Raw genomic sequence first — 121896 nt, 5'->3', positions numbered from 1 at the left:
TTCAGAGGACGAGCAGCGAGTCACATGAGATCTGAGTGTTTAAAGTACTAAGACCATTTTGTTAGCCTTGCACGAAGAGCGCTCTCCCAAATTCCCCAGTTCCTTCCCATGCTAAACAGCCCCCAGTGTTAGCAATTCTCCAGCTCCCTATTCCATGACAGATTCTATCTCAGGTCTTAACTATTAGGCAAGTCCCAAATCACCTCTTGCAACCTTAATCTCTAGCAATCAGAAAACACAGCCAGAAGAGACCTCAAGAGGCCATCCAGGCCCTATCTTTACCCCTAGGAAGCATCATATGTCACTCCTGACAGATATTTGTTTAATCTGTTCTTAAAAGCCTCCAGTGATGGAGATTCCACAACTTCCCGAGGCAATGTATTCCCATGCTCAACTATCTCTGCTGCTGGAACTTTTTCTTAATGTTTAACAGAGACATTTTTCTCTAATTTAAACATATTATTTCTTGCCCCATTCAGTACAGATACGGAGAACAGATAATTACCCCCCCACTTACAACAACTTTCTGTATAATTGAAGACTTGTCTCCTCTCAAGTCCTCTCCAGATTAAGCCTTATTAACTGCAACCTCTTTATTTCTCTGTAGGTTCCACCCTCACCCTCATGCAAGCCATGCAAACTGCTGTCAAGCATCTACATATAATTCCTAACAAACTTTTTTAACCAAGCTGTGCCAGGAGGAAAATCCAAGCTTTGTTTTTGTCTCCTTACCCTTGCTCTTCTACTTCCGACTTTACTTACACTTCACTTCACATCTAAAGTGCACTTAGCCTACCCACTCAAGAAACCTCAAGGGAGAATTCTCTTCTAGTGCTGCTGTGACCGATGCATAGGACAGCAACATCACAAAAAGCATGTTCTAGGCAGCATTTTAGATTAAGTCCTCTAGTATCATGCATACTAGTTTATTGCCTCTTCCTCCAGGACAACTCTTTACTTGACCTGACTATTCAGCTCTGGTATTCAGTATCCAACACCCACAGTCTCCAAAGGTTTCACTCACTGCTAGATTTGGTATCTAAAAGCTGTTAGGTAAACCCTAACATCTCAGCTGCAACTGTAATGCTCTACTGTGTTTAAGAATGTAATGTGATTTCCATATAGAGAGTCATATACTGAATACAGTGCATAAGCATTTCACTTTTCCAGATTAATTTCAGTGTGTAGTTCAGTTGCTGTTTTGGTTTTTTTTTTAATGTTAAAAGTAGCAGCTATTGTTAGTTTTAATCTCAAGGAGCTTTAGATTTTAACCTTAGCTAGTATCTCTTCAAAGATTTTGTACATTATGATATTATTTTAAAATTCAGTTACAACCATAAAAACTCATGTCAGACTGCCCTCTCCTGGTAAACCAACATACTGCTATCACAAGAAGATTCAACCCAAGTAACTATTGCCATTCTGTTTCTAAATCTACAGTTTTCATTGTGACACAAAAGCAAACCCCAAAATAAAACATCAAGGAAACTGTTTTGATAACTTCAGTAATGTTTCTAAAGCAGCATAAGATGAACAGCATTTAAGTAGTGAAGTTTCTTTCAAGTTGCCTTAGGAGTTCTTGTCTTGGGAAAAACTGATGATGTCTGTAGAGAAAAGTAAAACATGCATAAAAATGAAACCATTCTGTTTGCTTTTAAGCTTTATAAAAGCAGCCAAGTACATAAAGTATTTTATTCCACATCAATAATGTTAAAAACAAGGTCACAGAAGAGATCATTTGCAACAGAAAGCTATTTCCTTCAAGCTGGCACAGGTATTTCACTAGGGCTGAAACAGAACAGTATGAAAAATGAAAGCAACAGCAAATGTTTAAGTAGACCACCTACAGTCATCACTTTTTATTACATTGTTCAAACTAGAAAAATGAAAACAGTAAGATGACAGGTCAACTGCTGAATAATCTGCACTGTATTTAGTACACATACACCAAAGATTGGAAGTGTCCACAAATGAAGTACAGCTTTATTGTATGATGAATGTTTCACTTTCCTTAGCCAATTTAGTTTTTTAAAATTAATGTTATATACAATAAAGATTTAAAAGCTTTTTTTTTTTTAAATGACCAACCTTAACACTAGAGAAGCAGAATTCATTAACTTTCTAACACTAAATTTAGTCTTACTTATAGGAACTCTACCCCTGCTCGTGCCCAGAAGGTAAAGCAAAGTCTTTTCAGAAGATGGTAACAGCTTCCCCGCCTTCTACTCCTCCCCTTCAAGCCAGAAGTGATTTCTTTCTTATTTGCAGAGAATCTCAAGGGGTTTTTTAGGATATTTTTGAAATCTGGAAGAAAATTCATGCAGATTTCAAAAGCAATTTATAAGGAATAATCAAGCACATGGGAAACATCAACACTTCAAGCAATTCTAGCTGGAAGGCATACTTTACAACATCATGATTTAACTACTAAAGACAAATTCACGTTTTATCTACTTCAATTAAACTTCAAAAATATAACAAAATCTTAAGCTTGAATCCTGTTCTTTCAAAAAAAAAAAAAAAAAAGAAAGAGCCCTATCAGCAAAATATGGACTAGTATCAACTCCCAACCGTCTAAAAAGTAACTTGTCACCACAGACCATATTTTTGAACTATCAAATTTGTTCATCTTTACTTAAAACAGCTGAGAGTCACATGTTTGCTGACATGCTTCCATGTAGCAACTTCATGTATTTATTGTGCATTTGAGAGCGGAGCAAGTGGAGCAAGATGGTCTACTAAACACATCCAGTCTAACAATCACGACTAAGGTTCAAGGGCAAAAATCCCACACTACTGTGCAGGTACCACAACTGTAAACATTTATCTAAACACAAGAAAATCTCAGACTGTGATAGCATGCGTACAAATGCATGCATAAACATTATTTAAATTTTGTATATTGTCTTGCAACAAAATTCACTAGCCCCCCAGTAGGAATCCTTCCAGCTGCGAAAAATTAGGCTTTGCCTTCTTGAAATGACTGAACTTGGTGTTGCAGAGAAAAATCGCTCATTTGTCGAGTTTTTTGTAACATTAGCAGTGTTTAATCGCTATTGCTCTGCCCTAAAGTATGAAAACACATAAGCAAGGATGTAGACTACAATAAGGAGGTGGTGTCAAATTCAGCTCACCATGGGAGAAAAATTTTTTATCCTCTTGATTACCTGCCATGACTGTCTACCAGACCAATGCTCTGAGCCAAGCTAGGTCTTCCACACAGTTCTGATCTTCAAGCATTTTAGGCATCAAGACAAGGAAAATCAGTTCTAAGTTATCCAGAAAATGAATAAGGAAATAATAAGTAAGGAAATGTAAGTGGGAGAGGGAAGAAAGCAGCATTTAAGAGAGAACATAAGAATCTAATACTGACCTTCATTTTAGAAAATCAGAGGTAGCTGAAACCTCGCTAAATGTTAGTTATTTTCAAGAGGTATTTCTACTTCTTCACAGTGGTTTTGGTTACTTCTGTCCTTCCTATATACAGAATTTGTTATGCTCCTTTTCCGGGTTTGAGACCAAGTTCTTGTTTCTTGAGGTGTGGACACACACATGCTTTTCCTCCTCCATCTTTTGCAAGGACCATCAGCAAGATTAACAGAGTCATTGTTCTCCTTCCCTGGTGCTGAAAACTGGATGAGATTTTGTTCTCTACGGTGAACATTCTCAGATTCTGTAAGGATGGATGTGCTTATTGTCTTCCTGATTTTGCAAGCAGAAGCTAGCAGGGGAGGGTTCTTTTGAATCTCATCGGGTACTTGAATCCATGCAAGTCCTTCAATTTCTGCATCTTTATGTAATCTCATGCTGCGCCTCACTCTTTTTTCGCCACTGTTACCGCTCTTTCTTCTAAAAGGCTCCAAGGAGTCACTTTTTAGCTGAGGAGCAGATAAGACTTCTTCCACATTAAAAGAAGAAACCGGAAGATTGTTTCCGGTTATTTCCAATTTTTCAACAGGAGGAAAATAGATGGCACTACTTCTTCTTCTTCTCGGTGGACTACCTCGCATAGAATCTTTTTGTGGACACCGAGTTCTTTGGGCACTCTCACGTACGCTAGTGTCCTGTTCCAGAAATTCTAACCCAATTAGCCGCTCTGCCTTATTTAGGAGATTTCCTTGTAATTTCTCATTTTCTATCAAGGAACCACTTTCTTTTGCCTCTTTTACACATGCAGTCTCTCTACCTTGTTGGAAATAGTCAGATGTATCAAAACCACACTTTGCATCTGGCACAACATTTGAAAACTGGAAAAAAAAACAAATTGTGGTTTTTTTTTTTAAATATAGGCACAAGGTAATCCACAAAAAAACTACTTTCAAGCAGCTGACAACTAAACAACTGCTACTGTTTTCCTCACTAAGTCTAGTCATTCTCAAAAAACCCCAACCAACACACAGAATCCTGCATGTTGGAATCTCCTCCAACGTGGGGCCAAACTAGGTTGCTTGAGGCCTTGTTCAGTTGAGTTCTGAATACCTCCTTCCAAGGATGGAGGTTCCGTGGCCTCTCCAGGCAGCTTGTTCCAATGTTTAATCACTCTTAGTTTTTTCTTCCCCCAAAACATTACTTTTTTGATCCGACAACATCAAGCACAATTCAATTTCTAGCAGTATCCTTAAGCATATCAGTTACCTTATGATCAATGCCAGAAACAGACTTCAGATCACCATCTGACACCTGAAACACCGTATCATTGGAGCTGCTGGCTTCTACGGCGTCCAGGTCCTTAGAACTTGAATACATATGAACTGCACAGATGTTTTCCCCTCTCATTCTTTCAACCACTGACTTCTGTTGAACATCCTTGCAAGCATTCCTGGATTTGGTATTATCTAAAAATTCATCCTCTGAATTAGAATAAACACGTGGTTACTAGAATCTACTCATGAATGTACAAAATCTTTTTTTAAATATTACAACAAAAGCTTTATAGTATTTTACGTACATAGAAGTAACCATCTAAACAACCATTCCAGATAACTAGTGTAAAAAAACCAGAAAGCTACTGCACATCACTTAACTATTCATGCCTAACTTAACCAGTTTTAAAAGACTATGAAAATATCAGTATCCAGTCAAAGTACAGAAAGGCTTTTTTTTTTTTTTTTGTCAGCTTCACACTGGAGTCCAACAAGAGTTAAATTTATCCATTGGAGATTATTAATCTATTAGATCCTCTGGACTCTGCTACTACAGAGGCAATTAAAAAAAACATATACTGGGCTCTTTACCTATGGACAGAACTCAAGGTATCTATCAACAGTTGTTTTTATGTAACTGTTGAAATAAAAAATTAGAAGCAACAGAAAGAGCAAGGCAAAACAAAACTAAAAACCACAATACCTGAAAAAAGTGCATTTGCCTTTGGTGAGTTTGGAGATGAGACAGAAGAGAAAACCTCTGGAATTTCAGGGATAGGGCTGAGAAGAGGTTTCTTAGAAGCCATCTCTCTTTCCCCATATAAAGATTTTTTTACTTTTTTCTTTCTTCTTTTCCCATAGCTTGTATGTTTTATTTTCTGAAAAGATTGAGAAGACTGAATAGAGCACAAGGTAATTATAATGATCCTGTACAAAATTTTCCAACATATAAGTGACACCATTACTGGATTTTGATGGATAACAATTGTCTCCCCTAAAATGAAGGTTCCAGTCATTTTGCCATCTACAAATTAATCTAAAAAATCAAAGCAAAGGAGAGTTACTTCTCAAACATGAGATCTGATTTTTGTTTCATTTAACCAAATCTAGAAGTCAAAGAAATTAGTCTTTCAGCTCAAAACCAGATTCTTCATTCATGCTTAGTTTGAAAAGGAATATGTGTTTTCCCTTCCAATACATGAAAGCAAAAATCTTTTAGAAGTCTCACACCTTTACAATACTTAACTAGTATATAACTGGTCAAGTTCAAAGAACTACTACTGCATACACTTGGTAAGAGAAGAACCGTAAACTCATTTTCTGTCCCTCAAGTCTGAAAAGTGACCCCCCCTTCACCTCCATGAAGTATCCTTTTTGCCCGACAAGTATTTACCCTGCTAGTCAGCCTCAACAAGCAGCAAGAAAGAGGGGCGTGGCAGTAAGCGTAGGAATACAAGATAAGCACGAAGAGAATATTGGCAGCAACAGGAAACATAACACCCTTTAGAAATCTAATCTTTACTACAAAGATGAAAATAATCACATAAAACACACAAGAAAGAGACACTTGGATAGAGAAATAAAGGCAGCATTCACCAACTGCAGTGGGCTGTCACTTACTTGTGTCTTTTTGGCAGCAGATGTAGTTATATTCTTTTGTCTTTGAAACTTGTTCTTTCTTGGATTTTTAGTATCTTTAGCATTCTTAGTATTTGCGGCTCTTGAGATGCTAAAATCAGTCCCCTCTGAAATGGTGCTACACTGTTGAGGAACATGTATTTTAAGTCGTTGGGGTGCATGCATATGTGCACATGCATACGCCTGCTTTTTTTAAAAATACACCACAGTCCAACAGTCATAAGAATCCCATTGTAACTAGTCTCCATTATTTCATATGAGGTCATAAAAGCTAGACACAATTGGAAATTAAGATTCATAGAGCTAGTCTCTTCACACAGTACAATATAGTCCTATTTGTACAAAAAGGACATTCTAATGAGAAAATAGTAAATTTTCATCTTCAGCTATGTCTTTCAGAGAAGATGGGTTACTTTTTTCATATTACTTTTTTTTTTTTGCCTTCCCCCTCCAATAAAGCACACTAGAACTGCACAACACTGAAGTCTGAAAGCACTTCTTACAGAAATTGTTGTGCAATAAATTCTATGCACCTTAAAATTCCTGCAACCAGAAGAGATACACGTATGACATTCTGTCTGCCTTACGGCTAGCAGACAAAAAGGTTAACAAGACTGAAGATCTTTAGCACTGGACTTGGGAACACAACCACATTTTCAGTGATACTGAAAGTCATCACAGGTTGCAGAACAAACTTGACTTTATTAGCCTCTATCTCATGTTCCTATGTCTCAAAGAAATTAAACCAAATAGAAGAGTCAGACAGAAAACTTTGTTTCCATTCTCCTCAATTTTCTGTGATTGTAAGTTTTTATATTCCCATGAGTGAAGCCCCTGATCCTATGAATGAAAGTCTATGAATAGATCTCTTCTAAATTTTGTCAGACTGTTTGGGAAAGTTCCTGGAAATTCAATAGAAATAATAAATTTAAGTATCAGGCTATAACCAAAAATGTTTTTAATAACTGGAAAACCACTTTCACTCAAAAATGAGATTTCCTTAAGACAATTACCTGCACTAACAGGAGATATTGCCATATACCTGGATATATACAATCCTCATACCTGAGGCTGTAAAAACTCTTATAAGCATCAGGAGGTATAAAAGATAACAATTCTGCCTGAAGTAGTTAAAAAAAGCAAAACAAAAAAATCATCACTAAAGAAACTTACCTTTCTTTTCGTAGAAGAACGAGTTTTTATCATATCAGATTTGTCAGTTTCTGCTATTATATATGAAGAAAATAAGAATATTGATTCAGTTTCAACACAAAAAGTTAATCACATTTTGAGGAAATTATCCACATAATTTCTAAGATTGTGCACAGAGTGTTTACTCATCTTAGTCCTGAATAACTAGTAACTTAGTCTTGAGGACTATCAAACATAGCAAGATAAAAAAACCAGCTTGCTGTACAAAACAGAGGGAAACAAAACTTGTGAGGATTTGGTAACAAAACAATTAGCACTTACACAACTTTCAGAGATACAGACATATACACACACGACCCCCTTTCAATTTTTTTTGTTGTTGTCTTGCTTGCTATTTTAAAAACATCAAAATTACAATATTAGAATCAAGACAGTAAGCCCAATTACTTAAAGCAGTAAGTCTAATTAGATCAGCCACTTTCACAGACAAACACCACAAGGTCAAATAACATCCAGTTAACCTAAACAACAGGTAAACACTGCAACTACTGCAAATATGTTTAGAAGAAAGCAAGAGCATTTAAATTTTAGCACAACTGAAATACATCCCCTGTATAAAAACAAACAAACAAGAAAGCCCTGTGTCATCTCTCAATTTTCAGATACAGAAAGATGCATTATCTAATGACAAAAATACAAGTTGAGGTTACCTTCTAAATTTTCAACAGGTAAGAGGTCTTCTGCAGCAACAGGACCCTCCACTAACTCCTGAAGAGGCTCAACACACTCCTTTAAACAAAAAAAGTTAATTTTTTGGCAATATACTATACCACATATATACTGAAAACCACCTAGTCCATTAGTGTTTGGAACAGCCAGGCAATTTTATTTTTTTTCCTTAAAGAATGCGGCAGCTCATTAGCTATATATGGCAAAAAGAAATATAGTATCAAAAGTATATGAATAAGCCAAGGCAAAAACATTTCATGTGCTACCAGTACTCAGCTTTAAACACAGCTCTACAGGCTAAAATGTTATTTAGAATTCATAAAGCAAAAGTTCTCAATGTCATTCTAAAGCTTCAAGCAGACTGTATTTTCATATTTTAGCAGTTCTTTCCAAAACCAAGCAGACGGGGGGGAAAAAGATTAAACAAAAATTTAACATTCACAGAGACTAAAAGGCTGTTTTTATAGTTAAAAAACCCACAACCACACCAACAAAAAACTTACATCATTGCAATCAAAGTTCGGCTGGGATAATGGTTCTTCAATGAGCCCTGACCTTGCAAAAGGGCTATTACTTTGTAATTCTGGATGACGGACTGGCGTTGCTCCTTTGCGCAATGGAGTATTTGCAGGCAAAGTTTCGTCAAATATTTCTGGGCTTAGAACTTTTCCAAAAGTAACTCTTTTCTTCTTTGGCTTTTCAGAGCTATGTCTTTCAGTTTTCTCTATTGTAATAAAATACATAAACTGCTTAGTGAATTTAAAACGGAACTTTCATGAGCAGAGACTTTTCAAGGTTTTTTTCACGGGTCTTAACATTCTCTTAAAAATCACACCCCCCCGCAACCAAACAGCAAAGTACCACCTTCACCTGTCCTGTGGATTCAACCAGAATTTTCAATATAGCTTTATTACAGTATCAAGAATTAAGGAAGAAAGAAAATAGAAGACTAGAAATGACTAGCTGTTCCACAAGTTCCAGCTGTCAAGCGTAAAATTTCTTGAAAAATAGGTGATTCTATTCTGGTATTAGAGGCTTTCTGAAGTTTTGGTGTGGGATTTTTTTTTTTTAATAGACATTCTTTTCCTTGGCAACCTTCTTTGCCACTTCACACAGTAGGATGCCACACATGAGCTACTTCAGTGGTGGTTAATGCATATCATTCTTCAGATTTACCAAAGAGGCAAAACCTCACGATCCCACATAATACTCTGCCTATTTAAAAAACAAAAAGGGAATCTGACCTGTTTGCAATGCGTCAAAGATTTTTGCACAATCGGAGACTGCGAGAGATTCACCTCCTCTGTCAACTGCATCGTTCGAGTATTCCTATCAAATTTAAGTGATACAATCATCTATTCAATACCATTTAATTGAAATATTGTCCTTATTCAAATCAAAAGTGAAAACAACTTTTTCTGTAAGCAACATTTAATAATCAGTCCTAATGTTTAAAAAACTACTTGTTTTCTAAATGAATAAAACTCAACAACATACATATGGATCTTCTCATAACATGAAAGCTTCAAACAAAGCTTCCAAGATGACCAAACAGCAAATAGATATCCATTGATAGGATTAAATTATTTCCGATGCATATCAATTAGCCAAAAAGTATCTTTAACCACGATTCAACTTCTGGTAGTTCAATAATGAGTACAGAAGTTCATCCTTAGTATTAGTACCTCCATGTAAGTCAGTTAACCAACCTTCATGCTATCCATTAGTTGCTTCATTGGCGTTTTCTTCAATACAGATCGCAGATGGGAGCCACTCTGTGTATGTTCACTTAATGAAATATTTCCCGTTTGTAGTGGTGTGATAGGTGGTGTGATAGGTGGCTTGCTTTCATCAAATATTTGCAGGCTCAGTTCTTCTGCAAAACTAACTTTCCTTCTGCTTAGATCTGATATAACATTACTTCTAACATCTTCAGCGATGTGGTCAGAACTGAAATCTTTAAAGCAAGTAGACAGATATGACAATTAAAGATTGAAGTAAAATTGAGAAGACTTTAGTATTAGCAACATGAACTTTAAAATGTACACATCTCCATAGATTCTGTGCATCAACATCACAAAAAAATCCATTCATTTCTAAATTTCTGCTATTATTGTGCCACATTTACATTTCATATTTTGAGAAATTTACAAAAAAGTAAATTTACAAAAGTAAAATGGGAGCACTGCATGAAGGAAAAGACATTTTGCATAAGGATTTCTCTCTCATCCATGTAAACTGGGGGGGGGGGGGGGGGAAGTATTCTCTAATGTACAGAGAGGGACACTGTATATCAACATCTCTCTCTCCTTCACAGGCATGAAGTACTCAGCTACACTTTTCCCTAAAAATGGCCTGACTAGCAAAATTAAGGAAAACTCTAAACAATTATTGCCAGCCTGTGTCTCAGTTTAAGCTTGCTTTTTCTATCAGAATCAAACTGCTAACGTACCACCCAAGAGGCCCTACCCCACCTTCCAAGTATTTCAGCTCCTCTCATAAAAGCTATTTCCTTCCTACGAATTGTGCTTAAGTAAAAACATGTTTAATGCTATGCTGTACTGAACGAGCTCTGAATTCAGTTTTTAGACTGGGACTTGAGCCTCCTCTGCAGCAGCACTTGAATAGATCATTATTTGCAGTGCTTTTTTTTTTTGTTCCCCCATCAGCCTTTATGTCAAAGTTATATCAGGTTGCTACTGCATTATAGACAAGACGACAGACATGGGATGACTGCTTGTGAAACATTTCCTTACAAATATTCTAAGTATTTTTACTTTCTAAAAATAATATAACAAAGATTCTAATAGTGATAAATCCTCTTACCATGGCCTGTTTCTAAGATATCTCTAATTAGAACAGCCTCCAACGACTCAATAGGATTGTGTTGCTCATAAATCCATTCCTACAGAAAAAGTTACAAGATTTTATATATATATAGCATCTATTTATATATACACCCGCACAACATGATAAAGAAATAAAAAACTACTTGCAAATGCTGCCTTTTAAAATAGTATGAACTATGGAGTTTTTTGATCCCGTAGACAAGGATTTCAGAGTTTTCTCAATCATCCACTACTTTAGTTGAATTTATTTTCCCAAAACTCTAAGGCTAAATGCTTAAAAGGATTAGACATCAGAAATGAAAAAAAGATGGAATGAAAAACCTGTATATTTTAATCACTAATTTAGGAAGTTTCTTCCTAACCTCCATACAACTGTTACACTATCACAGCTGTTTGACAACTCAGAAGCTGCTAGGTCCAGCAGCATCAGAGGACACACCTAGCAAAATGGACCCCGTCTTCACTGTTTTTATATATGACACTAATAAAAGGATCACTAGAGGTACTTATATAGATGACAAATTAACTTCTCCATTTGTATACAAGGACATCCTTTTTTTGCATGGAATATCAAGTAACTGCCAAACAGATATAAGGTGAAGATTAAAAATTGCATTTGAAGTCATCCCAATGATCAATAAAGTTGGTTTTGACATCTGGAAAAAGCTGTATTTGCCAGATCTGTGAATCTGAGATCTCGCATAGTTACAGCTGCAGATTCAAAAGAATTAAGACATATTTAAATTTTATTAATAGAATAAGATTTTCCATGTAATTATCAGAAAAGAGTGTAGTCTTATTGACTAGAACAGCTTATAGCATCCACATTGAACATTTGCATGTAAAAGAAAACTGAGCACAGCCTCAGAAGAGCTAGCAGCAGGTATCTGAGGTTAGGCTATATTCACTGTCAGTCCAAATGGATCATTTTGCTTCCTTTGACTTGTCATAATAAGACATAAAATTCGTTCAAGGGAGATTTGCTGGGCTATTTGTTTTCTCCATGTTCTTTGCCCACACTTATATAAGTACCTTTGAAACGGCAGGAGCAGGTTCAGTGACAGTCCCATCTTGGCATGAAGACAAGATGGCGCAGATCTTGGTATCAGACTTACTGCTGCTGGTCAAATTTTGTCTTAATTTTTCTTTCAAATCAGCTCCACTGTTGTCTGACATGAACTTTTCACTCCACTGATCCAGGTTCCGCTCTTTTGTAAAAGGTACTTTGTTCTGAGCTGCATCAATTAAAAACAAAACAAAAACCAAACAACAAACCACAAAGACAAACTTCAGATTTTTCAATGAATGCTCTTTTTGTGTTTCTTCACCAAAAGGATGGTGAGATTCAAAAAACTAGGTAATTTTCTAGTCAGGAAAAAGAAAACACATGCATTTTTATTTCTACTTTGAAAATAACATTACCAAATCTTCAAAACAAAGCAAGTTATTCTTTTCATATAAATGTTATTAAGACCACCAATGCCAGAGAAGTAAAGCATTGTAGTTTGTTTTACACGATCATCTTCTCACAGTTACCACAGTACTGCCCTGACTTGCTTTTGCAATACTTACTATTTTCATTAAGAAATAAGGATGTTAACAGTACAGTAATGTAATGTGATTTCTAAAATTACTGCACTTAAAAGTTATTTAACAAAAGTCTGCACATCATGATCAAAAGAGATAAGTTACAACAGCTAAAACCAGTTGTCATAAAAACCATTCTCAGTTTCACAGAAAAAGTGTGAAAACACTAATGCTTAGTGAAAAGTAAATTAAAGGGTATAAATCTAGAAAGTAAAACTGAGAAAACAGTCACAAAAAATACTAGTCTTCATTTTTCTTCAGGGGTTATTCTGAGAAACCACTATTCAGGATGCACTAAGAAGTAAGATAGGTTTAAACAAACAAAAAAACCTCAAACCAAACAAAAAAAACCTGTGCCAATCCTTATAAAGGAAGATTTTTTTGTTTTATATTAAGTGTTTGTAGTTTCATACTTTTTGGCCTAAAGGAAGACCTGATGTTTAAGATAAATCATTGACCAGAAATATAATCAACTTACAGCAGCCTGCTTCCTGGGAAGCATCATTCACTTGTGACAGTCCAGAGAAGCCAGTCTCCCCTTCAGCTTCTTGTACTGATTTAAAAGATGTTTGAAAGGCATCTATCTTGTCCTTCAACGACCTGACATTTTCATGTTTAAAAGGACTAACCTGCTAAAACAAAATTAACCTCATGAGACTTTTTTTCCTCCCACAAGATGATACGGGCTTTATTACTTTGTATTTGTACTTTGGCATAAAACAAACTCAGAGAAGAAGCAAATCTTGTATTTAATCCGGCTGCAATTTTAGTTGTATGGTAAAAATACGCAAAAAAGGAACTGTATCAAGAAATCTGTTAAATTGTACTGCCGTTCATAATCTGTCCCTCTAGACCATATCCAGAATGTTTTCTGACAGTCTATGCTAGTTTGAGTTAAGAACAAGTCTGATTAAAAAACAAGTCACTTATGCCAGTATTTACTTCACTTTGAACAATCAACACTTTAGCCAAAAATCAAGCATGGCAAATGCAGGAAAGTAAAGGTTATGGTAAACAAAAGTTAGAATATATGAGGAAACTAGACACAGAGAAAAGACTCCAGACTCTACACAAATAAAACTCTAACATCCCCTTATTCTAAAGTAAGGTGTCCAACAAGTCAACAAAATTAAGGCCATGGTTATTCCTTCTACTGGCTTCTTCCTGAGACTTGCCTTCTCTTTCTGCCAGCATATGTTGATTCCTGGGGGGAACTAAACTGTCACATTATTTGAGAAAGACTCTCACCTGTGTAAAAGCTTCTTTTTGCCTGTTGCTTCTCTGTTGGGCAAGGTATCGAATAAGGGTGTTATTTTCTGGTGATCCCCGTACTCCAATTGCTGATCTTCGTCTAAATTTTAATGAAGTTGGAGACTTCCCTGAAATGGGGGGGGAGAAATTTTTTTGGTAAGAATAGCTACAGCTCTAAAATGGTATTTTTTTTCTTTTAAGAGTGATTTATGCTATTTATGCAAACATCCAAAGGCAGCTGCTCAGCTCCAGAAACCTTCCTGAGCAAAAGCAAATTAACTTCCTAAAAGCAAGGTAATATTTAACCAAACTATATACCAAGTGAAGAGCTGTCTTTCTTACTTTTTCAATTGATAGTTAAGGAACTGTCTACCAATACTTGCAGAATTTGTCTTAATACTCCCTTGTGAAACTCACTGACACCTAACCAACTGGACATAAAAAAGTTAAATAGGGAATTATAGCAACATCATATCACAGTCCTATCCTTGGGCATACTCAAACTCAGCCAGACAACCTGAACCTGACCTAAATTGAAGCTTTTGATAAGAGGTTGGACTAGATGACCTCCAGATGTCCCTCTAAGAACGACAACAGTCATTAGCCACTCCAGCCTTACCTATAGATCGTTTAGTAAAACTTTGAGTAATTCCAAATTCAGCAATTGTTACAGTTGCAAAATCAATAGGTTTTTTCCTCTGTTTCTCTGATATGCCACAATCGGATTTTTCTTCTGCTTTGTCCCTATTAGGTGTCAAGTAGCATTCATCCCCCAAAGAAACAGGTCTACTCCCTGAAAAGTTTTCCTTGCTGTTCAAAGGCAAGGTATGTTCACCAACCATATCCCCTTTTAGCGTATCAAAAAAGCATTCAGTAAACTGACAGCTAACAACATCCTCCTTGTTGTGGTATGATTCCTTCTCGAGGCCTTTGGTGTATTTCAGGGTGCATTTTTGCAACTGCGCCTCATTCCCATCACTTAAATTCTCCTTCTTCGATGCCTTTACGACTTTTGATTTAGTCACTTTGCAAATCTTCTCGTCTTTTGACAGATCAGGGCAAGAGGCCTCTTCCTTCTCTTCAGTGTATCTACTCTCATTTTCTTTAACTTCCAGGGGAGCATTTATATTCTTGGATCGTCTGTGCATTGTTAGTGATTTATTTTAAGAAACATTTAGTCAGCCTTTGCTCTCCTGTATCCTGAGATACCTATCAAAAAGAAAAAGAGCTTTTAACAGGTATTTTGTAAGAGCAAGAGTTCGCTACCATTCTCAAACTTCTACCAAATCTAGGTTTGTCCTGGAACAAGGAGCTTAACGTGGGGTGGAAAGGGAAACTCCAGAAAGCTAGACAGAAAGGACACAAAAGGCTAGCACTATACAGCAATACAAACCTGCAACAGAAGTGTTTCACGAGTGAGAAAATACAAGGCTATGCTTTCACTCTTTATCAACCTTAAACTTCATGTTACTGTAAAATATGTTAAGCACAATCACACTGTGATCATTTTGCTCTACGTGTTGCAACAACTATTAGCATTTTAATACTAATTGGACAATTTAAGACGCTAACATATTTTGCCTTTAGTTTCTTGGATTTTAAGTTACGCATATAGAATTCAATAATGTCAGTCTGAAACTTTGGTTCCACAAAAATATTCATTTTTCCGTGTTTTGTGTAACACGAGTTAAGGTGTTAAATACCCCGTGCGCAACCTTTTTTTTTTTTTTTAAGGCCACACCGAAAGCTGATGCCTACATCTACCCGGTCATACAAACGAGACCGGATTTGTGCGAGGGATCAGTGTCCAACACCGGCCCTCCCCGGGGCACACCGTGCCCCACAGGGCTCCCCGTACGTACCCCCCTTCCCCGGGCACCCCAATTCCCTCAGCACTCACCCTCTTGTGCCCCCGCAGCCCACCCCACCCCCACCCCCCCCCAACGCCCCTCACTGTTCGCACCCCCGACACCCTTCCAGCGTTCTCCCCTCCCTTATATCCCCTCACCAACGCACCCCACCTCCTTCCGCCCCCCAGCCACCCCCCACAGAGCCCCCCTCTCCCCGGCTCACCCCACCTTACCGCGAACCCCCCCGCGCCCCCTCACCTCCGCCCTCACGCCCGCCCCAGCGCTTCCCCACAGCCACCAGACCCGTACCCGCCTCCGACATTCAAACCAGGCCGCACTACCGTGTATTCCTCCGCGCCATCGCCCCTCTCGCCCACCCCTTGCGCCCACCGGCCACCAGGCATCACGGCCAAAGGTGCACGGAAGGAAAGCGGCTCACGAGAGCCGGTTCCGTGCCGCCCCCCCTCCCCGGGCGCCGGCAGGGCTTCACGGGGACGGGGGACTCTTTGGCTCCCTGCGCGCGGAGGGATCACGAACCGTTGCTGAGGCGCTGAAGTTACATTTTGAAAAAAAAAAAACCCAACCTGTCCATTCAACGAACCGCGCCCACGTGACAGGCCGCACCAATCAAGGGCGACTCTGCTTCAAGTCATGCTTTATGCAAATGTCGAGCTTTATTCCTCCCTTGATTGGCTACCGGCAGCGCTACTGCCGGCCTGCCCCTCGCCGCTGCGCTGGCATTTCCCCGCCCAACCCTCCCACCCGTCCTTGCCCCGCCACTCCGGCGGAGCGCGTTTCTTATTGGGCAGCGGGCGCGGCGCGGCGCCGCCGCGATTGGGCGCGGCTCATGTCGGTCAGCGATCGCTGCCTTCCGGGTTCGGCAGGAGGAGCGGGCTGCCGCCGCCGCCGCAGCATGAGGCGGGTCACGCTGTTCGTTAACGGCAGCCCCCGGAACGGGAAGGTGAGGGGCGGGAAGGGGGGGGGTCGGGCCCTCGGCGGGGTCCCGCCGCCAGCCCGCGGCTCGCCCCCCGCCCGCTTCCTGAGTAATTCCTCCTCCCTTTCCCTCGCCTCAGTCGCCGGGGCGGCAGCCGGCGGGCAGCCGCTGGCAGGGACGGAGCGGCGGTGCCCATCTTTCGGCTCCCGCCGCTCCGGGACGGGGCCGCCGCGCCTAGGGCGGGGCTCCCGCTTCTGGTTCGGCGCGAGGGAGAAGCCCTCAGCCGTCCCTCACAGCCGCGGTGCCCGTGGCTGCGGCTGAGGAGCCTCGCTGCTCCCGCCGCCCCCTCCCCGGGACTCGGTGGTGCCCGCTGGGGCCTAGCCCGTGTGCTGCTGAAGGGCCGGGAAGCCTCGCACGGCCGGCGGGGGAGGGAGCGGGGTGTTAGCCACCTGAAAACACAGCGGCTGCTGGCCTGTCTGCCTGGGAACGCTGAGGGGAATCGCGACAAGCCAGGAACTTCTTGCTGGAGTCGCAGTTAAAGTCACCTTCATATCGTCATTATTGATTCGGGTCCTGCTATACATGTCCTAGGTAACGGCGGGAAGCATGTAAATGAAGTCCTGCAGGATGTCAGGTCTCTGCCGTGTCTAACTAATAGTGCATTGTACGCTTTCTGTTGGACAGCCAATAAATGCTCTTGCTTAAACTCTGCTCTCTTGTTTAAAACCTATGTAGTTATGTCTCAAGAGTGAAAATAGATTTCTAGGCCTGACCAGTGCACAACTAGCATAGGAAAAGGCCCTGCGATGCAGTGCTACTAAATGCTATCCATGATCCCTGATTTTTTCCTATCCACATCTCTGGAGTGAAGACAGTTAATGTGGCGGTAGTGTAATCTTTGGTTTTAGAGAGGGGAAATAAATTCAGGAGAGACTTGGAACAGAACAAACAGCAGTATTTCTTTAGAGAAATAAATACTTGAATCATAATATTCCTGTAGTGCCAGCATTCATTCTTTCACTGCTGCTGTACCTCAGTACGTTGAGTCTTGGTGAGAGATGTGCAAGTCGCCCCATTTTAAGGCAGCTATGTTTCTAATATCAAAGTTGGTCTGTTTGTTTCCCTTTTTTAGTAAAGATCCATACATATCTTCCTCCCCCCGTAAGAAGATATTGATAGCCCTGGTAATAAGTCTGAAATGGCAGAAACTATGAACACAGTGCCTATAGCTACCTCTCTCTTCCACAGGTTGTGGCTGTATATGGGACTTTATCCGATTTGCTGTCTGTGGCTAGTAATAAGCTTGGAATAAAAGCGACCAGTGTTTACAATGGAAAAGGTGGACTCATTGATGATATCGCTTTGATTAGGTAAGGTTTATCCAATAAAAGTCAAATCACAGATGCGGATTAAGAGACTTACTAGCCTATTAATCCTCTGACCTTAATCAATAACCAGTGCTTTCCTTAAAAACAGATACTATCATTTCCAGCCAGCATGCCCAAAGGTGCTTTCATGCCTCAAGGAAAAATAATGCTGTCTTTTGAACTTCAACGCATTTCTATCTTGATGAATCAGAACTTGACACAAGCTGCCTTTTAACATCCTCCTGTGTTGACTCACAGTGCAATGTATGTACCAGGAAGATCCTACTGTTCTAGTCAGCACTTGGATGAGGTTTTTTTGAAAAGGAGACAAACTCTAGCTTTGCTTTGGCTTTATAGAATACTCACAGAGTGGGGAGAAAAGCAACTATTTTGTAAAACTAAACTGGTTGAGTAACAGAAGTGATCCCTACCTGATTGATACAGATAACATCTCTAGTGAAGTCAGGCGTATTACAATCCACTGGAACCTGCAAAATTAAGATAAAAATCAGATACTGAAGTTCTAACTAATGGCAACTGATTATCATTTACCTGAAACTAATCAGGAGGGGTTCCCACTGCCAATTAGATCAACAAAAAATTATGATTAATCTTTTTTTTTTCTCCTTCTCTTCCCCCTGCCCCTTCCCCTTTCAGGGACGATGATGTTTTGTTTGTCTGTGAAGGGGAACCATTCATTGGTAAGTCTCTTATGTTTAACCTTCTGTTTAATGGAAGGAGTTTTTGTTTTGCTTTAATGTAAATCTAAAATTTTATTTTCTGGTGGTTTCAGAAGATACCTCTTACCATATGGAGGATTCAGAAATATTCACAATTTTTCTAATAATTAATGTGTCTTTCTCATCTATGTAGATCCTCAGACTGATGGGAGACCTCACGAAGAACTAACAGGGTCACACACAGATTGGTTAACGCTCAATGTTGGAGGCCGATACTTCACCACTACACGGTAAAAATGCAGCTAGTTGGTTTTGTTCTTAAAGGACTTGATTTCAGTAAAGTAGTTATAGCAGCTGGTAGTGGGGGAGGCTTCAGATGCTCTTGCAAAAGATGCAGAAAAATAACTTACTGTGGAGTAGGAGGTCTTTGACTTCTGCAACTTTCTCTGTATTTCGTATTTGCTACCACAATTTTGCGACAAATTAATTAAACAGTTTACATATGAAGTAAAACTGGCGAAAAGCCTGAACAGGCCTGGATTTATCCTTGGAATATTTCAGTTAACTAAGTGCTTTGTATTTAAAATACCTTTACGATACCTCAGGTCAGAAACCTATTTTGTTATCACACTATATGAAATTAAATCAGTACAGTGTTGTAGCTGCTGGCATGCATATCACAGACCGAGGGCAGAAAATACACTGCGGCCAGCAAGTTTGTCTCTTGAGGAAAACATTCCATGTAAAAATAAAATTGCGCTGCCTTTGTTTTCTAGGAGCACTTTGGTTAATAAAGAACCTGACAGTATGTTGGCCCACATGTTTAAAGATAAAGGTTAGTATATTGAAATAAACTTTATTTTTTAAGCTAACAAATTAGCAAAGTAGGCAAAAGGCACTATCAAGTTGAGACTCTTGTTCATATGTTAAAATATCAAAAGTATGTTAAAGTATCAAAGCAGAATGTATAATCGTTTTTTTATAATTGTTTGTTTCTCCGTTGCCCATGTAATGCTTATCGTCTCACAAACTGAAAATATAACTTCCATCCATAGTTAATATTTTGGGGTCTTTGTTTGTTTGGTTTTTAGATTTTCATCTTACTGTTGCATCTTGCTCAGTTTTGTCAACAGAATCAATGGGCAAACTCTGTACGAGACAGCCTTTAGGAAACTAAAATCTTAATGCTGCTTTTATTCTAGCAATGATTCTTATGTATGTGATAAAATGTTTGTTATTTATAGCAGGAGCGAGTTCATTTTAAGGTGATTTCCCCCTGCTCCCCTCTTATTTTCCTTCCTTTTCTCTAAGAAGCACCCTTTCAAGTGGAGTGTTTCATAATTCAGTACCCTTTGGTAGTAAAAATCTGAAACTGAAGCAAATGCTCTTCTATTAATATATCAAATTTAATTATATATATATGTTGTGGAAACAGATGCTTGGGGAAATAAGCAAGATCATAGAGGAGCATTCCTAATTGACCGCAGTCCAGAGTATTTTGAGCCAATTTTGAACTATTTGCGTCACGGACAGCTCATTGTAAATGATGGCATTAATTTGCTAGGTAGGTATTACCTGTATGACATCTCCTAAATTATTACTCTTTAGAAGTTAAACTTTGCCCTCAGGTAAACATGATAAAGTCAGTGGGACTTTTGTATGCTCATCTAAATGTCTGGGATTTTTCTTTGGTGAATTTATTCTCAAGCATTGCAATTCCACATGCTTGGTTTAATGCAGATACCCTGTTTAAACTTATCTTGAGAGTATTAAAAATTCTCCCTACGGGATTAATATTTGGCTGTAATTCTGGATTTGGTATCTTTAACCTAATACTGGTATTGGAAACATCCTTTCTGAGTTATTTTTTCCTTTTAGCTGCAAGCAAGCTCGCTTCTCTCTATCCAGTTACATCTAATATAATGTATGTGGTTGTCAGTTTTATTAGTTTATGCATTTCTTCGAGACTCCTTAAACTTCAACAAGCGATCTGCTCATGTTTGTTAGTGTAGCTAAATGTGTAAAAGGTATAGAAGTAGGGAAAGTTGATTGAATTGATGCTCCTCCAATAGTAAGGATGGATTAACCCAAACTTTCTGGCATGCTCTTAGTGTGGCTGTACACTGCCTTCTCCAGTAAGGGAAGAAGAGTGCCCTCTTGTTTAACGACTCCCTGTAAATAACAAATGCTGCTTTGTTTTGTTAGGTGTTTTGGAAGAAGCCAGGTTTTTTGGTATCGATTCACTAATTGAACATCTAGAAATAGCTATTAAGGTAACTTGTTTTCCTTAATACATGAACGCACATGTCCTATTCTTCTAGGCAATATATAATTTAGTCCTATCCGTATTAGCTTTTAAACAACTCTCTCAACAGAATTCACAGCCAGCTGAGGATCATTCTCCTATATCTCGGAAGGAGTTTGTCCGATTCCTACTGGCAACCCCAACCAAGTCTGAGCTGCGATGTCAGGTGCGAAAATGCAGGCTTTGGCTTGATCTGTAGTGTCGGTGTCTGGTGGTGAGATACCCTGCAGCATCATGTGACAACGTGAAATTTAAACAACGTGTGCTTCCCCCCGCCCCGCTTTTTAATTGAGTTTTGATTCTAAGCTGTGGCAGAGTGACCTTAACATGAAATTCAAGTGCACTGTTGGGGCCACTTTCCTTCTTTAGGTTGAAGGTTTCCTGGAGGAGCAATTTGTTAAGCTATTCTATTTAAATGTAAAATTTAAATAGAATTTAAATTTAAATAAAATTTTAAAAATGCACTAGCATAACCAAGGACAATGCTTGATAGCTTTGCATTGACATTTCATTAGTCTTATGTAGTAGAATAGATGGTCTTGTGTGTGCATGTGTATATATCTGTATGTCTGTGTATATTTATATACACATGTACATATACATGATTGTCTTACTGTTTTGTGTTCAGAGCTACACTTCATCTTCTGTGACTTTTTTGGGGTTTATTGTTTTGTTTTTAGGGTCTCAATTTCAGTGGAGCAGATCTTTCACGCCTAGACCTTCGGTACATAAACTTCAAGATGGCTAACCTAAGCCGTTGCAACCTAGCACATGCCAACCTGTGCTGTGCAAATCTTGAAAGAGCTGACCTCTCTGGATCAGTGCTTGACGTAAGAATTGTTGCGTCTTGGAAAGTCTGGGCTATACTTTAGTTATTTTAAGGGAAGAGGAATTGGAACAAGCAGAGAAGCGTAATACAAGTAGTTCTTCAATATTTTCTGCAATTGCTCTAGTTAGAGGACTTCAAAAGCTTTTTGAAGCTATCTTAAGTAAAAAAAGGAAAAGAAGGGCAGTGGGTGAGAATTATCTGCCTTCCTGATGATAGAGAAGTAAGAGTATAGCAAGTTCCAAGGTTGTTGTGCTTTAATAGGATTCACTTCCGAAACAGAAACGAAAACTATACTCTGATCATTTTTGGTATTGTTCATCTTCGCACTTTTATGAATCTGACATGTCTGTCTCTATCAGTGTGCAAACCTGCAAGGGGTAAAAATGCTGTGTTCCAACGCAGAAGGAGCATCTCTAAAAGGGTGCAATTTTGAAGATCCGTCAGGCCTTAAAGCTAATTTGGAAGGTACGAAATTTTTGCCTGTTAGGTGCTCTGTGGAAACTGAACCATGTGTTTGTAAATTTATATGGCATGTGAAAGGTTTAGCTGTGGTTTGTACAATCCATGTTTTCATGAGAAGAGGCCACAAATACCAGCCTGAGTGTGTGTAACCGTATAATCATTAAATTCCAAGTTCTACCTTGACCTCTATCAATGTACATGGCTCTGAGGAAGCATCGTTCTGGAGCTACTGTGTTTCTGACTGGTTTTCCTCATAAAACTACTCTTTGTGTATTTTAGGTGCTAACCTGAAAGGTGTTGACATGGAAGGCAGTCAAATGACAGGAATTAATCTAAGAGTTGCAACGCTGAAAAATGCAAAACTAAAAAACTGTAATCTTAGAGGAGCAACTTTGGCAGGAACTGATTTGGAAGTGAGTTATGATTCATTTTATACACTAACTAGTCAACTGATAAAATTTTTGGGATTGCTGGCTTTTGGCTGAGTTCTCCAGCTTCAAACTAGACAGAATGAACTAGTCTTTTTTTTCAGTCTTAGTGAGCTATGGATGATCTAAGGAATCATATCTCATTCTAGTCTCAGTTTGGAAGGTGAGGCTAAAGTCTTGGATTTGCCAGCACCTCAAAGCCACAGGAATGGCTTGTATCATCTCAAAAGTGATGCATGGAAATACTGCTAAACTTAACTCTTAGCGTGAGATCATGCCATCACTGAAGAACTGAAGCGAAATGCAGTTGCCTGGGTTTGTGGGGGGTTTTTTTGATCCTGGGACATCATTTGTAGAGTATTGATGGAGTCTTACCTGACTGGTGGCACGTGATGCAGTGCTGTCTCTTACTAGTTAGAAGACAAACTAGCTCATTTTGCAAGCTGCGTATATGGCTGTTCTTCCTCAAGTACTAGAGAAGCATTCAGAGTAATGTCTGGTGAGATTGCAAGAGGCCGCTTCTTTCTAGCTTTGTTCAGCAAGCATTAGTAACTCCTGGAAGATAATTTGATATAAAGAGTGTAAGTCTAACAACTTAAAAATAAATCCAGCTGTTACTGTGGAAAGGAACTATTCTCTTACAAGACGTAACTATAAACTAGAGTGATAGACTAGAAGTTTACACTGAAATTTATGGAAGTAATGTGGTTTCTATATAAATGTAGTTAAGATGAAGTTTTGAACTACGTTCTGGGTATATTCAATTAACGTTTTTTTTTCTTTTACCCTTTAGAATTGTGATCTATCAGGTTGTGATCTACAAGAAGCTAATTTGAGGGGATCTAATGTAAAAGGAGCTATCTTTGAAGAGATGCTGACACCTTTGCACATGTCTCAGAGCGTCAGATAGGGAAGAGAATATGCTGAAGAGGAAGGAATCAAAACATTTATTGTGACTTTCTTCACCTCCTCCCCTTATTAAGTTAGAAGTAATGGTTATTAGACAACTTACATTTGCAGTAGTGCCTAAGTAAACTCTTCTTTGATCACTTTTGGGGGAGGGAGCTTTTGTTTAAGAGGTAGAAACAGACACCGCTTCTACCTCTGTGAACAGAGTGAGGAAGTGGGCTGGTTCTAGAACCAGAATGTGTGGCCGGTTTGGGGGGGAGGGTTAAATAGATTCATCGTTTAGCATTGCCTCACTTTGGAATGCATTTTAATTTATAAAGCACAATATATGCAAATCTATTTATTAAATCTGTAGCTGCAATATGAATAGAAAATGTTATTCATGTATAGTAGCAACAAAGTTCAGGTTTACAGTTAGACTAGTGTATTTACAGTTAGTTTCTCCATTCATGCACAGTGTATTAAATGGCAGATGTGCTTTAGACAACGTCCACAGGATGTTTTCAGGTACTCTCTTTTTCTGGGGTGAAAACAGTAGTTAACTGTCATCATAGCTAATCTATTGCCTTGTAGTAGTAGTTTGAATGCAGGTGTAGAACAGCTTTATCATCTTCTAAAATGGGTAGTGGAAGCTGCTTCCACTGAAGGGATCTGCCTACACAGCAGACTTAGTTAAAACTAAAACATCCCTGTTCAGAAATTGGATGTCTTATTTAATCCTTTCCAAATTAGTGTGAAATTGCACTATCAATCACAGCTGGTAAGAAGAATTCTCTCACTTTCACATGTCCTAACCACTCCAAACTGGAGTACCTGTAGACTTTTCATTCTTTGTGGGGAATTAAATGTACATAGGAAAAGACAATACTGTCGCCAAAGCAGAGATACACACTGGGGCCACAGCACATGCTCCATCCTCCCATCGTTACTCCAGTCTATGAATAAATGGCACCTGTTTCCCCTTAATGTACTATGCAAATACTCTTGTACACTGAAGCCTTGAAAGCATGGGCATAATCCTTTTCCCAGCCAGATCTTAGTTTTCCACTTTGGGCCTGCTTAAAGAGGCTGTAAAAGCATCTTGCATAGGGCAAAGTGCCCTTTCCACATCTGCTTTACCTGTGAGCAAATAGGGAACTATGTGACTTCTGCAGTGCAGAAAGCCTCACAGCATCTCTTTAAGTGGTGGTGCACTTCATTTAACAAGCTGTTTCCACTTTAGTATCAATCTAGTTCTCATCTAACACAACATTTATTTTCTACACAATCAAAAGGCACACAAAGAAACTATACCAAAAAAAAAAAAAAGGTGCACCAAGAACTCTTACCTCAGATGCTTACTTAAAACACCCCAAAGTTAAAACTAACCTTGAATCTAAGGAAATACAGCTATTACTGGAAGTTAAGAACCAATGTATCCTAAAACTTACAGAATGTGACACTGTTAGCAGTAGTTTGAGTTCCACAGTTACTTCAGTGGGTTGTCTTTTACTTGCAGTGCAGATTTCCTGTCCTCTGAACAGAAGTCTTGTTGTCTCAGTAGTTGTTACGAAAATGCTGCTTTGCCATCAATCTAGAAAGATTAGTTCAGGACCAGCATATGATTTGTTTGGGGGGAATTGCAGGATTCTCCCTTATTTTCAAGTTGGGTTGACTCAGGCATATGACATGAACTTCTGGGACTCAAAATCCCACAGCCATGTGGTTCAGAATTGGGATTTTATTTCCTCCAGATTCCCAGGCCTCTTGATCTGGCTCTAGGACAACACTGTATCCTTGGTGAAATACACCTATAGATTCAAGGGAAATACTTCAGTGTGATTTTGGAGTCCTTTCTCCCACCTCATCGCTTTCATTGAGAGTGATTTATATGTTGCAGTAGAAGATTCCTAGGGCTAGAGAAATAAATGAATTATTTTTCTTTATCATATTTTGTAGCTGGCAGAAGTAAAATATTGTATGAAAAAAAATCTATTTTCATAATCACTGTGTATAAAATATATTTGAACTTTCACTGAAGCACTATGTTTTGAATAATCACAGCATGTGGCATCATTCGTTCACAGATGAATTTAAGGTACCTCTTTTGCTATGACAAAGCTGTCTGAATAGCCCAAAGTGGCCTATTCAGAAATTGCAGGTTCCAGCCTAATTTACATTGCATTAATAAAAACGTGAAATATAAAAGTGCCTTGGTTGTCTTAATTTAAAAAAAACAATCTTATCTGACTTATATGGGAAGGACAGCAACTTAGAAGAGAACGCAACTTTTAACTTCGATAGGTCCTTGTATACAAACTCAAAAATACTATAGCTAAAGTTGGTTTTGCCTTTCGTGTGACCTTGACTGTCACCTTAGCCTGAACTTGTATGTAACCAGTGGTTTCTCAAATGGACTACTTGTTGTAAAATAGGAGTTACCCATGCTTGAGTACTTTATGAGAAGACTGAGTTTTAGATGTCTTGCCTTCTGCACAGGCAATTTGCACTATGGCAGAAAGCAAAAAAATTTTTGCTTTCAAGCATAAAGCTTACCTGCTAGAAAAACAAGCAAGTGTACCTTGTGTTGTGGGCATTGCTGCAATGTTTCCAATACATTCAGTTTGAGAACTTTCATGGGGGTTTTTTGACTTGTCATTCATCTGCAACACTTTTCAGCTTTTCTTTGTCCCCAGCCTTCATATTTGCTTAATAAAGTATTTGGAGTCAGAAGTCATTAACCACAATTTACGTAGGTATGTGCACTATTTAAAACAGTCCTTCCACATTAGAGGTTATCATCACACAGCACAAGCAGCTAAACTATGTCTTAATAAGGAAGTGCTAAAGCACTTCGGGAAGAAAAAAACCTGTCCTTGACACTCGTCTATAAAGTGCTCACGATTTCAGTCTAAAACTCTGTGGCACAAGTGTGATAATACAAATACAGCACATCTCCATAAGTGCTGTAGAGCACCCTGAGAACAAAATTGGAAAAAATGTAGTTCCTTCTTCAGTGTCTCACCTCCAGTACACTTCTTCGGGCTAGGAATGCTGTCTAAAAAGCCTAAGAGACTCAATAGGTTAGGATATCCCTTTCCGACACTTCTGATAAAAGAGAAGTCTTGATTCTTGGAACGGGAATCCACAAACCCAGCTTTTCCTGAGAAGTCCTTGACTTCCAGGTAGGTACTTAACAGCATCGGCAGGCATTAAGATATCTGTCTCCAAAACAGAAAAACTAGCACACTTGAAGGTCTGGGAGCTCTTTTGAAAAGTCTACATCAGCCATATGCCAGTGTCGGAAAACTAAAAAGAGGTCACATGATTAAAAACTCAGCTTCACGCTGTGATTTTTTTGAGAGCACAAAGCTGGCACCTGCCTGACAAGCCCAGACTGAAGCACTCCCAGACCTTGGATCAGACTTCCATTCAGACTCTGCCTCTGCCAAAATCAGAGTAGTTTGTTGGTTTCTGTTACACAGGCCTGTAAAAATATGTGTGGGCAAACAAAACCAGCTGTCATCTTTTTTTTAACCTTCCAACTCCTTTATGTAACTTAGGACTGTGGCCTAGAGTTTAAGAGAAGACAAGGCCCAGCTCACTAGCCAGTGCAGTTATGTGCCCTTTCTGACGTGCTTTGGTAGGTCAGCTTTGTAAGCTGTAACAGAAACCTGTGGAGAAACAGAGTTGTCGAACAATGTTAAGGGTAGGCTGTCATTAGACCTAGCTTAAAATGGTGGGTTAGTAAGAGGTGCAATTACTGGGCTAATTGCAGGCCCCCTTCTCTCTTTAAATGTCATCCCTCAGGATGAACAAAATCTTCTGTTTACCTTTAAGTAACCTTAATTTTTGCTAGGCTCATCAGGGAAGAAAGGAGTCTTAAAACACTGTTACAGGAAAATCTTCCTTCTGAAGTGATGTGCCTACGCCAAGGTAATATTCCTCCCACCGAAACAAACTATTTTCACAGCTTGATCAGTTTATCAGCTGAAGTTAAATGTTGGCTACTCTTGCCATGAGTAGGAGGAGCATTAGAGCAGGAAGAATTACTTTTTCCTAGAGTCGCTAAATCCTCCTTATTTACTTATTAAATTACTTTTAAGCCATTAATCTCAAAGAGGTCATGGGAGCAGGAAGAGAGGATGTTTGAAGAACACTAAACATGATACATTCAACTGCACATAAAACAGTGCACAGCAAGTCACAATAGCTGCCAGGGAGATAAAAAAAAAATTAGATTTCTGTAGTCAAAATTACTGAATGTAACTCCTGCATGCAAATAGCTATCCACTCCTTTATAAAACTGCAGTGCATAAACTCTCAAGAATGAAGAACGTGCACACACACATATATACATAAATCCAAAAAACCAGCAGTGTCTAGGAGTCCTATTAATGAAAGAGACTCCATTATGACAACAAAGCATGTTTACAATCTAATATACTTGTCCATTTGATCAGTTTAATACTACTTTGCATTTTATAGAGCAAAGAATATCAAGGCACTTTAAATTAAACAGTAAGGAGGAGGACTTTGAAAGGAGCATGCAAAATGCTCTGTGCACTTGTGCAATCATAGGCTCTTGTTTATGCCCCGAAGGACTGTTTCCTTCATGCCCGAGACAAAGCTGAATTCCTCATCCATTTCAACTCCTGTAAGCCCCTCTGAACAAATTGAAACTCACCCAAGAACTTTTACTTAAAAATTAGAAGTCACTGAAAGAAAAGATCGTGTGTTTTCCACAGGGCAACAGCAGTCAGCTAGGTTTGAATGTCAGATTTATAGCCTCTTAAAAGAAAGGCTGTTACTTTTCTGGCTCTTGGAGAAAACAGCTGAATTTAATAGCTACAGCAGGGGTGTTCCAATTATGTGCTTTACTTGTGCTGCATTACAGCAATTTTAAGAACAAAATTGCAGCCTGTGAGGTAGAATTAGATAAAGTTACCTGCTGGGAAAGGTTTGGTGGTGGGGTGGTTGCATATAAAAAGTGAGATGACAAGCATACTTGCAGGACATTTTCAAGCAGAGAAGAGTTGGAGTTATTCTGCAACCTCTCTCAGCAAGCAAGTAATGTGCTTGAACAACATACCATATTCCCTTTTTACTTATTCAGTGCTTACAGATGCGTGTATTAGAAGAAACTTGCATTAGAAGAGACTGCAAAGAGCACTTTTTAAGGACCAGGGACATTAGAACAGAAACCGGCTAAACTGAACGCATCTGTCAAGTATCAACAGGGACTTTCATGGAACCTTTGAGGTCTAGATATTCCTAAAACTCTGAAAGGGTGTTCAAAAATCCTAATTTAGACCTTAATCCAAATCTTTCAGATGTTAAATCTCTTTATAATAAGCTAATCCACACTTTGAGAGGCTCAAAATCCAGCTGTGGCTCACACATAGGCACAATGCCACTGGGGTGCAGAAGATCAGAACTGGAGATCCAGAAGTGTAACATTTTCATAATTCTAGAAGATAAAAATGGAGCTGTAACGCCATTATGATCAGAAAGATGTTTTGTTCTCTCACAGGATGAAGAAGTCCAGGAAGATCTTTGTCAGTGTCCTCCTGTTTGTCATGTCTGTGGAAATCTGCCTGGCTCAACACTGGTCTTATGGCCTGCAACCAGGAGGAAAAAGGAACGCCGAAAACCTGGTAGAATCGTTTCAAGAGGTAGGTGCTAGACTGTACAACCACCCTGTTGTTTTAGCTAGGATTCCTCATCTGTAAAAGATGCAAGCAAAAAAGAGGCGACATAGGCTTTACTGCATATGTGTGTCTCTCTCTCTTTCCCCCCAAACATACATACATATGTATATATACACACACATTTTTTTAAAGTAGTAATTGGAAAGTAATTAGCATTAGGGTAAGATGACATTTGACAGCCTTGCATAAAGAACAGTGTTGTCTATTGCAGACAGAAGAGCTTGGGCAGCTTGCTCTCAAGGAGAGACGGAAGTTTGAGTTCCAGCTTAAACCCGATTTCCTCCTCTCCCTAAATTTCAGCCAATACTCTGATGGGCTGTTTTATCACAACATTCATCCACTTCACCGAGAATGTGGCAATGGGCAGCTGTCATGCGGTAACCAATTAGATAGTAAGCAATTAAATGACAAAGCAGATGTGGAAGGTTCTGTCCACCAGTGGTTTTCCCATCCCTTCTAATACTTCATGTGCAGTCCCTCAGAACAGCAGTTCTAGCATCCTGATTTTAAGTTTGCTGTAGCACAAGCATAGCACCTGGGAAAGAGGTGAATTTAAGTTGTGCAGTGGAACAGTTTCATCTTCATATGTAACTAGGGTAGAGTTGCTTTAGCAGAAAAATCTCCTTTCATGAAGGCTCTATCACTCCCCAATTCAGATTGCAAATGAAATGGAAAAATTAGGGGAAGCGCAGAAGACTGAATGCCCAGGCTCGTATCAGCGTTCCAGGTTCAGTGATCTGAAGGAAGCCATGGTAAGTAACATGTTTTTTCTTTTATCGCTATGGGAAAACTAGAGAACTGGTCCAGGCTGAGAAAATACATGGAGGGAAGAGAAAAAAGGTGGTGGAGGGTGAGGAAGAGGCATGTAAGTTTAGTTCACATGTCGCAATACTGTCTCTGCCCTTATTATTTGCATCATTCTCAAGTACCTCAGAGTTACAGTCCTAGGACAGGACTACATTATTTTTATGCTCCCATCAGCAATGTCATTACTCACTAAATTAAAAACAAAAAGTCAAACACATTCTACCTTAATACAAATCTATGCAGCTTTCACAGATGCTTAACTTCAAAGGCACACTTTGCCAGCTGAAGGATCAAGCCATATGGAAGCTGCTGCTCCCAAGGTCCCTAGACTGGGAAATGTATTTTCCATTAGATGCTCTAATGCAATGACAGCAGAGACTTCACATACAAACTAACTGCCATAGAAAGAATACTCTCAAGCAAAAATGTGCTCTTTAATTAATATAGCAACACCTTGATCAGGCCAGATGGTCACCACTTTCTGGGAAGTGTCTCTGAGCTGTCCTAAAAGTTGAAATACTCAATCCGTACTTCATTTTTGAAGCCAAGACCAAAAGTTTCAAGTACGCACTCTAGCCTTTCACTGAGGAACCTGGCCTGAATAAAGGCTCATGAACTCAGTAACAGTAATGCAGACAGGTCAGAGTCTGACTTCCATTAGATTTTCATGCAGAAACTACCTAAAAAATATTTTTTTTTACATCATCTTTAATCCTATTTTTACTGAACATAAAATGGAATCTTTGTCCATGACTCTGGCTTCCAATAGCACTACTTGCAGAATGAAGAGCCAGCAACAGCAACTTAGTATGTTTAGACTTTTTTTTTTTTTTAAACTGCAGGAAACTATGTTAGGCAGGACAAGATACCAGAATAATTATCAGAATATTTGAAATGAGTCCTTGATGCTTCTTGCTCACTGAAGGAAACTTGGCCTTTCTTTGCAGAGCTGAATGCACCACCCCCCCAGTCAGATTCTTAGGTTTGCTCAGAAACTGCTGGTAATCTTGCACAGAAGTGTAAAAACTTCCAAGCCTCTGCATCAAACACTTAGTTTGCATGTCTTATTCCTGTAGCATAGTCTGAACTCTGTGGCCTTCTTATTTCTAGCTGCTTCATGACATTGAAAACAAATGAAACTTTTTCCAGATGCAGCTTTTCCAATGTAACACATTCCTGGAGTCGCTACAGGAATATTATGCAATGAAAGGGGAGGTGTCTGGAAATGGTCCACCCCATGGAAAAACTTTTCAAATTATCTTCATCATTTCCTGGAGAAGCTGGTAGTGAGCACAAACAAAAATACACCTAGCTAAGACACATAAGGGGAAAAAAATAACATATTCAGATAGCGCATCTATCCAAAACACCTCAGGCTTTCAACTCTTACATACATAAATATTCAAGTAGGAGACCAGATCCAGCAGGATGTGACACAGGAACATGGTTTCCATCCGAACAGTACTAAGGTACACAGAGAATGGTAACGGGGCAACTGTGCCACTCTAACGACCTTGTAATACTTTTGCAAGCACAGCTTTCTTGTCTCTGGTCTCTTGGCCAACTGCTTAAGCTCAGAGACACATTCTACATACTGATGCTTTGTGCAAGTTCATGCTTCTTGTCCTAAACTGCTGTCAAAGCGTAGCGTTCAACAGCTGCTGGGTTGCACTCCAAGAACTGCTGCAGTGGTGGACCCATTAACAGATGTAAAGTTGGTCATGCACTTTGGGATGAAAAGGGCCATTATAAGTGTCAGTTACATTACCCTGTATGATCAGATCCATGGGCAGGTGGCAGAGAGATCATGTCGGGTCAGATTTATGTCATTCTAATCCTCCTTCCAATGGAGACCACAATATGAATCTTTTAGCATCTGACCAGGCTTTAAAATTCCATCATCAAAGCTATTTCTTCTCTTTAAAAAAAGTATGTGTGTGTTTACAGGAAAGTCTGATCGAAGGAGAACCTAGACGAAAGAAGATTTAAACCCACAAAGCCAAACGGAACAATGGACCCAGAATAAAATTTCAACGCTATGTTAAAATCAATTCCTCTTCAAATGGCCTTTGCTTAGATTGCATTATGTGAATAAATACTCTGAAGCTGCATTTAAATAGTAGAAGATAACTGTTGTGTAGATTACTAGCTTATATGTAAAAGAGAACACATTCCAGTCCGGTGGCGGGGACTCAGCAGCGTAGGGTCTGCTTTGTGTCCTGCAATGAAAACTTGGACGTGACAGCTTTTGTTTCACGTGTACAGACAATGCCTGGACAAAGGCACTGTCTGATCGCATTAGTCTCTGGATAAAACAGTAATATAACTTTGTTAAAAAAAAATCAAGAATAAACTTACTGTTGGAGTATAATTCCACTCGCACTTCAGTAGTCCATGTACGAAAGACTTTTACATGCTCTTTTTTTACTGGGTCACTCATAAAAACTACATTTATTTTAAAAAGGTATTTACAAACTTTACAACAGTTAATACATTTTAAAAAACATGAAAATTTATACACCTTGCTTTACAGACTTAGTGAATCATATGTCATTTACCCAGAGAGATGCAGACTCCCTTTCCAAAGCTTAGCTCCTACTCTTTCTTCAGAGCCAGTTTAAAAGCTGTGGTTTTTTGCTGATTCAATTGCAGAGGACTAAAAGAAAGACACAAAAAAAAAAAAAGAGGAGGTATTTGCAGTCTGCAGAGGTGGGTTCTATAACTAAACCATCACATCCAGGATCTCAAAACACTCACAAAAACATGTTACACAACATCCATATTCTCCTGAACTCAAGACAAACATGTCCCAAGGTTTATCATGTCATTAAACCTTTATAATACCAACAATGAAAAACTACATCAGTTAATACCATGCATATTGGGGCTGAATTTCAGAGCTGCTGAGGACTTACACCTCTGTTTAAAAAATACAAAAACTGCAGACCATGCATGTGAAAAACAGGTTCAAAGTACGCAGTCATGCATGTCCAGGGATTTCAATGACAGCCTTAAATCAGAACAGTCGAGACCAATACAGCATAAACAGAAGCTTTTCACCTTTTGTTAAGCTCCTCTATACTCCTTTGTGTACCCTCTATAGTGCCCACGCATACTGTCCTAAAGGTGCTTTAATGTTAATAAGAGTAGAATTAGGTGAACCTCATGTGCTTTTTGAAAAGCCCCTCTCCTGCCATGCAATCAGTGAAATCACATTATTTGTTTACTTTTTCTTTGTGATGTAGTCCTAGGAAAAGCTCACCCTGGTCCACCAGATAATTTGGTCTACAACAGTAAATACAAGATAGAGAAGTTTTTAATTAAAAGAAAAAATTGAAAGAAGGTAGAAGTAATGGGTCAGGAATGTTTTCACTAGGAAAAAAGATTACAGTTAAATTACAGACATCTTAAACTTATTATTTCCATTTACAATTATAAAAATAAATAAGGAGAGAAAATCTGAGCCATTATCACTACAAGTCTAACTCACTGTTAATCTGTGGAACATAGACTGGGCTGCATAGTGTGAAGGTTAGTAGATGCAGGTTCTTAAAAACCACTGCATATACATTACGGTATTTTCTGCCACTGCAGATCACAGAGCTGTTCTCCCTGGAATCAGTGTCCTTTCCTAATCCGATAATCCACTGAAATGGAAAGCTGTCTGTTTCTCTCTTCCCCTGACGTGGATTAGAGCCTGTAACATTTTTAAAGGAATTTATCACAGCATGACAAATTTTAATTAAAAGCTCCAGAAAACAAGTGTTGAGCATATTTCTCCAAAGAAAAAAAAAATCCTCTAAGACCTGAAATTTAACACTAGCTTTGAACAGCATGGCTATGAAATGGGATTAGATTTTGTCTTCTCTGCAGACTGGATATTTAACTTTGAGATTTGTTTTATTCAAAACTATGAATTGGGTAGAAATGCTGTTTGCTTTCATTTCTGGTATGCAGAGATGACATCGTTATGGACTGTTCTCCTACTCCCATTTTTAACCCTTCAATTTAAAAGACATTAGATGACACTTCCAAAAGCATCTAATTAACATGGAAAGATGATTCTCGTTTTGAAAACTAAGTAGTGAGACCTTAAATTGTCTCTGAAAATTAAATCTCAGAAATTAAATCAGGTAGGTACCATAGCAAAGAGCAGAACACTTAAAAAAATCAGGGGTCTGGTGGGATTTCTCGTGTGTGGGCACTTAATTCCACTTAATTAAAATCAGTCAGGCCCCATGCTTATTCACACACTTAAATGCCCAACTGCCTTTAAAAATCTGACACTTAGAAGACAATGCTTTTTTCTAAAACTGGCACGAAGCCCTAAATCATTTAGGCACGGTACAGAAATTCCATCTAGTACCTCTAAGCAAACTATGCTGACTTATATCAGCTAAGAACTAACTCTTCACATACCACAGTCAGTAATACATTTAAGAAAACTGAACACCTATTTGTGAGTTAGTTTGCCAAAAGGCAAGGAGAAGCGGGAAGCGTTTACAGCACTTCAGACTCTAGAACAAAAATAACGCTAAGAAAGAAAAAATCCCCCAACCTTAAACCCCTTTCTGGCATAGCAAATTTGCCAATGAAAATGCCCAAAATATCTCGGGAAGGGAAATCTCCTCGCTCTGTGCTCTTTAGGCATCAGCTGTTCCTTTCCTTCCAGTGAGGGTGATGCCTCAGCTACAACAGTCTCCAACTGGCCAGACAACAAAGGCAGCAAGAAGAAAAGCCTGAACTGTGTGGACAGCACACCAAGAGAAACTTTAAGGAACATGCCAGGTGAGACAGTGCAATTGCAAGGCAGAGCATACAGGAAGATATCATCTTCACTGCTTTTTAAGGAGATGGCTCTATAGTGAAAGCCAAAGATCAAAATAGAAATGAAAGGCCTGTTTCAGCCACTGCTCAAATTACACAAAGCACTGAAGCTTCCTAGATTTCTGCCAGCGCTGGGATGGGTTACAGCCACCACCCTGCTTGCTCTCCTGACTCTCTAGGTGACTTGGGCACCTTGTTAGCTCAGGTATTAGCACCTAGGATCAGCACACAGGAGAGACAGCAACTGTTCTTATTCCTAATGGCTGGCAGCTGCAGGATCCAAGGAAGGAAAGGAGGGGAGAGGATAATTAACCACTTACATGCTAAGTACTCTGTTCATAAACCTAGTCAATAAAACTGCAAAAAAAGCAGTCAGAACCAAATCTCCTCAAGTTAGAGAGCATTATGTAAAGGGTCGTTAAAGATCAGCTGAAAAATTCTTCCCAAGGTCAGACTTCCTCCCGTGAGGTTTTTTTGCATGGACTAGTTCCCTCCTCCAGGAGAAAAAACCCTGCTGAATGTACAAGGTACATCTACGAGTTAAAGTTATTAAAGCAGATCGAACAGGTAGGAAAATAAGACTCAAAAAAGTCACTTGGAACCAAAATACCCAAACCTGATAGCTAGTTTGTTTAGCCACGACAGACAAACCATTAGCTGGGATTCAAGCAACCTCTCCTTTGTTTCTGCTTACGAAACAAGTTAAAAGCAAACCTGCTCTGAAAAGGAAATGCACCTAAGAATAAGGTAACAGGCAGATGCAGAATGGGGAAAGGCACTGAATTAACAATAGGTGGTGTTAATATGCACTTTTCTACAATTCAGACCACATCCTGCCGATCTGCCTAAAGCAAAATTCTCACCGAAGACAAAAAGTTCTTGTTCAAATGAAGAGTTTCAGAGGGTCCTTTAGTTCATGTGTGCAGCAGAAGGAAGACAGTGGTTACAACAAGAGGAAGAAGTGGACAAAAAATGAAAGACAAGAAAACCCTGTGGTTTTCAAGTCAAGCAGCATCTATGTCCAAGAACACAACGTGGAGCTGACAAGTCCTACAATGCACCAGAGAGAGGGGGTGAACCATGGTCATGTTGTCCAGAAAGGTTTCAAAGATTTCCCCTGAGAAGGCAAAAGCCCAGAAGACAGTTGTGTATGTGCTATAGCAATGACTGTGGATGTATGTGATGTGACTGCAGTGTAACTTCCAAAATGTCTCCAACCTGTTTTGTGATGTGAATCCAATATGACCCTTTGATGAAAGCATTCTGGTTTACAGAGCCATGCAGACAGCAAGGCAAATGCAGCTTCTGCAGGTTTCTTTAACTGCAGTCACACCAAAGCCAAGGGAATGTATAAGACCAAAAAGAAAGGACTACTTCAGTCTGAACAAAAAAACCCTAGGGTTTCATTGGTTTTGTTTTTCCTTGAAAAAGACTTTGCTGAGAAAAGCTTTCACTAGGTTTAAAGAACTTCAATTTTTCAGTAAGGTAATGAAACCCATTTAAGTCATATGAGCAGAATAATGGTGCAGTGGCCTACAAAAAACCCCAACCCAACAGTATTTGTATTTACTACTGTGAGCAACATCCTCAGCAGGGTTTTTAGTGGGTCTCCCCAACTTCTACCAGATAATCAGAAGCTAAATGACAGTTACAGTTAACAAGCAAAATTATTTCCTGGAAGACAGAGCCCATGACAGAATCTTCATCAATACCGATGATAAATAAACAGGCCACAAGCTGTAAGCAAACAGCCAAAGTTTTGTATAGGTTCAGAAATAAACTTGGATCCAAATTCCTCAGCTTGTCCCTCTTTATGATGAGTTTTAAGAAACTCCGAACTTTCCAAAAAGTTTGAATCTAAACTTGCAGGCAAACTCCCATGTTTCCTGAATTCCATAGTGAAAGGGAACAATGACAAGTGATTTTTTTCCCTTCCCTGGAAAACATCAGTGAAAAATAACAGCCACGACAAAAGCTATGTTTATAAATAGGCCAGTCACACAGGCAGAATAGCATGGCAAAATATTCTGCCTGAATGCGACAAGAGATTAATTCTTACAAATCCAGAAAACCCCAAACTTCACCGGCTTTGCTGCTGCTGGGAAATGTGGCACCAACAGGCAGCTGCAACTTTAGGGGGGGATATATAAAGAAAGTTTCAATTATGTAGCTTGACAAAAAACCCAGTGAAGTTCTTCACAATGCATTAGTTCTTTCCTAAGTGCCTGAAACAGGCAGTTTAGGAAAGTCCTGCTCCACACAGCAAAAATAGAGCTGCTGTAACTATCTTTGGAGTCATCTAGATCTTCTAAGAGTAGAACAGAGTAGAAATACACTGCAAGAGAATTTTAAACTGAACTGTCTTCTGGCTTAAGTGCTGCACAAACTCCCCGTAAGCCTGCTGCAGAAGAGCAAATCCCCACCCCAGGGTTGCAGCCCTTCTAACAGAGCTCAGAGACAAGCAGCCCGGAAAGGGGCAAAACGGGTCTGCCAACATTAGCAGTATTAATCACAAATGGTGATGTCCTGGTTTTTACCAGCAAGATTTCAGTGGCAGCTCAGGCACAGAGGAATGCTGTGTCTAAGGCCCATCTGGTCCATAAATAACAACGACATTTGTGTTTAATTTTTGGTCACTATGCAACTGTGAGGACGGGCTATTCTAACAGTGTGCAACAGCCTTTTTCTGCATGGATCACGTGACTTTAAAAACATCAAAACCTAAGATCATGTAATTTTTTCTCTATACAAAGACTCGTGCTGACATCCAGACAGAGCAGGGAATAAATAACTAAAAGAAAAATTAAATAGATTATCCCATCCTCCAAGAAAAGCTGCAGAGAGCTGGAGTAATCCAAGCAACAGGAAACTAGGTGGTTAATTGTCAAGTCTTTCACATGCATCCCAAGATCTAAATGGCTCCTTGAAGTCTAGTGGCTGTTGAAAACCTAGATCAAGGGAGGCTATAAAACAAAGTGCACGTACAGCCACAAATGGGTGCAGGAAAAAAAAAAGAGGATGAGAATTATTTATATTTGTGTGAATTTGCACAGCCAAAGTAAAGGTTACAGTAACTATCAGACTTTGTTTCTGAGGTCAGGATGTGTAACTAGTTTTACACACTCCATCCTCTCAAAGTTGCTGGTACCAGTACAGTGCTGGTACCAATGCAGCTTCTATTCTTCTCACATATTCACAGAAGAGAAGCAACTTTTTACACCCTATTAAAAAGCACAAAGATGAAATATAGTACCAAGTCCCAGATGCAAGCACAAACCAAGTAGGTAACATAACTCAGGGAGGAATATCAACTGCTCTGTAGTGTTAAAACCAGAACCAACAGTGAAATTATGACAAGGTACTGGTGAACCTAAACTCTCCATTGGGAGTGAGCAACTGCCACTACTCGAGCAGAGATGGTGTAAGGCAGAACGTCTGCACTTCATCTTAAATACATATGATGACTAGCAGAAAAAAAAGACTTCTTATTCTGCTAACAATGCTCAGGTCTCTGCCTGCAATCAAGAATCTTAGGAGACTGCACATCATACACCGGCACCTGACATCTCAGGAGCCGACATTTCACAACTTCGGAATGGCTGCGATCTGTTTCACTTCAGGCAAATCAGGGCTTGGCTATGCTACAGGGGCAGAAGGAGGGATCGGTGCCTAAGTACGGCTGTAATGAACTTATGTGAAAATACTGCAGGACATCTCATACTGCTGTGGCTTACCTTGTTTCAAACACTGGTACAAATCACTACTGTGACAGATTTACACCAGGAATGAGCTGCTGAAATTGCATCACTGAAAAAACTTGGGACAGATAAGACTACGACAAGAATTCCAATAGGGCGACCTCTCCTGCTATGTGATTAGTGTCTCAGTACTGGAAAGGTAAACCAGAGGTTAGGGAATACAGTCGCAATAACAGTTCCTTTTGGTATTTCCCAAAGAAAACTCCAAGGGGAGTGAATGGAACGGCAGGCGAGATCTCTAGTCTTTAGGGTCAGAGAGCCCCAGCACGTCAGTAAAAAGAAAGCAGCTATTTCACTCTAGGCGCTTGCTGTTACACCAGCAAGCGATGATCCTCACTGCAATCCTTGCTCTGAAGAGACAACGCTGGATTTTCTGGTTTTTGGGGGTGGGGGGGGAGGTTTGGCTTCACGTCTGCTGGGTAGAGGTGGAGCAACCTGAGAAGATAAAACAAGAACACATAGAAAAATAAACCATTACCAGGAAGTTAAGACATTTTGCTTTACCAAACAAGAAATCCAAAAGGTCCTGTAGTACTTGATATTTCTTTCAGGACCAAATCTTTGAATTCAGCCTCTCAGTGCCACATGCAAACCGATGAGAGGGGCAAACAAGGACAGATCGCCAGGAGTTAACAGAAGGAGAAAGGTTTAGTTGCTAGAATACACTTTAGCTGCAGATACACTTTAGTTGCTTCTGACCTGCAGTCTGACTTTGAGTCAGAGCATTTGGCCCTCTGTCCCACCTTTTATCAGTAGCATGGCAATAAACTCATTTCCCTCGGGGTTTCAAAATTCAACTGTTTTTATCTTGCTGGCTTGGCGAGTTGCACCAAGTAGGGGCCAAAAGGATGTAAATCCTTCCAAATCAGAATTGTGAAATTAACTCCATAAAATGGCAGCAAGCAAAGAGTGCTAACTAAAGCAAGCCACAGCCTTGCCGTCCAGCACAGAGGCTTGCAGGTGTTCCTTGTTCTTGCAGGAAACTGTACTAGTGGGTTCTTTCAAGTTGGCTCTTTGCTTGCTTTAAGGGGCATCCTGTAAACAAATAAGATGTGAAAGGCCAGGTGAACAAGAAGCTTGTGTGGCTCACCTCTTGCTTAGCCGAAACTGCCAAGATTTCAGGACTATTTTAACTGAAGGAGGACAGAGTCAACTTTACAACAACAACAACAACAAAGTAACAAAACCCTTCAGAAAATACTTTTACAATCTCTCTTTACAGACTTTCAAATCCTTTCCATTTGGCTGCAAGCCAAGGTCAACGTTGCAAGCCAGAACATGTTAGTAATTAGTTTTCTTACAAGACTCAAGGGAAGGAGGCTCTTTTATTAATCCTCTTCAACCAGTGACTCCCACAGCATCCCTAGAGCTGGCATATTTCCGCCATTCATGCCACCTACAGCAGCTATACTGCCCCTTTTCAGAAGCACAGTCAATTCTGACCAAGTGAAGGGCAAAGTAGAAAACCTCCTATTTATCCCATGCTTCAAGGCTTTATACCAGTGTCATCTCTCTCTCTCTCTAACAGAACGAAGTGATCAGCTGTTTTGTTGTCTTCCTGTGCTGTCACGGGTAACAGATTTTGTTAAGTGTGATCATTCTTCAAATTCTTTTTGGTCAAATTCCAGTTCATCTCACTAAGGTACTCCGTAAATCCTCTTTGCAAATTGGACTGGGGAAGACATCCATCCCTTTCACAGTTACAAAAGGATGCTTTCTGTTGCTATGCATTGGTAAGCAATTACAGTCTCATATCAGAAGCACCTACATTTCAGGGGCAGATGAAATGATTCTGACACAATGACCAGAGTATTGGCATATTAATATCTGCAGGCCGTTTGGAATCCCATAGTATAAGAGAAACATTAGTGATACAGCATAAAAAAGAGTGGTAATTTGATGCTCCTAGAAGGAAACCAACCTCATGAAATTGAGAAAAAGGCTGTGGCTAGGGTGGCGATATAATACAGGCTGTTTTGAGTGACTAACGACGCATACCTTGAAAAATTAGATTCTTCTGAGCTGAGGACTCAAAAGGAGACATTTACCATTTCTGAAAATGTGTGAGTTTTTCCCCTTCTTTTTCAGGACCAGATTACTGCGCTATTTTATGTTGATCATGTTTTTGAAACTTTTCAATCATTGTGCTTGTTTGTTTTCAATATATCTTCCCACCCCCACAGACAGTTTGCCTAACAAAGGACAACACAACTCCCACTTGAAAAAAAAGGGACTGCACTTGATAGCCTTCTCCTGAAGCAAAAAACTTTTTATTCTTTTGTGGTTTCAGGGAGTGAACCAGTAAAATGATTAGACAAGTTTCAAGTAGCACCACCCTAGAAGCAGCCTGGAAAATTCCACTGTTGTCTCTTTCTCAAAAGCTGTTTTCCAAAAAAATGTCAGCTCTCATTTCCTTACCTCCACAGAATTCCTCGGGTTGCTGTTCTCATAGGGTTTGCTTTTGGGCGGAGGTGGGGGTGGGGTGCTCTGTAAGCTAGCAGTTGCCAATCCATCAGCTTGCAATGAGGGAAAACCTAGAAGCAACAACAATAATACGAAAAGACATTAAAGCAGGCAGAAAAGGAACAGGAAATGGGATTGACCATGTAGAATTTTAAGGGAGATTCATTTAATATCTTGTGCTTTCAATCTGCTAACAGTTCTCTGCTTTAGCAGCTAAACCTGAATCAATATGTCAAAGTACAGTCACAGTTGTATCTCCCTTAAGTTCAAAATGCCCAGAAGAGTTCTATCTTCATCAAATGAATCTAAGCTTATGTGAAAAATGCATGCCTAAGAGAACAGAAAATTGAATCCATTATCACATCTGCAATGTTCAGTGGGGTTTCCTTTCAGCCTGGGCCTCAACCTGAGAATTCACTTTGATTTTAACTCCAGTTGATGGAGTAGATAAGTACCCAAACTTCAGAAGAATTCCTCAGAAGCTGTCCTGCTACTAATGGCAATTAAAACTGCTTGCTAAGTAGAAGAGTGAGGTTTCACATTCCTTTCACAGATCCTTCTTCATACGGTATTCCTGCATTTGTTTGTGTTTCTGGTTGTCTCCCCACCCTGTCCCCCACCCTGATATGTATTTTTCGGTTTTAATCCTCTCACAACAGTTTTATGCTAGTTTACTTCATTATCTACACTGGATTCTGAATTTATATCCACATAAGAGGACGGACAGTCAGGTCCTACATATGACCTTCTGTTCCTTTAAAAGAAGAGCAGCAGAGTGAGAAATGCAACAGCAAGCAAGGAAGCTGTCAGTGGTCATACTACAGTTGTATTTTTACCTTAGCCATATTTATGTGTTGCTTCAGAATTAACTACAGAGCTTACTAGATATGCAAGGAAGGTAACTGAGCAAGTTATTCATTTTGCTAATTCTTCAAGATAAATGTTACACCTGAAAGAGACGGAATTTATTAGCTGAATTTCCAAGCTGCAGAGCAACTTCTCCTAAAACTTTTTGCCATGTGATGGGAGTTATTGTTCATTAATTAACAAAGCCTTCAGGGCTTGCCCAGAAAGTTTAGCCATAGAGCTCATGAGAAATACCATGCTGGATTGATGCAGTTCCATCCAGTGAATTCACAGGAGATATTCCTCTAGTATGTGCTGTAACCACCTGACTTGATGCATTTACAAGCATCTACATTGATGACATGTGATGTTCACCCTGAGGTTTAATATACCTTCCCACAAGTCAATACAGGAGGAAACAAGAAATTGAAAAAGATAAAAATTGTTCTCTGGAATTCATCTGATATACTAATTTTAACAAGCGATATGTAAGTCACAAGTACGATCGTGGTGCCTTTGATAACACTGCCAAATTCTGTTATCCGACAAAAACGTCTACAAACATTAACAGCCCAGAGCCACTTTCTGTGAACTACTTCAGAGCAGTTCCTCCCTCCCTCTTTCCCTCCCCGGTGAGGTTACCTCAGCAAATATATAGTAATTCCTACTACTGCAGGTACTGCCCTGAAGGATGTGGCAATTGCTCTATAATAGAACTTACTTTGGGTTCTTGGGGTTTTGGGAGTGATCGGTGGCGGGCTGCGAGGCGTTGATTGCTGGAGTGAAGAACCCTGAAGCAAAGTCAGTCTGTTGTCTCCTAATTGAAGACTCTTTGGCCTTTGTGCTTTTCCTGACATGCCCTGGTTGAAACAAAGAGTACACAAAACCTTTAGAAGTCAGCAAAGTTGCTGCACACGTATCAGATAATCAGACCTGTCACAAAGGCATCAACATGCTCCAGAAAAGCCGTGCGTAAGAGAGAAAGGTGCATTCAGGTGAAACATAAGAGTGAAACCACTCCACTGGCTAAGCCATGTCAAAAGGCATACACTGTGCTCCTATGACACATCCAGTTTTCTGTGGGACCTTACTAACTGGATAGTAATAGTAAATTGTTTTTAATGACCTTAGTGTATTAACTAAGAAGGGAAGATGTCAGGCTGAAAAATGGCTGCATTTGACTAGCAGTTCTGTGAACAGATTTGGGGGGAACAAAAAAAAAAAGTCTTTCCAAGAAGAAAAAAAGACAAAATTCTGGGTGCGAGTCAGGACTGCTAGTATCATCCAGCTCCTTAGGGCTGTGAAACAAGTCTATTTCAGGCTTTACAGAGCAAATCCCTTGCACCTGGGACTCTGGAGATGTTGTTCCAGTTCCTTCCAGCATCACACGTGTCCTCTGTGCTCCTCACTCAAATCATGAGGCCATCTGAATATGGTCCCAAGAGTCCAGTGCATGAATATTATGGTCCTTTTAAATATTAGCTTACTGCTTTACAGAGAAGGCTGTCGCTTACACATGTAATTAAACTCAGTGGGCTCTTTTAGAGATGCATTCTCCATCATTGAGCAGTTCAGTATTTCTCACTGCACAGAAGGGACCACACATTGCTGTACAGTGAATATAAAAACTTATAAAGACCAAAGCTGCTGGACATACAGCAAGCCTTTGGTTCCCTCTGGCTTTCTAGCTCCCAAGCAGCTTAGTCAAGAGCTGCATAAAATCAGTCTGTCCAATTCTTGTGCTGTACTATGCAGCTATGGAACAGACTAGCTATAAAAAACAGCTTTCTCTGTACTTTGCAATGTTCTTAAGCATGAATATAACCCTTGACTGCTCATTCGCTTCAGTAAGCTGATCACACATGTAATTTGCCCTCAGAGATATGGGGGGAGAAGGGAGGGTGGGTGTTCTGGTTTGCATCTCTCAGCTCTCTGCAATGCAAAGTCTTAGACAGACATTCCTTACTGTCCTAGCAAACTGGTGGATACAAATGGGCTTTCTCCCAGATCTTTTCTCTCTAGTTTTACTTAATAAAGTGATCAGCAGCTGACATCACAGTTTGTGGGTTAAACCCATTTAATTCAACGGCAGCTCTTCCAGAGGCAGAGGGCCAGACCTCCTGAACCACTAATATTTACAACCCCAGATTTCCCTCTTGAGTGGAAAGCCTGTCAATACCAAACGACAGGATTCTAGAACCACGGTTCCCCTTTTTATAAATATTCTGCAGACTCCAAGTGCTGGCAGCATCACTCAGATTTGATGAGAATTCCTGAATATATAGCAGCATAACCTGTTCCTGCCAGATTCAGTTGAGATCTTGGGAGAGAAAGGGAAATGGAAGAACTCATGTCTTCTCATTATTTACGTAGCCTGTGTTAAGTCAAATCCGTATCGCTGAGCCACCAGCTTAAATACTCACATGTCTCATTCTTGCATACTCTCTGACAGTGTAACATAGTCTTTGCATAAATCAGGATAGTACTCCAAGGTCATACAACTCTACTTTTGGGCTGAAACTTATCCGTTTGTATTAGGTGATCATTCTGAATCCCACTGTCAACCTTAATGCCTAACAGTCTCCAATATATTCCTCATTACAACACTCCTGTGGGGGTATATATTCTCTTTTATTCCTCTTTTACAAATAATTTGCTCACGGAGTAAACACTCCTGTCCTCACGCAGGAGGTCTGGAGCAGAGTACAGACTAGAAGAACCAGTTTTTCAAAGTCTCAAGCTGGTGACCTAACTACCAGACCATCTTTTTTCAACTCCCCAATCTATCAAACTGATCCTCACCTTGCAGTACATTTGATTTGTGCAGTGATGCTGACTGATAGCAGCTGAACATCTGGCTTGCCAGCTGGATTTTTGAGTGGGCTAGCAATATCTGCTTGCTCCAACAAAAACAGAACAATGCTACATGGTGTTGAGTGCATCACGCAGTCCTCCACTCGTACAAGAAATGAGGGCACTGAGCACCTAAATGAAACATCAGTGCCTCATGCTTCCAGTTTGTACCTTAAGCCAAACTGCAGTTCATCTGTGACACAAGTTTTCCAAATAAAAAAGCAAGAATTACTCAGATGACCAAGGCTTTTGGTATTTGAACCCCTCCCACTATTTAATGAAGTTCCCAATGACAAGCATGGCTGAAAGCAACGGAAACAATCTCCTGCTGTGCATTTTATTATTGCTATTTTTTTTTTTTTTTTACCATTTTGGAAGTCAGTTCTGTTTCTGGCTCCTTCTCTACAATAACCTGAGACTTGCTAATACTCCAATCCTTCCGCTTGAGTTTGCTAATCCGGTTATCACCATCATCTTTCGCGGGCAGCTCCTCAGCTCTGGAAGCTGTTGATATTCTTCTCTCCAAGAGAGGCTCCAGAATAGATCTGTGGCCCACACCGAAAGAGTGAAAAAACATGAAACATTAGTCCATCAGACATTTAAAGCACTGTCTGTTAAAAAGCGGTGATCTCTTAGTTTGCATAAGAGATTATTGTGAAAAACTGAGTTATGACCATGGAATTTTCAGTGAGATTTGTGCTCCTAAATTACCCTAGCAATTTTGAGTATTATGTCTTATGTACAAGATAAAGTGTGATCTACAGAGAGAGCCAGACCTGCATTTTATGCTGAACCCTGCCACCGAGTCTGCTGTGTGACCTTGAGCAAGTCACCTAGACTCCCTGGTTATCACAGGTGCAAACTAGATGTGCAGAGAAGTAACATCAGGAAGTGTTCCCACGTGTGGCAGCTCCTTTTAATGCCACGTATGCAGCTGCAAAGAGGTAGGTGGAACAAGTACCACATGACTACGCACCTCTTTGCAGACCACAACTAAATTACCTCGTAGTATCTTACACCTCTGTTTTCCAGCATTCCTGGGAAACAGAAATAGTGCGCATCTGAAATACACTGCCTCCATCCCTCTTCAGTATCATGTAGGTAATTGGGACTCCAGAGACAGACAGTCGTGGGTTCAATTCCCAGAACTATCCCTAGCTGTGCTTCAAACTCCCTATCCGTAAAATGGAATAACAACATTGGCTTCCATTTAAAGTTTTAAATGCATAGGTATTACTACTGTGTATGGAATAAAACTTCATTTAAGAGTAACTGATTCTGGCAAAGGCATATCCCCACTCTTGTAAATCACATGTAAAGGCTGATTACTAACCCGTCTGAACCTGGTCTGGAAGAAGTGCTATCAGAGGACGTGGAAGATGTAGAAACCACAGAAGACGCCACAGATGTGACAGAGAGCCGTCTCAGCGTGGAAGACATGATATAGGGCAACACGACAGAGCCTGACCTGCTCTGTTTCCTTTCGGTGAGGGAGGCAGGCTGCAGACAAACATGCTTGTGATAAATCGTGTAACACTAACTCACAAGTGGGAAAGGGGAGAGTTGTGTTTCTTTAATTCAAAACACTAAACAACCAGGTACGCTTACCAAAGTTATCACACCATACTGCTTCTCCACCTTCTTCTTCAGCTCTTTGAAACAGGCTGTCAGCCTGTCATGCAGAGGCTTCAGCTGTTCTGTCAGCTTCTCACCATGGATCCTAATCCCTTCTGCCAACAACGGCATCTGAAAGGAGGAACAAAATTAAGCTACAAAAGGACAAATCAGCTGTCCTGTTCCAGGAAGGAATTTTCTATGCATGTTACGCATCTCAGATACACTCAAAGGACTTAAATCAACATGTTTTGAGTTTGCAGAGGCAAAAAAAGCAATCATACAGTAAGGAAGCTCAGCTACTGACTCACAACTTGTGACACTGTAGGAACTTCACTGGTTTTTTGAGCTCATGTTCAAGAAACATGAACACTTTCCCCATCTATACCTATGGTTCCCTCTTCCCCACTCAGATTCCATATCCTGCTTTGGAAAACACAGCATGTTAAATATTGGAGTATCGCTTCTTAGCCCCCAAAGCTGTATGATTGTGAGGTAGCTTTAATGGGGCTCTGTTGTGTGGAAATATGTAAAAACTGGTCTGCTGGGATTCAAACTGCATTACAAGAAAACAGGGCAATTTTTCATTGCTATGCAGGTCAAAATAGATAACTTTCAATGGTCAGACTGACAAAACATTAGATCTGATGATTTCATGAAAAGTATTTTGTTACACTCATGAGGGGGAAAAAAAAAAAATCTATGCCACTTTGGCAAATATTTCAGAATAACATTTCAGAGCTACACAGGTACATGGAATATTCTAGGCCACAATTTTAGAATACAGCAGTTTCCTTAAAATAAAAGACAATTGTACACATATCCAGATTGTTCTTATAGCATTTATCTGCATTATCTCTCCAAAACAATGATGCTGGAAAAACATCTGCACTCAGACATAGTGCTTCCACTTCGTTACCAATACGATACCTGTAGAGCAATTAGTTGCTTAAGCAGTTCAATTTTATCTTGATCTTCAGGATGTTCTTGAAGATACTTCTCTGTGAAAAAGGCCTGAAAGCAAAGAGAGAAGATGATACAGACACTACGTTGCTTTCACAGTTAACTCGATGAAAGATCCCTGTACTTTAAAAGCAATTCATTGCCATCATTCCTCATATTAAAACCAAATTTTGCTATCTCCCTAACACAAAGCTGAGGGACAAAGAACCATGGTTATTTGTTGAGAACTGGGAACAAAGAGAGACCTTTTTTTGTTTAAAAAAAACTACTATTTTTTCAGTGAAACACAGATCTGTAAAAAAAGTTACTTCATCAGAAGGGTTTTCTTCAATTCCAGTTCCCTTCTCATAAAACAGTATTGATTTGAATAACCAAGGTTACATTACTTGTTGCTCAAATGCGAGTAGCAGACCCAGTCTCTTGATTTCTCCCTTCAAAAAGCCTCTTTCATTTTTAGCATTCAGTGACCTACAGTACACAACGACATGCAAACCACCTCAGCTGCAGAAAGGTAAACAGGGCATCTCCTGCCTGCAATTTCCTTAAGCTCTATGATTTAAGCCCTTAAGTACAACATTTTCACATGGGGCTTGTTATGAAGATTCAGTAGAAATAAAGACTCTGTTGAGATTTTGACTCACAGTTTGAGTCAACAAAGCACCTTTAGTCTGCACTTATGTGTTTACCTTTAATCAACAGAATCTGGTATCGGTTTAAAGTTGAACAAACACAAGTACACCTTCCTGGACTGAAGCCTTAAAATTGTGCCAATTCACATTATGTGCTACAGTGTATCGCACTGAAATGTATCACGATTCCCAGTCAGAAGAATTTAATTTTTCTTTTTCCTAGATAAAATCCCTAATAATTTTTCATTTGGTTTTAAAACACGTCTGATCTATTTCAGCCTCTGCAGATATTTCTTACTTCTGCGTTCCATTAACTGGACTGTATGTACAAGTGTTTATAGGCCTAGTGGTATGATTCTGAAAAAGGCTGATGTCAAGAAGAGGTTAGTCTGTGAAAGGACTGCCGGGTAGGTCCCAGTGGATTTTTCTTGAAAGTGTTTAATTATTGCAAGAAGAAAGCGCATGTTAGAAATGCAGACTTTGGCTTTTGGCTACAATGAAACAATTAAAACTCAAGATTTTAGCCGCCCACAAAAGCCAAATGTTCTGTACTGATCTTCAGTTGAAATAGGAAAATATGAACCAGAAATGAGTATTTCCAGATGTGGTTACAGATACTTTTGTGTTTCCTAGTTTTAACTGCTTTCCCAATTTCGTAATTCTAAACTTTATGTCAACCTTAATTCATAAAATGGGAGGATTTAGGGCCAAATTCAGCCCTGGCAAAGTATGCAACTCCTCTGGAATCAGCAGTTAGACCCCAGATAAATCAGACCCTCTCCCATTTAACTTTTGCACTTCATTTCATGTGACTGGAATACATCTGAGAAGAATTAGATGTGTTTTAACACCATCCATTCAGTTTATGGAAATAAGCAATATATTTTGTGCTGGGAATACCATCATTAGTTACTGGGAATAAACAGCTTAAGTTAAGCATCACAAAAAAGGAAGAACGTACACTGTTCAACTGAAGTCAACTGAATAAACCTGGATAGGAAATACTACTTTTTTCCTGAAATATATGCTCTTTGCTGCAAGACTCCAAAGACAGATTATCTGCTGGAAAGAGAAATCCTCATTTGCCTTACCATTCTATATTAATACAATGGAGAAACGCTAGCTCTTTTGCTTTTCTTTGTTACTTGCACCGTTCATTGGGCTGACCAAGCACCTCAATGCCCCCACGAGGTAGGATCATGTTATTATCACCATTGTAAATGAGGCCCAAAAGAGCTGGATCATTCATCTCTGTGGCAACGCACTAAACTAAAACTAAACACTAAAGATGTGGAGGTTTTCCACCTTGCAGTCTAGTGGAAATCTCTTATCTTTGTTCTTTTCTTTTCTTCTTTGAGCTCTGAACACAGATACAGCTACAGAACGCACTATATCTGAGTAATAGCTGAAAACTGAACTTGAATCTCCCATGTTTCAATCCAGGTCTTCAACACTGCAGAGGTCAATGGACTGAGCTACAGATAAATGTGAAAAAGACCTTTTCATAGTTGGTATATCCCCCCATGACCGCTGGGTCCACAATCCCATTCAGGAGCATAGAGAGAGGATGTACAGGAAGACTCCGGTCCCAGACATGCTGTTGGACAATGTTGCTGATTTTCTCATTGGTTAGCTCCATCGTTTCTATGGCGTTCTCCAAGGGGCTGATCTCTTCCTGATGGAAAGAAGAAACAGAATAAACCTTCATTTGCCTCCACTGAATACGAAGTTAAGTAGCTCTTCATATATGAATAGCAGCCCAATAGTTTCCAGCAGAGGATTTTGGACCCCTTGTGCTAACTATCTTGCCATTCAAAGATGAATGCAAGAATGATCTTATACCGTAACCTGAACAGTTAGGACTTGGCTGCTGACTGTGGTGTATGTTACAGAAGTCACCACTCTCCCAAGCATTATACAGTCAATGTAGAACTTTGCTGCCTTGGGTAGAGCTGTCTGCAGAATGGCATAACAAGACAAGCACATCAAAGACGACACACATTTGCTTTTATCTGAAGCAGAAGTTATTGGTGTGCCACATCCAACAGTGGAAGGACTAGTAGTCCTAATTGTCGCAAGACGCTCTACTTCATGAAAGATTGGAGGGGATGAGACCCAGCCCATATGCACAACTCACCGTTGTAATCTGTTTGACTTCAAACCACTTGAGGATGCCTGGAAATGAATACGCTGTCATGTAGGTTGTCCTTTCTATCCACATATTCTAGTTAGGGAAGGAAAAAATTTCAAGATGTAAGGAAAATATTGGTCTTGCAATTCAATTCTCTTCTGCAATAGAGCATGGAACCAGGCTTCCAACACTAGCTGACAGAACTTACACAATGATTTTCACCTTCACTAACTGGGATGGAACCCAGTGTTTTTGGCAAGAAATGCCACCACTACTATTGAAATGGTATCAACATGAGCAGCAGTAGGCTGTTATCCTCCACATGGACCACTATTAGCAGGACTGCGATTATGGCATATTTAGCCAAAGTTATATGCAACGTGCCCAACCACTACACATGAGCAACAGTATGCCTCATAGGCAGCAAGGAAACATGCTATTACACTACACCCAAGGCTCACTCTCCACTGCAAATCTTAAAAGTTGGCCTGAAGTTGAACTGATCCTTCATGGTTAGAGGCTGGCCTCCTTAAGGACGGCTACATCATTCACAGTCTACCAGACACACAGCTGTACTCTGTAGGAAGCTGCGGTTAGACAGCACAATATTTATGGATTCTAGATCAAGGATTTTGAATGTTACAACTTCAGCTACGGAGCCCCTGGACATTATCACATTGGCTTTATTTAAAGATTGCAATGCGAAGTGCAGCCCTTTGTTTCTCCTACATTTTAATAGCAAAACTCCATTGCCACATGTGGAGGGGGAAAAAAAAAAAATTGTGACAGTGTCGTTCAAAATGCCACCAACAAAATAAATAAATGCACAGAACTGTCTTCTCATACCACGGACATCCAAGCCAACTGGCATCAAAAGCAAAGGACTCACAGCAAACTCGTTGTCTGGATCTTTTTCTCCTTTCCTGACTGGTCGGGAGTGCGTGAACTGCTGTACCTCGTTTGCTCTGTAGTAGCTAGAAAGAAGCAGAGTAAATGGTGAGTTTTCTCACCTCCCATCCTCCTTACATATATGTTCTTCTGTTCCCTCTCAAAAACAACCAAGTTTAAGCTGGACTGTGAAACAAATTTACACAAGACACAAAGACACTCTACCTTGTGCCTAGGATAGTTAAGAAAAATACAGAGGAAATGTTGAGGGAAAAGAAAAAGAAATTACTTTAAGATCTGTTCAGGAACAGGTTTATCTTTATAATTAGGTGGCAGGTTCATCACAGGCTTCACAATAAAGCACTGCACATCTGAGCAGCTATAGTTAAGGATGAAAAACTATGAATCCTTTTGGGAACACAGGAGAGGGAGAGAAATACCCTTCCTGTTTTCATCAAATGTCAGACTTCTCAACAATTCCCTGTGCTCTTGTCATGTTTGAAGAAAAATACTTACTAGTTCATCAACAATCACAGGCATTATATTGCTTCTTGTAGTTTGTATGCTACTCATGAACTAAAAGCCCAAAAAGATAAGAACTGTACAAATACTTCCAACTATTGAAATTCCCTAGTGAAATGCCTGGGAAGCCTGGGTGCTACCGATTTCTACTTTGGGGACAGGAAAACAAGATTCTGTACTAGGTTCTGTAATGGATGGATCTGTCTCTCCTCTCTCCCCCCCACCCCACAGTTATGTGTCAGATTCTTGCAGTACAGTGAAGCTGCCCCTCCCTTGCTCCCACTTTTTAGATCAATAAAGCTAACTGAAGAAAGTAGGCTGTTTTTAATCAGTGAATATCTACTTCATCTTCAGCTTTTGCACCTGTGAACCATGATAGAAATAAAAAAAAGTTAATAATAGTATCCCCAAGCACAACAGCTTACAATGTTGTTCCTCCAGAGTTCTGTTTTAAGGACTGTATTGAAGGCTTTACAGAGGTAAAAACCTGTATGGAGAAGTAAAGCATAAACAATTTGACCCATGGTAATAGATTATTTCTGTGAATCACCTGCCAATTGTACTCTGAAGTGGCAATGTTTTACTGGTGGGTAGGGTAGCCCCATGCATCCTCTATTTCACTCAGGGTAGTTCTAAACAGTATTTTGAAAGCAAAGGCAAGGTCATTCTGCCTGCACTGAAGAGCCAGCTGGATACGAGCCAAATCTGAACCCAAAACCGCATAGCCATATTAGATCAAGCACTAAGCCCAAGCTAATATATTCTTTCTCTCAAGAGAGCTTATTAGCTTGGGCTTCATGCCATGCTAAGCATGCTATACAGCTTCTAGTTCAGAACTGGTGGAAGACTAGCCTGTTTTAAGTGTGTAGGCATTCCCCGAGACTGTGTACAGCTCACTTGGTATCTCCAGTACACTGTTATGAAACAAATAAAGGAAGAACAAGGCATTTTATCATAAAAGAGCGAGGAAACAGATTCTAAGCAGAAATAAAAAAGAGCCTGAGACAAAGGAGGTTAAAAAAGTATGAAATTAAAACAAACTACAGAACCATCAACCCCTGCCTAACACAACAGTGATTTGGGCACTCAAACTCCTCATCTTTTCAGAAGGTGTTTGTAAGAGTCCGAGAAGAACCTGTACCAAATCCAAGCTATGCAGCTGCTCCCCTTTATAATGGGGCTATGCCAAAGACCCGGAACCAAACACCCCCAAACTTCTGCAAGAGTTCAGATCTGGATCCAAATTTTGCAGTTCAGGTTCATCTTGAGCCAAAAACATTAGAACAAACACAAACAGATGCAAAGGAAGTAGCTGAAACAAAGCAGCAATAGAAGAGGCATTTTTTGATACCAAGTTCGGTCTTGAATGAATTTTAATTTCCTATGTGGATTTAGTGCTTGGCAGGCTTATTGCAAGGGAAGCATCTGGTATCACTGCTTGAGTTGTGCCTTTGTACACAGACTTTTAAGGCCAAAACGGACCATCAGATTCTCTAGTCTGGCCTGTGTAACACTGGCCTGTATAACACAGGCTAGAAGCCCAGTAACTTGGTTTTTACTGACGTACATCTTCCAGGAGCACACTTGCTATTGACTGGAAGTCACAAACAAGAATCTGAAGCATCTTCACTAGGTTGCACTTGGTCATGCTCACAATTAAGAGAAAGAGGATCTTAAGCCCACTGGTGTGCTGTGGCACACAAGTTTGGAGTTCCACCAGCATTAAAAAAAAAAAAAAAAAAAAAAAAAAGGCTGTTCACCCAACAACTTTCATCAACATAATCACTTCACACTTCTTACAAAGTGACTTCTAGGGGAAAAAAACCCCAAAACCCAGCCACTTCATAAATGCTACTTAACTGTAAGCAAGAAGAGAGCGTATTTCCACTCTCTTTATATCCCACTTTCACTGCCTGTATTTTACCTCTTTCACCCAGAAATACCAAACTGGATCACACCTATACTACAGCAGTGAGCACCATCTGCTTGAGAAGAAGGCACAAGAAATCCCGACCTGCAATCTGTTAAGGTTTCATCCTAACAGCAACTCATTTAACTCTGACAATATCAAGCTGTCTCTCTTTTTGAGTATGTTTAAGTTCACTAGTGCAATTCTGGATAGTCTTATTTTCATGCCCAGTGCCTGCCTTCCAAGTCCCCCTGGAGCAGTAAGTTCCTTGCTTATTATTGTTGTTTACCAATTCTGTTATTCTAGGAAACAGGCAGATCTTGACTGTGCCAAAACGTATTAGAACCAAAAGATACACTGTTTAGGAGAAGACTTGATGTCTTCTCCTGGAGGAGCAGTGCTGGTCATCTTCTCAGCGCTAGGAAACTGGGTCAATAGCTTCAGGTTGAAGTCCTCCCTTCGTTCATACTCTTTGCCACGGTAGATAAAAATTTTATTCTGTGGGTAGCAGAAGAAAAAGAGAATTAACACTAAACAAAGCAATGAGAAAGAGCTTTCCAAACATACGCAGAGTAGTCTCAAAGATCTAGTTTATATGAAGGGTTGTCTCCTAGCTTAACAGACAGTCAGAACACGCGAGAGAAGAAACACAGACTGGAGTGAGAACACAGCGACTCTCAGGAGCAAGGCCCTGCAATGGCAGCCTCCTATTTGTCTAGAAAATTCATTGTTCCACATACAAGTGTTATTGAACATGTTCATACTTTCTAGCACTCTAAGAACTCACACATTCAACACATGAAATCTCAGTCAGGGGACCGATTTTAAAAGAACACGTGTGCCAAAAAGTTCTTTCATGCAGGGAACTGCATGCTCCTTGCCAGATCACTTATGGTACGAGTTAACTGAGGGATCTCCCTATGCACAAAGACAGGAGTTTTACCTCCGTTCCATTCCTGACTCCGTTCTGCTACCGCTAACAAAATGGCCAGCTACCGCAGCTTTGCACTACAGACTTAACAGTAGACCATGGCCAATTATTTTTCCAAACTGGCCACCAAGCAGTGGCGGTTTCTGGAAGTGACGGATTCCAAAACATGACCTGGAGGTGAAAGCCTTCTATGCCATCCAGTTACGCAGTCCTAAGTTAACATTTTTCTTTTTTATTAAGCTTGGCTTCCATTTAAGGCCAGCAACTTCAAACAAGTCCAGTCTGAAAATGTAAATGTTCCTTCATTTTAAATAATAGTCAGGAATATTTTCTAGTATGCTGCACCCTGCCCATCTCACTCACTTTGGCTAGATTCTTGTATTATAGCTAGCATAGATCCAGCAATGCTTAGCAGCAATCTCAAACAGGAAGCATCTTTGCATTTTAATTCTTCTGCGTGGGCCAGACTCTCACTAATATGCTTGAGCATTGGAACAATCCATGTCCTGAAAATTAGGTTGATTCAGGCTGAAAAGCAACGGGATAAATTCTTTACAAGCTGAACATTTTCTAACGGCAACAATTATATTTCTGAGGAAGTGTATAGGGCACAGACACAAAAGGTAGATTCTGTTTAAGTCCATATAAGAACATACCAATCATCTCACAAACCCAACTGCAACACACTAACTTTATTAAAACTGGTAACACAAAAAATCTGGTCTCTTACTTGTCTCTCTTTATATGCTGAAATGCTTTGAAATACTTAAGGGATTTAGATCTCTCAGCGTCATTCAAAGGAAAAGGAGTTTGGCATCTGAATTTTCTTGGAAGCTCTGCAAAAGTTGTGACTCTTAGGGTACCCACCACTCTAGAACTTGAGTGCTGAAGAATTCTTACCCGGAGGAAAGAGGGGAAACCCTGACCGTAGTATCCAACAGCAAAGTACTCTGGTTGAGGTCTCATTGCCTTCATAATATTCTCATAAAAAGTAGCTCGCTTTTTCTGAAAAAGAAAAAGTCACCAGCATTTTCACTTTGGAGTATTCAAGGACACTGCCAGACTGTAGCTCACATTCTCAGTGACAATTCCTGATCTATTAGTTCTCCCCTACAGAATACTTTTTACAATTGTTTTTTTGATACAGTATCTCATACTTATCCATTTACTTGGTTAAATATTTGGTTTGTCTGCACCAGAATCAACTTCATTTCCTGGTTTGCAGACATGAGAACAATGCCATGTTTTTAAAGATTCAAGGAGGATATTTGAAATCCTTAACTATTGCAACACAAATTAAAAATAAATATGTTCTGAAACTGAGCAGACACGAATGGTGACAAATGTCAGAGAACTGGCAGAAATAAAACTGGGCAGATGAGTCTCATATGAAAGAACATAAAGACCATCTGGTTACATCTTTAACCACTAAAAAACGTAATTCAGAACCAAGATGATTCTATAGTTCTGTGTTCATACACAGTAGTATTACCACAGAAATAACAAGGTGATGAGATTGACGGAGCCTGAAAATACACTATGCAAATGTTACCTTATTTGATTAACACCAAGAATGCTAAACATCTGCACACGATGTTGTCATGCTAATTACAAGGTCAAAACCACACACTTTAAAAAAAATTATGAAAACATTCTTCCAATATTAAGCTTTACAAAACCATGGGGGTCATGTTCGTTTGTTTGTCTTTAACATAAATGTATTTTGGGCTTATCCTGCTCAACAATATTAATTTAAGCAGTCAGCAGCCTGCTGAAAATGGAGAAAAAAAAAATCTTACCAGGAGATTACCAAGTCCCTCATAATCAAAGACCTTGTTTTCATACATGTCAGCCAACTCTTTGCTTAGTTGAATGGCTTTTTCCCACATCTCCGTGGAGGGTGAAGGGAGGCAGGTGGGGCAAGAAGAGCACAAGCAAAATAAAAGACTCAGTTAAAAGCATTCATTACCACAGATAGGTAAACAAAAAATTCAGCTGATTTTAATTCAGGCAGTACTTTAATGCACTGCCAACTTTCCCTTAGACTCCATGCTGTACATTTTTTGCAATAATTATTACAGTCACACAGCTCTCTTGATTTGTAGATCTGAAAGTGATTTACAAAGCAAGGTTTCTATTGTTACTCCTGATAGGGGAAACTGAGGCACAAAGAGGTGGAAGGACATGTCTAAACAGTAAATGAGAGAAGCCCAGGTGGTCTCCTCCTACAGTAATACTTCATCCCTTGCATCAGGCTTCCTGGGGTTTGTCTCATTTAGCCCTGCTAGAACCATCTATCCAAAGTGCAACTAACACAAGGTCAGTATCAGCCTGACAAGCCATACTTACTGCAATGCAAAAAACCTGACAAAAGCCATTACCCAGAAGAAGAAGGGAAAACACTTTTAGTTTTCTCATCTACCCAGTATCTTGAACAGGGTTAATTTTTCAGATGTTCTTCAACTAACAAGGAAACAGAAGGATTCAAATATCACCAGGACAAATACATGCCCTGCTCAAGCCAGTACTGTGGTCCCTATTTAAAAGCCAGGCCTAAGCATCAAAAGCCTCTTATGGAAACACGCCTGCTTTTACCCTTGAAACCGACTTCAGCCAGCTACATTCACCAAGCCAAGTATTTACCAGTGAACTGTAAGAACACTGCAGAGGCACTCACTTTGCCCCTGTCGAAAAAGGAGATAATTTCTTGGTAGAGTTTTTCCTTGAGTTCCTGTTGTGAGTAGACGTAGTAGCTGTCCCTCTGCAGGAGGTGAGGGACACATGGCTTCTCGGACCACTAGTACAGAGGAAAAAAAAGGCAAAGCTGAAAGAACTGGAACATTTTCAGATTAACAAATCCTTACAGTGGATAGACTCACCTTCTGCAGGGGTGCGTTCAAGACAAATCCATCATCAATGCAAAGGGAGAGCAAGGAAGTTTTGCAGTGATATAAGCTGAGTTGGCTGACTAATGTAAACTAGGAATGCACACACAAACACTGCATCTCAGCAGCATGGTTAGAATAACAAGCAGCCAGTAAGCAATAACTTCTTAAACCACTCCAGCCGGCTGCTCAGAAAAACATCTGATTATGCTCTCCCACTACACACATAAGCAGCCAGAAAGCTTCAGTTCCATGCAAGTTTTTTTCTACATTAAAAGTTCATTTTAAATCAGTTTAAGAATTCATCTGAACTTGTACAATTTTTTTAAGTCACATTTAAAAATCACTTTAAAATGTTAATACAAGTTTAACTATATCTGCAAAACTTGTGTGGTTTTGGCTTAAGGTCTTACACGGAGACACTAACTGAATGTGTATGCTTTACTAATCCGTGGAAGACATGGAGAGGTTGATTATTTCAAATTAAGATGGCTTAGGCTAATGCATTTTACACCATTCACACAGTGGAAAAAACCTGTACTATGACCCCGACCATGGAGATTTTCTCCCAGGTCACTATAGCACACTGTTTCACCAAGAGTACGCAACAAATTGATGCTAATAACATTTTTGCTTTCATCCGTTTAGCTGCTGTGCAATTTGCAGAATTGTGAGGTTCCTTAATGACCACTAGAACCTAGGTAATGCAAAGTCACATTAAAAAAAAAAAAGAAAAAAAAAGTGAATTGTTTATCCTGAGCTGTTTGCACTTCATTTAAAACCCATACCCTGACAGTGGAAAATAAAATTGGCTTTAGTGTAATACCTGGAGCAGCTCTGCATGGAGAAGGAGAGTGTATGCTGCCTCTGTGAAGTTCTCACAGTCTGTGTGCAGGTCTCGGAGTTTATATAGATACCTAAATAAACAAAAAGCAATTGTTCCTTGATGTGAAGGACTCCTGTATCAGTGTACAGAACACCAAGAGAAATAAAGGCTTCTATACAGGTTTATGGAGGGAAACAGCCTACCTGATATAAATGTCCTCTCGTTTCTTCTCCTTATAAAAATTCTGCCAAGAATAGAAAAAAGTCAAACTTTTACAATGTAAAGTGCCATGGATTTGCATAATCATCTCTAGACAAGTAACTTAAGCATCAGTTTTAGATATTTCAAAGATCTTTGCTGTCATTTTGCCTACTTAGGTGCATATATCCCTGCAACCATCCCTTTAACATAAGGTGGGGCTACTATCACCTCTAGAAAAGGGGCAAGTCAAAGAGAGAAAGTGACTTATCCAAAGTTATACGGCTCTTTGCAGTAGAACAGGGACTTAGCCCACATTTCCCAAACCATCAGCTGGCCATCTTTCCTGCCTGTATTTCAGGGCTTCAGATTACCATGTAGACAAGGACCAGCCATGTGACTTGATTTTGGACTGTACATCTTTCTACGTTTTATAGCTGTCAATAGCTGGTAGCCTGATTTCGGCCCATCACTAACCAGAAATGGCAGAAAGAATTACTTAAAATCCTTAAAAAAAAAAAGAAAAAAATCCCTCAGAATCCACAAAAGCCAGGTCAGTAAAGAAGCACCCGTATCCAAATCCAGCCTTCCCCATACCAGCACATTGACAGTGCAGCTCATGCGGTTCTCCTTGCTTTCATCATGCATGATTGTCCTGTAGTCCAGCAGGTTCTCTAGCAGGCTGCTGACCAGCAAAGCAAACACTTCTCCAGAAGCAGACAGGTATTTATGCTTCCGACAGTGCTCCAGGAGGCTGCAGATATACCCAGAGAGACAGAAGGGAATACTCAGTTACGGTTCTGAGCTGTGGTAAGTAGAACTTCAGTGTAAATTACCCAAACAGCCACTCAGCTAACAGAGTCAAATACATTTCCCGAACAGAGACCCTCACAGTGCCGAACAGCACAGCACACCCACAGACCTGAGATAATACCCAAGTCAGGCAGGTCACAGCGTGCCTTGTTGATCAAAAGCCTGGGTTCTACTCTTGGTGCTAAAAGAAGGCTCTGATTTTGCTTTACCTCTGAGCCTGCAGTTCCCAAGCTTTTCCACTTACAACCCTCTTGCCAGTTTGGCACCTGCCTCTAGGCTTTCATCGCCAAGTTCAGGGTAGTTGTGCAAGTCACTGCTCCAGAATAAAAGCATCATTTTAAGGCAATCACTCTCAGAATACCTGTATAACATTAAGATCACTGTCAATTGCACTGTCTCCCTATTCACTGGAGTAATGAATTAGGGTTTCTTTGCATTAGAAAAATAGCAAACTAAACTGTAAAAAGGAGCCTCCATGTTCTTTACAAAACTTACAGTTTCTCCAGCAAAATCTTGTACTGTTCATCCCCTCGGCCACCCTCCACTTCCTGGTCCAGCTTGGTTATCAACTCATTTTCAAACTGAAAAGGCAAAAAACCACAATCAAATAGACAGCAACTCTCAAGAGTGTGGTCTGAACATTAGTAATGCTTGTGGCTGGCGTTTCCGAACTGCCCCGCCATCAGACACACTGATTTTACAAGCCAAGCTAGAGGACGCTTTCATTGTTGGAGCAGAATACAAATGGTAAGAAGCCAAAATGACAAAACTGGAGCAAGGAAATGTAAGTCCTCTCTCTCTCCCATCCTACAGTCACTGGAAAGTCATGCTCTGGGGTCATTCTTCCCATTCTCCCCCATCCATTAGCAGTTCAATTTTGCTAGGATGGAGAAGCATTCTAGCAGCCAGCTTACACAATGGTCATTCACTCACCCTAAAGAAACTGAATTACTACCATCAGTTAAGGACAAGTCACAACTCTCTGACCATCATAAACACTTGTGACTACTAATTAAAGCAAATTCTCAGGATGCAAGAACCAAGTCCTGTGTGATTATCTGTCTAGCCATGAAGATGTGCCCTGCTATGTGCAAGCAGGTCAAGTACATAGTCTCAGTTATAACTCTAGCTAGTATATAAATACCACTGGAATGGAAAATCCATGCCATACACATCCTGCTTTCTTCTACTGATTCCAAAAACCCCTGAGACCCTGGGGACAACCACACCAAAGACTGATGACCCCAAGGGAAGAAAGATCCCGTGTGCACACTGAAGCTAGGGTCTAAGCTGGTATGAGGATGGTGCTTAGGGAAATGCACGTCACATTTGACAACAGTCTGAAATGCCAAGGTGGCTGCCTTTTGGATGGATGGCTCCTACCCGTCTCCAGGGAGAAGACTGTCTACAGCATAACTACAGTGTCCCCTGCCTGCCAGTTGAGATGTTAATGTCTGATATCCCCAGAGGAAAGCTGGAAGAGTAAGTCCTTAGAAACTGCAGTGAAAACTTAACCACAGGGCAAAAGCGAAGGTCCTCTTTTTCCTTCCTTACTTTCTGGTGCTTTCTCAGTAGCAATAAAACGTAACTTCTGGAGAAATTAGCACAGGGTTGGAACTCAGGGATCCGGGTCCTGTTCCCTGCTCTGTCCTTTTACTTGTGTAGCCTCAAGCAAATCCTGTCTGTTCTCTGTATCACTGTTCTTTCCATGATGGTGGCATCAGTATTCACAAAAGTGTTGCCAAATTTGAAGTTAATGAGGGATTAGTGAGTATGTAAGCAACTACATAGTCCTAACACTTGACTGTCCAGCAATTTTCTTTATAGTAACTGACATTTACAGCCAAAGATCTGTCTTGGGGCAATTTATATTGTTATTATAAATGTAAATAGACATTACTTTTTAGAGTACTCTCTTAGAGTCTGCAAATAGCTTCACAATTTAGATGTGGGTATTCACACATCTGCAAATGCAGAAAGGTAAGAAAACAGAGGAATTCATTAATTATCAAAGTCATACAAAGGTACAGTCAGGGACAGAACTGAAGAGTCCTGACTCCTACAAACGACTTAACAATAACTTCCCGAAGTGTTTGGTGCAATGCTTGTTTTATGGGGAATTTTTTTTTGTTTGTTTTCTTTTTGTTTAAATGTTCTCTTCTCCTTCTTGCCCAATGCATACTGCGGAACATCTGTGCTGAAGATACCAGGCTCCCTTACCATATGGAAGTTTCTGTTCCCACTGAAGTTAAACTCGCACTGCATCATATCAAAGAAGATGGGAATAGTAGCTTTCCGTAGCTCAGGCTCTGGGACCAGGGTTACCTCGAGGATCGGGCCTACCATTGCTGGAATGAATTTTATTTTGTGGGGACCTGCAAGAAAGTCAAAGTCAGATACATCCTAATGGCAGGATTTGGATATCCAAATGTTTAAGCATATTATTCATATAAAGTAAAGACCATAAAACACACACATTCTGCTTAGAATGCATATTTTATGTGGATAATGGCTACTTAAGGTAGAATTAACATGTTACAGCTCCAAAATTCAGGAACAGTCCAAGAAAAAAACTGAATGGAATTCCATGCAATGTTGCAAATCACAAAGGCTCTCTGAAAAATTCTACTCTTGTCCTTCATATGGCAGAACATCCTTTATAAAGAATCTAAGAAATTATCTCAGCAGTCGACATGAGAAAAGATCAGCTTTTGCAAGCTATTCACAGAAAAAGCAAAAGAGATTTTGTGCTTTGAAACAGCTGAACCTTAAGTGTATTTCCCCACATAAAACATGAGCAGCTTTTAATAAAGAAATAAAGGATTTGAAACCCAGCTTGAGAGCTTGAATAAAGATAATTCTTTAGCTGGAACTCACCCAGGTTATACCACATATCCCTTATTTTGAAGCCAATTTCTTTCCTCATGTCCCCATACCTAGAAAAAAGTATTAGAAAGAAAAAGATGAAAAAGGCCTACGCGTCGAAATTACCTTTGCAAAGTTGCTGAAGAAATTTAATGCCAAACCCACAAAATCTACTACTCTCTCCTTAAAAAAACCACCACACACAAACTGGAATATGCCGGGCATTTATACCAAGGGGTCTCGCAGACTATCTTCCCTACTAAGGGCCTACCAAAGAGTTCCTCAATATTACATACCTTTTGTTAGATGTTCACCTCAACTTTTTTTCTTCCTTATCCTGCCTAGCACTAATGCTCAATGCACAGAGGAAGACAACGGCCATGTGCCATTATGACAGAACACTGCAGACTCCCTGAGAGCAGAATAAAGCTGCAGCCCTACTGCTTCATGCAATTCTACCCAGAATTTTGTTGTATTTGGTGTTTTTCCCTAAAGCTTTCACTGCTGACATCAAGAGAATGCAAGAATATTTAATTACCAGGCTTCTTAAAGCTGTCATTATTGCAGAAAAAAGATGGCAAACATTAACTATGTATGCCCTAACAAAATTCTATGCCAAGATCTACAAAGATATTTAGGCACTTGATTCCAGCTAAATGCAGAAGTAAAAGCTGCTCAGTGCCTTTGTGAATTTGGCCAGGTTACCGAAAATTACTACTGTTGGGGTGATGAATGCCTCTGAAGTGCTCTCGCTTTCAAAACAGAAAAAGCAAAGACAGGGGACTAAAAAGTTGCAGGGCTTTTAGGATTCTTGCTTACCTACCTTACATAATGCTGAGGAATTGCATAAGGTATTGCTTTGGGAACTATGGCAAGCCTTCTATTACAGACCTTACAGGGGAAAGAGTCTTTTGGCAAGGTGCTTAAGTTCAGCTCAAACAACTCAAGATCTGTCTGACCAGACTTAGACATCCACAGTGCAAAGACCTGACATCTGTCCTCGCCATCCCTCCTCCCTTTATCATCATTCATTAATCAAGCACTTCCATGGCATGCTTCAGCTCATTCTAAGATTGTGTGGGGTATGTCTGGAACAGTACAAATGAAGCTTCTTAAAAGCAAAAAGGCCTGGCAACTTTTTAAATGTAAACTCACTTCTTGATAATTTTGTTGCGTTTGGCTTGTGAGAAGGTCTCCAGCTGGAGGGATTCATGAGTGAGAAAGGCCACTGCCAAATGGAAATAGTTATTCCAGAGCTGTGGAAGAGAAACAAGTCTGAAATAGGAGAAGACAAAGGAAAAGCAACAACCAGCACAACAGAGCTACACAGCCCCAAATGCTGTAGTCTCCCAGGTGAGGGTTAATGAGGAAGTGTACCAACAGCGAGCTGGTAGATGAGTCTGTGTTCTCAGCCATAGCAGGCAAGCCAGGAGCATACAGCAACCCAAAATTTCTCACTCTTTTTAGCTTGTACTCTCCAATAAAGGAAGTGACAGTGGGTACACCCATAACACTATTTTGTTCTTAACTAGTCAAGCACAAATCAGCTCTAGTCAGCATGCTGCTCAACTTGACCTTGTAAAGCCTGCAGCAGTTGTATTTGCTTGCAACTTATTGCTGCACTAACCACAGTTCTGTAATTCAGAACTGCTTTGTATTCTGCTGCTTTTCTATAAAAGACTACGGACATTTTCCACAGGCACGCTCCATATCAACAAATCTGTTAACAGTGGGATTTGTTTGTTCTTCCTGCCTTTCAGGACTGGGGTCCATAAGAAAACCCAGAAACAATGGAACTATTACCTGGAGTTCAAAATTTGCTTGATCCAGAAAGAAGCGGTTGAGTACAGAGGTAAATTGGTTCACCGCCCGGAGGAAAACTCTGGAAGAGATAAAAGCATCAAATAAAAGGTGGCTCTTGAAAAAAATAACATTGCAGTTCTGGGTTTACGACTCTCACATGTAAGCTCAGGAGGCAAGAACAGATGCTCCCAAACAAGACAGGTATTCCTCTATAATGCTATTTCACCTCTTTCCCAGTAGAGGGACATTCAGGGAAAGTTATTCCTCTGTTGCTGAACAAAAGAAACCTTGACTGGAGGCGGATGAAAAACAAAACACTTTTTGGGTCATCCAATCTCTTTGACAGTGCACTGTCATTCCAGATGGTAGCTTCTCTTAAGTTTAGCCTATCCTCACCACTGAAGCATTCAAATAACTTGCCACTTTCATGTCCTTCTCCACACTGCACCCCTACAACACATTGGAGCTACAATGCCTCCATTTTGAAGATGACTTGCATGACTGTGCCATGCAAACAGGAGTTATGTGCTTGTTGTTTCTTCATTCTGTCCCCAGTTCTGTTGATACCACCTGTGGGAACATTAAACTCACAGGCATATAGGCCCTGCTGCGTCATGGATAGCAGGTTTTGGCCATACTTTGCTACCTAGCACAGCAGACAGCGAGCCAAAGCCATTCAAATTGTACAGACTTAGCAGGAGAGACTGACTCACACAAGGCCAAACAAAGCCCACAGCAGAGGACAGAAGTGAGCCTGGGTAGTTCTAGTTTACAGGCCAGCACACTATACCCTAGACCACACTTAGGTCCAACTCTAGCTTGATGTTTACCATGTGATTCCCCCAGAATTGAAACCAAAAAGGCTTCTCTGATTTATGTTGCACTCTCCAGCAGATAAGTGACTGGATGAAAGACTGCATGGTTTTGATTGTGTGCCTTTGGGCAGGAGAAGAAAGATTTCCAGTTCCATCAACAGAAATGTGCAGGTACTACAATTTACTGAAATCTAATTTGAATCACCCTGAAACTGTAAAAGAAAATAAGCCTATGTAACTTCAGTGATTTGCAAGCCTGCTTGTGAGAGTCATGCTCCTTTCAGAACCAGAAAGGCCCCAAAGCAGTAGCAAGACTTAAAATAGCAGCAACTATATACCTGCTCTGCATCATATTCATGACCATCCAGTCAGTTGCATAGACATTTTTTCCAATCAGATCCTTAAACATAATGAATGTTTCCATCAGGAAGTCCTGTTGGAAAAATAAAAACCACAGCCCATCAAGTTGAATATGGTAGTCTTTTATCCACATGAAAACATAGGGAAATGCAAATGTTTGCAACTGCAGAATGATTGATTAGCAATCAATACACTGTACCTCCTAAGAAGGATCTCTTATTGTGTGGGTATATTCCAATAACTAAATTATTTCTGACATCTCATCCATTCAATTACAGAAAAAGAAATAATTCCACAGAACATGTTGATCTGTTTAATTAAATCTGTCTTTACTGTTTTGAATTAAGCTGTGCTGTAGGGAGTTCTGGTGCACAAGCTGGATTAAAAAGCAAAACCAATATTCAAGGACTTGTTTCCAAATGTCTGAATGATGACAGTGTAACAGCCCTATGCAGTATCTTCTATAAAGACAGAAATTACAATGTATTTTCACTTCCCCAATTAGTTAAGTCTTTTCTGGTCCAGTTTAAGAAGGATAGTTAAACAGACGTAGTGAACACGCCGTCACATGCATATGGTTGAGAACATTACTATAGAAAAGACACATTTTGCACAAACACTAAACTGCTCCAAACAAAGCTATATCTTACACCTTAAGATTTGGGCAAGGCAAGGTTGAATTGCAGAATAAGAAAAAAGGAAAAAGAAGAGAGATGAGCAAAAGAAGGTAATATCAACAGTATTGATCTCTATATTGTGGTCTCTATAGATATAAATGCTACCTATGAGCATTTAAATGGATTCTACTCTCTACAAAGACAGCACATCAGCATTCAAAAATGAGAGGGACACAAAGAAGGTCACATGAGAAATCGCCACCTTGCAAAGATCACCAGCCAAAAAAAAATTCTGGTGAGCTGAACAGCTTGCTCTAAAGAATTGGCAAGCGACATCGATGTAGAGAGAGAAATGGGCATTTGGTGCTACCTCAGTAAAAATCCTTTAGGCATTATTAAATCAGAGCTTGACGGAAAGGTTTGGGCTTGACAAGGGGCACCTTGAAGATACAAATTAACTTATAACAGTGTTCAACCAACCAAGGAATGATCCAATGCCAGGGCTGAAAATACCAAAGCAAATAAAACCCAACAATAAACAACAAAAATAAATAAAACCAATTATTGCAGTAAAACAAAATGCAATGTTCTATTGGTACTAACAACTACTACACCACCACAAACATGGGCTTGCTTCTGTAGATTTAAGGATTGTAAAAATTAGATACAAATTGGTATTTTTGATCAGTACCTGTTTAAATGATATGCAGGTAGTTTTAATGATTACATAAGTCACCCTCTTGATATGTCTTCATGTAGAAGCTTTATGTATACACACAAAAATACAAAAGAAATATCCTCCTATTTGAGTCAGAAGATGCAGAACTATATGGTAAAACAAGACATCTTCAACTTGCAAGCTGAGCTTCAATCTGAAGTTTACATTTCAGGAAAGCTTTTAAGTATTTGTTTAACCTTACCTTGAACTTAAGTTACAATGGTCTCCTTAGCTCAATTGCTCTTCAGGAAAAAGGAAAAATTCTGAATTGAGGCCCACTCAACAGAAAATTTGTTTCAATTCTGCCTTGAATCCACCTTTTTCCAAAATCCATCAGATTTGTCTTCCTAGCACCCTTCTTCCTCAGACACAGTATTTCTACATACTGTGAAATACACATACAACCCTGCTGAAAACCTTTTCACTCATTTACTTGATGAACACTAGCAGAATTCCCGAATCTACTTGGTTTTGGTTTTTCTTCCTTCACAAAAAATTATTTGGGTAATATAAACAGCAATTCTAAAACTAGATGATGAGTGCTCTCTATAGACAAAGCAGCCGAGTGGCCTTTCAGGTGCAGAAGTGACAGAAATGTGTGTGTCCTGTAGGTGGCTATGTTGCTCAACAGATTGCAAGCAATTCCAACTGCACAGGGAAAAAGAGATCACCTTGCCATCCAAAATGAATTACAAACACCTTCTTGTGGGTTTTGATCTAGCTTTTACAGGAAGAACACAACTCCAGGCTCTTCCCCAGCCAGTACTTAAACAAGCAGGCACTTTCAAGTTGCAAAACAAGGAGTATGGGGACAAAAAAGCCAGAACAGTTGCTGTGTCATGCTTCAGAGACTTGCATAAATACTGGTTTTGGTTCTGACTTCTTGTGGGCAGTTTGGAGAAAAATCTGGACACAGCTGTTAATTCTAAGGGCCTCAAAAAACCCCCCCTAATATTTCACCTGGTTTCATATTGAAAGTCTTTGGTGGTAAGAACTGTACACAGTTTTTAACACAGAAGGCTCTATTTGCATTGCTGCCCACTAAAGCAAGACTAAAGCATTTAATTAAACTCTAGAGGAGGGGGAAGAATTCTAATTAGATCAAGAAAACAGTATCACAAAGAGATACAGCGAGTGCAATAGAGAGAGGAAAATGCTTTTCCTTTTCAGCTTCATTCACCTTTCTGGTTCCTGACTTCTTACTTGCACAGACTTAAACAGTCATTAAACATGTTTTTACTCAATGCTACAAATGCTATTCTCAGGCTCTACTGAGTCAGCAACATCCAGTGTGTATACCCAGCAGGGGTGATGTGAATATATCCCCAGTGGCTGTGGCATTAGGTGCCCATAAGTCTTTGCTGATGAATGCAGCATAACCACTCCAAACTGAATACAGTAACTTGAAATGACCTTTCAGAAGCAGAGTGTAATTCTTTATGGGCTCAGCTAATCTCCCAGCCAGGTTGACTTACAATAATGTCCTGCCTGGTTTTGAAAGTATTGATGTAATGGTTGTAATGGAAATCATCCATCTGCCTCAGGATGGCTGTCATGCAGGCCACAAAAATACCCTAGAATAGGAAAAACAAAACATTTTATTATTTTCCTGTATTAAGCACTGTAAGTGTGGCATATGCTTTCAGAATTCTGCCTAATCAAATATCAGTCATCCCAAGCCTGCTTATCTACATCCTGACATCAGTCTGTGTGACTGTTTAGTCCTCTACCCCAAACCAGTCAAGACTTCCTAAATTTCAAGTATGAAGTCTGAGTATAGCTTTCTTTCTCCCCAGGGATCACAGTTTGAAGAAAAACACATCCTCCAAACAATGGACTATATATATGTATATGAACCACTTCATCATATCTTAAGGGTCTTTTCCAACCTAAATGATTCTATGATTTTCAGATTTACTATGGCCAACTGCAATTCTCACAGCTGACATTGGTAATAGCATTAACTTCACCCTAGAGTTATCAAAAATAAGATATTGCTGTATATGCCCAGCTCTTGATTTTTCCGTCTTTCTGTACATGAAGTCCAGGGCAAATTAAAACATACCAACTTACACCTTCTAGGATGCCACACAGTAGTCAGAAATGCCCCTTAGAGATGCCTCAGTCTTCAGCATTTAATCCTACTCAACCAAGGTGAAAAAAGAGTTTTTTTCCAGCAACGACTCCTTGTGTATTAGAAACTGCATTGAAACCAAACTCTCTGTGCACAAGGGCCCAAAGGAACTTGAAATCACAGCCAACTGTGACTCAGTTCAAACTGCTGCTGGAGTAGGACAATTTGTATCCTAATACCTGGTCTCAAAAAACCATGAAAAGCCATGTTTTAGTGGCACAGAAGCCCTGCAGGAAACGGAAAGATGATTTCATAAACCACTGCTACACACTGAAATCTCCCGGGAGAATAAATTCCACTATAACAAATGGTAAAGTAATAACTGAAGCAAGTAAAAGGCTCTCACAATGTGTGGAGACTGTCTGCTCATTCCAATCACTGTGCGGTTTATTCTCCTTAGCAGGCGTTCCATGATCAGCTGGATGTGGACAGCAGTGGGCCCCTGGGGATATTCAATAAGGAAAACTGGAGACAATTCTTAATGTATACTGTTGTATAGAGTGCTCCCTGTGTGGGAGGACTGCCCTGACAGTGGTTAATTGTTACTAGAGGATGCAAAAAAGGAGATTTAAAACACAGGAGCAATCGATTCAAATACTGTAGGTATACACTTGGTGGAGAGCTAGCATAATTGATCTATACCAGCTTCATTAGTTCATCCTGGCATAGCTAAACTGAAGCTGGTGCTTTGATTTGGCTTTGTTTTCCCTGAACAGCTCTTCAGTTCAAACTATTCTTTTCACAGCAACTTAGAATCAATTTCCATGACTAATGTGGCGAGAAACTGTATTCTCCTGACTGAATAGTGATCGTTGTCCCTATTTCATAGCAGAGAAAATGAGAAACCAAACACTTTTATGACTTGCTCCAAATAATTCAACAAGCCACCAAAGTAGCTGGGAATAACATTCTGGTCCCTAGAAAGGAAAGTAATTGCTTTTTGTACTGTAGTGATAACCATTAATTCAACCTTTCATGGCTCCTTTTTAGACGCAGCTACTTTACGTGCAAAGAGATTCAAAGAACTATACAGCAATGCAACACAATTTCTGTAAACATCAGAACTTCGTAATACTTTAAAGCATAAGTGGAGAACATTTCCTTGCCACAACTTCTCAAAAGAAGAATTAACCTTAATTTGCACCCTTGACAGTTTTCATGCTCACCACATCTTTCCGATCCAGGACTTCAAGAACATTGCTAAGTAGCTGTGAGCAGGCCTCATGGTCAGTCTTGTTTGAATTGTCATCCAACTGGCCACTTAGCTGATCTATTAGTAGCGGCAGAAGAGCATCTCTGCATTCTAAAAAAATGAAACAGCACCACGTCTTGTTGGTCTCAGGAAGTTCTTCAGCATTCAGTATATATGGGTACCACACAGTAGCTTTCTGCCCATAACTTTATCTTGGACACCAAAACATGCTTAAATCCACTTCAGTTAGCACTAACAGACTAGAGAAAGTCATAAATAACCTGTAATGATATGTATTGCATCAAATAGTGCACTCTCACCTTCTGCCTCATTCTAAATCAACACACTGGATCAGGATCCTACAGTATTAGGCACTACATAAAGACTGAGCAGCAAAAAAGTTTCAGTTGTTCCATGGCAAGGAGTATTTCTAAAGATGAATTTAACGGTAGGCTACCACTGATGACTGATGTGAAGGACATGTGAACTGGAAAGACATTTTTGTTTTTAAGGGTGTGTGGCCCCATGCAGAATCCAGAGACTTCAATTCGCTACTTACCGGACTGTTTAAAGAGATCACTCTCGACTATCTTGGTCATGCAGTTTAGCTTCTGTCGAACTAACTGGTTGTCAGGAATACTTTGGATAAACTTGCTGAAGAGGACACTAGTGTGCAAACCACAAAGTAAGCAGATGGTCAGCATTTTCACCCAATGTGATTCCATCCTACACTTGCACTGTCCTGCACCTGGGCAAGTCAAGCAGTTTTGTCACTGTGTGGACACGCTACCTGCAAGCGGTCTCCAGGCAAATTACTATGGAGCCCTAACTTATTTTCAAGAAACTTAGCACAGGACTTTTATTAAAACTCAACAGTATTCAGGAACTGCAGGCTTAAACCTCTTAAAATGAAGCTTGCATCCCAAGCCACACTAGATGTATCACAAAAGCTTATAAATAGGCAATACTATCTGCCCTCCAGAGCCAGCATAAGATAACCATACTTACTTTCATACAAAATGAAAGCAGAATTTTGCAAAGCTTCAAGCAGACCACTGCTGAAACTTGAAACACTGCTACATATAACGGCAAGAGCATATCCTTCCAGATGCCCCTTTCATCAAGAGTGATGACTCATTTCAATCTGAGATTCCATTAAATTAAATTCCATGTACATTTGCTGTCTGTCTACTGTTTTTGAGCAAATTACTTGTGTCAGAACAAGGAAGCATGGTTGGGAGGTTCTGGGCAAAGCTATGAACACCAAAGAACAGAAATCCACGGAGTGTTGTGAATTTCCTGAATGAATACAACTTTTGTTTTCCTGACCAAGGCTATGCCTTTGCCACATATTTCAGTTTACCTCAGAAGCAATCATTAAGAATTGGTGGAAACTTGCACAACATTTCAACACATCACTCCCCAGTCCTCAAATTTTTGTTTTCAGTAAAATCTCAAAGTGCCTAAGAAAGAGCAGTTGAGACGCACAGATTCCTTTGAACTAAACTGACTTCCTTTAAAGACCTGCAAGTGCTTCCTCAAATTCATGCACAGTATGTGCATCATCATGTCATCATCAGAGTGGCTGTTTTTAGGAAAGTTTCCAAAATTCTTCCCAATAGACGAGCTGGGTTTAGAGGACAAACAAACTTAATAGGGTTACCTGAGCTCAACAGGGTCAAATACTAGTTTGACATCATTTATGATGCTTGGCAAATACTTTAAAGCTGCACCCTGCAAGAAAAAAAACAAGGACATGAAACACACAGAAACTGAGTTAGACTAGCTAGTTCATTCTAAAGGGGAGTAAAGTCTTAACAACAATGCCCATAGCTCACATGGCAAATCTAGTTTTTGTCAAGAGCAAATGTGGACACTTGTAGAGAACTGGCTTAAGATCAAATTTATGCATCCAAAGAGCCTCCAGCAACCACACATCTGCAGTGCAGAGTGGAAAAGGCGAAGGAGGAAGGATTCATAGCCAAGTTCTTTAGTTTTTGCAAACATCCTGCAGTTCCAGGGATTAAGCTCCTTACAGCCTGCCATGAAAAGCACTAGTCAGTTAAATTGACTCAGTGTTCTGCATACTTTAGCGTGTCCACATACCCAGTAAGAAGTCAACATACCCAGTGAGAAGTCACTTAGGAAGCAGTATGGCTTTCATAAATGTAGCATCCAGACAACTAGGTGCAACAGCAACTAAAGGTCTCTCTGTGATGCTCTATGGCTGCTGCCAGCAGGTACTCTGACTGCATGAGAATCAAAGTTGGGCTCTAAATCACCCAAGTGCTAATTAAAAGTTTAGAATCAATCTTTCCTTCAAATACAGAAAAGCATGTTGGCTAGAAGAACTGAAATAAAGCAAACAACCTAAAGGCCTCATTGCCTTTAGCAATTTAGCAGCCTCACTGCATGGCTGCTCTGCTTCTCCTCACAGCATAAACAGAAGGTTCACAATCCAGTTGACAGCAGAAAAACAAGCAAGTATAAAATCTAAGATACATTTAGAAACCGTTTGTTTTTTCACTACTTTCATTCCCAGCATTACATTGATTTTTGCAGTAGTTTAACCTTTCTATCTCCATCACCCTCAAGCCTGGTGTTACTGGTTGAAATGTCTTCCACACTGCAGTAGACTACATCTTCATTGGTTGTTAGCTTTCATCCTAGCAGGTGCTGAAGGGTTTTCAGCAAAGCCAGAGCTCTCATCTTTATTTGGTAAGCTTTGGGGTTTAAATATTCCTTTCCTGTCACACACAGTTCTTTAAAACAGACATTCAGAGATGGTGTGAGTCATCTGAATGGGCTTTACGTGCCTCAAAGCTTGTCCCTCTTTCTGTGCACCCCCCCCAACTGTATTAATTGATGTAATAAAAGACATTACCTCTCCCTGCAAATTATGCATACCTTAATCTTGACAGCCTCCTCTAAAGGCCGGTCCATGAGGACATTGAAGGAGAGGAACAGCTTGCGTATTGCATCATTAAATTCATCCCCATCTTCACTTTTCCCATAAAACCTACAAAGAACAGAAAGAGCTAGTTATACACATAAATCTAGTCTAACAGTGTCGTAGCTGAAATATGATTTTATCCTGTGGAACAACATCTTAATGCAATCTCCTTCTACAAAGACATGAGTGTAAAAATGGCATCGGGGATTCTGCAGTAATTTCCTGCTGAAATCTGTTATAAGTGAAAAGCTGCACTTTTTAAACTGCCATTGCATCAAATTCTGCTTGGGTTCCAAGAATCGAGTAGCTCATTCTGTATTAAACAAAAAAGCCAGAATGAACATGAGGAAAGGATTCCAAACAGTCACTGCAAATCTTTGAAAACATGTTTTGAGGCTACGGTAAAACCACTGTCATTGACCATACCCTAACTGGACAACGTGTCATCCTCACCTTACCTAGCAAGTAACCATGTGTGCATTTGTTTCTTAAAGTTTCTTAAAATGAGGAAATCATTCCATGTTTTAATTTTTTTCATAAATAACGGGTTCCTTTTCAGCACTACCATATGCTGCTTATAGCATGCTACAGGTGACTAAAAGGATTCTCCCTTCAAATTAGGTATTTCAATTTTTACTCGACTTGTTTGCTCCAGCTGCAGACAAAGGGCAGAAAGATACTCTTCTTATTAATTCAAGGATAGAGGATATGCTGAAGAATATCCCCTCCAGTGGGGTTGACTGGAAGTAACTCCACTGACTTCCAAAAGGAGACATAAGGATGGCAATGACCTTGGTCTCACCTCAGGTACAATATTCGTGACTGAACAATGAATCGGAATAGGTACTTCAAGGCTTTCAGAGCAGCAAATAGCAATTCTGTCTTGCTGGAGTCATCAGCATTTCCCACATAACAGTTCAGTACTTTGGTGAGTTTCCTTTCAAAATAAAACAAAAAGGAGAATAAATATAGACACAGTTAAGTTTCTGTGTAAGTCCAGCTTCCTTATTCCAGAGAGGAACTACAGTCTAATAAATAGATAACAGACAGGGGTTCCTCTTCACAGCCTATTTCCTTCTTAAATCTTTGGCTTCATGGGATGCCAGATTTTCATAACTAGTTCACAAATTCGCAGAAAAGTCTACAAAATTTGTCTACAAATTCCAGCTTCTTGATCTGCTTTTCTTTTTCCCTAAAATGAAGTGTTCAGGAAGCTGAAAGACCCATTACTACTGAAAGTGGACTGACACCTTCTCCACGTGTTAGCATTCTCATGTGTAGAGCACAAAGTTCTTCTGAAGCAATACTTACTGAGTCCTTTGAGAACTGTGCACAGAAGTTGCATAAACACTTTGAGTATTTGCTATCTAGCCTCTGCCGAACCAGATCAGGATCTTCTGTGAGTGCTATGGCAGCTAATATTCAGGCAAAATCCTCTTCCCTTCATTAAACAACTCACAGCACCCAAAGTGGTGTGTGAGTGATAGCCAAGTATACAACAGCTTTTGCACTTGCTTGCTCTATTTGCCACACTGCCAGCATCCAATTCCCTGCTTTGTCAAATTCTGGCGTGCAGAGCACTTGTCATTATAGTCCACTTGGCATTATGCAGATATCACATTGTCAAGCTAAGCTGGAAAGAAAGGCAAGGGAACAACAAAGCTAAGATACAGTGTGGTCATTAATCAGACGAAGAAGTTTATTTATAGTTAAGAGAAATAAGAATGATGATTCTTCCATAGGTTACAGGGAAGAAGGAAAGGAAATCATATGCAAGCAGTGATTGTGTGGCCAGGGCAGGGAAGAAGAAAGCAATCCAGGAGATAGGGACTTCAGAGCTTTGTGGAATCGTGTTTCCTCACAGAATTATCTTTAGGTTGACAGCCATCAAAAGAGGCGGAACACTCAGGACTAGGAATTCATGCGTATCAGTAAAAATAAGAAGAGATTTTTAGAGGGGAAAAGGAGTTTGGTTTCTGGTTTTGCCCTCCCTACTGGCCTCAGTTTCAACTTTTTAGTTGCCCATTACCATGAGGGTAATGATCTTTGGGCTGAGAGGCACTAGATCATCTTTAAGCACATGAGGTCAACAGGTTGACTGAAAGGACTAAATTTTCACATGTACCTAAATAAATTCCAGGCATCAGCTTTTCCTTCCCTGATAAAACAGGACTAACAATTATGAGTTGAATTTTTTAAACTGCTTTGAGTTCCACAGATAAAAATGCTACAGGGAAACAGAATTACCCCTGCTGTCCATACCCACACATCCAAATGTGAAGAATTGCAAGTTTCTTCTAAACAAATGACAGACATATTGAAACTCTGTCACATAGAAAGTGTGATCTCATGTAATCTGCATGTTTAAACCCCACCATGACATTTAGCCCTTTTCTGAAGTCTGTGGCCTCCTCAACCTGCCTGGTTGTAGGCAGACAGTGGAGGTGAACACCATTCTTATCTCTGCTACCATCAACCACAATGTCGCTCGTATTATTTCAGCCACGCATGGTTCTGCTTCTGCTCCCCGTGACCCCATTCAAACATACTCCTAAAACTGTAGCACAGAGTACAAAGTATACAGACTATTTCAAACTTTATTCTGCTCAAAGTACTTTTGTGGTGGGGTGGATTGAAAAGGTTGAGGCAGGTACTGGCAAGACAAAACAGTTTCCCGAGCAGCAATACCTATCAGACCAGATTTCTTACAAATTCGTGTTCCTTCATCAATTTCCATCCCCCACCCCACCACATACCGACTTACGATATTTTCCGCTGCCTTCTGCATATACCCATAACCGCCACCCCTACACACCAATCTTTTAGCAGCAATACTAGACCAAAGGACTCAAAAGTTTTAAGGGAGAGATGTATACAGACTGACTGCATTAAACCTGTCTTCAATAGGAGATCAGGATGAAAAACATGAAGATGCTTTCACAACACAAACACACACACTGAGGATTAAAGGTCAAAAGAAAGTCTGAATCACAGGGCCTGATACAGGATCTTCCATGACAGCAGTGTCTTTTCCTTACAGAAAAAAATTCTTAAAACAGAAACTTTTTACAAGGTAAAAAGAGTAATTACAGGGTTTCTTTCTCTCCTGAAAGCAGAGAAGAATAGGGCAGAACGCTCTTGTCTGGTCTCTGCTGCCATTATCACATTAGCATAGTTTACTGGAACTATCAGTGAGACACTGTCTGAATGACAGCCTGTGTGTTTGTAGTTACCAATACTTACACATATGCCAGGGTTGCGCTGAAGTGCTTGTAAATGTAAGTTTCAAGTACAGGGTTGAAATGCTGGAACTTGATGTCTCCGATCAAAGAAATAATAAATACCTGCCAAAAATTCAAAAGGAAACAGATGTACAGAGCCGCACAACCTTAACTCGGACATAACTCAGTCTCTAATTGCATGTCATTTATTTTGCTGAGTCATAGTTTTTGTTTGTTTTTCTAATAGCATTAACGCTACAGATAGTGTTATTCATATTCTAATAGTGACTAAATACTGTGGTGTGTGTGACTACATCATTGCTCAGAGGGAAGGTAGGTCATAGCAGCATTTGGATAGAAAAATCTTAGAGATAAAGGGAGCTACCTCTCAAAGCAACAACGGTGATACAGGAAGCAGCACTACTCACAGTCTTTACATGACACTGTCATAGCACAGGCTAAATAGGCACCGAGCTGCTGAAGGCCTTTTTTCAAAGCTAAGTTCTAGCTTGAAAAGCATCATTCCTTGAGATTCTAATGATTTATATGCATAGCAAACACTCAGTCCTGTTACTACAATGACATGTATTAGAGCCAGGACATTCTGTCCCCCTACATTCACTCCTCCAACCAATGTCAGCTGGATATATCTGACTTCATATTTCTTTCTGAACTGTCAAGTACATATTTGTTGATCAGCATGAAGCACACAGCATGCAGTTGTGCACTGCACACCAAAGCCAGTGCCTTTCACACACATACTAAGCCGCCTCTCCAAAGATGCGGAAAACTCCTTGTGAAGTCTTTTACTCAGTCATTACAATCCTTCTTAAAAGGTTCAGAGAAGCACCCATCCCTACTGCCTAAGTACTGGGCTAGGATTTAGGGAGCATAGGTTCTATTCCCACCACAGCCACATATCCTCCACCATCATGACCCTGAACAAATCATTTCGCTTTGTGCTTCATAATACGGCTTCTCTCTTCTGTAAATTGCCTTAATGCAAGAAATTATGTGAAGAAATTACTATAAATTATGTAAAAGTTTATTGCTGTTTTCACTGCGGTTACTAAAAAGCTCAATACATATCTAAGTCCTAGCTCCTGAAAACACCTTAAGAAGTGTTTAAATATAATTTATTTCTCAGAGCAAAATACCAATCACTTATCTGTAGGAAGCACCAGGAACAGACTGAAAATGCGGCTGAAAAACAAATACCCTAAATCCACAAAAGAAGACTCACTCACCAGTGCATCAAACACAAGGAAGTCATAGGTTTCATTTTCTGACATTTCCATCATTATGTTGAAAAGTGCATCAAGGGTGTCCTGCAAAAACTAGAGGAAAAAAAACAATAGTAAAAGGGTAGGAAAAGACGACTACTTCTGGAATCCTGCACAAGAGCCTACTCTTTTGGACCACTTTTCCCCTTCCAGCCTAGCCCAGCTGAACTGTAAAAGTTGTCTATGAAAGAACATTTAAAAAGGGATCTTAGTCCTGTATTCATTCACATGTTGTCATGACCATCACGCTATTCTCCCTCACTATAGCAAGGAGGATCTTTTCTTATCAGCTCCGAATGGCCCCACTTTTCTGTTCTACTGCCTTTTTATCGAGCAAGAGTATACACTACCAAATATACTTAATTCTGTCCATATAGTTTAAGCTTGCACTGGGCCAAATCAACCACACACACTGTACTAAGGCACAACATTTACATAAAGACTGGTTTGCAAGGACACAGCATTTACTTTAGTTGTTCAGCAGTTAAGTAAAACCATGACCTTGCATAATCCCAAAAGATCCACACTTGGAACCACAGGAAGTCTTACCTCCTAAATCCTTCAGCAGACTGTTTTCTCTGGCCCTTCCCCACATTTCAGGTCTCCTCCCCACGGTACTCTGACTATAAGCTCTTTGGGCCTTCTCTGCACTCTGTTCCTAGATCCACAGCAAGTCCCTACTCACAAAGGAGGCCCAGAGCCACTACTGAAAATTAAAAGTTAGGCTTTGAACGTATCTTCTATTTCGTAAGGATACAGGGAAAAATAAAGTCACCACTGTCTCCCTGATCCTGGTAACATTTAACTCCTGTAATTCTGGTGAATTCCACTAATGAGAGCTCTTGGGGCAAAGTATAACTTTTGTTCTCCTGTTGCTCAGCACCTAGAACGGCTCTCCGAGCCTACATAGAGAGCTTTTGGGTACAACACAATTACAACCCCTCAAGGTCAACATCAAGCACATACATAAGTGTTTGCTTAACAAGGAGACTCAAATCTCTATGCATACCTTTACAATTTCTCCCCCTTCCACCTCCATTAGCTTCCTTAGGTTGTGAGCTATGTTCTGAGAGTTAGAACGCCAGTTCAACAAACCCAGCAGGTCAACTAGCAAGGACAGAACATCAGCAATTAGAAACAGATTACAACAACACAGCTGACTTAATGGCTGCAGAACAATAGAGAACAAGTACTAGAGGTTATTTTTAGAATCGGCTTACAAGGAAAAGTCACACTGATGTATAGAATTTTACCTTGAGATGGTTCTTTTGTCTTGGCAAGAAAGTTAAGTTTTGCTATGAATGGAAACCTTGGTGTAATTTGATAACGCAAGGCACTTGGTAGACAATTTTGCAGGCTTCTCATTCACTCAAGAGAAGGTATCTCAAGCTAGGAATTTTATTACAGTGCATGACTTTTCTTACTAATGCTTGTGTTTACTTTAGAGCAGCTTCTTGGAGATGGTTCTTAAAGATAAAATTGAAAGCTCTTGTATAAATGACATTAAGCTGCAAAGCTGTTTATCACACTTCTGGGACATCCCAGGACCTCGAGTTTAGTTAAACTACAGTTGAGGCTTTCAAAGGAGTCTGGCAGGTTTCACACACATCTTCCATGTTAATGAAATATGTACATATCTCTGTTCTGAAACTAAATTCATATACTACCTTCAGATGTGAGAATACATGCGAAACTTAACAGCCTTGACAAAGAATGCCACATTCAGAAACAGAGGCTACATGCAGGAGGGCAGAAAGATGCAAATGTGCTTGGCCTGCACATCAGACGGGATAATGAAAGCCAGATTCAGTCCTCATGCACATGGATGTATCAGTACGGCATTTAACTTAAGCTAACTGGCCAAGCTCAAACTGTGAACAGAACAGCTCATGCCCATCTCCCAGCAGCTACACAGGTACACCTTGATGGAGCCACAGCCAGTGTCATTTTTACATGCTTCCTTCCCAAAGTCAGAGAGTATGTTATACCAAAAGCCTTCCAGAGCTACTGGAAATCTCACATCATTTACTAGCATGTACTGTATTCATTCACATACATACATCATTCTTCATTTTGACCACTTTGGCAGCATGCAAAGCAGAGTTAATGCATAACAGCACCCTGAAGAGTTCGGTTCTCATTGCTACATTCTTAACAAGCAGAGGAAAGAGGAGAATTAACCTTAAACATTTACGATTCTGAAAACACATATACACTGTCACTGATGGGTGCCATTTCTATACATGCCGACAAACCTGTTCGATTTAACATTGGCAGTTTGGATAAAATATTCATGTGACATGGTCTCTAGTGGCTGCGTAAACATCTTTGTAGCTTGTACTGGCAACATGATGCCAACAATGCTGGGACTGGGCTGCCATTGACACATGAAACAGCAAGATTAAAGCTAAAGCACTATGCTCATACATGGCAAAAAAACTTGCATAAAGAAAGTGCCCTCTTTACTTCAAATATACAGCATGATACTAGGCTGCTAATGCAAGACCTACCATTCTGGGTAAGTTTGGTGGAGCAGATCAAAGTGGCAATCTGGAAGCTGTCTTTTGTACTATCTTTAGTGGGTGTGAAGTTGGCTAGATGGTGCAGATTTTTCCCCGAGGGGGCCTCCTTCTCCTCGATCTCAGTTTTGGTACAAGGAAGAGTTAAATAGCATTTAGCATCTTCCATTTTCTTGTTATCACCCTGTGGGTTGAACGCAGCAAACACAAGGGTTATCTCAACACTGAGCATACCTCATCTGACCTCTTGCAGTTCTCATCTACAGACACACTTCAACATAGTGACAGCCAAAGAGGGCTTTAAACACCTTTTCATGTCTATAGTTGTTTACTCACATTGTCTGTTTGGGCCTCTAACTTTAGGGAACAGAAGGTGCCCATACTGCCAATGAACTAAGCTCTCTTCAGAGCAATTCAAGCCACAGAGTTTAGGAGGGTTTTCTTCCCCTCCCTCTCACTTCATAGCTTTCTACTGCAATGTATTAACTTTTTCCTCTTACTGTGATTAAAGGCACCGGGTCTCTCTTCCCAGCACACATTGATCCTCCAAAGCAGGTGTTCACCGGCTCTGTTTGCTGCACGCTGTCTAGGTGAATGATGTTACAGGAAAAATGCTCTATACAGATACATACAAGGATGTACCAGATTTGTGTACTTGCAGTCAGAAAACCCATCAGTGAAAGCAGAGCTGAGGGTGACTTATCAAAAAAAAAAAAAAAAATTACTGTCCTATTATCCTAGAAAAATTATTAAAAATCTCTGCAATGCTAGGAAAAAAGTCAGCCAAGAGAGTCGTTTTGATTAGTTAAACAAAAGTGAAGACTGCAAATGCCCAAGCTACCTTATAAACAATCAAACTGTGTTTGCCATCTTGCAGTGTTGTTCCATCTGCATTCATCAACTTCACAAAGCCCATGCCAAAAGCTCTCTCAGACTTATCCCTAGCTGCAAACAGAAAGAAAAAGCTTTATTAGGAATTGTCTTATTTATGCCCATACTATCCATAATGCAACTCTCTAACGACATGCAGCTTCTTCTTCATTTAATAGCAATGCGATGGATAATGCGATGGAGCTAGCAAACTTTGTGGTCCACAGTGGAAAGAGCTCTCCTCTTTCCCTCTCATCTCAAGGCACTTAGTAGGTATCTGCAACTACACAGAAAAACATCCTCTCTGAAGCATCTCTTGCCACACAATTTTAGTGGTTAATTGTGCTGCTAGATGGACATATCTAATTGTATAGACATTTTGGTTGGGATTTTGCACATCTGCTTGTGAGGTATGGATGTGGAAGTATGTCACTGCATCTCACAGATACCTTAAAAGAATTCTCTTGAGAGCCTTTCAAGGGCTTAGTCTCATATTATTGATCTTGTTTCAAGGGCTCTGAAGTTGTTCGATGAAACTTCTGGCTCTAACTTTCTCATTAGCCTTTCATTAATCTAATTAGAAATCCTCCTATAGGAAGGCCATTAGAAGCCCACCAGGTCTTGCACTGAGTTTTGTGAAGGCCTTGAAAAAAAATTAAAACCACCACCATACGTTGAGAAGCCAAAGCAACAATAAGCACTGACAATTGTCTTTCAAGGGGGCTAACACGTTGCTCCCTATCTAATTTCAGTTTTAGAACAAAATCAGCACCAACCCTTTTTTAAAGCTGTAAAAAGTTTGAATTATTTTTCTTTGCTTGCAATAAAATCCACAACACTGGAAATAAGCAGAAATGCAAGTGCTACACCTTTTGGTGGATACTCAGAAAATCTCAATGAGAGCAGGAAGAGCACAGTACTCCTGCAGATCTTCTTTTCTGATACTTACATTCCTGTGATGACCGATGACGGAAAGTGAATCTTAAATGGCAACGACTGACTTCTTCTATTGCAATGGACACCTGCACATGATAATACAACGAAAAATGCAGCACCAGCATTCTCTATCTCCGGTCAATTTACAGGACATTCTGTTACCGATGCACCTACTGATTTTAAATTAGTTCCATTTTATAGACAAAGGAAGCAAGACCGTAAATTACACACTCCTACCTTTACAGTTTCATACCAGCAAGGTTGCTTGACTTGATAATAAACAACAGACTTATATTCGGAGACACCTTCATAACCGGCACCAGGATGGATAGCTTTCTTTGGACAAAAAGACAAGGGGGGGGGGGGTGGGAAGAAAAGGTAAGGTCTAGAATGAAAGCAAGAAGTATCTTGGGTCAGAAATTTTCAGAGCATACAACTGTCAGAGTTACTCAAAGTCTATGCTTCACAGTCACGGGAACTCAATGCACGTCAGCTCTTTGAAAGTTTTACAGAATCTTTGAAGATTTGCTCACATCTCTTATTAATTTAAAAAAAAAATCAGTGAGTATTCAAATTTGGTCACTGAGATCACCTATAATATCTCTTGTTCGTTATCACACAGTTCTTGCATACAGTTGATAAGTAAGATCCTATGGACCGGAGCTATCATCTAGCAAACACAGCAGCCTTGTGACCTCCTGCACAAGCCACCGTACCTCTTGCAGATTTCCATCTTCATCGTGTACAGACATGGTGACTTCTACATTCTTGGGAGTCTTCTTCTTCCCTTTGTCAAACTCCCCTTGTATCAGGGTGACATAGATATCATTTCGAACATCACCTAAAATTCATAGTGCTTAATGAGTTGTTTTTCTCATACAGACTGTTTTACAGGTTAACATTTAACATCCTTGGGTACCACATTATCCTTATCTTCTTCTTAGCCTTTACTGATACCAGCTAACTAACGACACCAACGTCACACCATTTCATCTTCATCTCAAATTATACAAAATCTTTTAAAATGTACCATTCTCCTTTTTATAAACCTCTGTCGTAACATAACTTTTTTTTTTAATGTAATGAGCTCTATAGGGCTAAATCCACTTTGAATGGATTAAATAGAGCAGGGTGAAACATATCTGCAACAAAAATGTCTCTGACTAAACAGAAATTTTCTTCCAAAAAGTACACACACTATCATTTTTCAATATAAGAAAGGAAGCTTATGTTTTCACTTCTTTGACAAAAAATAAAAGATCAGCTGGAAATTTCAAGAAAAATGAAAACAAGTTTTCAGATAGCTTTAAAATAAATCTGTTCATAGCAGAAATTCTAGAATTTCAACTGGCTCTTTCAGTCCATGGAAGTGTAGAGGCATATGGGACCTACCAGGAAGGATTATCTCAGGGAATCCCATTTTGCGAGCCACAGCAGTTGATCTGTCTACAAGGTGGGAAAAATCCTTTTGAACCTGCGCTAGATCACCAGGAAGCAGTTTCAGGGAGACCCAAAGACCTAAGAAAAGACAAGTAACACTTGTTTACTGAAAAAAAGTACGAAAACATGAAATTGAAGCCTATGCTTAACAGAAAACTGTTTCTTCATGTGACCTCCATGCCTTAAATATCCCAAGCTGGTTCTCACTTGCCCAGTTCTCTATCTCCCTAATGCTGAATAAGACCTTACTGGGCAAGCAGATTGTCTGAAGAAAAACACAAGCTTTCTGAGGTGAAGCCACTAGTGTATTTGAGTAAAGGCCAGACACACAAGCAAGAGCAGAAGAATCCTGAATAATGCAGTTTAAACCCAAAGCCATTTAGAATATGCAATCAGCTGTGTTCACTTAAAAATATTTTATGTCCATATAAACAGTTTTATCTTAAAAATATTACATTACTAGCAAATAAATCATCAGCTAGAGAAGCTCTTTTCACGCAAGAACAGCTCCTGTTTTTGTCTTGTTTTTAGCTCCCAGTGTGCTGGGGTGACAACCATTACAAAGACCATACATTTGGCTCAGGAAAGGCAGCAAGCTCCAGTAAGCCTTGATCTCTGGACTTTCACAAGCCATTTATTTTCCTTTGTAAGCAAGGGGAACCCTTCCCCGCACCAGGTTTTTACATTAGCTTCTTGCCCGACTGATGTACCTTGCCCTTTATGATTCACTTCCTTTGCAGCGATGACTTTGTTGAAGACAGAAGTGAGGGGCTCATTTTCTCCAATCACATGGGAAGTTATCAGTGGGGACATGATTAGCTGTCGCTGTCTGATGTAGGTTTCCATGGCAATCCTGAGAAGAACAACAATAGAGACCGGGAAGCAGACAGACTAACATCAAACATGTGCTCTGCAAGAAGAGGGCTGGCCAACAGCTGACTGTTTTCCAAAGAAAAATATATATATTTTTTTAAAGGATTCCATGGGAATTTTTTTTTCTTCTTCACCTGCACAAACCCAATGGAAATACATTTAAACTCTCATACTAGGAAGTACATCACAGTGCTAGCTCAGGCTTAGGATAAGTAACACTGACCTAAAGACTCCATGACTACATTTGTATCATACTGAAACAGCAGCCTTCAGGACAACCATAAACATAGCCAGCTCTACTTTGTTCTTGTTTTCCATCCACAGACTATCTTGCAGACCTGTGAGAACAAGTCCAGCTAGGGGCAACCACGCAGGAACAGCTCAGCACATAGAGCCTTGCACTCCCATCAGAGGAGCTGAGCCCTGTCTTCAGGCGTGCCTCAGAGCTGTGCCTAAGAAACCATGTAGATTAACTAGTGGTAAGTTAACATAACTAACAACTGCTGTGAGATCACACAAGTGATGAACCTATCCCTAGTCACAAACACGTCTATTGAGCTTTGGATTTTGAACCCAACTTCACTCCTGTACCCACACCACCAATAATGAACCAAAGCATATACAAAACGATGTCTTCACAGGCTCCCCATCCTTGTAGGGGAGTCAAGATTTTGATCTAAACTCAGCCTCACTAGAACAGAAGAAAAATGGGGAAAAAAAGAAAAAAGAAAAGAAAAGATAGCAGACTAACATTATTCTGCAAAGGAAAAGACATCCCACTTAAAAACCCACACAATCTCCCCCGAAAATACCTTGTAATAACATATGGCTACACCAAATAGATTGCTATATTTAGGACTGTAATCACATGGCTGAGTCTACCCAAACAAAATTCATTTTAGTTACTGTAATGTGCAGAAAAAGTGAGCAATCAGAGAGCAGGCAGAACACATAAGTCTAACTAGCAATACAGAAATGCAAAACACACTGGGGCTTGAATTTCTTTCCCAGAAAGAGGGAGAAATCCCTTTCCTGTTGTCCTCTGACTCACCCTTACGAGGTAACCTGGAAAGCTGAGAGGCAGACAATACAGAGGGTACCGCACAATAGTGACAAGAAGGAGTTGTGTTCTCTATGCTCAGGTGTTTCTGAAAATCTTGCCTCTCACCCCCTAATAGTTTTGAAGGCCACATCCCCCAGACCCCACAACATTATTTTGCACTGTGCTCTTCTTTCTTACCTCAGATGAGATGGGTACCTAGCAATTTCAGCTGCATTGCCAAAACTCCCTAAGCAATTTAGCCTATCATACAGACATGTAAATCAAGGGGAACAAAGGCTTCAGAGGACTGACAAAAATCTTTTCCTTCAAAGAGCTGACTACTGCCATAAGCTAATCTATTTGTAGAGACCTTGGTACACTGCCAGGCTCCCATACAAATCTGTCCTTCTCTAAAGGACAACTGCTTTAAATAAGCCAGATATGTGATAAACTCTGAAGTCCAGTACTTACTGCTGAAATGGAATAAAATGTTGCTTTTCCTCATCGTCCACCTTTCCATGTATGATATCAGTTATGTCCATCACTGCAACAACACAAGTTCATCACATAGGTTTGCCAAGGTGCTAAAGAACATAGAGAGAGCTTTCCCCTATCACAATGAAAACAACAGTTGCTTATTTTGGGCCAATGCCACTCATGACAGCAATAGAGACCACCACTCTCAACTTTCTAAACAGCACCTTTTCATTGATGCGTAAGTCAGCCTATGACAGTGAATGTGAATACACTCTCTGATAAAAAGCAGGTGGGACTCAGGCATTTCAAGGCAAAGAAATCACACTTAGATTTCAAATGCTGATTATTTTGGAATTGTTTTCCACCACAAATTTCCAGCAAGTCTCTTCACAAGAGATCACAGGAATTGGACAGGAATTGGATGTCTCATTCACCGAGGCTCCAGCTTTATCCCATTAGTCATGAGGAGCAAATTCCTCTTTGATAAAGATCTGAAAAGTCTACTGCACTGATGGCAGTATGTTATCTTTTTAGGGGGTGACAAAACAAAAAGTGAACAGTAACAGTATTTCATCTTCATATACAACTTTCATTGAAAGGTCTCAAAGGGGTACCAAATGCAGCTCAGTATCAGCATCTCCATTTTGAAGCCAGAGATGCCGACACTAAGAGGTTAGCAGGCTTTGCTGACATAAGCATGTATTTCCCGATTCCTAGCCCACAGTCCCAGCCATACCTGCCACACCAAAGGGCCTCCGGAGTCCACAGGTATGTTTCTTCCCATCTTTCAGCTCCATATGCCCCACCCTCACAATCTGACACACCAAGCTGATTTTTGGTCTGATCAAGTCAGAACTGCTTAAATCCTAGAAGTTGTTTAAAACACAGTTATATCAATCCGCTTTATGAATGGAAAAGAAGAGGACAGAGAGAGTAAGACTTTTTTGTTAGATTGTACACATATATAAAAGGAAATAACTATTTTTTTAAAAAGTAAAACCAGTACCCTTTGAGCCCTAGGGGAAAAAAAAAAAAAAACCATACTACAAAAACACTAGCAATTTCCATACAGCAATTTCTAAACATCCCATTACTCTTTGATAACACATCCCAGCAACAGTACTGCAAGGAGAGTAAGTGATGTTAATTGCCAAAATACTAGATCCTGACGACAAGGCAGTTAGTTTGTGCCATCCTTGCTACTTGTGAGAAATTATTCCATTCATGTGCAATTCTTCCATTAATATCTTGTTGCAAAGCAGAAGAAGAGGATCAGCAAAGCAATGAAAAACAAACAACTATGATCCCAAGCCTAGATTTTTGGTACAGTTAGGCTCCAACAGAGAAGTGCCTAATAGGACTTTCAGAAATGCATGGGTAAGCAACACCCACTGACACTACTACTGCAAAATAATACACCTTTACCACTGCTTTAGATTGACATATAAAAAAATACTTTTCAGAAGCATTCCTCTGAGGCTGCCTATAAGATCTTAAGTGTCCATGAAAACACCCCAAAACACCATGTGACCCCCCTCTGCTGGGTGGGGGGAGGGGAGAGAACCCAAAACTTGGATGTTTGCAGTGTGGGGGAAGAATTTCCAGGATGTAAATACAATAACTTACAGTAAAGACCGCTTGAAGGTTATTTAGTTTCTCAATTTCTTTAGGCATTCCATTACTGCCCCAACGAACCAGGTAATTTTCGCTGCAAATAAAGGGGAAAAAAAAAAATTAAATAAATCAACACCTGACATTCCCATTACCTGGGTAAAAGCTCAAAAGTATTTTGATCTTTTAGGAATATTTGAAAAATTCTGCCAAAACCTTCTATCCCAAAGTGATTCTGAAGTGACTCATCTCAGTGAAGGCAGAAGGCAGGCACAATGTGAACGGGTATTCTCAGTTACTTCCCAATATAACTCTGACTGCATGTCCACACCTGATAGCTTCAATGATGGAGACAGAGGGTGCCTGACACGTACATGCTTCCTTTATGAAGTTCTTCATATCTTCTCCTACCAGTACAAGATGCCTAACTCTTAGGTGTGAACTTGTACTGACATGACAGCAAGCATCATGCATATACATGATTTAACAGGAAGCAATTAATCAAAAGCATCAAGCCTAGTGACAACAGTAGGAAAATTCAGAATATGAAGAGACAATCTGGGATTTTGACTAATGTATCACAGAAATGCCCAGCTTTAAGAATGGGAGTGCATGGGCTCAGAACCTTGACTTCCTATCTCATCTGAAATAAAATAACCCCCTTCCAAATCACCACTGCGGCAGCAACCAACAGAACTGAAAAAGCTTATCTACTGGATCTTCCTTTCTAACCTCTACTGGCTTCTTTAGAATGACCACCGTGATGACTAAATTGCTTAGGCACCTACAAAAAAAACCCACCTGATGAATTTGGAAAGATCAGGATCATAGAGGCTCATTAACAGCTCTGCATCTTCTCCAATATTGCAGACAAAATTCTTGAAGTTTACATACAGGCTATATGTATGTGTTGTGTTGAATATTGGCTGCCCTCGGAGGTCCAAGTTCTGTTGCTGGGACTGCAAAAAAGGAGAGTACTCCCATTAAAAACAAACACAGAAGAATTTAGTTCTGCTGCCAAAGTAGCACAGTATCCTTAAGAGAAATGTACAAACACAGTGGGTACTAGGTACCGGAGGAGGAAAAAGCCAACAACAAGAGATGTACCTTCTCTTCCTGGATTCTTTCATCAATCCTTTTGGACGCAGTTTCATGGGACTTGAAGAGAGAGATTGTGCTGGTTTCATCTGGGTCCAAGATGTTCCCATTGTCATCTCGTACAACCAGGTCCAAACCTAGGATCCTGAGTAGTACGCAAGTCACAAGGACGAAAGAAGCAACACAATATTTAACAAGCAAAGGTGACTGAAAGAGCACAAACCACAGATCAAACTGTGGACTGCACTATGCAGCCAACGCACACCAACTCCATTCCTTGTAATAATCACATTGCTGGTCTTCCTGTCCCGAAATGCTTACCCCTCACCCTTCATTTTCCCATTAAAGGGAAAAATAATTAGTCAGGTAACTTAATTCTAAGATGACAACATCTTTGTTCTTGCTTAAAGGTTTGTTGGTGTTTTGTTTTTTTTTTTTTCAAAAGGTATATATATCTATCAGGCGCATGGATTACGGCTAATTATTATTCTTTGCCATAAGCTTTCTTCTTAATTGACTTATTTGACCTGAATCAAGTCTGACAGGCAGATAAATGCGTTTTGGAGACAATCCCTGTTCTGTACAAACCAACAAACTGTGGAGTTTTGGTGGCCTATAGAATTGTATTACTCAGTTGCTGATAAAGCAGTTTAGTTCACAACCAGCATCCAAATCCTGGCTCCAGCCAGCCAGGCACAAATTGTGCTCCATGGGAAATACGATCATGTGCCAGCATTTCTGCAGAATTAAGACAGGTAAGGTTTCCTGCCAAGTCAAAGAGATTGCTGGCATATGAAGAACCAACTGCTAACATGCCTACCTGCCAGGCTAGTCACATTCTGATGGGGACTGAAAGCTGTAATTAGCCCCTTTCCACGGAAAATGTAAAGCCTAATTCAGTGTTCCCCTTGCGTGGTCATTTACTCCATTTTGTATTAATAGCCATCTAGAGCCTTTACTGGGATTTGGGATTCTCCCCTGCCTTCATGACATAGTTTGGAGTTTACCTGTTGCCGTAGTCAATCTTAGCAGTGACTTTCTTCTTGAGCTCGGCTAGCTCATCTTTGGGAAGGGTCCCAGACAGTATCTGCGACCGCCATTCTATCAGGCTGTAAGTCATTTGTTGGACATGCCGAAACTGTGTTGTCTTGTTATCCTACAGGAAAAAAGGGACAATTTTAAGCTAGTGATAGCCTGAAAACAATGACCTTAGTAAGCTTTCTGAAATGTACTCAATTGAATCTACCATACAAGTTGTATTTAACTAAAAATATCTGAGAAACTGGCACCATATGACACTACAAGATTAGACCCATGGAACAAATTCTCCAGTACTTCGGACTGCCAAGGTTTAAGTGTCTCAGGATTCAGGGTCTTCACCGTTTCCTCAGGACATTATTTCAGAAAAACCTCACAGACAAAAAAAAGACTTCTGGTGTTTTCCAGCACTTGAACTGCTATGATAGGTGCTTTTTATATACAGGACAGAGAGATTATGTTAAATGATTGCAACTGTGTTCCGGCAGATAGAGACAGGAATGCCAGTGTAATATACAAAGGCTCTTTCTCCCTAACTCTGCCACTCTCACAATGTGTGACATTGGGCAAGTCATTTTTTATGCATGTTTCCCATTTGTTTTGCCTCTTTAGATCACAGGGCTCTGAGGCAAACGCTTTATTCACTTTTAAAAGTCTAAAGGTGATACCAAAACATAAATAATAATGACAGATGACCAACACTGAAGCCCACATAGGCTTTTTCTCATGTCTGTTCCTCCTATAGCTTTCACCAGCCTAAAGAACTCTTCAGCCTCTTTGTTACCTATAAAAAAGGCCTCTTGTCACCAGAATACAACACTAACAACACGAACAACATGGTTAATTGGAATCTCTGCCCTCACCGCTGTTTACAGCGTTAGCAACTATGTTTTAAAGCCAGAACACTAAGCAAATTGAATCCACAGACTCATTTTCGTGGCTGCCTGCTCTCTTGTCCTGTCCCATCATACACTCAAAATCCATTACATTAAAAAAAAGAATAGCAACAAAATGCAGCAATATCTGGGACACACTGCTTCCCTGCCAGTATGCATATTATATTTCAACGTTCACATTCTACCCACTAGTAACTCACGCATGGATTGTCATGTCCATGTGTGACCTCCAGACAAGAGTTTCATGGAAATCAGAGTAGCTCTGTGGAAACACAATAATCTCTCTGGCTGGTGTCTATCAGCAAATAAGGCTGAAGATTATCTGCTCTTCTGAGTACTCATTTTTGTTTACATTTGTACAGAACAATCCAACGCAGTTCTGACTCATCCCATGCTTTTAAGCACTACCCCAGCAGTACTTGCTCAGAACCTACCATGCCAGAGGTTGTCCAAAAATGCAATAAAAATATCACGTCTGGATTCCCAGACACCACCTCCCCAATCTACCCAGCTACTTGCTCGAGTCTGCTGCAGTCATTGCATTTTCATCTTTTGCTATGAATGCAGCACCTGTAATTATAAAGCACTGACTGAACAGGACATCAAAACCTGCGTTGTGAAGAGTTTCCTCCTGCCATTTCTACTGTTATCATCTTTAATTAATGAAAACACTTCTCATGCTATTTACTGGTTCCACCCTAATAAAATCAGTCACACACCTATACACCTCTTTCCTATAGTTTCAGGCTCCAAGGCTGACGCCGTAATTAAAAAGTGGATAGCTATGTGGTAACCTACCATATTTGTAGCAATACTGCTTAGATAAGTAACCCTTTAAAAGTGTCAGCTATACCATTTATACCATCCAAAAGGGAACCCAGGCTTCATCCTCTCTCTACCACTGCATAGCGGGCCAGTTACTAGGATGATTCTGACTTGCACCGAGTGTCAAGTGCAGCTCATTTTCAGAGGGAAGTGCCACAAATCAAAGGACATTGAACTTTAACCTACTGGGACAACGTTTATGGTTATGCAGCTCCAAAATGACTGTCAAGAGGTTTTTGACTACATCGCACCCAACAGCTAGTGGGAACTGGCCAATGGTATATCGCTGGTACATTCAGGCAGCAGCTGACTAGCGTCAGTTCTCTGTATCAAAGCTGTTAATGTTTAACTACGAACCCCACTGCTCCCACACAGCAGAACGAGACTCATTTCAATTATTTCTCCGTTCTGGTCTCTGCAAAGAACATGAATGATATAAACTACTCATAATTTGCCTGCTGAGAACACAAATCTAAAGGGAGTTATAAATAGCCATCTTCCCTTTGATTTGGGCGAATGTGAAGGGGCTGACAGAGGCTAGATGAGTCTTTTAGTTCCTATAAGGAAGATATTAGAGATATATTTAGTAAACAAAGAAAAAAGTGTGTTCTTAACTTGCATAAAAATAATTCCAAAGAGAAGGCAACTTGTGTTAGCTTTCAGGCAAACATAGTGCAGATCTCAATTTGACAGTTAGCTAAAGCTGAGTTATCTCTACAGCTGTTTACATTAGCTAACTCCGATTAACAAAACGAAGTTAAAAACTTTCACCCATTTTTATATTTATTTTGCAGTGGAGATATACCCACTGGTGCAATGCTTGCTGAAAAACACAGAAATTAACGAAGTGAAATTAAATGCTGCCAAGGAAAAAAAATCGCCTGTGTTTCCTTTTTCTCTTCAAATACCTCCTTCCTCCTTTAGCTTTTTTTTTTTTTTCTTTTTATACATACTGCAGGGGAAAATAAAATAAACTCAAATCCATTTCAAACCACAACGTTTTCCAAGACTATTTTAAGACTTATATTGGTTAAGCACAGGAACATGAAAGATTTCTGCTCTTAAGAAAAATAGATTTTGAGGCTAGGATCCTAAAGTTATCCAGAAAAAAAAAAAAGCCAGGAACAAAACTCTCTCTTTCACACAGTAATAACGTCACATATGGCTTCTCATTAAATTAAGAGGGTGGAACAAATTCTTGTGGTTTCATGGTGCACAAACAAAATGTACTTGTGGCCTGGTGAAATTTTCAATAGAAAAGCTTGCTCTGGGTAAACTGAATGGTTAGAACTAATTTAAAACCATTCTCTCATCTTAATTAAAGTCTCAGAGCACATACTATGCAGGCTGAACTCACTACTAACCGAAGAAAAATCAAGTTTGACTCTCTTTAATGTGCCTTTAATAATCACCTTCAGAAGAAGGCAATTCATCATGAACTCCAGTTCTATTTCTTTGAGCAAGAATGCACCTACCTCAGCAAAACCACCAAATCCATGCATTACCTTGGCTTCTGACTTTTCTGAGGTGACTATCACATGGTCAAGCTACTAAACAGTTTTAGTAGACGAGAGGTCTCTCCCCCGCCCTACTGAAACTAAATATACCATGTGTCTTCTGACAAGTCAAATCTTCCCCTACCACACATGGCCCTAATTCTGTTCCCATCCTTTGTGTATCTTGCCTATTTGAGCTGTAGGCACTCTGGGGTGAGGATCAACCATTCTATTCAGTACCTACAACACTTCTAGAAAAACAGAGTTCACACTTGCTAAAGGTTCTGTTAAAACACCACCACGGTTTCTCACACAACTGAGATATCTTGCCCTCAAACAGGACAGACACATGACAGGCAAAGCAGGAACCCTTATTTTATTAGTGAACTGTGACTCACACACACAGCCCCAACCAGCTGACATGATGCTGAGCGTGACTTGTGCCAGTCAATGCTTCATCAGTGCTGTGTCATCACACAATTATTCAGGTACAGTGAACACTGTAGCACAGACTAAACCACAGTTCTGTCCATGATTGCACATCCCGTTCAGCGGAGAGCAGAACATTTTTAGCCTCTCCTAAGACCAATTTTACAATAATGATAGTTTTGCAATTCTGCATAACGTTCTATCTGAAGTCTTAAGTGCCCTGCAAAAAGCCCAGTCTCATCTCATCTGAGGTCACATAATAAAATATCAACCACTGAAGAAAACTTACCACATATAATTTGTGCCAGATAACTGCCCACTCCCTCAGGGTAGAAGTGAGTTCTTGTCCAAGGGGTAATTCACTTGGAATCACTGTTTCATGTTGTCTAGAGAAAAAACGGAGAAAATGGAAAAAAGGTGTTACACTCGAGATTAAAACTTAGTAGTAAAACATTCTTTTTTGATAAATATGTAAACGGAAATTTCAGAGGGCTTGATATTCACACGATTCACTCACACACGATGCCAAGATTCTTAAGTTGTTCAACTGGTTCTCCAACACATACATGCACATTCATTATCCATTTTTAATGCAAACATGTTTCAAGTTTCTTTCAGTCTTGTTCTTCTCAATGGATCCATTTCAGAAACATGTTAAATAGACAGAAATTAAATTTGGAAGAATCACCACTTGCAATGCTAACTTGGCCACAGTTATTTAAAGAGAAAAAAAAAAGAAAAAGTACTTTCTAAAGTCTCTTCCTCTGCAACTGCTGTTTTCCTCTCACTATAATGATCACAGAATCAGCTCTAAGAATCAAATGAGGAGTCATTTCCTTAAATGTTTTCCAGGACAGGAAGGAATCCACACTCCTGCTGGCTACTTGGCTGCGAGCAGGAGTGTGTTATGACTTGCAGGAGTCCCCAGAGGAGCTAAATGTAGCTTGATTGACCTGACTCACTACTAACTTGTCTAGCAGAGCTTTCTTATTTTTGCAAATAGTATTCTCCCGCACCTATGCCTGCAACTGTTTTGGTACGTACAATGCTCTGGAAAAAAGAAGTTATGCAGCTCTAAAAATCTAGCACAGGTGGTACGCCCTGCTGCACACACAGACCAGTCGCATTCATTACAACCACCACGACTTAAGTTGGTTTTTTGTTTGTTTGTTTTTAAATGAAACAGCATTCCATTGTTTTTGCTACCAAAAGTACATCTCAAGAAGCACCAACCTACCCCCGGTCCTTCACGATTGCCTCTTTTAAATGGATATATGTTTCTGGGAAAATGCCCTAAAAATAAATACAGAAATAAATAAATCACACCATAGGATATGACATGACACAAACGCATTCAACAGAAAGCAGGGGAAAGGGGTAAGAGCATGATCAGCAGAACAGTAACTGATGTTTACTGTTTACCTATAACAGAAATGTGTTAGGTCCACCAGTCCCAGTATCACAGGAAAAAAAGACAGTAAGGACCATCAGGTTGCATGCTTGAGCACTATATTTGATATTAGCACCTCAGAGAAGTCAATTCCTTGTTTCACTGTAATGACACTCATCTTCCTGTATGAAATGTTGTTGTAAACTCTTGCAAACTATCAGTCATACTCATTTGCCCTTGCTACCAAATATTCTTGGAGTCATTTGTCAAGTTGCCCTGGACCTGCGGTTCTCTAGAAAAGCTCACAATACATGACAGCATTTGTAGAAATTCAGCAGTCCCAAGTTTCCTTTATGTAAGGGAAACCTTCTAGGAGTGCTGCAATCCTTTTCTATTGTCTTTTCATTCCCCTTTATGCCTGAAAAATGGAGACTGTGAAGGATGTTACCACATGAGAGGTGCCAGGATTCCTATGGGAAACCAGATTTCCATGTAGTTTTCAGACTGGTTTCACAAACCTCAAGAAGTTTGGCTGAGATCCATGCATGCATAATTTTTGGAATATTTTCCAAGTCAAATCAAAACTCTAATCCTACCATTACATGTAACTAATGCTGGATGTGTACAGGTCCAAGACCGTAATAATAAAGCAATAAGCTAGTGTATGCAGATATGCAACAGTCAATTTTGCTCGTTCAAACTACATTACGCGTGCTTACAATGGATGAGTACCCAGTTAATGGTTCTGAAACATTTAGCTCAAGGGCATTTATTTCTATCACTAAGGAAAAGGACATAGTGATCAGGAGACCTGCACAATATGAAGAAGCACAGCAGAAGCATAGCAGATTACAGCACCGGATAGAGTCTGGCAAGGTGTGAAATAAAAATCAGAGTTAAAGAAAAGTGAGGTTATACCTTCTTAGATTTATTTCGGAGTGTGTATCCTCGGTACCAGCCTGTCAAAGGGAAAGAAAAATATTTATATTTATTTTTTTCCTGTCTACAGCAATTAAATACACACTGTCATTCTCATCATCTTTCTACAACATAAATCTATTGATCTTGATCATTTGAGGTCTACTATTGTGAAGACACCTCTGCTGTTTGTAGGAGGCTTGGTTCCTAGGAGTAGGGCAGAAGGGTGTCTCTTCCTACCATGAACTGACACCCTCACTTCTACTCTGCATATCCATCTGGGTTGTACTGACAGGGCTCAATGGAAAAGCAGGCCACTCCGTGCTACACATTTTGAAAGTGACAATCCTTGTTCCATGAAGCTTACAAGTTATGTACACAGCACAGAACTGGTGCCATGATCATTTGACAGACGAGGCAGAGACACACAGACATGCATGCAGAACTACCACGCCAAGGTCATATAGCATGTATCTGGCAAAGAGAAATATATTCGAGTGTCCCAAGTCCTATTCCAATCCACCCCTTTAAAATTTTCTTTTCTATGAAGTGCATTTTCATCTAAATCATCTTACACATTGTGCTCGAGTTCCACATTATATAGGTTCTTTATTTTCTTCTGTGACTCAGTCTAAAGCCTTCCTTCAAAGGAAGGCTGAGAGAGAACATTTTATTAGATAAGGCAAAAAAGACCTAACCCTGAACTGCTTGCCCTGGTACAGATATTGTTTCTCAATATTATCTTGACAAGATCTAGTAAAGTATAAGATACAAAGTAATAACTGTGATCTCCAAGACTCAGAAGCATATGTCACTTTCAGATGTACGTTTCTTCTCTCTTCAGCACCTGGGGTTTGACCAGTATTTTGATTTCAAGGTCACTGAAATGCAAGCGTATGAAAAAACTGCTGTACTTCTTATGTCCTCAAGCGAGCCTTCCTTAATGAGCAGACAGGAGAGAAGCACAGCTGTGGGCAAGTCACTCCCGCTCTTCCTCCACCACCTCCATACTGTGTGAGACGAAGGGGTTTTTTTCTCTCCACCCTCACCTTCGTCATTTGTCTCGGCTATGTATGAGCTGTGCATGATCAAGCACTCTTTCCACTGAGTGCCTGTTCCTTGCCATAAGCAACAGTTTCCATCACCTTCAGTCCTCCTGAAGTTACTGTCCTGGAAATAACAAACTAAACATTTTAGAAGAAGAATCTGCTCCATTTTAAATGCTGATGTGCAGACATTAACGTCCCTTGTATTGTTCTAGGATAGGATGCAAACTTGCTCTTTCTCACTGACTCTTAGCCACTAAAAACGTCATTCCCCATGTCAAGACTCTCTGCGACCCCAGCTGTCAATTAACCATGCTCCTAGAGCACCGTTTTTTGACTCTTCTCCTAAGGTTCTACTTGCATTGAAACTGAAAACACTGACCCTACCTCTTCGCAAACATGAAGGGTATAGATTATGGTCTATAATGCATGAATGATGTTCAGAGCTATCAAGACAGACTACGTCACTGATCCAAGACGATTACGTTCAGCTGACTGGCAGAGGGAGCAGCATCAAGAAGGCAAAGGGATTTAACGGAATAATCAGGCAAAGAAGAGAAGAGGGGAGGGTGGTTTTTTGTCGTTCTTGTTTGGTTTTTTGTTTCTTTTTGTTTTTTCCCCCATATGTTTATATATTTGGCAAAGAAGGTTCCATGAAGAACCACCGATCTGAGACCCCTCGACCATAAATTAGAGCTTAGGGTGGGGGTTTGTTTTGTTGGAAGTTGGTTTGGGGGGGTGGCAGGGGGATATGTTTGGGTTTTGTTTTGTTGGTTTTTTAAGCACAGTTTTGTCCCCTTTCTCTAGCAATGAGAAGGTGAATCAGCTTGACCCATAAACTCCAATATTCCAGTAGTAAGTTAGGAGGAAAGAAGAAATTCCATTCCTTCCGCAGGATGAAGATAAGATTATACATTGATCATGGACCAATGGATAAGGTACTGGATTAGGGATGAGAAGATTTAGGTTCTATTTTTATCTAAGTTGTAATTAATTGAATGGTCAAGTACAAGTTATTTAGGGTGTGATACAAAGCTCATGGAACTTAACAAGAACCTTTTCCCAGTGATTTCAATTCCATTTGACACAGTCTCTCAGCCCTTCTATACCACAGCTTCCTCATATTTAAAATGTCCTCTTGGCATTAACCACGCTCCTGTAAAATATTTTGCAATCATTGCATAAAAGCATGCTGTATATTATTATGCAAAACTATTTCAGCAAGCATCTCATGCAATTTTTTCAGAATTCTGCTCCAATTTTTCAATAATCTTATCCATCATTTTAAAAGGAACAAAAGCTTTTGGTAGTGGTCAGTTGATTACTTGATTTCTTCTTAAAAAAAAACAAAATCTGCCTAAAGCTTCAGAGGAATGATAGACTATTTAAGTGTTTCTCTTGAGTATTTTCCCCAAGCAGAGATGTGCTAAATGGAGAAAGACTTTTCAGTTGAAAATGAGATGGCCAATTTCAGCTACTACAACACTCTTTCAAACTGAAGTCTGATTAAGAAGCAAGGATAGCAGACTGAGTGTTGCAGAGAAATGTCATAAAGTTTGGGGGTTTTTGTTTTTTTTTAAATGGAACACAGGTCCTCAATTTTACCTTTCATTAAATGGATTTTATGCAGTATGTAAAAGATCAGAAAATCTAAGGAAAATTATTCAAATTACAATAGTTTAGATGACAAAAAGTTATACACAGCAATGCAATCCCAGGTCACGTGCTTAACCACAAGGTCTTTGTTCCTCTTCCACTGTAGTGTACTGCCTCTCAGTACCACACACACACCGCTGCACCGTACTGAAATAAAACAAGGGATTGCTTCATTTACCTACAGTGGTCAGAGGAAAGATAAAAGACAAACTAGGAACAAATTAAATGCAAACTTATTTTCATCAGGAGAAGAAACTGATCAGAATCACGGTATGTGGGCACACATTCCTTCTATCCACAATTTGGCTATTTCCCACAGCTTGCATGAAATAATATATACTGCAGATTAGAAAAGATTCCCGTAACAGAAATGTATCCTCCCCAGCTCACTACTCAAGGACAGATTCCCAGAGAGTAAGTAAATCCTGCACTGAAGCAGCCTTCAAAGTATTGGATGCAACAAGTTTCCGTCTTTTCTTGGATTCTGCAGCATATGCCCAGTCTTGACAATATTTGGCAAACAACAGGGTAAGCACGCACTGCTTATGTTATTATCAAGTGGAAAAAGTAATTTTGTACAAAGACCTCATGCGCTTCTGCAACCACACAGCCAACCAGAGAAAGGAGGAAAAAAAAACCCCTTGCTTCGCAGTTTACAAGAGTCTATCATGACCAAGACACCTAAACTAACAAAACCATGCTTTGCAGAGGGTATATGTGTATTTTAAAGGGAAGGTAAGTTTAAGAAAACTGGTATCCTCCAGATCTTCATGTATAATAAATACACCACGGTGTTTCAAAGCATGCTTGAAGCCCAACTAAGACATTTCAGAAGTTATTTGAAATCAATCTCAAAGTAAAACACTGAATATGCAAATTTAGATCCTATCTACAGTGCAAACCCCACTTACAACTGCACCTAATGGCAGACTGACAAAGATGCAGTATGCCACAATCTTCATTTTCCTGGACTGAAGGACATGCTGCACAGTCTAGAATATGGAGTTATTGAACCCAATGGCAAACAGCTCTCAGGTTGTCCCTATATGGATTCAAGCTGCATGGGACATCAGCGCGTTGGGGCTTGTACTAGACCCATTTGAAACCTTTAGTTTAAACTGCTCAGTCTGTGACTTCAGCTCTGATGACCTTCACTCACAATCCAAGCCTAACGGTGTAGTTGTAACTGGGACTTACAAAACATTGGGCAAAGCATCTGTTTAGACCACGGGAAAAGAAAGCTTTACTAACAGAAGTGCGATGCCAGAGCCTCACCCCACATTTAGCCAACTTTCCAAGGACTTTCAGCCTTTGCAACAGGCCTCTAACTCCGGATAGCATGCGCTAGCATAAATGAGAGGGATTTTGCAATTCAAAGGCCCTTTCTCTCATTGTGAGGCCATTAGGCAGTACAACAGCAGTGCCTGACTGCAGGTGCTCCACCTTAAGAGTTTGTAAGACACTACCGTCTGTGGCAAAGCCACATAACATCAGCAGTTTGCGTAGCACAGAGGCCTGCACGAAACGGCGTCCCTACCTTCTGGCTTGCACTTTAATTCACTTTATTGCTCTTTGCTTCTCACACGCCTCCCCCAGTGGCTTAGCTGTATCAGTGTTATGTCTCAAAGCTATTCAGCCAGTTGAGAGTCAGATAACATTTATTGTTAACACCAAAACTCAGTGCAAGCTTCAACCTTGCTGCCTCACTGTCAAGGAACAAACTTCAATTCTTACAGAGTGGAGCCAGCCAAAACTCCGGATGCGGAATACAAAGAGCTTTCAAGTGAAGGCTCTTTGATAGAGAGAGCCTTCACTGAACACAGCTGAGGAATCAATACCTGCTGACTTCAACCAGGAGGAAAAAGGAGGTATGTTCTAGATGAGTGACAGAGCAGGAAGCGAACTGTGGTGTAACAGCCCTGAGAACCTTCTGGTAACTCACAAAAGATGCTCCTGTGCATCTTGAGGTACGGAACCATAGCAAGGAGCAAGATTTTCCAAGTGGCTAACACCATTACATGAGAGCCTCTGGACAATCCTGAAAAACTCCCCCTTAATTCCCTAAAGAATGTTACCGATAGCCTAAGGAACGCCCTCAGCAGGGAGCTGCAGGGATAACTTACACCGACTAAAAAAAGGACTTCACAAGGCATCTCTGAGCCTTTCTCCTTGCAAAGCCAACGCCCTGGTTAAATGGAACCTTTTTCTAAATTGAGACTTGTGTATCCAGATAAGAACAGTGATTAGTGGAACAAAACCCCACTTTTATCAGACTGGAGTTGCATTTGTAAGTATACATCATTAGCATGAGAAGAAACAGAAAAATCTTCTTGTGAGAACACTAATTCTCAAAAACAACCCACAGATATCTGGAAACAAAGCTGAAAGCTGATGTCCCAAAAGAAAGAAAAATATATACAATAAGACATGAGAATTTCCTCCCAAGCAGACAGAATATCAGAATTTGGAGTTCTTAAGATGAATTTATGAGAAATAAGACCAGACCCACAGCAGAGTTACCATCTCAGAGACAATTTGCATCTTTTTCTTTAGATTCACAAATGTCTGGCCTGAATTTTAGGCTGGTCTTTCCAGGGAAAGTATTTAGTTGTACTGCAGTAATTCCTAGGTGTCTCTGTCACAAATTAGGATGCCACACTGATGGCTCAGCGTATGAAAACAATCAAAACACAGCCACTTTCCCAAACAATTTTCAATCAATCTTCTCAGGCTGAAGTTTCAAACTGGGACATTTCAGGTAAAAAAGGGATGTCATTCGAGTATTGATTTCCTATTCTTGACTGACTGACTGTTAAACAGCTGATTACAGACCACTTAGTAGGATTAAACAATGATGTTGTTTTAAAAAAAAAAAAAGAAAGGAAAAAATACCCCAACATTTTGGGAAGTATAAGATGCATCTTCTTCATGAGGGCAATTTTCATCCCTGACATTCCCTCTTCCTTGTGTTTTTTTGTAAAACCAGTTCACAAGTTAGTACTATTGCATACGGATTTTTTTCCCTTCCTCCCTCCCTCCCTCCCTCTCTCCCCCCCTGCCAAACACACTCACCACTATCACACACATCAGTGTAAAAACACACATCAGCAACATAATCTGCTTTGACATGTAGGAACTGGCTGGCTGTTTCCAGTGTCAAGGTCAAAGAGAAGTGGAAAGAGAACAATTGGCTAAGAACAAATTGCTAAACAAGCAGCTTGCTGTTCCCAGCAGAGATACTAAAGAGTTTTTGTACGCTGAGTCTTTTTCAAACTGATGCTGCTTGTGAAAATGATTGAATTTGTATTTTGGAAAGAGTATTTAAATTTTGGAGAGCCTTCCAAATGAAGTAGTGACTAGTAAGTTCTTTAAAATAATTAAATGGCTGTGTTCCATTCCTAATATTGAAATCTTCATTAAACAGTCTAGTTTAATAAGTAGATATGAAAGACACAAGTGTAATTTTCATCTTGTTTAAAATAGGAATTTTGTTTTCCTTTCTGCAAGACATTTTACATTAAGGTGTGTATTATGAAAAACTTCCCAGTGAAGTACTGGGAGAAACAGCCTAAAAAGGGCATGGAAGCTCCATAACTGGAGGCTTTTTAAAACATATAATGCCAGTTTATGATATTATGGCTTAAACCAACATTACTTTTGAAACAATTAGACCTGCCCTCTCCTTTTCTTTCATCCACTGCCTCCGTTGTCTCAGATCAAAGAACTAATTCAGGTTAAAAGCAACTTTTTAAAAAATTATTATTATTTTCCAGCTGGATCAGTTCATCACATGACTATACAAGCGCTTGGCCTGGCACAAGGAGGAGCCAAGGTAAACAGATGTGGTGTGAAAACAGGAATGAACAGCCAGAAGTAAGTGTTACTTTCTCTTGCAGTGCTGCCTTGAGATACTAGTGAAATCTTACCTTGACAAACCTCTGCCAGGAACAGTGTAGATATGATTGCTGCTTCTGTATTTTATGCATTTTTAATACTGTTTTAAAAGTAAAGTGCAGACAGCAAACACTACGTAGCAAGCTTTGTGCTTTTGGGCATAGCAGAAGCTGAAAATCCAGATCTGAAATTTGTATTCTTTAAAAAAAAAAAAATCTTGATTTGTTATATTTACTTTCAAAAACCACTGCAAAGTACTTGGAAGTGATCTGCAACCTACCTTCATACATTTCCAAAATGTGAACAGTATCACCAACTTGCAAGGAGAGCTCCACATCTTGGACAGCATCGTAATTGTAGATTGCTAAAAAGGGGAAGAGGGTGGAGAGAGAGAGAAAGAGATGAAAAACACAATCATGAAAGCTGTGAGGTAATCAGATTTTGAAATCTGGTATCATGGCACCTGTCAAAGGCAGAATATGATTTTGAAAAAGTACTATAAAGTTACTAAGCTATCCTGTGTATATAATACACCAGAAAAGTATGTAGCATATCTATTTCCAGATTCTATCATCAGTTCCTGCAAGGATAAGAAACATTATTCTTTACAGCCAACAAAGTTTGTCTTTTACCTTTAAGAATACAGATCTGTGACACTATATGAAGAAGCTGCATCTTCCCACTTTACTGACAACCTGCCCAGCAAAGGTCACTATTACCTCAGGCAGAGGTCATGGAACAATTAGGTAATTGTCATTTTTTATTAGCATTTCACAGGACTAACTGCAACGTAGCACTTACGAGCACTGGCAAAACAGCATAAATTGGATGTCGTAAGAAAAAAAGGCCACTATTCTATACTAAATGCCTCAGACTATCTGCTACTAAAGGCTCTTCCCAGACAAGAACCAATCTTAGCACGAAAACTTGAGATTCTCTGCAAATTTAATCCCTACCAAAGACAAAGCTAATCTGAATGCTTATCGGATTTCCAGTGGGAATAGGATTAAGTCCAGAAGCCCACGCTTCTAAACTGCCTTTTCTCTGGAACTTTCGTGAGGTGTGGTTTCACTGGGCAAAGCTGAAGAGTCCTCCTTAGAGTCGCTGGAGACTTGTCAAGATGAGAAAGTTTAATTTGAATTTGCTTTCAAACCAATGCAAGTAGAAAGACATAAAGCAGTCAGGAAAAATGCTTTGCTATGGTTCAATGAATTGATCAGCTAAGTCAGCAGACCACTCCTCTACCAAAATAAGATTATCTTACTTAATTTGAAACACTGGTTTAAGTACAGATCACATCTTAAATGCAGCAATGCAATCTTCTCACACACGTCAGTGTCATATTTACGTATCCAAATCTGTTCCCCAAGCAAATGCATTAGTGAAGTAAGCACAATGTTTTTAAGAAGGCAAATAAATCATGCAAACATTTTCAGGGGGCTTTGGGAAAATTCTTCAGACTTCAGAGGGCTTGTATTTGAAGAACTCGCTCTGAAAAATAAATAAATAATTGAGCTCTTATGTCAGGAAATTCGCATCAAATGCCTATCATTTCCGTCAAGATGAGGTATATTGCCTCCTGGCAAGGATCCAGCATAAACAAATGACTGTGGCTTACCACACCGGAAATTCTCTCACATACACTAGCTTTCTTTAAAATATTGTAACTATAAATAACCCAACAGAAGTAGGCAGGCGATGCGAATTCCCCGCAGTATCTGAAATACACCCTGATCACAAACAGATACTTATTTTCTTATGCTGCAGGGGCAGTGTTTGTTTACGGTGGCCCTAATTCATGCCTACCGTAACTTCAGTGCCTGCAGAGATACACACAGAGTGTGCACTGAACCTATTACATTGCTTTCCAGAGGGTTACAGGAATGTTACTAGACTTTTGCTCCTGAGGCACTAGCTCCTTCGACATCCAGTTTCCTCTACCTCCCCGCAACGGTGTTGTAAGCCAAGATATTCAAAACTGACTGGTGATCTGGATATTCACTTTAGACACCTTAAAGGCCTCAGAATAGGCCCAAAAGTAAAAATCCCATCAACATTTTTGCAGAAAAATTTGGATAATGTTTACGGCCAAAGACAAACATGAACATACACAGGAGTAGATCAGAGTAATCCATTTAGAACTGGATGGATCATGGATTATGATCTCTGCTGAGACCATAAAGTGATGGAAGAACTGCTTAATATTGCATTTGATTCAGTTGAAAAGAAACTGTTCTGCCAGATATAGAAAATAATTCTGCAAGGGTTTGCAAAGGTCAGCATAAAAGTGCAGCACCCGCCCCAACAGAAAGTAAACTCCCTGTGGCCATGCCTTCTGTTGCAGTAAACCTGCCAAATCACTAATGTTAAGCAGGGATGTTGCAATCCATTACTTGGATGGGACATCTCCAAATCTCCCCAAGGTGCAGCAGGAAGCAGTGTGGATGGATAAAACAATCCAGCCTTCCTTTGGAGTCACTGCTGAACTGTTGGCCCATAACGTGCTACGGGGACACTGCGCTACACGGGAGGTGTCATTTCTCAGGTGAAGTCCAGGCATCAAGCAGTCTATAGACATTAATAATCCTATAGCACTGTCAACAGACTTAGAAGATTTAAAGCAGAGTGTCGTAGCCAATTTCTAACTTGGCTGATTACATTCTGTCTACTGAAGTTTCCTCCTGTGGTTACAGCTGGACTGCCTTACTTTCTGTCCTAAAATGCTGTTTGGGATTCCTGTTTCATGGCTGTGCTCACCATGAGAAATGGCTGCTGTTTAGAAATGCATGTCTGCTTATACGTATGGGGATTCCTACGTACAATTTCTAGATGCCTTGGGCTTCTTTGGGACAAACAGACATTATATAAATACCAGCCTGTATTTTTCCATAAATTGCTGCTTTAGCTTCAGACAAAAGCAGTCTGAGCAGCACCAAGCGTCTAACAGAAAGGTGGGCGGGCATCAGACAAGCCTTTCTTTTGAGAACACAGACAGTTAATTCAAAACCAAAGAGCACAACAGCCACAAGAAGAGGGAGAACTAAACACTGCAGTTCCCTTCCCTTCACCCAAGATCACAGCAGCCACAAGACAGAGAACTAAACATTGCAGTTCCCTTCCCTTCTCTTTCCCTGCTTTACCAGAAAGGTTTCAGATCCCAATGTGTAGCATTTACAAGCTAAAGAAACACACTTCTGCCTCTGCAGAACACATCAAAAAAAGGCAAGATTTGTAGTATCTTGCTTTGCTAGATTGAATTAAGCAAGAACAGAGGGTCACTGTATATAAAATTTCTTACCCAATGGTTATGTGCAAGGTTATAAAAGACAAATTGCTGGCATATTTTCCCTGGGAGCTTTACTGTTTGCAACTGATGCTTCCTGCTGCTTAAAGCCAGTCCTGTCCGAAATAGTCCATCTGCAGTTATTTGAACTGCTTAGCCTCTTTTTCATTGTGTGTATTTAATCTGACCTCTTTCAGACTTAAAAGAAAAAGGAAGCTGCACATAACAAACATGATCATAGTATGAAAAAATAAAAATCCTTCATATAAAATCCTAACAGAGCAGCAAGAAAGCAAGAAGGAAAAAAATACAGAGACTTTTGTCCCCATATTTGCAGGAATATCTGAAGTTAAGTCTTTTTGCTTCAAGTTAAACTTCAGTTGAGATTTTGTCCTTTGAAATTCACTTTAGAATGGTGATCCTGTTCCTTTTATCATCCTGAGTGAAAACGAGCACTGAAGTCTAGCAAATTTAATCTAAATACAGAGGCAGAGGTGGAAAACATGATCCATAAGGAAGAGATACTGGATTTGTTTTAATGATCATATTCTTTGAGCATAACAAGAGGCAATGTATCATATTATTTAATTTGCAGTCCCCCAGTTTGATTAGTGGAAAGTTTAAGAAATGTTTTTTTCAACAGTGCATCCAGCTTATGGAATTCATTAGGAGGGAAGGTCAGAGGAGTCAACATTGGGGCTGGTTTGAAAACGGCAACAGATAACTTTATGACCGGTGACAGCAGCCAGAGTAATGTAGGTGAAGATAAGGAGAAGCAATTTTCATGCTTCAGGGCAGAAGGTGATTCCTCAAAACGGATCAAGAAGGAACTCTAAAGGCATTTCACAACTGGGCGTGCACGCTGGATGTTGGGGGATACACTGTTCTGTTCTGAAGCATCACGCAACAGTCATGACCAGAAACAAGGGCTACATGAATGGCAAAGGAAACCTTAGATAGCCTGGGCTTTCCAGGGTAGCCAGGGCTCTGAGTAATAGCTAACGGTGAGCTGGAAGTTTCTGAGAAGGCACAGAGTTTGATGTGGGCTGGCACGCGGCAGTATTATGATGGAAAGAGCAGGTTTAGTTATGTCACTCCCTCCAGTTGTATGAAGACACAAGATTAATCACAGCACATATTCCTGATCTGTGAAAACACCAGACAGTGGCACTTAAAACCATAAGAAGCCTCAATGTCATGCATGGGGCAGAAAATGAGAAGCACAATTATATCACAAAAAAAACACCCCCAAAACACACTTTCAAAAACCACAAAGCTTCACTTTGTCGAAGAGTCCTCAGAGAAGCCTTAATTTGCAAGAGGTCTGTCAGCAACTCATTGAGCCTGATCTAGCTTTTAGCGAAATCAGTGGGAGATTTGGCATATGTTTCCATGAAAGCAGTGTCAGGCTTATTTCTTCAGTGCCTACCAACATTCATTTGGAAGGAAGGTGATGGTGCAGTCAGCTCCAATGCCACATATGCTTTAAAGAGCCAGTACACATCTGGACAAGTGATCTCCTGCACTCATGTAGTGTCTTTCACACAGTACCACTGATGCATGTTAGAAAGGTAGCAATTGTTCTCTTTTGCATGCAGAGAAACTGAGGACAGAAAAACTGAATGTTATACTGTTCATCTGCAGCATATTCAAAGACAAAAAACAAATATTAATTCCTAGACCCATTTTAACCACAAGACTAACTCATTTTCAAGACTGTTCTAAAAGCAAAGCAAATCTAATATGTCTGAAACTGAAATGAATGAGGCAGAAACTGTCACATACTATTTTGTGGGTAATTCAAAGCAGAATGAAATGGAATCCTTCCCTCAATAACTTGTTTAAATGCATTTGAAGTGTGGATTATTAGCCTGAAAAACACAGCCACTGCAAGATCCGTTATCTCTAACTTGGCTCAAAATAACCACCCCTCCACCCATTACAAAGACACGATAACTGCTTCCAAATACCATGTCCCACTTCTCTGAAGTCTGCCCTCACCACTATCTGATAGGAGAGGGCTGTGCCTTGCCTTCCTCTGAACAAAGAATCACATTCAGTGCTGTTGCAATAACCAGACTTCATCTCATTACATCTTTCAACTGAAGAGTCAAAAACTATTGTACGGAAACAGAAGGATGTGCTTTTATGCTGCAACAACCCCGTATTAAGAAATGGCATTTATGCCGGAGAGCCCCATTTGGAGAAGCCTGGTATGCTATCTGTTGCCAAGATGTAACCAAAAAAACAGTGGCTTTATTTAAAAAACAAGGAACTGCCCAAGGAATTAATTAATAGGAACAAAGGCTTTTTGATGTTTGAGCAAAAACGTTCTTCTAACTCCCCAGGAATTTGTGTCTGAAAAATTGAGAATAGCATAATTAAGATTTATATGTCAGACTACTTAAAAAAAAAAAAGTAAGTCATGGTTCAACACTGTGAAACATGCACATTAACTGACTGTTATGAAAAAAATTACTACTCCTGAATTGGTTGATGCTGATACTCAGTCTCAATTCTACAAAGTTCCAAGTGACTGCTTAGCATTTTAAATGCAAATAATCCAGAATAACAGGATTATGCGGATGGAAATGCTTTAACAGCCATCATTAGACTTCAGAGTGAAACATCTGATGAGCTAGAGGTGGACCTTTACCATCTCATGTACTTATTGTTTCAGGCTGACCTCACACGCAGGAATATACTTGGAAGGACTTTTACTTATCCTTAAAATTTTTAAGATGGGTTATCTTAAAAATGGGCATTAAATCAACTGAGAAATTACACCGTCTGCCTATGCAGGAGGATGTGGCATGGCCTTTCTAATTTGGATTCTGTAACTGTCAGTTTCTATATTCATTCCTTTCTTTTGAGAACCACGAGAAAAGCAGGAAGATCCACTATTCTCAGTATGCTTCTAACACTTGCAGTTCCAAACTAATAACCAAACCCAAATAAGGGTGTTACCTGCTCACCTGCCGAGGACAAGGAAGTGTGTCTGCCAGATGCACAGTTGATCAAAAGTCTGTTAAGATTTTTCTGATTTCCTCTGAATAACAGAATATTATCCTGGAGATGGGATGGGCAAATAATCTAAGGATTTGCAGAGTCTGTCCTGCACAGTCTAAATCAAACTAATTTTGAAATTTGGGACTGGGAAGATTTTCTCTTTCAGTCATGCCATCATCAAATTTTGGATATTCCTGTCTCTCTCTCCATCATAGATTGGATCAGATTCTAGGATCAATGGTTTAATCTCTTAAAGCCTGGATTGCTTTAGAAAAAAGCCAACAACCTCAGCCCATGGGAATATGGATGGCTTCACAAGCGTTACACAAGTGCTCCAACTAGATGATCTAATGGTCTCTTATGGCTTTAAACTCTACAGACTAAAACCACAGTCAGTTCCACAACAATGCTCTGGAGCAAGTGGCAGACCCAATGACAAATTAGCCCACGTGTTTTAATTAGAGCTTCTTCGTAGATTCAGATCAGGCAAACTGAGATGATTCAGAACTGTTGAAGCAAGAGACATACTGATTATAAAGGAAAAAGAAATAATCTCCATCTTTTCATGTCTGCAGAATTCCCATTAGTCATCTTCCCCTCAAATATTTATTGCAAAGTGTTTATACCACAGTAGCTGTATGAAAAGAAAGGAGATTCTATTCTCAGTGCATCTATACTGCAATACAGGACAGAGATATACATCCTAAACATACACCGATTTGGATACCAGTAATAATGCCATCACAGCATAAGCTGTTTTGTCTCCCTATAAGTGTACTTGGGGTAGAAGCAGTCAAACTGTAGCTGCTTCTGTGATCTGAACTGCACAGAAACCCTCTGTTATACTGATGAGACTCTAGAATGAGTTTTCTTGATGACCAGTGACTTTTCTGGACTTACTTTTATGTCAGTGGCTAGCAGAGCAAGGCTACAGTGCATTGGTTATAGCATTATGGCATACTAACCCAGACTTTGCAGTATACGAGCAAATAGACACTTGGAAAAATCTTGAAATCTCTCTTTCTGTCACTAAGTGCACATTTTAAAGTGGCTCCACATTTTGCCCAGACAGAAGAACTTGAAAGTCTCGGCCCCTCTGCCTCCTCCTCACAACTAGGCCATGGAAACCAACAGCAAAGAAAACCTACAGCAGGAGAACCACCAGAAAACAAGTCTCTCCAAATACACTTAGACAGGCATTCATACAGACAGACACCCTGGGCAAAATCCTGCTACGGTAGAACCCACTCTGACTTCACCCACTGAGTAAAGAATAACTCAGTTCAGAGCTTCTAGGATTTCCAATAACGCGCTCTGACCTCAAGTGTTACATGAATACCCCCCCATCTCCAAAAGTCCAATCTTCGCTTCTACCCATCTCAACGTGGAGTTCAAAGCTCTGCTGTTTTTACACATGCAGTAATTTCCTAAACCATTTTCCTGAAAACATATACCAGATAACGCACAGCAGAGTCACAGTACATAACAGTAAGTATGTGTTTTATTTTACATTTGGGTAACGCATACACAAATCGTTAGCTGTGTAATTTTCTTCACTAGGGTCTCTACTTCCTTTTATTATTTTCACTCTAAAGGGCCCTTAGGGATTTTAAGCTCAGATAAAGAATTAATCTACATTAGCTGTCTCAGCTTATGTCTGGAGTAAGAGCGAGTGCTGTGAGCCAATGAAGGAATAAATCAGTACTAGCAGTGTAGGAGCCAACCTGCTCCTGAATATACTACACCCAACTTAATCTGGTGCTTGATTAAAAAAAAAAAAAAACCAAACAAAAAAAAACCCAACAACAACTAGACTGCAATTCCAGTCTCCTTGGAACATTATGAAATGTCCCCTTTTGCAGATACACAGATGGAAAAAGAAAATAGCCTAGCCTCTCTTTTTGAAGAGTCACACTCTTGTAAACTTTTATCAAGTTGCCTCGATACATCTTTCTACAACAACCATTTAAGGTTGTCTGTAAGACTACCTAGGCTGTGGTTTAAAGGAATGCCCTTGTTCCCACCGCATTACCAGCCTCCATCTGCTTCCTGCAGTCAGTGAAAACAGTGCCCATCTAACAGTGTTCAAACATAAAAAGGTAAGATAAAATAATGAAGTGTCAACCACAGTGTAAAAGAGTTTTTAAGGCTACAGTCTGTTTCAGGACTGGCTGATTCAAACTAAACAACATGCAATAGCATGTCAGTGCTCAAATGGAATGAACAGATGCAGGAGTAACCAACTTGGAACTCACGTGCCAAAAGCAGCTTCCAAGTGCAAAAAGATGACAACATGCTGCTTGTTGGGTCTGGAAGGTGGTCCTTGACTTAATGGTTCTCAACTCAGCTGCTGGAAGATCTTGTAGTTTCATGGAGCCAACCTTCCTTCAGTTGACACAGAAGAAAAGAAGCCAGTGACACCAAATTGCCATTCCTGTTTTAGTGGCACTCAATTCTGAGCAGTATAAAGTTGGCTCACGGAGGAAAGGTGCAGCAACAGCTGCCAATGTTGTTATTACTACTGCGCTACAGAGAAACCTCAGATCCTGGTGCTATCAAAGCTGCATCTTTTACCAGCTCTAATTTCACAAAACACATCTACCTAGTGTGTTTAATTACTTCATTCACTTACCAAGATATACATTCAACTGCTTCCACTGTGACACAGTGACCTTCTCAACATGCAGGATACAAGACAAGACCACTCCTTTTCATCTACTGGCGAGGCTACAAGAACTAGATACCATAATGACAGGCGGTTTATAGATCTTATTAGGTTAAAGGGTGCTTGATATTATTTTAAGGTGCGTATCTTCCAAGCCCTGCAGCTTTATTCTGCTTCTTTGAAATCTGAGCAGTAACATCTAGTCTGAACGATTAGTATTCTCCCCAAAATACATTAAACCACAGTCTTGTCCTTTAGAGCAATCGTTCTAACCCTATAACACTGTTTCAACTATCATACGACCACAGAAATCAACAGTTTTGCCATTGGCTTTAGCTGAATCAGAATCTGGTTTGTATTCAGGGTAGCCTATTGGCATCATGGGAATTAAATAAACTTAAAATATTACGTGTTTTTTCTGTATTGTGCATTTTGGAGAGAGAGACTTGGAAGAAAATGGGCACATAATCACTCTTTGGGTTGTCCTCTACAGAAGAAGGGGTTCATACCTATAGCCTTCCGAGTATTGTGGTACTTACATAGTGGTTTTAACAACTGCATATACCTACCAGAGGTTTGAAATCCAATTTTCACAAAAGCAACCTCTGATTTTGAATGTTTCCATTTTTATGGCCTGTGAAGAAACAGACGTTCATTTACAATACGCATCCAATTGCCACTGAATTTTACCAAGTCTGTCTGCAATCACCTTTTTTCCTCCAAGCTTGCAAACATGCAACTTGTGTTTGGATACATTAAGCACAAGAGTAACTTTTGCAATCAAATTTTCAAGCAGATTTGTAAAAGCAAAAAACCAAAACCATCACTTGATAAATTGGACTACTCAGCTAATTCCCAACTTGAAAGCGTGTGGCACTTTCAAAAGAATTAAGTGAATTTGCCACTGGCTTTAAATTACTGTCCTAATTCTTACTGGGCAAAACATCAAAGGAAGTAGAAAGAAAACTTGGAAATACTACTGTACAGAACTGTGAGTGTTACTATCTAATGAGTTCTGCTGTATGCATTACTTCCAAAGGGAGTCAGGGTGGAGAGATGAGAGAAGGTCTAACGAGTAAAACACTTGAGCATGGAGTCCAACTGTGCCTACAGGCTAGTCTTCACCATAAAATTCACTTGAGTTAAAACTTCAGCATTGTCCCTTGCTAGCATCACACCTACACGTATCAACACGAAACTCAAGCTGATAGACCCACAGAGAATAGGAAGGGATCCCACTTCGTCAGCCGCAAATGTAACCCACCAGAATTACAGCCACCAATTTTTGTACAAGTGTTCTCAGGCCTCCAACGCCTTTCCCTTTCCACCCATGTGCTCTGAAAGACAGACAAGCTCTCCCACAATTTGCATGAGAAGAATTCATTGTGTGGCTCGGCCCACTGCATTTTAAGAAACTTGGGATGTGCTGCCAAGAAACTCTTCACCTCCACTGGATAGCACCTCTATGGAAACTAGCACTTGAGCTAACTCATGCTGGCAGAGCTAACACAAGTAGAATTTCTAATACGCATAACCATAGGGATTTCAGTTGGCCTCTGTACCTTCAGTCCTCCTCATTCAACACAGGCTTCATAACAGATTACTCTCCCATAATGGATGCCTGTGGTTTCATTGATTCGTGTTTGCAAAATGACACAAGCCCCAATCAGAGAACTGGCACTGCACAGTGAGAGACACAGTTTCACATTTCCAGAGACCTTTCATTCCAAAGCACTTTTATCTTGCCACCTATCTCGGGTAACAAGCAAATGGCAAACAGGGGAATAGTGTTGAAATGAGGAACAGGAAATCTTGGCTGGGAACTAAGGGCCTTACTCTGAAAGGAAAAAAGCCAAACAAGAATATTGATCCCTTTGTTGTCAAGAAGAACGAAGAACAAGCTACTCCCAAATTTGCAGTAAGCAGATCAGTTTTAATTAGACTGCACAAGATGCAAGGAGATAAAGAATTTGGAACCAGGTAGCATGCACTGTAGCCTTCCCTTCATCTTCTAGAGCTACTTTATTCCTTTACCTTAAGCTCCATCTCTTTGCAGCTTGAAGCCCCCACTACATGGTCAAAGCAATGAGAATGGAAGTGCTGCAAGAATCAGGTCTCTAATATTTAAGCCAGTTACTCTTGCATTTAAAAAAGAAAAAAGTGCTCTTTCAGAACTAATTGGCCACTATTTGCCTGTGACATTCTGAAACAGTATTAGAACTTTAGAGCTGAAGTTATAAACTGTTTTATTATTACAGAGGATCAAAGTACCAAGCTTCCCAAGAGTAGAAAACTATTATTATCTCCATTGTATCTCAATGAACTTTTTGCCCAGATTCAGCACTTCCCAGAATAAGGTTCACTTTTATTGCAGCAACACCTCCAGAAATTTGAGAGTGTAAGAAGTAGCCAAAGAATAATCTCCACAGGACAATCACTACTTTCTTTAGATACATTCTGACAACGTGCCAGACACCTATCTGAAAGCTTCAAGAGGCTGCCAAAGCAATTCATCCTTCAAACAATGCTCCCTGCTCTATTCCTGGGAGATCTTCCCAGGAGGTACAGTCTGTACTGTACCAAAAAGACATTTTTATCATTTAGGCAACTGGTCCAACTAGCACTCTGTAACATCTTCAGTTTTGGAAGGCAACCATGAACTGGCCACCTAGAAAGCTGTTTAGCAATTCATATTTATGTTCCAGTTTTATTAGCACGTGTTTCCTGGCAAATGCACCAAAATTCATTACAGTATTTTAGGCATTCAATCACAAGTTAAATGCATTGGACCTGAAAAACATAGTCTTATTCTGGTAGCAAGGGGATAAATGTGCTTATGACTGTGGACTAAGGTAGTTTTAAGCTTGGCCATTGTTGTGTCTTTAACGTGCTAGCATAAATAGGATTTTTTTTCCCCCTAAAAGCACTAATTGAAAGAAATGTGCTACCAGTCAAGCTTTAAATAGCAAAAACAAAAAAGCTGACTGTCAATTAAAGGAGCTTTGGCAAGCTTGCATCTAGAAGGGGTGTACATTTTTCAGCTTTTGAATGACAGGGAAAGATTATTACATATTTACTGCTTCTTGATCAATATGCTATTGGTTTAAGTTTTTTCAATTCATGAACTTTTATTATTTTGCTTTTAATTTCCATAGTTCCTATCTACATTTGTGCTAGCAAATACAGTCCTATGCCAAAACAAGAACCACAAGAACATGCAAGAGACTGGTGTGAAATTCAGAACCGGTCGGCACACCCAGCTCTAGCGGAAGCTGGTACTTACAGCCTCTTGACACCTCTGAACAATTAGGCCCACATCTAACCAGCAGGAGACAGCTCAGCCAAAACTCTAGAAGGCAATTAGCAGTTCTAGATGCCCCAAGAGAGGATTCAGAGCCTCCATAAAGGGACCTGATTGTTAGTAAGATGAACTGTATAATAGTTCCTAAACATCAGGACTGTTGGTGATGTTTCAAGGTGGATACTCAAGAGCTAAAGCACCCAGAAGTCACAAGACACTTCTCGAAATATTGCTTTTCAAAGTAAGAATAAGAAAAGGAACGGTTACAAGTCTTGTTCATGTCAGCAATGTCTTTGAAGTCCACAGGATTAGTTTCACAGGGAACTACTTAAGGAGCAGTAATCACCAAAAGCAAGAGAAGACAGACTCAGGCTAATATGGATTAACAAAAAATAGAAAGGACTATGGAAGCAAGACATAGCACAGCCAACTTTCACATCAAATAAACTGTAGACACAGCAGTAACAATTGGGGAACTAAATCAGAAATAAAGTGTCAGATACTACTCTGAAGATTCAAAACTTTTTGCTGTCAACAGTGCCAAGTCTTTACTTTTCCCTGTTGAAAGTTTTGTTGGTATTGCCATCAACATGACAATTTTTAGACACAAAACATAAGCAAATGGAAGGAAAAATGAGTAGTTATAGAGTGTTTTTATCAACAGAAAGTAAGACTGTCACTGCTGCAGTAGGAATGTGCTCTTCCACCCTTCTAGAGCCCTTGTCAGGAACCTGTTGCACAACAGTGGACTTAAGTTTCAAGTTAGAAGCATTCTGCAGGAATGGTAGGCATAAAACAAGCAGCAAGTTGAAACAAATATGAATTTTGCTCTAATTTGACATGATGTACTGCCATCAGTACTGTGAAACTCCTTTGATCACAGACTGTATTTCGAGACAACTTTGCAGAAGATGTATGAGGTCTGAACATGAAGCCAAGACCTGATGGCCCAGCATATCAGAAGTTATCACAAATCAAACCATTAGTAAGAAAATCTTATTCTGCAGCACTCTCTCTTCCTCTCTGATCCTTTGCATTTCTGCTCACATAAATCACAAATGTAGCTGCCAGGCACTGGTTTACATTTGAAAAATTACTGCCATTCCTAAGACATGATGCAGTTGATTGTAACTCAACCACCACATGGTGTTTTGACAAAGTAAATACTTCTTCGCGACAAGAATAGTCCTATGCTCCGGTCCCTCCAGCAGGGAAAAATGTAATGGCTTTAAAATGCCACCAATAACTATTAGGGGTAATTACCTGTCAGTTTACCAAAAAAATCTATTCAAAAAGAAAAAAAACAACAAAATAAAAGATGGTAGATAGAAACTCAAAAGGCTGCTTTTTGCCACTGTAACAAACAGTTTCTTTTGGTAATATGGCTAAGGTATTTTAGCCATAGCAAGTGGTCACACTTCTTTTGGAACCCGATCAAATCGAGCCATTCCCTTTCAAATAGCCACCCATGTATCCACATACTTTAAGTGCAAAATGGGAATCCCTGGAATGGGATGTGAAGAGGCAGGGAAAGCCTGGGAATTAAAGCTGCCCAAAAGTTTCTCAACCTTTCCCTCCCAGCCCCCCGCCTTTAAAAATGCACCCGATCAAAACACTTCCCTGTTTTGTTTAATTAGCTTCCCTTCAACTCAACATTTTAAGACATTTTCTAAACAAAACATGACTCTGGTTTTACTCTGAGCCTATAAAGGTTACTAAAATACAAACAATGCATTGATATACCTCACTGACCAGTGAAGTTTTTGTGGGCTCATAATAATATTTTAAGTTACACATTTAACGATTTGGAGAGATCATAGGCAACAAATACTGCTTAAGCTTTCACTTGCTCCTTCTAAGCAGGACATCACATTTTGTGGCTTTCAGTGTTTTGCTGCAAGCTCCAAGTTTGTTGTTGGGTTGAAGCATTCTGTGGTATGTGGAGTGAATGGTCCATTACGGCCTGCAACTGCAGAGGATGGGCCACTATAATCTGCCTGGTCCCTCCCCAGTCCTACCATACAAGCTCTACGAAACAGCCACTACCCCAAAAATAAGGGTAAATTTACTTTTCAAGAGACGGTCATACCAGTGCATCCAGGTGCAAGCCACCATCTTCACCAAAATGCAAACTATTCTGGACCTCATGTCTCAGAGCTCTTTCAACAAAACTTCAGTTAATAGTTTCTTATGCTGGAAGACCAGATTTGAGGATTGGCTGAACAATAGGTGCATACACAGATCAAACTACATAATTATAAACAAACACTTCACATCCTGTTAGTTCACAGTCAAAGGTAACATATAAAGCATGTGTACCCGATCCTTAGTTACAGTCACCTGGAAACCGTTCTGGCTGAAAACTCAGCACTTTTCATTTCTGAATTGGTTTTGAGCTGGGTCAGTTCCATGACCTGGCTTACCACACTGCTACTGCCTGCAGGAAGGAATCAGAAAAAGGGGCCTCATCGCTTGTTCTGATAGCAGCCTGGATTTATAAAAGAGTAGAATAGCTTATAATTCCTCAGACTCCAGATTCTCTCATACTTTGTGCTGAAACCACTGATACAGTCTTCTCCAGTCCACAAAGGACACTTACATGTTAAGAACAGATGGTGACTAATGAAAGAATTGCTTTTACAACTGAAGTGTAATACTTAAAGTTAATGCAAACCTGCGTTACTGCGAGCAGAAAAAGAAAATAATTACATTGTTGATTCCTTATGCTCTAGGTTAATAATTTTAAAACCAACAGATAATAAAAGTTAAAAATTGTGGGCAGTCATTCAGGTATTCTTTCCTTCAGAGCACGCTCTTTTGACTGAGAAGAATCTGCACGAAAGGCATTCTGCAAATGACACCACCTTTTCTGAGAGAAGCACTTGACCAAGAATAGGTTACTTCGTTTAGTTTGGTCCAAAACCTGACCAGCTTTCAAGGAAGATGCACCAGATAGCATCTTTCCTTCCCAAAGTAGAGGTGAATAATGTTGCAAGGAAGCTTTGTGAGACCCAGAAAATCCTGTTTCTTAAAGAGGCAAGATGTTGCCCATCAGATGATCAGCAGTGTTTTTGTCCCTTTACAAGGCTGAAGCTTCCAAAATCCCATCTGTTACTGGGTTAAAAATTCATTGCAAGTGAGAAACTGCAAGCCATTTGTCTCTCACGTATGCTTCCCTAAAAATGCTACGATTTCCAATCTTGCACTCTCTGCTGTCTGCCATTTCAAACTCAGCCCATATGCCATCTGTATTATCCATGGTAAAGGTAGCAGTCTCCAGGTTTAACCAACTGAGGACAAAACTAGAAGGCAGCAAATCAATTTGAACCCACAATCAACAAATCTGTAGAATATACTCCAGGACATAAACCATTCTGAACTGAAATGCAAAAATCAGACAAGTGACATTGAATCACATAGTTTACTTCTTGGAATTTCCTACTGCATTGGTATGATTTACAGGGCTGTGTTTAAAATAAATGCAAGTAGTTCTGTATTAGTTTCCAAAGCACAGATTACTAACAGCCATAATGTGTGTGTTCTTTCTGAAAAGAATGAGCTTGTATCTTTACACTTCACAACTAGCAACTTACCCATGCTACCAGTGAATGAAAGTTGTTACCATCTAATAGCCTGTATCATACAAATCAGTGGCATTACCCTCATTACAACCGCCTTCATAATTGGTACTAAGAGGCACCTTGGTTAGCAGGCAGATTAATGGCCCAAGCAGCTCACACTTTCCTCTCAATCCTCATCAACTTCTTCAAAGTAAGCACAAAACCAACGAGGGCTGGTACCTGAGCGCAAAGCTTGAACACAGCCCAGGATGCGACTGTAGGTCGGAAACTGACAAGTCTGCAAACATCGAATTGACAAAATGATGATTCCATTAATGCCACGTATCAAACAGTGCCTGATAAAGCTAATCACTGCATAAATAATTCTGTTTACGGCCTGTGGATGAACCCTGTCAGTTCTGGTTGCAAATTAAATGCAAGAGCTGAAGCATTACAGACTCCATGTCAGTTTGGTCCATGTGTCCGCATACAGGGGAAATAAGTATCTTTTTCACACAGCCGTCTGAACACACAGAATTAAGGGGATACTTCCCACCGGCACACTTTTTGATTGGTAACGTAAGGGAAGAGGCGGTTTTTCCCTCCACCCTGCTTACTCACAAGCCAGTGCCCTTTCTGGGAGAGGAGCTGTCATCATCAGCAGTTGGCTCAAGCCAGCACAAAAAAATCACCCCGGAAGCTAATAAAAAGGAAGCTAGAGGAGTGCCTCTGATTCATCCTACTGCCCAAGGCCATTCTTGAGGTAGAAGAGCCTTGCTCAAAGGTGTGCTTAAAAAACTCCACCATAATCTAGCACAGCCAATCATACTAGCATTATATAGTTTACTTGATTATACTACCAAAATTTTTAAATTCCTGATGCTCAGAGTAATCTCACCAATTCATACATATGGGCTCCCATATATAAATAGCCTGGGCTGTTACCTACACAGAAAGAAACAAAGTTCAGGGCATACAATACTCCACACCCTCCCGGTTACCAGAGCAGAAACTAGATAAGGTTGTGCTGCATATAATATCTCTGAAGCTTAAGCCACAGTCCTGCAAGAAGTGGGCTGCCTCTCTGCAAAGCCACTTTGAAATCAAGCGGGTAACTTATTTCAAATTCACTCCGTGAAAAATTGTGCAGGATGAGGTTCTTCACCTTTAAACTCATGGACTGAACTTGAATGAACAACCTTATGGGAGTCAGGGCAATTAACACTTTGCAAGCATGAAATTAAAATTTTTTCTCACATCAAGAAGTCCACTGTGGAACACAAGGGGCACAGAAGATGACTCTTCATTAAAATAAACTATCAGAAGTTGTTTGTGTCATTAGTGGTTTCCTGCCTATTGTTCTCTGCCTAATTCTCACAAGCAACCTCGAAATTGTGCGGTTTTCAATTTGTCAAACTCTCAAGAAAAGGAGAACTTATCAGCGACACCATTGGTTACGTTCCTCCTAGAAAACAGCGAGCCAGCATTCAACAATCTTTTAAACATAAGGAAGAGGACAGGGCAGAAGGTACAAGGTATCGGTCAAGCCTTCACTGTTCCTCCCCCTATGACTGTCAAGATTTCCACTCCCTGCAAAGATGTCACCCACAGTCTTCAAGTCGCTCATTACAACCTTCCCATCCTGTCATCACTTTTTCTAGCCACATATCCTTTTGGGGACAACAGTAGGCATTTTTGCTGCTGTGTTAGAGCACTCTTCACTGTAAAACATGCTGGACAGGCAAAATTACAAAGGTCAGTCCCGAACTTGCAGGATTCCGGAAACCCAGGGCTCCCAGGGTGTGAACTGGACACACACCACTGCCTCCATCCCTAAGGGTTCAAAGAGTGAATACTCACTGCTGAAACCTGAAAGTGGAAGAGAGCACGAACTGAAAAAAGAGAAGAATTAAGAAAGTGTGTGGAGGAGAAACGAGTCAAGGGCGTGCAAAAGCAAACGAGTGACTCTAGATGGGGGAAGCAAATGAACGTGCGGTGCAGGGAAACCGGGGACTCGGCAGCGGCGGCGCGGGGAAGCAGAGCGCCGTGATCCGGGGAGGGAGAGGAGGCTCCCGGGGAGGGGACGCGGGGCGGGAGTGGCGCAAGGGCAGGAGCGGAGGGAAGGGGAGGCACGGCGAGCGGGGAAGGGGCGCACGGGGCGGGGGGGGGTCCGAGCTGGCCCGGGCTGGCACTCACCGACCCCGTACTTCTCCCGCTTGGTGGGGATCCAGCGGGCCATGCCGGCGGGCGGGGGCTGCCCCGCGCGGCGCGGCGCGGCTCGGCTCAGCGCGGCCGCTCGCCCGCCGCCGCCCCGCCGTGCTGCCTGGGGCCGGGCGCCCCGGGCCGCTCCGCCATGCTACGAAACTTCCCGGCAGCCGCCCAACTTTCCTGCCTGCCTCCCCCGCCGCGCCGCGGAGAGGGAGGGAGGGAGGGAGGGGAGGAGGAGGAGGAAGGGAGGGAGGGAGGCGGCTCTCCCCGCCCCGGCGGGGATCACCTGCTCCCGGCCCGGCCCGCCCCGGGGAACGGACCCCTGCGCTTGCCGGTGCTGCTGCAAGGTGCTAATGGGGCACGGGGGAGAAAGACAGCAAACACTAATGGGGAGGGTGGGCAGCTATGGGTAATGGTTCCCATTATTGCTGCTTAATATACTGATGTATAAGCGTGCAGACATTTTCCCGCTGTTAGCGTACAGATTTTTAAAAAGTAATGCATTAATAACTAAGAAAACAAAAGGGTTATTTTAAAAGTACTCCAAGCATCTGTAAAAATGGTCACAGGACTGCACTTTGCAAAAGACGCAATGTTCTTGTTTATAAGATTGACTTGGCACTCGATGACGTAAACCTCCACTTCACTCCAGTGTTGTGAACTGGGACTTGATAAAGTATTTCAAATTGGTGATAGAGAGACATGAGCTGTGTACGTACCTGGATCCTGCAAGGCAGGTCTGACGTTCTGACCCGAACCAGACTGGCTGGCTTCTGTAGTTATGTTGACTGTGGTGTGGCAAATTGTCTGGGAGAGGGATATTCAGTAACACCTACTACTTATGCCCTTAATTAAGCAGCACCCTTGCAAATCACAGTGGCAGATTCTTCACAAAGCATTATGTCCAAACTGAGGAGATCCAGGTTCTCATCATCTCTCTGCAGCTGTAAGTACCTAGATCTGATTTTTATTAGTGCCTGATCTTTGCTGTATGCCTGTCTCCCACGGAAGGCAACGAGAACTGTGATCATTCAGAATATCTTAAAACCTAACCGCCTGTTTACTTGCAGTAAAGCATGAAAATCTGGGGAGATAATCTTTTCTATTATTTTACATTACAGGTGAGAAGCACTAGGGGTAGCTCTATTGCTCAGCTGTTGTGGTGCCCTGGGCAGATGACTCCCCATCTCTCCCATTCCCAGCCTACATCCCTCTTGCGTGTTCAGAACAGCCTTCCATACTACAGACTCCCCCACCTGTGTTTCTAGTAAGTTTGATTTGCCTTGATCTTCACTGGCACCTCGGAGTGGCAGAATAATATAAATAAGAATTAATTACTGGTAATTTGCTCTAATAAATAAACTTGTTCTTTGCAAGCCAGAATTTTAAACATAAGGACACTTGATATCACTATTAGCCACAGTATCATTGTACAATACAGTTTTTTTAACAATACGTGGTGATCTGTCATCTGTCAAGAATGTGTGGCCTGTGAATTTGTTACACACACAGTGTGTTACTCATCTAGCTGTGATGTGCAGTAATGTTACACCCAGTTTCCACCAGACAGCCAAACCCTTCTCTAAAATGATGTTTTGATCTTCTCCCAAGGCCTGCTCATGACATGACTGAGATGCTCCCAACTATATTCAGACGTGTACATCTGAACCACTGAACATGAGAACACTGCAGCTTAGAGGTTAAATATGGACATGGGTTCTTTCAAGACTGAAACGGCACCTGAAGCTTCAACACAGAGTATGTCAGTATGTTGAACAAGTTACAAGGAAAAAAGGAAAGATCTGCAAGCTGGAACTGGTTAACTAATTTGTTATTTATAAAACACTAATTCAACCCAGCCAACCACGATCAGATGTTGTACTGGCACATCTCTGAAGTCATTGTTCTTATGCACAAAAACCTCTAGCTCAAGATTTAGTAGCGCCACTAAACGTAGTCCTTGAAGTGTTTTTGTAGAGCTGAGGGCTCACAGAGAGTACAGGGCACTGCCTAGAGCCAGTCCCCTCGCCACAGGATGGGGGCAGCCAAGCTTGTATGAAGAGCAAATATTTAGATATTCTGCAAATCGTTTCACTCTGGGAGATTCACCCAGACTTCTTTTATGGAAGCTTGATATTGCGAAGTGCTTTAAGACCTTAATACAAAGAGCAATGTAACTAGGCTATCAAGACAATTAAACAGGGTGATGGTTGTTCTAGGCCTCTCTGCTCTGATCTTGGACCACCTGGATTCCAAAATACTCCCTGCTACGAATGGGATATGGCTTTT

At 40.2% G+C, this 121896-nt stretch overlaps 4 protein-coding genes across 8 annotated transcripts; 2 read left to right on the top strand and 2 right to left on the bottom strand.

Moving 5' to 3' along the window:
- Nucleotides 1-730: 730 nt before the first annotated feature.
- Nucleotides 731-15027, bottom strand: CDCA2 (cell division cycle associated 2). Of its 5 annotated transcripts, none has more exons than XM_050910236.1 (15): nt 14469-15027; nt 13847-13977; nt 13077-13230; nt 12044-12246; nt 10989-11067; nt 9872-10119; nt 9407-9491; nt 8666-8886; nt 8144-8222; nt 7455-7507; nt 6264-6404; nt 5347-5521; nt 4636-4850; nt 3374-4247; nt 731-1604 (listed from the first exon to the last, which is right to left on the bottom strand). In XM_050910236.1, the coding sequence occupies exons 1-14, from the start codon at nt 14995-14997 to the stop codon at nt 3417-3419; spliced, it is 3144 nt and encodes a 1047-aa protein (XP_050766193.1). In that variant the 5' UTR covers nt 14998-15027; the 3' UTR covers nt 731-1604; nt 3374-3416. The 5 variants fall into 5 exon arrangements, with proteins under 5 accessions (XP_050766193.1, XP_050766197.1, XP_050766196.1 ...); XM_050910240.1 differs by having other exon boundaries at nt 4636-4835; XM_050910239.1 differs by having other exon boundaries at nt 13077-13227.
- Nucleotides 15028-16605: 1578 nt separating this feature from the next.
- KCTD9 (potassium channel tetramerization domain containing 9) lies at nt 16606-25792 on the top strand. The gene is made up of 12 exons (XM_050910356.1): nt 16606-16660; nt 17882-18003; nt 18658-18701; nt 18874-18970; nt 19457-19515; nt 20116-20244; nt 20886-20953; nt 21056-21151; nt 21666-21815; nt 22174-22279; nt 22556-22689; nt 23498-25792. The coding sequence occupies exons 1-12, from the start codon at nt 16613-16615 to the stop codon at nt 23612-23614; spliced, it is 1170 nt and encodes a 389-aa protein (XP_050766313.1). The 5' UTR covers nt 16606-16612; the 3' UTR covers nt 23615-25792.
- A 3334-nt stretch (nt 25793-29126) lies between these two features.
- GNRH1 (gonadotropin releasing hormone 1) lies at nt 29127-32099 on the top strand. Its single transcript, XM_050910082.1, has 3 exons — nt 29127-29267; nt 29960-30055; nt 32058-32099. Exons 1-3 carry the CDS (start codon nt 29127-29129, stop codon nt 32097-32099), a joined length of 279 nt encoding a protein of 92 aa, XP_050766039.1.
- A 6929-nt stretch (nt 32100-39028) lies between these two features.
- On the bottom strand, nt 39029-101931 carry DOCK5 (dedicator of cytokinesis 5). Its single transcript, XM_050910080.1, has 51 exons — nt 101862-101931; nt 94986-95026; nt 93915-93970; nt 92967-93063; nt 89001-89149; nt 88003-88138; nt 87697-87854; nt 86911-86992; nt 86021-86150; nt 85279-85351; nt 83603-83745; nt 82845-82970; nt 82169-82293; nt 81690-81788; nt 81466-81538; nt 80488-80591; nt 79638-79830; nt 78137-78234; nt 77092-77181; nt 75867-75967; nt 73426-73560; nt 72578-72689; nt 71334-71404; nt 70230-70336; nt 69645-69781; nt 68825-68920; nt 67820-67918; nt 64988-65082; nt 63835-63913; nt 63187-63287; nt 62044-62102; nt 61387-61541; nt 59662-59747; nt 58951-59107; nt 58359-58399; nt 58156-58246; nt 57122-57241; nt 56244-56333; nt 55345-55449; nt 53870-54011; nt 51372-51453; nt 51084-51168; nt 50201-50287; nt 49562-49738; nt 47402-47485; nt 46466-46603; nt 46191-46357; nt 45225-45402; nt 42726-42864; nt 41114-41229; nt 39029-39130 (listed from the first exon to the last, which is right to left on the bottom strand). The coding sequence occupies exons 1-51, from the start codon at nt 101869-101871 to the stop codon at nt 39029-39031; spliced, it is 5517 nt and encodes a 1838-aa protein (XP_050766037.1). The 5' UTR covers nt 101872-101931.
- Nucleotides 101932-121896: the final 19965 nt, after the last annotated feature.

The sequence above is a fragment of the Gymnogyps californianus genome, chromosome 23 (assembly GCF_018139145.2).
Source record: "Gymnogyps californianus isolate 813 chromosome 23, ASM1813914v2, whole genome shotgun sequence".
In the NCBI taxonomy this organism is placed as follows: Eukaryota; Metazoa; Chordata; class Aves; order Accipitriformes; family Cathartidae; genus Gymnogyps; species Gymnogyps californianus.
Note: the sequence above shows the minus strand (reverse complement) of the source record. Positions and strands in the feature narration are given on the sequence as shown.

What these genes read in the sequence shown, in the direction of transcription:
- CDCA2 (XM_050910236.1), bottom strand. Translation starts at nt 14,997, where the DNA reads ATGCACAGACGATCCAAGAATATAAATGCTCCCCTGGAAGTTAAAGAA. An exon ending in CTGCTCCTGCCGTTTCAAAG is followed by an intron (nt 11,068 to 12,043) that starts GTACTTATATAA and finishes CTTTTTCTGTAG; the next exon opens with GAATGGATTTATGAGCAACA. An exon ending in GGCAAATGCACTTTTTTCAG is followed by an intron (nt 4,851 to 5,346) that starts GTATTGTGGTTT and finishes ATTCTAATTCAG; the next exon opens with AGGATGAATTTTTAGATAAT.
- KCTD9 (XM_050910356.1), top strand. Translation starts at nt 16,613, where the DNA reads ATGAGGCGGGTCACGCTGTTCGTTAACGGCAGCCCCCGGAACGGGAAG. An exon ending in GATGATATCGCTTTGATTAG is followed by an intron (nt 18,004 to 18,657) that starts GTAAGGTTTATC and finishes TTCCCCTTTCAG; the next exon opens with GGACGATGATGTTTTGTTTG. An exon ending in AGTCTGAGCTGCGATGTCAG is followed by an intron (nt 21,152 to 21,665) that starts GTGCGAAAATGC and finishes TTTTGTTTTTAG; the next exon opens with GGTCTCAATTTCAGTGGAGC.
- GNRH1 (XM_050910082.1), top strand. Translation starts at nt 29,127, where the DNA reads ATGAAGAAGTCCAGGAAGATCTTTGTCAGTGTCCTCCTGTTTGTCATG. An exon ending in TGGTAGAATCGTTTCAAGAG is followed by an intron (nt 29,268 to 29,959) that starts GTAGGTGCTAGA and finishes TCCCCAATTCAG; the next exon opens with ATTGCAAATGAAATGGAAAA. An exon ending in GTGATCTGAAGGAAGCCATG is followed by an intron (nt 30,056 to 32,057) that starts GTAAGTAACATG and finishes GTGTGTTTACAG; the next exon opens with GAAAGTCTGATCGAAGGAGA.
- DOCK5 (XM_050910080.1), bottom strand. An exon ending in AAGGGGGAGAAATTGTAAAG is followed by an intron (nt 77,182 to 78,136) that starts GTATGCATAGAG and finishes TTTTTCCTCTAG; the next exon opens with TTTTTGCAGGACACCCTTGA. An exon ending in AAGCAAATTTTGAACTCCAG is followed by an intron (nt 63,288 to 63,834) that starts GTAATAGTTCCA and finishes TCTCTTCCACAG; the next exon opens with CTCTGGAATAACTATTTCCA.